The following is a 142,180-nucleotide window of genomic DNA, read 5'->3' on the forward strand; positions in this document are numbered from 1 at the left end:
AGGTATGATCGAGTCTCTCCTCCCAATGCTAATGAAACAAACCACAAAAAGAGAAAAAAGGAATAAGAGAAAAACGAGAAAAAAGATGAAAAAACCCATGATATGAGATAAAGAAATAAAAACCCAAACCCAATTCCCAATCCCCCATCGCCCCCAAACCCGTCCCATTCCAAACACCGCGGTAAGTTAAAAACCAGAAAGCCCCAGCCAGTAGAAAAAAGAAAAAAGAAAAAAAAAGATAATAAAACAAGCAGCCAATATAATAAACAAAAGAAAACCAATAAGGAGATAAGGGAAATAAAAGAGTGTGTGGCTTAAGAAAAAACGCCCCGCGAACTAGTACAACCTATACTTACACTGCCATATTGAAACCAAGCAAGAGCCTATATCATTTCCATCTCGACACCGGCAATTCTCAAGACTACCATACCGGCCGACTTCTTCTCCTCGCTGCCGTCGGGAGCACTGAATGGCGCCCAGTCGTTACCGCCAGGAATGATGGGCGACGACGACGCTTCCGATGAAGATGCAGAGTGGTTGTGAAGAAGTGCGGGAACGGAGAGATGGTCAGAGTCGTAGTTATCATATTCGGCCTCGGAGTCGTATCCGGCCTCAGAGTCGGCCTCAGATCCAGAGTCGGACTCAGAGTCAGAGTCGGACTCAGAGTCAGAGTCGTCGTCGAACGAGGAAGTGGAAGGAATCCATATGAACCTTCGCTCTTCGTGCGGTGGGACTTGTAGTGACTCGGCCTCAGGCTCAACCACTGTATGTTCGAATACCTCAATGATCTCGTCCTCCTCTTCACTCTCTACTGCACACTCATCATCCTCTTCCCTCTGCTCCTGTACGTGTGGTGCCATCTCCGCCCTGATGTTCCCTACTATAGCCTCCACTCCGCTCAAGACTGCCATCAACCACTTCTCTTCCAAAGCCTTCACTCTCATCTCCGCGTTCGTCAACTCCCATCTTAAACCGCCGACCTCCTCCCTCTTGTAATATGCCTTCTGCACCCTTACTACCAACACCTCCCTCTCCTTTCTTGCGATAACAAGCTCCTCTGGTACCTGTCCTCCCAGAACAGTCATCAATCGTGAATCCAGGCCCACCAAGGCTGTATCAACTCTTGGTTGCATCGGTGCTGTGCTCCATGGTGAGTATGGTGTTGAGGGAGCGGTCGGCGCACTCGGCATCCCGTATGGTGCCAAAGCTGGTGTGTTTGGGCCTGGGGAGAAGACAAAGGACTCTGCCATACTACCGAGGCGCGAAGGGCGACGTACTGATCCGGATGAGACACTAGAGAAAGATGGGAAGCGCTTTGGGACCGCTGGGGGTGGGCCTGATGGTGGCATGCTAGGGGGTTCTTGGGATGCCCATGCATAGCGCTGGGAGCGGCCGCGGGGTAGAACTGGTGCTTCTGACTCGTCGTCGGACTCGGGCTCGGAGTCGGAGGAGCAAGGTGAAAAGCAGGAGCGGACAGAGTCGGGTGAGTCGTAGATGTAGGATGTGGAGATAGATGCTTGAGTTGTGAGGTTGAGGGTTAGTGTAAGCTTTTGCTTACGAGCAGGGGAGGTTGGTGGTGAAGGGGGGGTGCTGGTGGTGGTGGTGGTGGTGGTAGTTGAGAAGGACATTTTTGGTTGTTGGGTGGTAATGATTATTAGGTCGGTTATTTTGTGTGCAGGCTCAACCTGGTTGTGTAGTAGTGGTAGTAAACTAATGGACCTGCCCGAGAATTATAGATTGACCGTCAAGATGGCCTTTCAAACTTCGGCTGGAGGTAGATGATATATAAGATTTTTTTTACTGTTCGGTGAGAGCAGTAGTAGTAGTAGCTGTTATCGCTGAGTGATGAAAAAATTTAAAAACCAGGATGGTTAGAGTGCTAGGGCCGGGATTAAGTATTAAGGGACGAAACAAGGATGAATGATTGATATGAGGGCTGGGGAAGAAAGGCTGTTTATGTGTGGTCTAACCGAGCCAGTCGATCGATTCTGGTATTCGTTTGGTTTGGTGGATGGGGATGTGTAATTAATTAACTGGACTGGACTGGATTGACTGGTTGAATTGAGATGCAATGGTGGGGGGGGAGTGGCCTTTATGTATTATACTTGCTGCATGTAGAGGCAAGTAGGTGAGTAGGACGGGGAGGCGGCTGATGGCGACAGGTGAAACAATAGCTGTTCGACCACTCGAGTTGCGCTCTGGGGGTGACTAAACCAAAAAGTTTCGCCCTTCTGCCTTGCTCGCTGTGGTGTGCTGTCTGTCTGTCTGTCCGATGATGCGCAGTGGTGTGTAGGATGCACTCAGGAGTGGATGGGATATGCACAGCTGTACAATGGAAAACAAGGCTCTTTGCTTTCTTCTTTTCCTTCCTTGGATCGTTCTGCGCACTGGAAAAGAAACGGCAGAAACAGAGCAGGAAGAAGCACTAGAAGAAAAAGAAGCAGCAGCAGTAAGCCAGTCAATCAGAGAACTCCCCTCGAGATGGAGAGAGCGAGCCTGGTGCTGCGCCTCACTACGTACTGAGGCCCTCACCGTAGTACGTTACCGCAGAGCTAGCAGCAACGGCGTAGCCGACGAGATAGGTACTGCTTCTGCTGTTGATTCTGCTTCTGCTGCGCGGCGCCGGCCAGAATGAAATCTGTAGGAACAACGAGTGCGCACTCGTGCTCACTCCGTATCCCTCCTCCTCATCAAGCGAGAGATGGATGAAATGAAGTCTCTGTACGTAGCGCAAGAATGACGATGATTGTATTCAAGGGGGATGCCATTACATCGCGACTTATCCCGGCATCTACATGCTCTGCTGTCCTCTGGTGTTGATTAGATGTTCTTTTGCACATTTTCATTTTGTGTGTCCCTTCTGGTCACGTGCTCCACAAGGTTTGGTGGTTTGACCAGATGCGGTGCGCAGGCGTGATGGTGTTTCGCATCTCAGTTCTGCCCTCGCTCGGGCGTGACATCAAGCAGGTACACTCACTCCACACACACATCATGGCGCCTAACGCAGGTACAGCATCCTCTCCAGTGCCTACGCTCCCTACCCGACTCGTTACCGTTCTCTTCCCCCCTCACGCATCTCCAATATGCCCCAAATAGACTACAAGTATATTTACTCCCACCCCATCATACCACAAGCAGTGCACTTCAAACATGTCTCCGTATAAGGGTAAGTGTCGAGTTGCCATATATAGCCAGGTTCCCTATTTGGGGAAGCTTCCCACCCTGGACGACAGCTAAATTAATTGCTTGATGGCAGCGGACCTGGGAATAGTTGCTCTCTCTGATCGTCCAAACAAACAAAGGGAAGGTAACACCAGCAACCTCGCCTTTCAAAGCACTCTATGCAGGTACACTCTCGGTGCGAGCGTCTCGAATTTACACCCTCGAAATACGCACTCAGCGCGCAAACACCAAACCATGCCCCAAGCTCCCTCTGCCCCCTCCAGTAGCTCTGCTCCCCCCCCCCCCCCCCCCCCCGATATTTCATGCACGCAATGTAAACAGACTCTCTCTCGTGTCAATCGTGTCAATCTACACTCGCATCTCCCTAATCGTATCTAGATCCCACCACCACCACCACCACAACCGAGCTATCCTCGCTCCCGTACTCTACGTACGCACCGTGCACCCCCCCCCCCAAATTCCTCATGACCGGGGGCGCTCGGAAACAGATCACTATATAGTACATGTACCGTACGTGCTCACACAATCATTACTCCCCTCTCAGACACACCTACAATTGCACCCCAAGCAGGTACGACTAACCCGCAATTGCACCTTCGGGCGCCCGGTAAACAAAGCAAAAACCACTGCCGCACCGGCCGGTGAACGCAGGATACGTCAGGGTTAGGGTTGCACTAGTCCCGATATGGGCGTCTACAACAAGTACTCGAGAGACATTGTTTCCGATGACATGTTGTTCGCTGATGGGGCGCCAGTCAGGTACATACATGAACTGCCAGCTAACTACCTATGTGTTTATTGGGTAGACACACGATATAATATTATATTGAAATTCAGAGGGTACGTACATGCGTTTCCTGCTGGAGTGAGAGATGATAATCAATTTGGAGGGAGTTTCGTTAGGCGCTGACTTAGCAGACGATGTATGGTGTACATGCACCAGGACCTCGATAGACGCCCCGAGCTGAGAAGATTGACGGGTGTATCTGTAACTGTAGAGGTTTTGGGAGGCCGATCTGGGGGTGTTTAGCATTACTTCTTTCTTTTCAGAAATGGCATGTATTTTGAGTTTTTGTTTCTTATGGTTAGTCGTGCTGATGCACTGCATGCTGGGCGCTGCGTGATTGGCCCAGCATGGGGTGGCTTCTACATTGTAGGGTGGGTAGGTAAGGCGACGGCGTGGGTACCTTCTGTAGATCAGATACAAAACACCTTGGCTTGGGAATATTTCGATAGCGCCGTTTCGGAGATAAATTTAATGGGACGGGGGTGGGGGCGCCGCACTCATGATCATGGGATGGGGGAAACATCGACAGCAGCAGCAGCAGCAGCAGCAGCAAACTGAATGAGCCGACGAATTGCATCAGGCCGAGTAAACAAGTACATAAACAGAGTCATGATGAATCGGCAATGGAAAATCGCAATCACAACATGGCATGTAGAAGCGCAATGTCAACAATAGCGCACGGTAGGTGGGTAGGGGTTTGCCAAAATTGCAATTGAGCAAAGCAAAACAAAACAAAAACAATCTACGAGTCGAGGGGAAGAAAGAGAGAGAGAGACGCCATGCAATTCCCCAGAGTCACGTCAATGGCGTCGGGGGGCTGAGTCGTAGGGGTGGTTGGATGTGTGTAGTGGAGTAGATCGCCCTCCCCGTGTTCATTGGCTATAGGCATGCGTGAGGTTTCGGCCGTGTGTGGAGCGTGACTGACGGGGCGTTTTATGGTCGATCTGTATGTGGCGCTTATTAACCCTTTTTTTTCTTGAACTTTTTGGCTCTAGTTGGGCGGTACGTATATAACGTCGGGGAAATAGAAGGTTATTTTGTCTTTCTACGCCTTACACAGGCGTGGAGACTAGTGGTTACGCGTTTAAATTATTCATGTCGTTTGATCGTGATATTCGACATGCATGTCCTAGCAAATGATTGAACCAGCTACGACGTAGGGAGCTAAATCCATAAAAAAAACCCATTTCAAATCATTTAGATGGCGCCTATCTAGTTATTCCCATCTCCGATACCGCGGTTGGGAGCCGATCATGTTTGGTTTTGATGTCGATCCGGAGTGATAGGATGTGTTGCAAGTGCCGGTATGAACAGTGCACCATGGTGCGTATAACGCAGGACTGGGTTGCCAAGCCAAGTTATAATTACCCCGGACATTTCTTTTCGGGGCGCTAGCTAGGATTAACGTTTCTCCTCTGATTTGACGTGACATTTTGACAGCTACCTATCCACCGTACCGGTGATCACTTTCTCTCCGGGACGGTGTTTGATTGGGGGTGCGGCCGGTGGAAGCATAACAGGACGTACGCCTCTACCTAGCTTGCAATTAATGCTCATTTCGGGCGACCAAGAGTTGGAGTACATGCAACGCCTCAGCTACACGAATGTTTTGTTTGCCGGTTGTGGAGAAGATACAGCAGAGTACAACACCAGATGGACGCGGTCGGATATTAACTAATCTGCGCCTTATTCGGGCGCGAGGTGGGACCTTTGTGGCGGCGTTGCAGCCAATCAGAGGCCTGGTTGGTGCATGCACTTGTCTCTGATGAGCGTGACATTTGTAAGTAACAGTACAACTGCTTTAAGATATATAACAATCTTTGAGATATTTGTACTGCAACATCGGTAGCCCAAATTGGTTGAGATTAAGCGTCCATACATGCATACCTATATTTGGAGATAACTCTAATCTTTCAGTGTATTCCCTAACTAGCTTTGCAGCTAATAGATTGATTCATAGTTATGTCCGCTCATTGATGATTTGTTATTGGTTGGAACTATTGTTCTTGTGCTGTTAGTAGACATGATAATCGAATTTAACTACTAAACTCACGCCTCATACGGCATGAGATGACGCTACAATTAATTTCGGCAGTGGATCAAATGCCTCACCCATCGTGACAGTGCAACATGAGACGGGCACCTTCTTCCAATTGGACGATTATCTCCTGTACTGATATGCTAGGTGCTCCTCAAAGTTCGCCAGGGCTGAGTTCTTGTTGGTAAGTTGATTGTTAATTGATTCGGCAGGCATTTCCCCACTAGCTGTGCGTAAACACCATGTTCTTCCCCAGTTCTTCCCCAGCGTGACAATATGTCGTTGACCCCCGAATATCTCTTCACTGCGTGCAACAACATGCAAAGATTATCAATACAATATCTGCATGGGGTAAAAAACTTTAATCTACCGATACCCCTCGAGTCATTTCGGGGAGTCGGTTGTTAGTGAGCCGATCTACGCCTCATTCATTATCAGCTCAATTCTTCTCTGCAGAAGCCTCTCTGCTGTGCGTCAGCATTCCATGTCTTGGTTAGATTTGTTTGTGCTTAGATTTGTTTGTGCTTAGATTTGTTTGTGCTTAGATTTGTTTATACATTGATCAGCTTGATAGTTGTGAAGAATATGTCTTGTTTGAACATGCATGACCGCTTATCTCAGTACTGCATCAAGCAGGTTCCATCCAGCGGTCCTCCTGCAGCGTAGCGTGACAGCTCTTACTATTTGCTATGTAAGACGTTCTCATTCGAAACTTGGGCGTTCCACGAGCGATCATCTCTATCTGCAAGGGGCGATTTGGCGGCGGGGGCGGATAACTATCGTTGATATGTGCCCTGAGCCATTTCCTAAAGCGTCGAGTAGTCATTGGTTCGTTATGTTGGTTTCAACGGTGTTTAGTATTTCCTTGAGTTTCGTCTGCAGTGTTAAGCTTTGATACAGATGTATGTAGTACGCCCCCCTCTCTTCCTTCGGATTTGGTAAGGAGAGGACGTTGACTTGAATGTTCCACCCAATCATATACATACTGATGCCGCTAGCTTGATCCCGCAATCCGGTGGTTTCTCTGTTTGACTCGTAATCCCTAGGTTCCGTTTTGGTAAACTGCGGCTTGGGGCGGTCCCTATACAGTAGGTAGTTGTTCATACTTTTGTTGGGGAGGGCATGGTCGTTCGTCGGTGCATGCCTTGTGATGCCATCAGCTCAGATTAGAGTGGAGTTTATTCAATGATTCGGTTTCAGTGGGCACAGTGCGTGCCGCCTGCAGTAAGCTTGGTTTAAGCTTTGATATCCCCTTTCTGCTTCAATAGTTAATAGTCTACATTTATTCTTCAGAATCTCAATCATTACGATAATTGACTGACACGGACCTCAGCTAGGTTGCCCCACTTCGAATCACTTCGACCCTTGCATTGCCTGACCCATGATCTTCCTGCACGCAAGCGGAAATGCCTAACGAGAGACGTAGGAAGAGATAATATGTGGGGCTCTTTCTGTCTCTATCAATGTCTCGGAGCGCACGCAGAGAATGCCGATATATGTAGTCAGTCGCCTGACACAGTGTCTTAGCGGGGTTGAGCGATGTTTCGTTTCTTGTGCCCTCATGGTGATGATTGCATTGGGAGTAGCATGTCAAGGCGGAAATGTGGGGCCGGGTGGTGTGTCTTGCATCTGTGATCATTACTGCTATAAGATGTATGGGAGTGTCTTGAGCACAGAACGGTTGTGTAGAAGTGTCAAAGTCTCAGAGCTGTGATGACTTTGATGTAAGGGGAGGAGTCATGGAGGACGATTAGACCGAGGATGTATTTTAGCGTCACATGCGGTTGCAAAGGGGGGGGGAAAGGCCTAGGGAAGTAGAGAAGACGACGTTGAATGTTTCATTGTGCGGGTGTGCACCTGCGGGTGCGGGTGCGGAAAGCTTGGTTCGCACGTAAACTAGGCTGGCTGTCACGTCAGAGGTGTCAAAAGGCTGATTAGAGCTTGAGTTTGATTTGACAGCGCAGATCTTCTCTGTGATGACAATGATGATGTGATAGGATAGAGCACGAATAATAATAGTATGAAGGTACATGTAGAGTACATGGCCGTGGTGTTGTTAACGTTTGATTTGATGGCAGCACGTGATCGTCATATCATAACCTCTAGCTAATCTCCCAGCCGAGGTGGCGGTGTCTCTCTCGCTTCAAAGCGGCTCGTTTGAGGCTTCAGTATACGTATTCGGCATGCAGAGATAGAGAAAGAGGTGCTCATTAAACTCTAATGTTCAGCGACGTCATGATATCATTTCCCAGCGAGACAGAGATTAGCACCCAACACCTCAAGATGGCAACTAAAAGAGAGCTCTTATCTCTGAAGATATGCAGACATAGAGTAGATATCTTCAGAAAATTTAAAAAAGCTTCGTTGCAATGGTACCTCACTAAACACTAATATCTTGTCGTGTATCGAGTAACAAGATCGATACGACCTGGGATAGACGTTACTGGGTCGAACCTTATCACCAGAGCTATATATACCGTCTCCCGATATGAGACCTTCCACGATAATTTCGCCCACCCTACTGGGCTGATAGCTGCAATACAGAAACTCACTACTCAGAACAGTTGTCACGCGAATTGCATCAGATGCCGATATGAAACCTCCCGGCGCAAGCATTGGGGTTACGTTAGAGTTCTGTGCCTCAGGCATCCGGAGACTTGGACTCAGTAGCCATTGGTTGGAACTCGGAAGGGTTTGTCTCATTGAGCAGCTGGTCGGTGGTGACGTCGCTTCTTCATACGATGTTGGTCTGGCACAGTACCGGGCTTGGTTGCCGTCATGAGACTTCCCGCTGTCAGTGGTGTCGTGGGATTGGGATAGAGTTTTGTGTTACAGGGGGAAGTATTTACGGACGTGGAGCTCGTAGGATCGAAGCTCCCCTATAAACACTAGTATATTTGGGAGACTTAAGAGACTCATAATAGGATCGCTTGGCCAATTGGTAAAGTACATCTCGGTCAGAAGAAACTGTGTGAGAATAGCACCGCTACACATGTGCACAATTCATGGTCTAGACTCGTATTAAAAATAGAGGACAAAACCGACCCAGCGGTCAATCCGATGTGTTCGGTCATAGAACGAAGAAAATGGGGTATCCCGTCAGATCTGCCTGACCCAAGCTTCGTTTCGCTTGATTAGTACCACAGTGGGAGACTATGTGGGAACCTTGGGTACCGAACTCGAGGATACTTTTGTTTTCTTTTTAAATCTTTGAATCCTCTTTTATCGTACTTAAAAACTTTAAATTAGCTTCTGGTTTCGAACTTTTCTTTATTATTTCAAATCAGAAATTTTCTTCAGACGTACGCACTATCATCGCGGGTTTGGTAACTCACTCTGAGGATGAGCCTATTAATAAGTCCTTGGGCCTAAATGAGACTAGTGTTTGCTAATATTTACAGATACGCTAGTCCCAATGTAACGTTGCAGCACTATGATTAAGATTAATGTTTGTGCGATTTCCACCCAGTAAGTACTACGTATTTAAGCCTGAAACACAATGCCAAACATATAAACCCCTGATGAAGATTTGGAATAACACGTAGTAATCTAACAAGCACAATGATATAGATATACCGAGTAGGCAATGTACGATATAAAGCTTTCTAGAGTTTCTTACTTTGATATAATATGTAACAGTGCGCCGGTATCATAAACCATTATAGGAAACTTTTATTACGCCATGACCAGTTTCTTTTCGAACCACTGCCGATTCGAAAAACCATTGGTAGTAACAGAGCGGTGACAAGAAGTCAGTGGGATCTTACGCGTACGGTAAACTCTAGAGACCCAGTTAACCGATTTGACTCCGGCCGGCCAAAGGCCTGTACTAATCCGATGTTAACGTTTATATGAAATATATACTTTCAAATTTACTAGCCCAAGACAATCGTTGTCTATATAGAAAAAGAAGACTAACAAAATATAAACAACGGTAAAAGACTATAATGCCACGGACCTTTGTGAAATAAAAGGAATAAAAAAAGTTCAGCTTTTAGGTGTTCTTTCTCTAATTTTCTGCTATTTTTCACTCTACTTTCAGGGGCTGTACTCAAGGAGGAAGGTTGGCTGCTGCTGGCCATATAAAACACCTAATGCAACCCCTAAAATATCAGTTAAAAATGATAGAGTTTTCCAAATGACCTTGACAGATGTAAATCATTAAATTCACAGCTATTTTTATTGTTATTTCTTATTTATAGTGAAGTTGTGAGATCTTGGATGCACGCGCTGGTTGCCAATAACCCTGGTTAACACTAGCAGTGATGTTACATGGTTCACCGTAGACTCTACGGTGTTATTTTCACCGCTGACACTGTATGGAACACCGTAGACTCTACGGTGCTCTTTCCATTGATTATGTTACATGGTTCACCGTAGTGGCTACGGTCTTCTTGTGATTGTTTACGCTGTCTAGAACACCGTAGTCACTACGGTCTACGTTTTATTGCTTGCATTCTATGGAACACCGTAGTGACTACGGTGTTGAATTAGTTAGTTAGGCCTAGTTAGGCCTAGTTAGGGCTAAATCTTTGCTGCATGTGCTGATTACCATACATAGCACTCTAGATATATATATAACAAAAAGCCGTAGCATTATAGTCCTTTACCGTATAAACAATTACCGCAGAATCTCAGGAATAACGAATCGGAATGGGCTGGAATATCACTTACCCGTTGGTCAAGACGACCAAGAGTTACACTTTGGGTCTGTCGGATCTCAACACTCATTTGACCAATCTAAAGCCCAGTATTCCCAGTCCAGTTCGATTCGTTATTCCTGAGATTTTGCGGTATCTACCCTAAAAGAAACCCTAACCCATCGTAGTTCACTCCAACCGTAGCTTCGTTGTCCCCGTCTCAAAAAATTGAAACGGGGGACCGGTCAAAGAAGCATGGTTCACAACTCGAAAAAAAAATCGAGCTGGGAGTGCAGGGGGCTCGGAGGAGGGATTGGTACTAGTGCTGAGGAGTGGCCCAGACTGGCGACCACTGCAGCCCGAAAGCAGCCCTATGGAGATTAAAAGAGATGGGGAAGTAACTGAGAAATTATAGCCAACAGGGACTCCCAAGACTACTCTGGCCGCTATCTAGATAAGTCGATAAGCCAGATAAACGCCAAGCTAGGTTAGAAGGTTGCAGATGTGGACATCGAGATAGTGAATATGTGGCCGACGAGTCCAATATAGCCGAGCTTTACTATTGGCTCGGGTCACTCGAGATCGTCCATTAAGGAGGTCTCCTATGGTCGTGAGGGAGCTCGGGCTTTCCAATAAATTACAAACTCATTTAATGATCCAATAAGCTAAAGTATTAGATGGAAAAAGATATGACGTTTCAATTCGCTACGCATTATAAGTGACCTTGATCTATCGATATTAATGTGCTCAAGTCGAGCTATAGAAATTACTCGACTCCTAATCCTACGCAGCTACTTACCTACTCGGCTCTGCTCGAGAATAAAGCAGCGCTAGCTCGAGCCATGAACTCGATCCTACTCAACTCGTAGACTAGACTACATGATGATCGAGAAAATGACTAGATTGAAAGGTTTCGACGGCGGTGCCCTCAGTACTAGGGTATTATACCTCATAAACAGTGGCGTTCTCCACGAAACTGTTCAAGACTAGGTTGAGAAACCGAGTGAGTAGCCATGAGCCAAGCCTAACTGAAAGCTTTGCCCAACGACCAATGGCTTAATCAGTACCAAGTACGTACTTGAACTACTTGTATACATATATGGTTTAATTGGGCAATAGAACCGCTAATAGATGCATGTTTTATGGTTGAAAACAAGGTACGGTGTTGACTGGGTGCTGCCCCCATACAGTACGTGCTAAATTAGATTTTCTACCAACAATTTTGTCACTAACATTGCAATGATGGTACTTGTCAAGACGTAAGTTGACAAATTTCAGCGGATGGAGGCTCAAAGAGGTCTTTTCTCATGAGAACACTAATAAAGAGGTTACTTGAGGACGTACGTAATCGAACGACACTCATGCCCAAATCAGGAAAAAGAAAATAAAGCGGAGTTCAGTACCCAGTATTCCCACATGGTCTCCCAGAGCAGTACTACCTGGGCGATAGGAAGCTTGGGTCTCGCAGAGCTGACGGGATGCACCATTTTCTTCGTTCTATGACCGAACACGTCGATTGTATCTCTCTTCGTGAATTTATCCTCCAGAGATGCTCCGAGTATTCAAGACACCTGTCTTTAAGAAACCTTATTCTGACTAGGATTCATAGCATATTGAAGCTGGAGGTCTCACATCACACGGAGGTCTTCACAGAAAGTTATTCAGGCACGATCCAATCTTCTCTCGACGGAGACTTGGTGCCAAAAGTCCGACAGCAGATAATTCCTTTGGGAGTCTTGGTTTTCATAGGGTTCTACATACATAATATTCAGGACAGCAACCAGACCTGCTATAATCTCCTCGTAATGCGCGTCCCGAAACAGACGCAACATTCGAAATTACTCCTGATTGAAAATCCATAGGTCTCTGCTATACCAAGCAGGTGTTTATTTTCTCCGGTACCAATACTCGACTGCGACTATCATCTACGAGAAGAGTGGGAATTAAGTAGGCAGTTCTGCTAGGGCTAGTCTTGTCTCGTCTCGCTCGTTGCGAGAAATCGAGTGAGTAGTTGTGAGCCAAGCCCGAAGAAAAAGCTTCACGCAACCAAGTCTTTACCTACGAAAATACTGTCTAATTAGGCCATATATCTACTAATGAGTATATTATTTATAGTTAATAATTGGGTACTGCCTGGATGCTGCCTCCATGCTGAAAGCTCGGTGATTAATGTCACCAGAATTGATGACACTTCGATATCTTGGCAATGTTTAGGCTGGACTTGAGACCAATTAAGAAAATCGGCCTCCAGCTATTTGAGACGAACTCACGAAATATCTCGTCTCATGGAAAACACAAATTCGGAGACACAACAACATTACCTCAGACAGGCCCTATAATATCTTGTTCGTGATACGGTCGGTCTTACCCTTGGTTGGCCTTAGCCGCTTATGCTAGATAATTAAACGGCGTTGCTGTTTTTTGATTGGATGGTTTTATAACCAAGTGGTTACAAATCTTCAAACCGGTTTCAAAACCGAATGGATCAGGCATATCAAACCAGTTGGAATTCCACAACGTTATTTAGGGATTCGACACCTGGGCAAGAGCTGTGCACCAAATTTATTCCAACTTTTGGCAAATTCGAAACAGATGTATCCAAAAGCTGAAACCAAACCCATCAAAGCGGAAGAGAATAGAACTTATGGTTGAATGTTTCTAGAATTGTCATTTACACTTTAAACCAGCAAAAATTGACCAAACAAGGGTTTCGCTGCATTTTCAACCCTTGCGATTTCAAATTGTCATGTACCTGAATCCTTTGGGGTACAGACATAAACGGCGTGATGTATCCCAACACGTAACTGTTGCCTGCGGTATATATCCTCTTTACTTTAGCCTTGCATATGATATAACTTGTCCTAACAGAACTCTTTCCATTCAGCCGAAAGCTCTCCTAACCTGACTGAAACGATCCTTTCCTCGCGGGGTTTAATCGTGTCATATCCTTATTTCTTTTAAGTCTATCTGTGTACGACCGTACCAGATCTGCGGAGGCCTAAGATGGACACGGCTGCGCTAGCACGGTCCTGCTCGAAAAATTCTTCAATGTTCCGGTTGACGAAACAGTTCCCCTAGATTTTCGAACCAGCCAAAGGCCAACAATGTTCGTCCCCTCCACGTGTGGAATTATTTGGAAAATAGAAACTTTAAGCGATATGAGATCTCTTAAGGCAATTTCTCTTGTGTCAATAATATCCATCTGTAAAAATGTTCCAGGCTATTCACCCACAGAGTTATACGCCAACCACCGATAGGCGAGGTCATTATTGATTCATCTATGTAGCACATGCTATATCGGTAAAGACTGTTGGAATAGAACCGCGCCATCCATTCATTGGCTGGCAAACTGATCGCTGCCAAACGGCCCAGGTTCCAAGGTTTTTCTATACTGTAAACCCGGTAATGGTTTGGTACCTGACTATTTCCACAATCAGGCGTGTCGCGTCACGTCAGTTATACCCTTATACAGTTGATAAAACGAAGAATACATACCGAGGAGATAGCTAATGAAAGTCTAGCTTACTGCAAATGACATTTAGAGCCTAGGCCTACATAGGAAGCTAGCTTGGGGGTGCACGAGCTGGCCAGACGTCCAGTGTTTCGGCAGTGATGATGTTGGTGATCATGATGTTGTAGACGATCTAGTATATGTATGCCGTTAATTGCTAGCTGACTTTGTCTCGTCTATGTAAATTTCATTAAGGAATGAACGAAAAATAGAATGGGTCCCTATTATCTTGGCACGACCGAGTGACCACCTCGACCGAGTGACCACCTATGACTAAATGTCCGATGTCGTCGATAAAGATACAACGCAACACGCCGGTCGGCACATAAATAAAGGGCTGATGAAAGTCTAACGAGAAATCACTAGAGGACTTGGTTGACAACTGGTATTTATGTCCTATATTGCAAAGAAAAAATCGACACGGCAGCCGAGGATTGGGAAATGAGTCCCATTTCGAGAAGATACATATCTTCAGCCCTTCTCGCTAGTCCTCCCGCGGACATGCACGTATCACCTCGCAGCTCGCAGCGAGTACCTCAACTGGTCATCAATATATGTGAAACACCCAGCAGATTCTGTCCGTGGTCATGCATATTGTCTGACGCGATCATGAATATTTGAAACCGTACTTCTTTGAACCCCGACCTTGTTAGCTATAGATCATTTCCGGGAGATTGACTATATATGCACATATATCTTATACCCAGAATAATAGTGAATTGCTCTACTCAGATCAACTATGGAGGACAAGCCAGTTAATCTTATATAAAATCATTAACTCTGATTATGTTAGGGGAGGTGGCATGATATAAAGAGTAGCCCACCCCATATGAATAGATGATATAATGGAAATACATTAAAACTCACCGTGAAGCCCGCTCCTTTAGCTCGGCATGTAGTAGTAGACTAGACTAAAATATTGTTAAATACAACCCTTACTCACAAAGTCTCGGGTGGAAGCTTTGCTTCAAAGAAGGAATTTCGAAACATGGAACATATCAAGATGAGATCTAATGCATGCGCAGCTGTATCACATCGACAGTGTTTTAAAACCGTTCTCAATTTGAGACAGTCCGACATACTAAGTTGCATATGCTAGAGTGGCGTAACTTGGTCATCTAATCTGTGGCTGTAACTTTATTTACACCCTGACAGAATTAATTATGTTCACATACTATCACTCGTTGCTCTAAGCATCACTCGTTATTAAATCTTCACGTGATGAGGTACCCCTAAGAGGATAAGTCTATTGATTACACGAATACAGTCATATTCAGAGTGATATCCTATCCACAATTGGGAGGAAATTTGCACATATCTAAATATATTAATAAACGCCATGGCTATAGATTCAACGGATATGGTAAAAAAAAAATGAGAGTCCAGTGCATACGATAATCACCAGACCACGGGACAGACCCAGAAATATTTTTGATTAGAGTGGTTGTGGCTGTGAGCTGGTGACTTTGACCGATTCTCGCTCGTTAGATTTGGCCAATTGGGTTTTTTACGTCGTACGCACCATAGCCAACCCCGCGAAAAAAAATACATTCTCACCGCTTTGGCGCCGGTGTATATTCGGCAACTGCCTTGATTTTTTGGGGCTGGTAAACAGGATTCTGTCAGGTTGTTTTGAGAACGAGAACAGTGCGCTGATATGTGGCCATTATACGTTATCATTGTCTCCCACTAGCGCTGATCACACACACACCTACGCTCGAGTTCTGGGCTCGAATTCCATGGTTTGAGAGTTCTAGGTCCTTATCGGCTTCTACAGAATTCATAAACTACAGGATGCCATCTCTACTTCCGACTACTTGCTAGCTAGCTAGCTGATAACACATCCGGAAGGGGCACTCTCGATCTCGAACATCAGCGCTTCATATGTGCAAGACTACACAACACTTCCAGATACCTCAAACTGATCATATATCCGCTCTCGGATGAAGATCTGATGTCTCGCATTACACACGCCCCCTTACCTCCGGCCGGATCGATCAAAAGCCAAATGTACCTGTGTTAGGGATTTTCTGGAGGCAAACGTTAAATGTGATGCGGTGTGATAATACGGCTATGAAACAGATAAAGAAATACCTGGTGTTCTATCTGTGTTTCTTTTCTGCCGTTGGTTTGGTACTCGTAGATGGTTAATCATAAAAATAGCACAAATCCACATACCTGTATATTATCTACCGGTACCCGCAACCCCCACCACCATCAGCATGAATAACCGACCAACAGACTCGAATCAAGAGCTTCCAGCCCAAAGTGCAAATTCTACTAGCCGATGTGCACAAACCGATGTAGTTCGCAAAAGCCTGTTTGAGCGGGGGTTATGGGTCGCCCCCCAGCTCTTGAGTTCTGTTTGCCGCGGACGCATGTTATGTACGGGGTCGCGGTTACAGTCAGTAATTTGTCACTTGAACTACAGTTCGAGTTATATGCGTATGAGATTGTGGGGTCGCAGAGCTAGGTAGATGGTTAGAGAACTTGGTTTCTATCAGAGGGGGCCGGGGCGCTACCTAGACGAGCGTATTCGAAAAGCTTTATTTTAATAATCCCAAAATACCCTGGATGAAACGTAACGTACGGCATGCCATCTCGAGCTCAATATATTGATAATGATAAAGCTACAAGCAGCCATTCGTGAATTACGGCTTTGAATTCCAGCAGCTTCGAGGGCTGGGTAGCTGTTCATCCGTCACTTGGAGAGCTTTGATTCCTTTGATTCCACCACTAGGGCGCTATCTGGGTATTTTCCAAAAACTTGATATAACATGCCTAACTGATGAAACGTAAGCCCTACCATCACAATTGGCCATTTGTCACCTACAACTTTGAACAATGCGATACTTACCCAGATGGCCATCACCGACCTACCTGCCTACCCCACTCCATCTCAGGCCTTCCAGGGCGCTATCTCTACACCTTCGCAAAACCGACCTCTCGAGTCCCCATCCGACAATCCCAGATGATCATGAAACAGCCCACTATCGATCCCGCAACGTCTGTTTCACCCGCAGACCATTCACAAACCCGCCCTTTTTTTCTTTTCTCCCTATACCCAAGCTCAAGCTGATCGCCAGGCCGCCCCCAGGCCAGGGCCACAAACAACCTCATCCAAACAATCCACCACATGTGATCCCGCGCACGCCTTACACTTCCCGTCGATTATTATGTACCTACCTTTGGGGCTTCACCGCAATCCCTCGCTCTCCCCCTGCACTGCCCTGCCCTGCCCTCCCCCGGCTGATCATTCCATCTCATCGCGTCACTGGCCATCACTCGAAATTCCCACGCTACACTCCACGTCTTCCATACATATCGAAAGACACCTTCCATCCTTCCCCGCTTTTGCCAGTCCCAAACTCAATAATATAAGGGGGTCGATTTTCTTTTTGATAAGGGGGCACGGATAAGGTTCTTACTGGCAGCCTACTTTTATTACTATTTTATTATTTGCCTGATTTACAAGGCGGACAACCACGGTCCCATTGGGCTGTACGTGGGCGGAAAAAGGGAGGGTAGAGGGTGGGCGAGGAGGGCCAATGATTTAGTTAACCAATAGGAAGCGTGGCCAGTTACGTACTCTGGATGATTGTAGATACCTGGAATCTACTACCTACTCTTCTTACTTTGCGATATCTGCAGTACGCTAGATGGGAGTGGATCTCCTCTCCTCTTTTTTTCTTTTCGGGCGTGCGGGTTCATAGCTGGCAGACAGACAGGCAGCTAGATAGGACAGCCAGCCAGCACACATGACTAGACAAGAGCCATCAAGGGAAGACAAGACCGTTTCTGCGTGCCCGCAATGACTCACATGAAGCTAGAGCCCTAGGTTTCATCGCGGAAGTACTCGACTCCTCGAACATTGGCGCAGACGTAGTGTAGTTTAGTTAGATCTAGCAGAATTCCCCCCAGAGCTAGTACGTGCTGGCATCATCATCATCATCATCCATCTGCCTAGCTCTCCTCGATATCTTACGCCGCCAAGAGCCTCCATTTTTCTTCTTCTCATGGGATAGGACAGCTAGGATGGGATTGCATATTTGTCTGCCCACTTGCACCTACCTTATGCCATGTACGTCCCCATTGGCGCAAATGTGGCTCGCACCGAGCCAATCACGCCCACGGTGCACTCGCACACTAAAACAGTAACCACTCTAGCCACCCCCAGGGCCAGATATAGCATCGATCGCCCCATGCGCCCAAAATAGCAGGTTCCCGTGCAAAAGAGCTGAGGGTGTATGACTACTCTACCACGACCGCGGCGGCCGCCCAGATCAATAGATGGGATAGACGCGCCAGCCAGCCAGAACCCAACCCAACCCCAACCTCAGCGTGATAGGGATGGATATACATACCTAAACACTGTACCTATATATCTCAATAACTAGATAGATGATATTAATATCCCCAGTTAAATTATCAAGCGCTCTCTCGTTAATAATATCTGAAAATTTCACTCCCACCACCACCACCACCCGACGAACCAACAAAAAAGGCCACCCCGTAAATAGGCACAGAGCAGTTTTTTTTTTTCCTCTTCTCCTACTGCTGTTAACCCTGTTGAGGCATTTCCCTTTCTCGCGGGAGGCCCTTAAATGCGGTAATTGCTCTAATTTGCGTGTGAGTGCCCTTTGTCTTGGCGGATATAACAGTGTTCTATGGATTCCTAGGATTCGACACTAACCTTCCTACTTTGTGCGCCTCACTCAGTCAGTCAAATAATCGTTAAACCAGATAGATACACACCCAGATGTATGTAGCTAAGCCGAATTAAATACAAACTCACCTATCAAACATCGAACGAAAAAAAATCCCCGCAAACGCAAAACGTAGGTAGGTACGGACGGCCCAGAGTACCATAGATCTCTCGCTTCCACGCAGCCAGCAGCCAGCCAGCAGTTCATCCAAACAAATCACAACCACATCTATCTGCAAATCCCCCCCCTCCACCGTCGAAGCAAGGTACCACCAGCCAGCCCATCCATCCTGCCGAGCCCCAGGAAACAAACACAAACAGCATGCCTCTCGCAACCGAGAAACAACTCTGTCCCTCCCCCCCCCCCCCCCCCCAAACCCCCACAACCCACCCCCGGCCGCCGCGGCCCTGGACAATTAAACAAACGGTCGGGATTGTCAGGTCTCGCGGAAAGCCGGGAACTGCGACTCTGCTCTATCGTGCGTCGGCATTCCTCGACTCCGATTTCCGCAGTGTTGTTCCATTGGGTTTGTTGAATCATTGCTACTGGCTGCGCTGGAGACGGAGCGTGCCGTTTTGGGTTGTGGTGTTGCAGGGTTGCTTGGCGGGTGATTAGTAATCGGCACAGCTTACGAGCTCTTAGACAGCGGGTGAGCTGTAGAGTAGTAGCTGGCACTGGATTGGATGATTGTGGCATTGGATGGCAGCGGGGGAATATTGGGGGAAGACATAACGCTTCGAGAAACGGCCGGTGCGGTTTCTACTTGCTGCAGATCTGGCTGCTAGAGTACTCTACTGCTAGCTTGTAGCTGTCATGCACGCGAATTGGCATCGATCTCGTTAATATTGGCATCTAATAACAACCCTACATACAATTACCAAAACCACAAGCACAATTACAATTACAATTACGCAGGCACAAGGAACCGTTCATCCCTTCTCCCCCCCTCACTGCGGCCTAACGTTCTCCCCAGTTTCATCATCACACAGCTAACAGGCACAATACCAGGTCGACCAGAATTCCAAAACGACACACGTAGCCAGTTACCGCCGATGCTCCTCCACGTATACGGCGCCGGGCGTCTACCAACACAGCACCCCGCCAGCACCCAGCCAGCCAGCCAGCAAAACAGACCGCACCGCCACACTGAGGCTCATTGAATGTGCTGGCTGGCTGGCTGGCTTTAATGGCTTAGCCACCTATGTACTATATCCCTCCTGTTGTTGTACAGCCAGATAGTAGATATCCCAAGGATATTTGCGCAGGCCAGCCAAGACAAATGGGGGAGCCTATCAATTCATGCACACTTTTTCTGCATTGACGGTGGCAATTCGCGATGGGGCAGTTGGTTAATTAGGAGGGCATTGGCATTGGCCGGTTTCCTTTGGTTACGGAGAATCTAGATGTTATCTATCTGTGTAGAGTATGTAGTTGGCAGCGGTGTGAAAGTCATTTGATAGCCAGGGCAGAGCAGAGCAGAGCAGCACCTGTCAGCCCCCGCAGTAGGTACTCTCCCGCACCGAGACCGAGGCAAGGCATGAAATAGAGCAACAGTAAGTAGAGGTAGAAACATCCAATCCAATCCAATCCAATCCAATCCAATCCAATCCAGCCAGTCCAATAGTGGCAAACTTCCACTCTCAGTAACCCCACCCTACGCCACCCCTCCCTCACACCGCCAAATCTCGGAGGGAGAAGCCAAACTCATGTCCATGCCACACTCCCGCATCGCCAAAAAAGGAAAAACAAGAAAGAAAGGAACGGGTTACGTTTCATCTCTTCTTTTTTTTTTTTTTTTTTTACTTGTTCCGTTTGTGCGTGCTATGTACATACAGGATACAGGTAGAGTAGGTGGGTGTATTACGGGCCTGGCTAGATCATCCACCCCGCATTCCAGTGTTGCGTTGCGAGTGAGCGGCCGTGACGCAACCGGCCGGGATCGACCACGGTACGGTGCGGTTCAGTACGACTTTCTTGCGCAATTGATTGAGTGCTCCTCTCAGCTTCCTTCAAGTTTCTTTCCTCCCCCTCACACACACACACACTTGTTCCCCTCACTCGCTCGCTCGCTCGGTGGATGGTGGGTGCACTGTGAAACCAGCACCAAACAGCTCTCCAGCAAGCGAAAGCCGTTGGGCCCGCCCAATGAGAAAAGCTCGTGATGGAGATAGATCGAAAACAGGACACTCTCTTCTTATCGCGAGTACAGTGGCTTTTCGGGTGTTGTTTGGGGTCGCTTATTTTACATCTCTTTCTCTCCCCCCCCCCCCCCCCTTTGTACATACCTGTATTACTAGTGAGGAGGGGAAATCGTGTGTCACGAGCAAAAGTGGTGAGTGAGAGCCCATGTTTCCCGCGCCAATCAGCCAACCAGCTGTCCCGTTTCGTTTCGTTTCCTCACTCGATAACCGACCACCACCCACCAGGACTAGCCGACCCTCCACCCCCGGCCCCCCCCGGCCCCCCGATCCCGACCGACGTCCCCCACCACCACACCTCTAAACGCCCGCGGTCTAGAAGGACGTGCAGCCAGCCCGAGTGCCGACGCTGTTGGTATCCACCCACCTGTCCACCGCACCCCAAGCTGCTAAGGGGGGGGGGGGGAGGGAGCCGCCTTATTTCATTCATTCCCGGGGACACCTATAGCAGCGCTGTTATGATACGTCTGGAACGATCTGGAGTGTTGGATGGCGCTTTTCGACTTCTACCAACAACAGGAGTATTTCGACATTTGTGCCGGTACCGTGTTTTTGCTCTCCCCCCGGGCCCCCCTGAGATGGGGGTGGATGTCTAGACGGAGGCTCTTTTTTTTGCACAGCCTTGGTTGTGGGCGGTGGGAGGTATTGGATTGGATTGGATTGGGGGTTTGGGGATGATCTGCGGATTGGAATTACACTTGGATGTATGGAGGGAGGAGTTATCGATTCTACTTACACCTGTGATTGATTGATTACTGCGAGATCTGTCTGTCTGTCTGGATGAATTAAGCAGAGAGATCCGCTTGGCGTCCGGATGGAGCGCATCGAAACTAGCTGCGCCGTAAGGAGAGCTCTCTCTCTAGCTCCTCTCATATCTAGATACACCAATCCAATCCAATCCAATCCAATCCAATCCAATCCAATCCAATCTCTCCCACCACCTATCACCAGAATTAGGACCATGGGAAATAAAATATATTTCATCACCACCACCACCCGAGACACGGACAATTAATATTCTCGCTTACAAGCCCTCTATGCGTGATCCAAACCCCCCATTCCCATTCCCCCTCCTCTTGTGACGCCATGGCATTATCAATTCCACTCTAGCTGTCTAGCTGGCCAAGTGTGAGGAGCACCAGGAAGGAGGTGGCAGTGTGAAAATCAGAGAGAGAGAGAGAGAGTGGGAGATGATACACCCTACCCTATGTACTCTACCGCCCTAGATACTCTACCACCTCTGCTCCAGATCTAGACGTGTCCCTCCAAAAAAAAAAGCAACACAATCCAAGACAGCCTCACTAGCCAAAAAAAAAAAAAAAAACCGATTCGAAAAAGAGGTCATGCTGCATACAACGATGATGATCAAGCTAGGTAGCACGCACTACAACTGCATTAGAATCTCGGGGCCACCGTATTATGATCGCCCGCCCTAGAGTAAGTACATACTTCTACCGGCCGGACGCTTGTCGAGTGTGCCGACGATACGAGGGCAAGGATGGCAATGGCCACAGCAACTAGGAGGTATGGAAGTTGTTTAGGATAGCAAGATAGGATAGGATGGTGCAATAGGATTGTCACGGAGTAAGTGGGAGGGAGATATGCGGTTCACTTTTTTTTTTCTTTCTCCCCCTTCCTTCTTTTTTTTTTTTTTCCCCTGATGGTCTAGATCTTGCTTGTGACGGTGAGGGCTGGCAAATAGGGATAGAAGAGCTATGTAGCTATCTAGATGGCGGTCTATAGGAAATTGAACCTCCAACGGTCTGATAGGACAAGCAAGCACTCAAAAAAAAAAAATCCACAACCCTCCCCCTCCGGTAAAAAAAAATCCCCCACAGAACACATACAGCCGAGACCGCGGCTGTACCTTCGTTTCCTTGCCTACCTTCTCTTTTTTTTCTCCCTCGCTCTCGCTTCTTGATCTTGGTGATCTTGATCAGGAACAGGCACGTCCACGCCAGTTTTCCGATCCCGCTGTATGCAGCCCTCGATAGATTAAGTGTCTCCAGGTTACGATAGCTGAGATTGGGCCATCCATGGGGGACGGGGAAGGGAAACAAAACCCCTCATGCGTTGTGTAGGGTTGTAGGGTTGTAGGGTTGTAGGGTTGTAGGGTTGTAGGGTTGTAGATGGTGTAGTGTGGGTAGGGTGCGGAGGGTAGGGTAGGGGAGGGAGGAGGGATGATGATGATGGCGGAGGGATGGACATCATATGGCCCGTGCATCTACATACTGTATCTTCCTTCGTTACTCTACCCTGCCTGCATAGAGGTATCTTGTACCTCAACTCTCTCTCGCTACACCTCTGTACCCTCGATACGCAGTCTCCATGACGCAGCCAATCGCAGCTCAAGAACTACCTACATATATACTCTCTACACACAAACCCACCACACCGCTTTCCCCCCACCCGAAAAACAAAAAAAACAAAAGGAATAGCACCAATATGATCCACGACTATAACTCCGACGACCCTACCTCCCCCCCAGCCTATCAGCTCTCCTACGATGCGGGCGGGGATCGCATGCTCGACCTTTCCGCGGATGTTTCGTCAAGGGGCAGAGTACAGTCGAAGGAACGAAAAGAAGGGAAACGGTAGGACTGCATATGCACGCCTCCCACCGCGGCCTAGCGCACGGGAAACCCGCATGCACGATCCCTCACGTGCGGTGTCGTGTGTGTGTGTGGTGTGCAGTGCAGCGCAGCGCGGGTTTGATTTGATTAGATAGCTCGGCGCTTACCACTCACTGGACTGCGCTCGAGAGAAGAGAGCTCGTTCAATTCACCGCACTGCGCTGCTCTCACCGGAAGGCACGGAGGCGTCATGAAGTCGCGATCTAGCCCTGGGAGGTCAGGGCATGGGGGGGGGGGGGGGGTAGGGTATGTGGGTGCTGATCATACATGTCACGGATTATAGGTGCACTACTGGTAGAGGAGTAGAGTATGTAGATGGACAGCATCCTGGGCTTTGGGGGGGGGGGGGGGGGATACTGTAGGTATGTAGGTAGGTGCTGATCACAATCACAATCACAATCACAATGCTCTACAGTAGCTAGCTAGTTAGCTTCAAGGGAAGCAATTAACGGCGGTGCTCTAGATCTCGGCCAGCCAGCCAGCCAGCCCAGCCCAGCCCATCCAGTTGATCTCACGAACTCTAGAACTCTGGACTGGGGGGGGCCCATTGAGTAGTCCAGACCTGCCGCCGGTGCTCGATCCCACAGACTTGTTCGTGGGCAATTGCGCTTCTGATGGCGTACGTAAAAGTATAAAAAAAGAAAAACACCTTACCATGGTACCGTTCGGTTTCGAGTTTTTGGGTTTGAGTTTGAGTTTTTTTTTTTTTCTTTCTTTCGAGGAATTGAGTTTGAGGACTAGGATCGATCCTAGGGAGGGTGCATGTCAGAAACGGACTCTTACTCTGCTCTACCCCTCGTCCCCCTGTCAACTCAGCAGACGTTGATGAAATCGCATAAAAACACAGTCAGTACTTACTCTACTACTGTTGTTACTGCCGAGGACCTCCAGAGCCGGGCAGCCAATCAGCGGGTTGCATTGTAATGGTTGGTTGGTTCGCATGCGCATTCCTGCGAGAACGAATAGTACTGCACGACGCCCGGCAATATTATAATAGTAGATTGCTGGGAAGAGAGAACATGTAACTCCAATGGCCAGGAAGATGGAGGGGGTAAAAAAAAAAGGGCAGAAGAGGAGTATGTAGACTACTATATCGTCGCCACGGCCGGCAATCGGTCGCAGGAGGGAGGTAGGTAGGTTCAGATGTATGTATGTAGTAGGTAGAATCCTTTTTTCCTAATTCCTGTCCTGCTTGCCTTGTCCACAAGTCAACAATTGCAATCACATACCTAACCTCACATACACCCGGACAAGCCAATTGGCCCAATACCATTGCCATGTAGTGCAGGTTACGGATGTGGAAGCACGCACGATAAGAGATGATGGGATGAGCAGAGCATTCGCATGAGCGATATCGATAGGAAGCATGGCCCGCCCGCATAACATCATCTCATCCATCCATCCATGGTGCCATTAGAGCAGGTAGTACAGGGCTTGCAAGGCCACAAGCGAGAATTAAGCTTGCTGCGCAGACCGCCATTGGAGGGAGCGCGGAATGGCACAGCAGCTCTTTTTCGGTTCTGTTATATGGGAAGGGAGAGAGGGGGGGGGGGGGGGTTCGTTTCGTTTCGTGTTGTATAATGCGGTGGTGGATATCAGATCAACAGTAGGTAATTAAACATTAATAATTTATGGGCATGGGCACGTGTGTATGTGTGTGTGGTACTGTGTGGGCGCGAGTGGATCGAGCTACACTGGCAGAGCACAATTGACAGAACAGCATGTCTACCGTCCGCCCATTCGCTGAAGCTCTGCTACTGTCTGTATCTAGAGACGTAACTGGGGAGAAGGTACATCCGACTTGTACGACAGAGCAGACAATACAGACAGACAGACAGAGTGCACCCGGATGTTCCACCCACCCCCCCCCCCCCCCCCCCCAAAGAAACAAAAAAGGGCGGCGAAGAAAAGCGAGAAAAATAAAAACAAGACCCTGGTTGAGCGCAAAAGCCCAGGATGCGGCGTTAGAGGAATTTCATAACGGTTTTGCAAATGCTCATGCAAGGAATACTCGCGAGACCAGGGATTCGCACGCATCCAACGTTGGATCACTGATCGGAGGGTGTGAGGGAAAGGGTAAGGGAAAAAAAAAAAAAAACACCTCTCCTCCTAGCTACCTCATCATCACTCCCCCCCCACACGTGAGGGAGATATTTACAGTGGGTACATAGAGTGCGCGGAAGGGAAAAAAAAAAAGAGGAGAAAGACGCGTGCTCGGTAATTTTGTTTATTGTGTTGTTTGTGAAATGAAAGCGTGGGGCCAGCGGCCAACCAACCAACGTGTTGCAATTGCAGTAGTAGTGGGTAGTGGCAACTGTAGTACTACTATGGGAGCTACATATCTGATACCGGATTACACACCACTACATGATCATATATACACTTTAATACCAGAGTAGCTATTGCATGCGGGCGCCCACCGCTCTCCCCTCTCGCTCGTGGTCGCTTAATGCTTTTCTGGTCGGCGGTAATCAATCGCTGCTCTTCGCGTCGGCATCCGGGGAAGAGGCATAGCATACGGTGTTTAGTTTAAATTTTGTTGGGTCAATTGATACCATGGGGGAGGCGGCGGCCTGGGGGAGGGAGTTGTGGGGGGGGGGGGGGGGGGGGGGGTACGGGTCGTGACTCGTGATGGCATGAGAAGTGAGGACGTCCCGGATATGCATTACATGAGTAGGGTTTTCACTTTCCATAGCCAGGCATAGAGGAGCAGCAGCAGCAGAATAGTAAATAAATAAATATGGTAATTCATGTCGATATCCCCGAAAACCCACCACCCCAAACACGGGCATATTCACCCATCGCAGCGCATAGCCGTGGAGATATAATTCGGGCTGGCCGTAGGTGCGTCGATAGCACATGGTATGATCAGATTGATGATGCCAATGTACAGCTCTAGCGCAGCGTACGCTATACGCGTGCCAATGGCATAAGCTGCTGCTACTCTACTTGAGGGAGGTTCAGCGTGCGGCGCGGCGAAGTGAACCTTGAAACCTCTGCTCGTTTCTTTCTTTCTTTTCTTTTCTTTTCTTCTTTTTTTCCATCTGACAGTCGACGGCGGACAGATTCGGCTAATCTACGGTATGTAATCTACTCTACCTATCCACGGCAATTGCATTACTCCAGGCAGGCAGGGGGGGGGCGCAGAGCAGCAGAGGAAGCAAGCAATTAAGCAAGCAGGATGACGATCTTAAAAGAGACGCGAGACGAGCGAGCGAGCGAAAGCTTGGGCGCATAGTGGCCGTGCGCAGCATTGCGCAAGGCCTGGCTAGCAAAATAGAGTAGTAGAGTAGACAGGCCCGGAATGTCGACAGCTCATGAAGCAATAATTCGAAACGTCTAACCTTCAATTGATCATCCAGGAGATTGAAATTCTAGATTCACGAACAGCTCGAGCTCTAGAGCACTACTCACGCGCTCTAGCCCTATGGACCCGTCGTCCGTACCCGTACCAAGGGACCACAACGATATTTGATGGGCGGCGGTGTGGAAAAATAAGGATTAAGGGAGACGAAGCTAGATAGATATCCGTAGCTGCTGTTAGTATCACGTCCCTACGTCCAGACGTAACTTATCGATGACACGAAGACACACACTTTTTTTTTATTTCTTTTTTCCTTTTCGGCTGTCTCTCTCTCACCTAAGTATATGTATACATATATATTTTCTTTTTTCCTGTCTCTTGTCGAATATCTTTTTTTTCTTCTTTCGTCACTCTATTTTTCGGCCCGAAAGATGGTTGAGAATAGACAGACGTCGACCAGGGGTAGGCAGAGTAGTGGGTGTGCAAGCTGAGAGGGAAGGGAAAGGGTGGTGTGCTGAATCCGAAAGGGCATGCTCCCAAAGTAGAAACGGCCGCCCCCATAAATCGCTAAGAGATCCAAATCGCCCACACTCGCCCTCCCAATCTGGGACAGCGTGCACCACTTTTTTAGGACAGCCCTGTGTGCTGGTGTGTGTGTGCAGGCAGGTGCAAAAAGTACAGTGCTTCTTATTTTAGGTCTGCCTATTTTTTTCCCTCTGGCTCCATGGTCACCACCCATCTCTATTCGTAGAGTTTTTCATGTAGGTACTTAACCTACCCTGGGATATCGATCATAATTAGGGATGACAGCCCAACCAACCACCACCACCACCACCTCCAGGAGTAGGAGCAGGCAGAATGTGGCCGTTCATGCGATGGGCGCGTATGTGTGATATGCGAGAGCGCTTCTGCTCCGTCACCCAACCACCCACCCATGTCACCATGTATATACTTATGTGCACTAACTAAGAGTTGGGCGGGCGGGGGAGAGGATACGTAGTGTAGGCAGAGGAGGAGATACATGACCCAAAAACAACAGCTGTTGGTTTGGTGGCCCGGGTTGCAGCCAGAGTATTCTCGTGCCCAACCACTGGTAGAGGAAAGGATATTGGTGATGAGGAGGATGAGTGACGGCCTGGGATCAAGCAAGCAGGAAATAGAGTATTTTATTATTTCATTTTTTTCCTACTCCTAGTACTGGGAAGAAGTGAGTTGGAGTAGGCAGAATATGGGAGGGAGTAACATAACACTTCGGAAACGTTCAATCCGTCAAACAGTCAAGTACGCAGAATCGGTTTAGTTGGATCTTTTCTTTCCTTCTGATTTGCATTCTGATGTCTGGACTGGTTGATTCTCGCTAGAGAAATCGCCAAATAATTTCCCACACACCCACCACCCCCAAATCTCCATTTGCCTGGAACCTCATCCTTTCAATTTTGCAGTGGTAGGAGGTAGAAGACTAGACTGCCTCAAGTTGTTACCACCCACACCCCCATCCGAGCGGTTGCAGTAGAGTACGTGCAGCAGCAGCCAACCTACACACCTACCACCCACCACTACTGGCAGTGTCTGGCACACACAGCCAGAATGAGAGCCCAGAACTGCCCTGCAACATAAACCAGGAAAATAGCGGCATCTGCTTGTGAACGGTTACTTAAGTGATCGCTAACCCTCGTTCTTTAATACAACCCCCCTCCCCTTCGATCTCGACTCGACATTTCATATATTAATCCAACCACCCCCCCCTCCCACCCAACAACAGGCATCCTAAAAAGTGTATTAACTGGTTTTTCCTTTTTAGATCCACAGCTAGATCATCGCTCTTCTTATTTATTACCCTCTGCCCTCCCCCACACCACAACTAAATACTTACTTTCTTCACTTCCTCATCTCGTGAAGCAAAATACAATCTACCCTCCCCTCCCAGTAAAGTGCATAGCCGCAGCCGGAAGTGATCAGGCTTATCCATCGGCAAATTCACACACAGCAGCTATGGTGAGCATAAATATCATCTTGAAATTAAACAAACTCCTCCTTGCAGCGTCAGCGTGGCGCAGTAAAAGCAAACAAATACATAATCGTTTGGAGGGAACACAAAAAGCTAACGGGAGTATTTAATAAAGCCTTCATCAATTTCTTCCCAGCAGAACAGCTACGCACAGCACGCACAGCTCACCTCGCGGTTATACGCACTCAGCAGACCAATGTCAAACAAATTCAGACCAGTCTCAACAGCAACCTCGATCGACTCTTCAACTTCAGGCGACTACGAGGACCACAGACGGGGATCGATGAATGGATGGCGTACAAGGGAGAGTGTTATCATGGAGAGTGCTGCTGAGGATGACGAGTCTGAGGATTCAGAGTCCGAGAGCATTCGTTCATTGGGTGCAAGGGCCAGGATGATGACCGAGATGCTCAGCGATAGTGATGGATCAATAGGCAGGAGGAGCATCGATGGAGGACTTACATTCTCGCTATCCGAGTACGACGAATCCTACGACGTTCCATCGACTCCACCAGCACTCCCAGAGTATTCAGCTGGAAACTTCCAGATGGTTGAGATTTCCGATGAGAAGTCTCCCTCGATGTTCCGCTCATACTCACTCAACACACCGCCAGCATCGTCACACGACAGTATCTGCACTATCGGGCCAAAAGGACCTCATCTCTTCCGCTCATTCAGCACCTCACACCAGAACTCGCTGCCTCACATCACCATTCCCCGCCTGAGCGTTGTGATGCCACCGACACCTTCTGCGTCAGCCTCGCCAGCCTCGCCTCCAGCACTTCCATCACCATCTCAGTTCCAGCAACCACCTTCAGCAATCGACGAGAGCCTTCCATACCTATTCCGCGAGCCCGAGCTTCGCCCAATGAGCGAGCGCTCCCAGGTTGTCAGCGACTACGACATTGACGAGATCAGGAGCTGGACACCCAGACAGGTTTGCGCCTGGATGACCGCCCTTGGTGTCGAGAGAGAGCTCGTGGACAAGTTTGAGCGAAATGACATCTCTGGTGCCATTCTGATAGACTTGAAGTGGGAAGATCTCAAAGAGGTTTGTAGTAACAACAACCCTAACCCCCAAACCTAACCCTGTGCTAACGTGACAATAGCTTGATATCCAATCATTTGGCAAACGCATTGAGCTCTGGTCCGAGATTCACCATCTCCGCACTCGCACTGCCTCCTCGCCTATGGCAGGAGAGCCGTTCCCGCGTGCTTCCTCCCGCATGTCAAGGAAATCGTCGCCACGAACCTCGCCGGTTCCTACACCAAAATCTTCACCCAGAATTCCTCAGACACCAATGGGCCGCGGAAGCAGCCACAGTGTAAACGAGATTCCTCAATCCGAGCGAAGACAGGAGACGGAAGTCACCGAGCGTGAGGATTCTTCTGATGAAGAGCGTGCACCAAGGCCGCTCAGAACCCAGATCAGGAAGCGTGCTCGCAGGACTACTGCCCGCGTCCCAAAGTCGAAACATTACGATTCAATGGCTTCTGAATCTGCAGGCATGTCTGACGCTGACTCTGCCTACCTGCAGCAAGTCAGGTACATGCCCTCTATCCGTGCTGTCGAGGAGGGTGCAAACCGCCAGAAGGCTCCGGCTCGCAAGAGAAAGACCAACGTTGTCGGGCCCAATGATTCCATCTCTGTCGTCAGCAAGACTAGACGAAACAAGAACATTGAGGACTTTACTTCATTTGGCCCGAACAACCAAAAGCCAAAGGGAGTCAAGCTCCACAAGTGTTCCAAGGGCGAAAAGTGCCGAAAGCACGGCCAGCCAGTTACCAGCAAGTCGGGTGAGAGGAGACGCAGGGCTCCTGCCGAGCATGGAACAATCTTCATTGCCACCACCCCAAGCATTGCTGATGCCTCAGCTCTTCCAAGGCTTTCGGTCTTTGACGGAGTTTCCCGACCTACATCAATGGTTGCACCTAGCATCATTGCTTCCAGCGATGTTTTGGGACCTTCCCAGAGGCGTGAGGTCAAGCTTAAGCAGAACACCCTTAAAGATGTTGGCCGCATGGACCCGTTGGAGAATGTCAAGCAGTTCTTGACTCTCCAGCACCTCCAGCATCTCGAGGAGCGCAGACACTCACCTCCCCCAGTGCCAACAAAGTCAGCTGAAGATTTGGCACGTGCTCACCTTAGGGGAGTTATGCCACCCATGGCCACCCCTCCGCTCTCAAGGAGCGAGTCTGCGCCTCCCCCAGTATCCTCTCACAGCTCAAATGGTTCAGTTTCTATTCCTATTGGTCTTAGCAACTCTCCTCCCATGGCATCTCCTCCCGTTCGCTCAATGACCCCAATGAGTTTGCGAACAATGGGAATGGAGCGTGTTTGCCCGCCTGAGAGTTCTTCGCCACCCATGAGCATGCGCAACGTTAGCGTGAACATGATGAGGACCACTACCCCCTTCTCGGAGGCTGATGTCCCCATCTGCTCCACTACGCCTCCCCCAAATGACCGCAACCAATCGCAGTCTGTTCCCCCAGACATGCGATACAGGCGCTTCGCCACACCTGATCGCGCCCAGTTTAACCCTACCCCACTTCCAACTACCCCTACTCCCGTCCCTGTACGTCGCGGAACTGTTTCATCCCAGTTCAGGCCCGCGCCTATCATGACCGCTGTTGACGAGAACGCCGAGTGGGAGTTGGTCGAGGATGACGAGGAAGGTACCAAGATGGCTCCTGCCCCGTCCCCACAGAGAACCCACTCAGGATGGATGAAGAAGCGCAGAACCAACTGGTTCCGCCACGAGTGGCCTGACTACCACTTTGTGCTCAAGGGTACCCGTCTTGGGTATGCAAGACACATGGAGAAAGAAGATGGCTTCATCGAGATGGACAACTACTCTGTTGCCTGCTCCACTAGCGCCGGCCACAAGCTCTCTGCCGCCTTCAAGGGTTCCAAGCTCTTTGGCAACAAGAAGGGCGGCAAGGACGGTGACTGTGGCGCCTTCTTTTTCCAGCTTGTACCGGCTGCGCCGGAACCTGGAAAGAGCGCCATCGGAAAGGTCCACCACTTTGCTGTTGGTAGCCGAGAGGAGAGAATCGATTGGATGAGAGAGCTGATGCTTGCAAAGGCAATCAAGCAGAAGAAGGAGGGCTTTAAGGTTGCGGTCAATGGCGAGAAGGTCTAAATTGTTTAATGTGATTTAGTTTTGTGATTAATATTTTCCTTTGTCTGTTATTTGTTTATGTCAGAACGTACGAGAATGGGTTTGATTTTTGATTTTTTTTCCTTATCATGCATTCATAGCGAGGGGTCTCTTTCTATTTCATTTTCACTTTTTTTTATTTAATTTCCATTCTTCCAAATCTCCACTTACCCCTCTGCGGGTGTTTCATTCTACATTCCACTTGTTTTATTAGCTTCACTTTTTTTTTATTCATTACTTCATTCTTTTTACCTTTTTTTTACCTTTTGATTTCTCCTGGAGGACCTTATTGGCGTTTATTCTTGTTTGCTTACGAAGGTTGGTGGGTTGGTTGGTCGGTTTGCAGTATTTATCTTTCTCCTTCTTCATGACGATTTGATTTCGAGCGTTTAGTTATGGTGTTTTTTTTTTTATATATATCCTTATTGATTTTTTTTTTCACCGCAACTATTGCTGCTCTACCGTGTACTGTTTGGTGGATCCTAGCTGTGCATTGTTGGTTATTCATTTTTTTTGGACCCCCTAGCTTTTTTTTATTATTATTTTTCCCTTTTCTTTTATTTATTTCTGTATGTAACGGGATGTGGATGTGGATGGCCGATGGTCGATACGATGGAAGAGATGTAGCTAAGAAAAACAGATGGAATGGACACAAAAAAGATTGGATTGGCTCGCGCCGGAAATTGGTGTTTTCTTTTGCTTTTTAGGTAGAATGGCTTCGGTAGCTCTGGTAGTTTGGCCGAATAAAAGGATCTTCTTTTAAAAAATGAGTTCAAGTCCAATTTGATGTGATGAACAGTATGAGTAGGAAGATGATTGATGATGATGAGGTTGATGGTTGTGTTTGGCTACGAAGAGGTAAAGTGGAAATACTTGTATAGATGCCAGATAAGCTTTTTAGATAGTGGTATTTGGATGTTCGACCGTTGACATGTGGCTTGACCGTGAACTTCACTTCCTCTCCCACTTACGAAGTATACATTTTTAGACCAAGTAATTGTTTATCTCCTGACGATACAAACGCACATACTCATCCTGTTTAGATCCTCTGCGCACCAGACATGAACGAAATCATTCATCACCAGGGGATGGCGTCAAAGACTACACTGCAACTTTATACCAACGAAATATATATTCACAAAGAAGGGGAGGAAATATCGCTTTACAAAACAGACTCATTATATGCTATAGTAACTTATTCAGATAATCTTTTATTGTCTAAAAATTACTTCTTAGGTATTCATCGAAAGGTCACAACCCGATGAAGTACGAACTTCAATTCATTGACTAGCACAATGAACTTTTTCAAAAATAGGCCTGATCCGTCTTGGTTCAATAGCGTTTGTCCTGCTTTGGGCTGGGATGAGGTTCGCGATAGATCTACTTTTTCTTTGGCCCTGTTGCGTCGAGCTCATGACGATCTTTACTAAACTCTTAACTATTTATATGCAAAATTACAATTAATTTTTTTTTTGTTTCATTCATCAATTGAAAAGATCAGACATGGCCAAGCAGGAACAAGTACGGCCTCATACTCACTCTAGGTGATCACAAGCAAAACCTCTCTATTCCTTCGGTTTTAAATTCTCCGCGTACCACAATCCGGGGCGCCACAACAATTAATGAACTATCACCGGGTTTGTCAATGACGTTAACGATAGCGCTAGTTGCCATGCATCCAATTAATACGTAGACACCAACGCATTGATGAAATATGATTTGCGGGGCGTTTGAAGCATGATTCAAATTGCATGTTTACATCTCTTGGTCCGACTATTGGTTTAGGTGCACGTATATAGAGGTCGAGTAGGGTATTTGCATGTATCTACATATACATAGGCTAAAGGGTACCGGGGTATGTGTACTACATTGTAGTGCGTGTAGATACATGTATATCCATAAAAGCCACCCAAAAGACCAGATCTAACCTCCCAAAGCTGGTAGATGTATAGAGCTAGCATGGTCTCGAGCTCATAACCCATATCGCCGTACGAATCCAGCAGGGGCTAGCTAATGGTAGTCCTCCTCGATGATCTAGCTATTCTTATTAAAAAATTGCATGTAGTCGGCCAGATAGCAGGTTGAATTCACGTGAAACCTTCAATTGGATCCTTACTCACTACAATACTTTCACAAAGCACCCTGCAACGCTTTAATTAGTCTCGATGTTTGTTGTAAGCTTTACAACCCAATAAATTTGGGACTTGCCCTGCCCTGCGCATGCGTCAACACGCACACACATCAGCCGACGCCAAATCATGAACCATCACTCGGCACCTCCGCCCAGAACGCAGAGCCTACTACCACTCAAGTTCAAAAAATCAATCCGCACATCTCCCGTACGCCAAAAACAGAAATAAAAAAACACCCGAAATCGATCTCAGAAGATAATGGACTTGGGATATTTCTACTCCGATGCGGGGAATCGAACCCCGATCTGCTCGGTGAAAGCGAGCGATGCTAACCGTTACACCACATCGGATTGTGACAAGGGTCGGTCCAGCATTACTTGAATTCAAAATTAACAATGTAGAAATCGCCCGAGCTGGAAACTATCTGAAATCTCACCGCTCCGTCTACTGCCTCTTTGGCCGAAGTCGGCTAGTCTGCTCTCTTGATATTTTGAGAAGTGACGAGGATCTCACGTGACGGCTCTAATCGAGTGATTCATCATGATTTAATAAACATGTAAAACCCCGATCTTTCCTAGACCCGGGCTCAATACACCACAACCCTATATGATGTGGCGTTAATAGTTTGGGGACTTAGTAAAGGCTCACATCCGCTATCTTGATTGGTACTAAAATCAGCTTACAATCCCATCTCAGGCCCCAAATCGGCAAAAGAAGAGAGCGAGTTCGGTACTCAGGATTCCCACATGGTCTCCCACTGCAGTACTAATTGAGCAATACGAAGCTTAGCTTAGGCAGATCCTGACGGGACGCCCCGTTTTCTCCGTTCTGTGACCGAACACGTTGGACAGGCTAGATTAATTCGCGAATTTATTAAGGACCGACGCTTTCTTTACTTGAGAAAACACGCATTCTGTAATGTGGGGTTCGTCGCTGCCAAAACATCAATAAGATGCGTTATTCGCTCAAACCATCTGAAGGGATTTGGGTCAGCACTCTGTCGGATAAGTGACTGTTCATGACGATCAGAACCTTGTCATGGAAACAAAAAAAAAAGACAGAGTTCAGCACTCAGGATTCCCACATAGACTTCTACTATAGTACTAATTGAGCGATATGAAGCTTGGGTCAGGCAGATCTGACGGGATACCCTATTTTCTTCGTTCTATGACCGAACACGTTGACCAAGCCAGTCTTTGTAGATTTGTAGACCAGAAGAGTGGTCTTGATAGTCGTATTACTGGAAAAAAAAGACTTATGAAAGTCTTACCCAGAGCGGGGCATTACAAGAGCCTTACCGGACTAAAAACCCTCTTCAAACGCTTATTAACGTTTATAAAAGCACCATCCTTAAAAACAACTAATCAAATCCTTATCCGTAGAAAGGACTCTACCCAACGGTAACGCGCGCATAGAAAAGTGGCAAAAAGAATGGAGTGTAGTACCCAGGATTCCCACATAGTCTCCTAGTGCAGTACTAACCGGGCGATACAAAGCTTGGGTCAGGCAGATCTGACGGGATACCCCACTTTCTTCGTTCTATGACCGAACACGTTGGTAAGGTTGGTTTCCGTGGATTTGAAGTCATGAGCTAGCTAGGAGACTACTGGTACCGGCCAGTTTATGTTTAGTGGTCCGGACGAACCGTAGCCCCGACAGGAGAATTTAAGCCTGATCTACGCTCCGGCCAAAAAGAATTATGCGCTGTACCGTTAACCAGCCTCCCGGGCCCGGCCGTACCAAATTGATAATATTCCGCTGTCGACGATGCCACATCTCAACAGATACCTACTCCAGCGAACGTTTCCGGACCACACATTACCAGTACTCCAACCGCAGCCCATAGATTCACCGCTCGTCTATACTTTTCTCCTATCCAATTACTCCCCTATATTCCAGAAGTCTTCCAGAACGTTACAAACCAACTTCCCGATCCAGAACCAGACCCGGTCCTCAGGGCAGCGGAGCTGAAAAAACTTCTAGAACCATCCAGTTCCCGCGGGCTTTCCCGAGCCAGCCAGCCAGGCAGTGTAGTGCAGTGCCATGGAACCATAGATCTATTAAGGTTCAAATTGCGCTGTAAGGCACAATCGATACTAAGTAACCTACCATATATACCTCAAGCTCAAAATCAACACCCCACTCAGGCTAGCCAACTCCAGCCCCTTTCGAGACACTCACTTAAATTATCTCACTATCACTCCTAACTACTCACACCTCCTCACAGTATATTACGCAAAAAGTGTAATTTTGTTTTTTTCCCCCTAGTATAGTACGCCCTATCATTTCACAGACATTAACGTCTTTAACGTTAACGTTAACAGCAAAACGTCCGGACGTCCGGTGACCAGAAATACTCCATGATGACGCCTTGGCACACTGCCCGGGCGGACTTTCCACCATGTGCGCGTACCTCCCAGCCCGAAAATAGTCTGGGCGCGACGACGATCACTGGAAATACTACATGACTTAGACGCCGCATCTGATTACGTCCGATTTCATATCCTGGCTATATGACATTCAACTTGGTAGCGCTAGCTTACTGCTAACTTCAGATGTGCTGATCATGAGATTATAACTATACTATTTGGTTAATGAGTTTGAATTCGTACTGGAGGGCCTGTTCTCAGATGTACGCACATGGCTTGGTTGAGATGGGCCAATGATCATCCCACCTCACTTCATGCTACTTCGCCTGTGCAGGAAACAAAAACGTGAGTAATAATAGAATTCCAAATCTCTTACAAGGTTTGCTAGAGAAAGCAAAGTTCCTTTCGGACTGCGTACCAACATGCTCATCATACAAATTTTCCACCCACTGCATACCGCTGATCATCACCACCACACACACACACACACACACACACAATCTTTTAAACGCTATGGTTGGGCTGCAATGTAGCCGTAAAACAACAAAAATGAAAACACAATTGAAACAAATGCACGCTCGCTTTGCAAAAGAACCCCAAAAAACAAAAAAGAACGCCAAAACATGCTGAAAGACAAAAGAAACCGCTGGTGTAAAGACTGACATGACAATAATGATGTAATGATCCCAGACCAGATGCAATGAAACCCCTGATTAAAACAATACTCGCTCAAAAAACAAGGTAAAAATAAGAATAGAATAAAACAAAAGAAAAAAAGAAGGACATCACCCACTTCCTTAGAAGCGGTTATCGTCCCATCCTAGACCTCTTCCTGTCAACCCTCCCGGTTGCAGTCCTCCCTTGAACCTCAATGGTGGGACCTCCTCCTCGTCAACGAATGGCGGGTGGCATAACCCCTCACCTCCCTGGTAGAAGCTGGCTGTGTATCCAGTCTCCAGAGACAGCGGGCGGTTCACATCCATGACTCGCGCCTTCATCGGCTCACTAAACTCATCCAAGTCGGGCCTATCTCCACCTCGTAGCGCTTTCGTTACAGCGGCAGAGAAGTCGGAGGCGGTGACAGATGAGACAGATGAGACTTCGGATGGTCGCGAGCGCGGTCCAGGGTTGTAAGCGGAGGGCTCAGGAGAAGGGATGTATGGTGCCGAGGTTTGCGAGATAGTGTATGGAGCTGGAGCAGGCTTTGGTGCAGGCGTGAGCGGGTACGGAGCAGGCGAGCGGGAGTTTGTAGATGATGCGTTGGTGCTCCGGCTCATTGCACTGCCTCGGCCCTCGAGGATTGGGTTGGAGGAGCCCGAGAAGTTTCGCGGTTTCCATTCATTGGTCATCTCGCGGGGTTTCCACTCATTTGTTAATGCGGGAGTGGGGTTCACAACCATGGGGTTGTTGTTTGCACTAAAGAAATTGCTTGAGTACCGCTCCCTCACGTCTGCTCCAATCACCGGAACCGGTGGTGGCGGCAGCTTCTGTTCTTCAAAGTCTTCAGGCATGGCAGAAAGACGCCCGTTAAAGTGGATAGTCCGCCGGCGAGTTTTTATCTCCACCGCCTTGATATATACCAGCATTATCGCAAGTCCAATGGCAATTCCCGGGAAAAGGCCAACAAGAATTCCTTCCCAGGTAAACTTAGAGCATCGAGACACCGGAATCTCATCACTAGTTGCAGGAAGAGTGATGAACTGTTTACATGTCTCCAACAGCGCTTCATCAGTAGCGTTCTTCCTACCTTCCCGGCTCTTAACGTAATCCGCGGGCAGGTTCGCAGCTTTCATGATACAACGATCCTTATTCGGGCCACACTCATAACCCACTGGACAACATTGTGTGCCACAGGTGTCGAGCTTTGGTTGTGTAGAGAGCGTGCTCAGGGTTGTTGTGGAACACGTGATGGGAAAGATCTCGTCGCAAATTTCGCCGACTTTGCAACACACGACCGAAGTTGCATTTTCAACTGGAATACAGCGAGTGTTGGAGGGGCAACAGAAGGAGCCGACATTACAGGTAACGGAGTTGGTATCGGATCCGCAGGTTGCTTGCCGGGGAAGGAGGGTCGAGAGGCTTTGGCTTCCGAGTGCGTTGTTGAAAGCAGTGGCGCTGCTGAAGAGGAGAGCGAAGATGAGTAGTGTGGCTGTTGTTAATCGGTCCATGGTGGATGATTGATATGTGCTATGGTAGTAATGGTTATGAAATGTGTAGTAGTGGCACAGAACAGAATATATGGGTAAGTAATTAAGAGCTTCAAGCCCCGTGAAATATTAAGAAATGGTAACAATCGTCCTTTCAAAGGAACTTTAACGACAACAAAAAGGAAATAAAAGAAAAGAAGAAAAAGGTATTGAGATCAGCTCAGTACCAGAAAGAGAAGAAATCAGAAGCGAAGGAGGGTAGATAGGTGGACAAGATCGAGGGAGAGGAGGAAATGGAGAGATACATGAAGAAGAATTTCCCATGACCAGTCGCACAATTTCCTTCATCGAATCAACAATAGCAATCTATTGCCTCGACGCACGAGGGATTGCTGGGCGCCTATGAGTTTCCATAGTTACATCACACCCAAAACGTTTCCCCTGGATCAATGACTAGATCTCTAGTTCCCCATGCCTATGCCATATATGCGCTCCGCCGCCCTATTGGCCAACAGCCGAAAGTGAGACATTATTGGTTGAAATTGTACCCTTTCGGGGTATCAGGATGTCTTGCATCCTTGTCCCCGCGGCGCTCATTTGCGAATATCATTTGTATTTTCAAGAGTGATAGGATAGGATGATCCATTGGGTGGGCCATGGTGGAGATATCTGAGCTGGACAATGAATAAGTCGCAGTCAGGGGAACCAATACAGGGTGAATGGCGACAAATGGCACTAGTGATTGTGGAGCATCATTTCCAGAGCGCCACTTCCGACCTGTTCTATATCCCTATTCTTTCCAGAAGTCACATAGCCAAGGTATAGTTTGGAATTCAGTCAACCTCGCGTATGTAGGCCCCTATGTCGTGTTCGCTGTCACAAGTCACAACAACAAACTGTCGGTTGATCAGTTAGTCGGCCGGTCGGTCGGTAAGCCGGGAACCCATGGTACTTCGTTTGTTGGCAGGTTGGTGACGAGTCCAGGATAACGTACATGTAAAGATGGATATTTCCCGTCTGATCTGCTGAAGAATTTTTTTAATTGATGTCCGTAGGCGCCAGATCAGGAACATTAGAGGAAAGACAGATCCTCCGCCGGGATTGTATTTTTGGGTGGAAAAACCTAACCCTGTCGCTACGGAGGCTAATTAGGCAACATACGAATTTGGACTTTTCTCCTAAACAGGGGAATTTGCTACCACCCGTGCCCCAAAATTAGGCTGCTTTCGACCAATCGGTAGGGCGCGTCTAAACTTCCCGGCCCTAGCGCTGACATAACCATACCGGGTGGTTTCACGCTAGGCAAACCCGCTATTTGTTTCTCTTCAGTGATATTGAATACATGTAGGTCAACTTATATATGTAGATATGTTGATCGGGGGTAAAGTTACTTTCTTCTGTTCTATGTCTCCTTGAGATAGATGTTGAAACAGGCATGCACAGCCCCACGTAAAGAAGAAAGAAAAGGCGACACCTCGATGCTTCTAAGACCCATGACAAGAGTGAAATATGAGTAGAATACGTTAGCAATGGATTCAATTCCAATGAGTCGTAGGTATTGTAAAAGTCTAATCAGAGGAGTAGGTTGTCATGATACGTGTCGAGGTCGTCGACCTCAGCCACTGTGTGAGTGCAGCGCGCGCCACACCAGGAGCACAATACCCCTTCCAAGCATTTTTTAGGGGTAAAAGTGTACCTGGTTAACGCCACTTTTTCAGCCTGGTGCAGTAACGCAGGGGTATGACATGTGCATCTCAAATGTACGCAAGCGTGATGTATAATGCAGGTATCTTGATCTATTGATAGGCTGCCGGGTGGGGGGCTGCAGTCGTCCACAAGCATATTACATGATGCTCACTTGATCGGTTGGCAATTGCAACGATATTTCCCAGGCTAAAGAGAGTAGTTGGACAGCTTGTACGGGGGCACTTGGGGACTAGACAAGATATTGCATCTATTCCAGGTCTTAAGAGCTGTAGCTTAAGATGCATGTAATGTGCTTGGTGAGACGAACGGGTAGTCTGTGTAGTTTAGCCCATTCATGGGCGTCTCAACGAAAAACACGGCCCTGGATCATAGAGACCCAGACAACTTTCCAAGACCATCTAGGTGTGTGGAAGTCCCGGGCCCCGCATGGAAATGGCTCCCTTCGTGGGGGGAATGCACAAAGAATCCGTCATGTAATTTCCTGCGGTGGTAAGTATTGTAAATAGCCAAACAACATCTCAAACGGAAGAGCCACTTTCCTGGGAACATATTCTAGCAAGGACACGGAGTTCTCTGCTTATTGAAGCCGATGTGTCTGATCCTATTTTTCAGAAATAGACATGTTTATGGGGGGGGGGGGGGGGGGGGGGTTAGCCCATAATACTCTGTTTCTGGAGCACTTCTAAACATTCTTGAGATATTTGCAAGCTTGAACCAGTTCAGGTAGAGCCTACGTAAGCCTTTCTAGCCCTACAAACAGCTGTGGTGGTCAGGGTCTAGTAACAGAATGGCCGAGGATACCTCAAGCACAAATCTTCTAATCCTAGTTTTATCAAAAGAATTTTAGCGGCATCGAGAATCTCATCGTGATAGTGATGGTTTTCTCCTAGTGCAAAGTGGTGTTATTAAAGGAAAGGAAGCGGGGTGTGATGAGCAATCACGGTGAGAGTCAGATACATGTAGCGATAACGGTGGATAGATGTATAGATGAGGGAAGGAAAAACGGGAGATACTGTGGCAGAAGAGGGAACAGAGGTAATGGTGTCCGATGACAGTACAGCGAACACGTCTCGGTTACAATAAAGCCCATATCCATAAATTTAAGGTTTGAGCTGCTACCTCTAGACCTTAGTACTTCACTCTTGTAATCGAGGTACTTCGGCATTATTATCGTCATTAGCAGCAGCACCGTTGCGAACTTTCCCTCAAAATACCGTATAGGTCTTTATCGACAAAGTAACAATCTATCAATAGCAGTGATTATAACCGTAGGACTACATATAGTAACGGTAGCAGCTTTGTAGGGATAAAAGCTTACGTCCTAATTTCACAACGGCAGAAACGATAGCGCTAGGGAGATTAAGTAGTAGTAGACGGGTTACTAATACGTCTCTGGTAGTGCAAAGTTAATTCATATTAGGCGAGTTTGCAGAATGATCTATTTGCCATCTTGTCCTTTGGTATGGCTGGCCTACATAAGCTAAGCTTTCATGTTAACTACATGTAACATTTGACTTGATTATACATACTATAATTGTGAGTTTTCTACGGAGGGTTTTTAGTGACTATATTTTCGCCGGGCTCTGGATTCTCTATGTTTCTTCAACCCTCATGCAGATCATTGACCCCGCTAATCTTATCAATCAATCAATTGAAACAAGGCAACCCCCCACACCCGATCAAGTTACCCTCCCCAGCACTCGGTTAGCAATCCACCAATCCACGCGATAAGCTCCAAAGCTCAGCTCAGCTCCCAATTAACAATGCCCATATCCGAGATCGTAAAACCCCCCACCGGAAGACTGGACAGCATACGTGCTAAGGGCGACCAAGGGCTGCCAATACCTTTGAAATTCAAGCCGAGGCCCGTATCACGGAGGCCGAAAGAGTACGTTTGTTTGTTGCTCGGGAATTTGAAGGGAGGGGTCAAGCCGGATATAGCTAATGCTTTGTCACGACGCAGGGAGAGAGATGCGCTAGAAAAAAAGTACGAAGCGCCGCCGGCCACTAGGGGAGCTTCTACAAGGCGAAGCAGAGGAAGGGGCGGTTTCGGAAGTCGTGGGAGACGGTGGGAGACGGAGACGGCGACAGTAGGTGCGTCCGGGCCCTTCGCACTCGGGAGTGTCTTTACTTCAGGTTTGTCCTCGTTCTCAACCCTAACCGTGACTGGAAGCGCAATTCTAACCCCCTTAGGGCGAGCTCAAAAGGTTGTTCAAGAGCGCGGCCGAAGCTCAAATACAATCGATAAGCGCCGACCTGGATTAAATACCAGAACAACGCTTAGCTCCGAGACTTCAAACACTACTACCGCAACTCCAGAAGTTAACGATGATGACGGGAATTTATCTTCCTCCTCTTCAGATGACTCTGTAGGCTCCAGGGTGGATGTGGAAGACATAGCCCTAGTTAATAATGCAAAGGATAACAATGTGGAGGGGGGCGCGGATGAAAGCAATTGGGGTGCTGGCACTGGACCACCTGTTAGAGTACTAAGAAGGGCACATGTGGATCGCATTGCGCAGGTCAACACGGATAGTAGCCTACTAAAGCGCGGGCGCAGCTCTCGTGTTGCGGTATTTGAGGAGACGATCACAGTCAAAGAAGAACCTTCAGAAGATATTCCTGGGATAAGGCCACATCCGAAGAAGGACAAAAAAGTACAAAAAAGACGGAATAATGAGAAGAATCCCAAGGCGGCAGTCGTATTAAGCAGCATCGAAGACAGAGTGGAAGCTGAAAGGGAAGAGCTGGATCGTGCCACCACTTTGAGAGAGCTAATCGGCCGTGGCGGTGGAGCTGATGAGGATGGAGATGTCGATATGAGTAGTGAGAACGCTGAGGTTGATGATCAGATCTTCATCTTCCAATTTCCGCCTATCCTGCCTCAACTTGTTGCCTCTGTCTCTACAGATGAAGGCATTGAGAGGCCAGACGATATTGACGATCCTGCCACTGCTAAAAAGGTATCGGGCATTGCGAAGTACAGAGCTAAGGTATACCTCAGAGCACAACAGGCACTGCTGGAATCCTATCCACCCCCTGGAATCGCAGGGAAACTGCAGATACATAGGTCTGGGCGGATGACTATTCTGTGGGGTGCCTCGGATGGCATGGGTGATAATACTGCAATTGAAATGGAGGTTGCCAGGGCTGTGCCGTGTGACTTTTTACAAGAAGCTGTGGTCTTGAAGACACAGAGTCCATGGGGGGAACAGGATATTGACGAGATCGGAAAACGCATGGGAGCGGCGTTTTCGCTGGGGCAGGTGAAAGGAAAGTTTGTGGTGAGCCCAGACTTTGGGAAGTTGCTAGAAGGAGATACCAAGAAGGGGAAAGGCAAGGGAAAGGGACTGCACAGGAGCGCTAGCAGTAGTAATAGTAAGACGAAAGGGAAGGGGAAGGAGACATGATGGGGACGAACCTCCAGACGAGATTGCTAATTTTTGATGAATGGTCCATGATTTTGATCTCCCCCGGCGCTAGATTGAGGTTTCGTTTGTTTATCTAGTTTATAATTGGGTTAAGAATTCAATACATTCTCTACCATGGGAGTAAATGCATCACGAAATGCATCCTAGCATAGTATTATTTTATACCACGGTGTCTCACAACTTCATGTATGTCTTTCCCAGGTTCAGACTTTCTTTACCGGAATAACGGTTTGACCACACTGCGGATAGCAATTGGATGACCCGCTAGTCAGAAATCACCACCCGATCAACCCGAGTGATGCTTTGTGATCGCGCACTCTTAAGCCAGATTATCGATGCGAGCAATTGATTGATTGATTACTTCATTAATTGTATTAATGCGAGCAAGGGGTTCCTTACATATCAATCTATCGAGCCTTTTACATTTTTCTTTAGTTAGCTTTCACTTTATACTCTTTATTTAGTCCCGGAACTTTATAATTGCTCTAATTTAGCCCGTTGAAGGTCCCACCTGAAAGACTTATCTTGGAAACCGGCGAAGGTTTGTAGACCCTAATAGGTATCAAGTGAAAGATGTGTCCACAATTCCTCATTTTGATTGAGTCCCACGGCTTTTTGAATTGGTCTGGGCCGTGATAATCCAATTAATGTTGATCTTAGAGATTGTGATATATCGACGATTATATGTAGTTGTTTAGTTTATTATTTAATAGGTGCTGATAGTCCTATGGAACATCCCTCCTAAGCCGAATCGGTCCAAGTATACATACTAAGTGACCTTGGTAAACCTCCGTGATTATTTATTTTTCATTGATGAAGCCTCGACCGCAAGGACTGTGAGTATACCCTTTTCTCTCACAAACCGGCCCTCTAGAAAAGCGAATCTTTCTTTGACTGATAGATCTATAAGTATGAAAGACTTCTGTCAGTCTTTTCGAATATATAGTTTGATGTACAAAACCCAAGGGCTATACACCCTGTTGAGATATCTGAACCGGTGGTATATCTGCCGGGTAGGCTGAGCCGAACCTGGGGCGATCTCGTTACAGGGTTATGCCATGGTCAGATTCGATTCAGGCTAGCCCTCTGATATTGTTACCCGAGAGGCCGACTTTCCGATGACAAAATTTCGAAACTGATAGAGTTGTTGGCCAAAACTCCAAAAGTGGATATCGTAATCGAACCGTATGAACTTTATCTCGGCCGGGTTGATTCAAGAAATCAAACAACTCAATCCTTGTCGCAGGCCTTAAGTGATCTATTTCGGCTTGTCTAGAAAGAGCTTGTATCTAGGGTAATCCCCCTCCTGTCAGATCTAGTCGGCAATATGTCTGCCTAGCTAGTAAGTTAGTGATGCTGGAACCTGCCTGCGGACTCTCCCTCAGAGCCAGAGGTCCACCCCCCCCCCCCCCCCCCCCAATTCTCCTCGCCACCCCTTCTCTTCACCAGCTTCCCCTCCATCCTTGGCAGAATTAATTGCTTTCATGCGGGAAATATGATAGGTCGTCGAAGCTGACTGCTGAGCGAAGGGTGTACGATGAAGAAGCGCTGGAGTTCGTAATATTCTACGTTTTTTTTATCCCGCTAAAAGACTAGTGTCCTTTCGCACACCCTAATTTTCGCTTACAGTTCTACATGCAGTTTCTTATTGCTGAAATGAGTGTCTTTCCCGACATTCTTGCTTTTGCATCATGTGATTGGTCATGTGATCGAGTGATAAACCATGATCTTTCTATTTCAACATTTTGAAGAGAATCATCCCTTTTTCCTCTGCCAAACGCCTACCAAGTTAAGCTACAACATTTCTCGTCCTTTCTATTCATATATATCATCGTCTGGTTGAATTATATCAATGGACTTCTTCACTTGTTCGTGGTACCAGAGGCGGATCAAGCTAACGCTAGCACTAGCACGGCTTACTTTGTTCAAGACAACGTTTCTCTTTCTACTTCTCTCAAGAAATACACTAGAACTTCATCAACCTCTATACACTCAACATATTCTACTTGATGGTTCGCCCCCACTCCCCAAGGTAACTACTGCCTTTCAGGAGTCTAGTAAGGAATGGATTGGTAACCGGTCGACGTTGACTCTGGTAAAAAAAAGATTCTAATATGATTAGTCTAGAATTGGCATCAGCATCCAGCCCCCTGTTCTTCCCCACGCTTACCGTTCTTTAGATGACTATCTGCATCAATCCAGACCCTCTTGGCTCTTCGTTTTTGGTCTGGGAGTGCTAATCATCGACAAGGAGTTCCCACGAACCATTCCGCGTCTATCACACATCGACGGCTGAACTTGCAGGAGGTTCTACTCCCGCATGAGTGACCTCATTGTATCCATTTGGGGATATCTGAAGATAACCACCCGTGCATGTGCAGCCGCTTTTCCTTTCAGGTACAAAGACCTCTACATCTTACCCGGATGCCGGTATGCATACATACAGAACTTCAAGGTCAAGATTGGAAGCGATGAGTTCCACAATAACTACAACAAATCAGAATAGAAATCAGATGATACTCGGTCTTGCCTACCTACCTGAACAATCTGTCACGTCTACCACCCTTCGACTATTATATCAGCACAGCTTTATAATACGCAACCTTTAAACTCCCAGCACAGAAGATCGACATTCTCAATTCGGCCGGTAGAGGGTTGTACAAATGGAGAAATGAAACCATGTAAACTTCAAAAAGCGATTATCCGTATATACCCAGCAGTACAACTGATAACCAATGACCAGACCTTTGCCCCTGCTGTACAACACAACTGCATCTTGAGTCCCAGTAAACAATTTCCGGTGGCTTTGGAAACCAGTCAGTACGTGGAGAAGGTTGAGCGAAGAAGCGAAGAAGCGGAGATAGTCCCCTATGTGGTTGCTGCTGCGTAATTGCACAGGAAAGGGGTGTGTCAGATTCTTTTCATTGTTGATGAAACTTATATCTTAAATCTACAATGTCGATCAGAGGCTTTCTAGTACAATATGGCTATGGTATGATTATTGTCGATCACATAGGGCGACGAACCAGACTAATACCGAGGACTCTATACAAAGAAAAAAAAACGGCGTGAGAGGCATAAGCAACATGTGCAGAGTGCCTCGTGTGGTCGAATGATGGGACCTCGACTCTCCATAGATCTGCCATAGTGGGTAACACGGCATATTTTGGGGCTCAATAATAACTGCCGAGTATAGCATTACAACCCATGATGCTGCACAGAGTATCCAACTTATGTGCATTGAACGGCCACGGCTGAAGCCGTAGATAGGGGTCAAAGCTTTGAAGAAGGTGCTTGATAAACAGTAAATAGAGTACACGTACTCTATGGGAATTTAAGAATGGATTAAAAGATGTTATTGGATAACTAGGGAAATTGTTTTCGCTCATAAAGAGCCTCTTCCACCAATAATCAGGCTGATAAGACCCATCCAGTAATCGGCACATGAGACACCTTCCTGATTGGGTCGCTTTATTAAAAGAGCCGCGCCAAGGGATTTCATTGGGGCACGCAATTATTAGGATTTCCGTTTCGGTCTCGCTTATGCAGAAAAAGTAATTGAGAGATTGATCAGGCGAAGGTTCAGCTTGACATCTGTACGTACTCCATACATAATGTAGGTACAGTATTCCATAAATTGCCCACTTTAGAGCACCTACTTGAGATTACTCGATTACTCTAGACTCTAATGGACATGCGCATATATAACCATAATATGAATGCTATGCAGGCAATCGTCTTTTTTCGATCGGGATGGATTTCATCGGTGTTCTACTTCCTTATCGTTGATCCGAGATTCCCCTATTCCGATTAACCTGTTGCGGAACCCGGTGTCTACTCCTCACCGGCCCACAACTCACAACTTCAAAATCCCCAGAGGATACATTATACCCGTGGTCTCGGGTAATAGGGTGCCAAATATACCAGGTTTTGAGCAGCGGGACGATATATGAGATGGCCCTTCTCGCCTTCAGCCGATGTTTGGGCGGGAGATCACCTAGCTCTAGCCCCATCAAACTTCATGATTCTTTCTAGTTATATGTGAGCAGTGGTATATTCTGATTGAAATCACCTAGGTTTCCGCAAACTAATATGACTGAAGCCGAGCATGGTAATTATGGCCGGGAGAACAGGCATGCACGCATGAATACCTGCATAGCATGTATCCTGCCTGTAGAACAGGCAGCGTCGACACATAATCCCAAACGTAACGTCGCTGACCAAGGGTATGGATCGAAGCACAGGAATACAAAAAAAAAATGAACTGGGACTATTACATGTGCATGCTGCAAAAGTAATATGTGATTCTTCAGGATCATGATTGGTCTACACAATCGATCCCTCTCCCGCGAGGCCTCGCTTCTATTTATGACGGACCATGCATACACATGCAGGTGGTTAGGTACTTCCATATGAAGATAAAAGCTATAGTAGCATGCTTATCACCATTATGCAGGAGTTGAATTACTATTCTGCTTTCACGCATCCACAGTGATGACTAAATTTTTAATTCGTTCCCAGATTGCCAGTGTCAATGATTAAACGCATTGAAACCCTGGACTAGATGAACTGACATAAAAATTTATAATTATAACTCCCAAACAATCCATATCCCTCCCTTATTAACGAACTAAAATAACTCAGATCAAAGCCGTACGATATATTCCAAAACACGTGGAGCTGGCCAATGGTACCTACCCCACAAATTGAGCTGACAGTTACTGGGAATCCTCAAAAGGGTGTTCCTTGTTAGGATTTCGTAATGTAGCGAAAACTACGAGCAACAGCTATTTTTTTAAGATTGAGCTCCGAAATCTCGTTGTGACACAGGCACTTGGAATGGCCCAACACGGCTCGGTTCTCTGCTTAGTCTCCATGCCGAAGTTCTGTCCGATAATAATTATCGATATATCACTGTGTTGGTCGTTACGCTACGACCTGATTGAGATCCTTGGGTATTCCTTATGAGGTCTTCTGTAGCCTCCGTGCATTCATGTAAGAATCGAGACCGAAACCTCTTCTCGTAAGAGCTTCTACCGAGTGAAGGATCCATGATTCTCCGTGCCACCGCCGGCCGGGATATCGATGTACCGGCCGGATAACTTCCGAGAACCGTTTAATATTTTATTTCGCTAAACACCGTTGTAATGTCGGACATATTTCATTTCGGTTTGACGCGCATGGTTAAGTACCTAATTCATTGGAGTTAAACATCGAGTCTCTAGGTATAACGATGAACGTCTAACATCCTCTAAAAGTAGTTCACCAACAAGATTCAAGGCCGGGGAACCCTGTTGCGAACAAGTTCTGCGGGTGTCTTAAAGTTAAGACGTTTGAAACATTGTGCGGATAACCGGAGAATCACTCTCACTTAGTGAGTATCAAATGTCTCAACCAAGACATGGGCAAAATATTCATTCATGATAGATATCTATTATCTTGCAACCCGTATCAACCATAATGATGTCGGGCAAAACAGTTGACCGAGCTCATGCTGAAACACGGCATAAATGCATCCTAACTACAGAATTGTGCCCGTTCATCGTAATATACAACACATACAACCGAAGGTGATCTTCCAGGATAAAAGCTAGTTTACTATGGCGACATTCGGGGATCCCTTGGTTACGACGAGACGAGGCTTTTAATTGAAGATCATGGTTTTTCTTCATCCACGGTGCACGTGTCAGACAAGCTTATATATAAACGGTTGTTCCCTCACGAGACGAATACCACGACCCGTCCCATGGCCATGTTATATACATGTACCCGTTGATCCATGTATAGTGGTCCCAACATATCATCAGTACCAAAACGGACAGAAATCTGCTAGAAAATCTCTCTGAGTAACTCATCTCCTCACGTGGACAGAGGACCATACGGCTATCCGAGAGAGTACAGAAACGGGAAACATGTGGGCTACCGAGATACACATATCCAACTCATGAGGGTTTGAGCTAGCAACATAGAACATAGACATTGATCATATCATAGCCAGAACTATTTGTATAGGAACCCGTAGCGATGTAGTAATCCGGAAAGGACCACTGCATTCAGTGGAGAGGGTGAAGAAGGAGCCGATCAGCTGACAGGCTCGTTTGTCAATCATTATGCATCTACACATGCGCAGAGCGTTTTTGTTGTCGCCGTCCCGATGGGAAGGGAGTGAAAAGTTGCAGTTTTGAGTCAGCGACGAGACACAGCGGTGGGAATGAATTTTTTTTTTTTTTTTTTTGCTTTTAATTTGCTTTTAGTGATCGTGTTACAGCATGCACAGTAATGCAAATTTTGAATTTAATTATTGCCAGCTTGTTGGGGAGATTTTGCAATTACTACGTATACCACCTAGATACATACTCAAGTACACCTTCTACAGCACCAGCAGTTCGATGGCCCTCAGTCTTGCAATTACAATTAATTGAGCCCTACTCACATCTCAAAACGTTATCCTCGCACCCGACATGATCTGCAGGCACATACCACGTACGTTACGTTTCTTAACTTTTCGTCTAACCCCTATAGCCAACCCCGCCAATTAAACACGCAATCTGGTCATGGTATAATGATTGAAGATACCAATGCGGCAAAACTTATTTCCCACCTTCCGCAAACCCCTGATTTTTTACCTAACCAGTACCTGGCGTGACATCTGAACTCAGGCTTCCTAGCCCAATCTAATCTATATAGAAAGTACTAGATACAGCTGCAGGATGTCTTTTATCGGATCCGGAGTCATAGTAGCCGATAGACGTTATTGGTGTTTCTAAGTAGGATATGTATCACGCACAGTGTGCATGATGGACTATCAATGGCAAAAAACTCTATGGAGCTCTTGGTAAAAACAGATAAATCTATCTATTGGTAAATGACACAATTAGTTAATCAGGTTCTAGAAGGCCAAAATCCTATTGCCTAAGGGTGATCTTGCTGCGCGGAGTAATAGATGATAGCCTGAAGTTAACTAACTCAGTATGCCCCTAGTTTTCCCCCTGGTCCGAGCTGCTATACTGCTTTTTTCTTGTGAAGCTCGAGCTCAATCTAGCTCACCTATCATATTACTTCTGCCCTGTTTCCTGATATCTAAAACGAAGACATCACACACAAGTGAGTGACAAAAGCATCGAACCACTCACCTACGTCTGAGCCAAGAGGGAACATCAATAGGCCGGTGTGACTATGGCAAATAAAAATCGAAATTACGATTCCCACTAGTGGGGTGTGTCTCGCGGAGAAATCTTAAAACCCATCAGGCAACCAGCTCACGCAGGCAGACAGCAAAACCAAGAAACAAAAAAGGGAGTGGGGCCAAACTCAATTGATACATATTAGACTGGAAAAACGCAGCGCACTGTTTAGAAACAACACATAGCTACATGTAGTGTCTATCCATGGACACCCGCCACCTAGCTCCACGAGTCAACGAAAGCGTACCTAGGTACATGTAGTTACCAAGTATGTATCCCAGCGATACTTCCCTGCACTCCACACTTTGATAGCACCCCCCTCCCCCCCCCCTCCCTCCCTCCCCCTCCCCCCTCCCCGGTCTCCCCCGGCCGCTACGCGGTGTAAACAAATGCTCGAGTTGGAAACAAATGAGCACACGATTCGACCACCCTACACACCCACCCACGATCTTGTAACTAATTCCCCCTTTTGCTCCTCCTCCTCCCTCCTCCTGCTCCTCCTCCTCCTTCCTGCCCCAGTCTTTTTTCCTAACTCGGCCCTTCCACTTCCCCACTCCATACAACACGTATCCGCGGATACCGCCTCCGGTTATCATATCACGATAAAGCACACACCCAGACCCAGCACCCCTGCTTGCGAATCTGTGCTCGAGTTGAAGGTTGGCCCCCAAGTATCTCTGTGGTACCCTACAGCCCTAGCTACGTCGTATATCTCCCCTAGGCCTGTAGACTAGAATCGCACCCAGAAACGAAATCTCATCTCGTTAGCCATCGTTCATGAGCACTTACATAGGCTCCCATCTCTCCCTCAGTGAAGTGACCGAGTGCATTGCCGGAAATTAATTATCCCAGCTGATGTGAGACCCCGTGAGTGTGACTCGATTTTTTTTTCTCGAAGGGGCAGAGTCACGACCCAGCGAGAAAAAAAAACTTACTAACCAGTCACGGTAGCTTATACGATTGGCCAGAGGCGGTTTCTGGTCATCTTAAACTAGTTTAATTAGACGCTCCGTGTGACGAATAAACTCCTTTTTAATTCTTTTTTGGGGAAAACCTCTCGTAAATATGACTGAACTGAATTGAACTGACTGACTACAACTAGTAGGTAGCTAAGAAAACTAGAGATACATTACACTCATGACGCTCATGAAAATAAAACCAACTTTTTTTACTTTTCTCGTACTGATCGTGATATGAAGGATGACAAAAGAAAAAAAAACTAGCTATTTGGACACAAGGAAAATAAAATATACATCATCCCATGGCCGCCATCATCTCATCACCGCCAAAAACTAACTAATACAAAATAGTACAATAAAACACAGGCAAGTAAACTACACACTTCATATATATATGTAGTATATATCAAATTTATAGTATACAGCTTGGCTACATATCCCATCCAGCGGTTTAAAAATCTTCTCGTCAAAATACAAAGGAAAAATCGTTATACAAAAGAAAAAAAGACACTTTCGAAAAAACATAGTAAATAAATGAAAACTCCTGATATCGTGCGTAGACCCCATGATGAATGAATTAAAACAAAAAGAAAAAAGAAAAAGAGAAAAAAAATGCGGATCGAAGAGGATCAGAAGAAGCGAAAGAAGAACGCCAGAACGAATGCTATATACAACCCACCGCCGCCCGCCAAAAAAAAAAAGAAGTGACAAAGGAAAAAATGTAATAGAGGAAATTTATAGTAGCGAATGTTCAATAAAAAGTCTGTAAAGTAAAAAAGGCTCTCGAAAAAAGAAGAAAGTGAAGAAAATCAAATGAGGAGGAAATCCCAGTTTTCGCTGTCCATAACCTCTCTCCATGTGATGTTCTCGCAAGCCACCTCCCTGCGCTCCCAGAGAGTCTCCAACAGCCTGACCATGCGCCCAAAGCTCCCGTATCTGGCGTCCTCTCCCATCAGCGCGCACCTGCTATCAAAGAACCTCCTGAATCTTGAGCCCTCCGTGGCCACAGACCCTCCAATCAACATGACCCACACAAGACTCTTGTCGAAGCCGTCCGGGCCCGCCGGGACGTGCTCCAGGCAGTGGGTGAGCTTGTTCAACAGCTCCTCAACCTGTGGCTGTGTGCAGTCGAATCCAGGCACAAGGCTGCACAGGTAGATCCTGGCGGCGTATCTGAATGCTGCGGTGGTAGTGCGTGTGAGTTGGCGGTGGTCTATGTGGCCTGTGGGGGTGATAATTGGGTAGGCGGGTTCCTCATATTGTGGCTCGGTAAGGTCGATTTGGTGCCCGAGTGCCTTGATGTGGTCGCACAGCTCCATCTCGGTGAGCATATTGTCGTTCTTGAGAGCTTCGAGGCAGGCAATCTCTGAGATAAGGTACATGACGCGGTCGTCGCAGCCCATGAGCTCGCGGAGACCACTTTGACCGTTGCTGAGATGTTTCTCACGGTATGTGTCAGCGAAGTTTGGGGCGCGGCCGCGCATGGTGGCGCCGAGGATGTCAATCCAGGCAGTCAGTGTCATGTTGACTGATGGTGTTGGGTGTACGGTCTCTGTAAGTGGTTGCAAAAACCGTTGCAGGTCGAGCTTTCCGACGAGGGAAGTAACGGCCTGGAAGTGTTGGTGCCATGGGATGTCAGGGAGGTCGTCGTCGGGAGTTCCAACTGAGCACTGGAAGAGAATCATGCCGATGGTCGCTTCGAGAATCTCGAGGTGGTCGGTATCCTTCTCCAGGGCTTTGCAGAGCCCTGAAATGGTGTCAAATCTGTGGCGGGTGATCTCGGCGTCAATCCATTCACCCTGCAGTCCCTGAGTGGCCTTGAGGTGAAGCGCCGCGATACTGAGGCAGCAGCTTCGGTAGCACTCGTTGTTAGCCAGAGCTGGCAAAATCACATCCCTCCTGACTGCGCCATCCAAGTTCAAATCCAGAACCGGGTACAAAATAGGAAGAACGTTGTGAATAAAGTGGTCGAGGAGATGCTGGTCGTTCTCGTCCACTGGGATGTATGGAATCTGCTCCTGCACTGCCTCGGTCTGCCCATAGTTAAAGTCGAAAAAGTTGTAGTCCGCAGCTGCAGGGTGGCCATTCTCTGTGTGCACGTGGTGGGAGATACCAGTCTCCAGCTGAAACGCCTCCGGGAAGCCCACCGATGACATCACAGTCGAATCCCTCCTCAAGCTGCTAGTGTATGAGGCTGTGCTGGTTGAGCTCCTTCGCATGGGCATACCATAGCTGTTAATGTAGGTCTGCTTCTCTGTCATGATATCAACCTCGAAAGGCGGGAACGGGTGGTGTGGGTGGTGTGGGTGTCCATGGTGAATCTCTGGGTACGCGCCATCTTCGGCCTCGATATCGTACTGGTCGAGTGTGTATCCCGATTCCATGCTCAAGCTCCTTCGTCGTGCGAGTGTGTCTGAAAGGGTATCGGAAGTTGGCAATGAGCGCGATAGCTCAGGTGGGGAGTCCGCGCTCATTGGTGATGCCTGATTTACTTTCTCCGACAACTTTGTCCTCTTGATCAACATCTTGATCGTTTCCTTCTGGCGCTTGCGCTGGTCAACGTTGCCCCACCAGACTGGACGCTTGTACTCGCAGCTAAGGCCGAGATGCTTGCAGGCCTTGCAGAGCGGCTTTCCCTCGTCACACTTCTTGCGGCGAAGACGGCAGGTGAAGCATCCTATCCACCATGTCAGTAACCGAGCAATGTAGAAAGCTGATTGTGGAGTTAGTAAGTACCTGTCCGTGAGCGACGGTGAGTCTTTGTAGAAACTTTTGGTGCCTTTGGCTGCATTGTGGTGGATTGATTGAAGATTGTGGGAGGATATAGAAGTGGCAACCAAGCGGTCGAGTGTGTTGGATGTTCTGGAGAAGGAGTGGTGGAAGGAGCGGTGGTTGAGGTAGATAAATAAATTGTTGTAGATTTGTTGTGTGGGGGGGGTAAATGATTTATTCGACGTATATATACCGAGGATCGCAAGCGACTAGTCGGTTAGGTTATATGCGTGGAGTAGTAGTGCTGACCAAAACCATGTAGATGAGATGGATGAGGAGGTGTGGGTGAAAGATCGGATGAGCCGTTTGATTATTGATTGACTGAATGGACAATGCTACTGAGCTGCTTTCTGCTTTCTGACTGCTGCTGTTGAGAGTGTGGAGGTGAGAATTATCTGGAGCGGACGACGAAGGTTATGTATGCACGAACTCTCGCGCAGCAACTCAGTGTGACCACCCTGGTTGGTTGGCAGGGGGGGGTAGGTCTCGCCCGCTCACACCCCTGACGCTGAGAATCAATCACCAGCACGCTCCAGCCAATGTTTCTCTCTCTCGCAGTGCAGCATTGAGCGGGGGGGATAGGTATTTTTTTTGTTTTTTTTTTGGCAACCTATATCTCATCACATCAAACGTTGCCGCCCAAAAAAGATTTGGCCAGTCCTAATCAGGACCCGCAGAGCCTGCATGGCTCCAAATCAGCCCGAGAAAAGAAAAAAAGTGAAAAAACATTAAATAAAGCTAATCCAGTAAGTGGACTGTACCGGGCAGCAAAGACATGCAGTACAGAAACGCTACTCTCCTCGACATGACAAAAAAAAGAAATAAAGTACGGTCCATGGATGATAGAGGTGTGGTGCAGTACGGTACTGGTGCATGGATGAGGAGGGAAAATAGAATAACCGACAAAATAGAGATGACTTGATTTGTTTTGGGACAACCATCCATCCAGATCGTTATCCGAAATGGATCCCTCATATTTTTAAAAATATAACTGTTGTCCCAATTAGGATGCCTACCTAAGAGTGTCTATGCTGTATGTACCACACCTGCAGCCTACAATTAGCAGCAGCAGTAGAAGCAGTGAGTGCTCAAAATGTATGTAGGTGTGTAGCATCCAACCAACCCAACCATAACCCATCCCATCTCTCACCACCACTACGACCCATCTCTCAATGAGTTACAGAACTGGCTAGCCCTTCTACTGGTAGAGTAGGTATTCAACTGCGCGCAAGTGGGTTTCCCGATGCGTGGATGAAGTCCTGGGTATGTGAGTGGTTGAATCTGTAAAGTAACCACAACCATGTCTCTTCTCCTCCGTCGACCTCTCCCCTCACTCCCCCTCACTCACGGCAATTTCGAGATTAGATCAAGCCATCCAGAAGCCTTTCCTCCTCCCCAAAGGCAAGAGAGCGAGAAAGGAAGAATGAGAAAAAAGCAAAATCCGCCGTGCACGTGGCAGCAGGTGCCAATCGTCCTTCGAATCACAGCGCCAGCTGCAGTTGTGCCCCATTTGGCCAAGGCATAATTGCCCCATATCTAAAGCAGAGGACCTATATCGAGTACATTTTTCTCTTACCCCCGATTGCTTTTTTCCTATTCTGTTTATATTTGTGAGCAAAAATAAGTCCATGCAGGTGACAGGGGTTCATCCTTACCCTACCTGCTACACTGTGCAGCAGGCAGGCAGGCAGCTTCCCTTTCCCTTCCCTTCGTGCAGCAGCTTCCGAGTGGGGTGGGTGGTGAATTGGTGGGTGATCTGCCTGCTAGACGGACGGGGGACAGGGTGCGTTTGGCTGCCGGACGTACGAGCGTGCAACTGCAGGCGAGGGCGTCCGAGTTTCTTAGTTTATTTTACTCTAATCGATATGATATGATATGATATCGCTAGAGCTACATAACTAGTTAGTTTACAGACAGGGAAGCAAAATAAGTGAAAGCCAGTGCCAGCGAGTGAGAACGAGAAGACCGACCGATCGACTCATAGCGGTCCTGTTCTAGGCCCTGCATAACCTAGGCCATATCCTCCTTTTTCCTTTTGTCGGTGGTAGGGTGGTAGTAGTTCAACTAGTTATTTCCTTCTCTCGCGAGATTTCCACCGAGGCCTCAAATTATGGTTGGTGGGATGTTTGGATGAGGATGGCTCGTTCGTCGCATCATTTCGCAATCTCACATCCACACACACTCACACAAATGTCCTGACTCCGTCCAGACCCTTCTACCTAGTAGCACGTAATAAGGGTCTCGGCTTGTTGTTCTTTTTTCTTTTCTTTTCATTTCGCATTGCTTGCATTTGGCTTGACACTCCCGAAGCGAATCCGATTTCCGCTTTGTTGATCTGATCCGATTTCCGCCGTGTGAGACAGGAAAAAGAAAAACGATTTGTGTGGTCGTCATAGAGCAGGAGGATGAACCTGTAGGGAGGGGTTGAATTGAGGGGGGGGGGGGTGAGGGGGCCCTGTAATTTGCATATGCCATGGCAGAGGCATGGCTAATTATCAGCCGCATTTATTATGGGTAGCGCCTAGAGGAAGAATAAGCAGAAGAATAGAAGCAACCGCGACCATGGTGTATGTAGGTACACCATGTACGTATGTATGTACGTTCAATTCCCGAGGACCGGTAGCTGGTGGCAGACACGAAACGACTACCGGTGTCTGGTTTTTCGGGAGGGGATTGGATTATGCTTTGTTGTTGCTTGAGTTTCGAAAGGGGGAGGAATTCAAAGAAGATGGTGGTAATTGGCCATATTCTGGGAAGTCTATTCGTGTACTACGTGGATACAGTACAGGTGTCAAAGAGATGTTAAAATTAATCTACGGTACGGTAGATACGTAGGAGATAGTACCACTACTACCTACTACTACTACTACCACTGCTATTATTGCTGCTACTACTACTGAGTGCATGTAATTAAGCCTTAACGGTGTTCCGTTTCCAGACGAAACGTTAAACCGTACTCGCTGTATGGAGATACATGTATACACGGGAAGGACCTCAGTTGCATCTAACTGGGTAAGGGGATATACTCTGGCCTGGGTGGTGGGTGGTGGGTGGTGGGGATGGGGGATGGGGGAATAAGCTGCAAGAGAAAATGTTCGTTACCAGGAAACAGTGAAACGGCGGCGAAGGGCTCAACTCAATTCTCGAAACATGCATCAGTCAAGAGAAAAGCGTACCTGACCAGACCCTCGATCGACTTCTATCCATGGACCACGCACCATTACCTCCTTGCCAGTCCAGGCAACCCTCCATTAAATTTTCCATTCATCCATCCATCCATCCTATGACGACTCCCGTCTTAGCGAACGAACCAAGATTCCTCGCTTGTGGACCACGCTCCGTCTGTGCGCCCGCCCACCCCCCCATGCCATGCGAGCAGAAGGGTGTGCCGCACGCAACGCAAAATAGCAACACACACCATACCAACCTACCCATCACGATGCCCATCGCCAAGAAACCCTGCATGCAGGTGTGTGGGTGGGACGGGAAAATCTCCCCATCAGGGAAAAAACCCAACAGTCGAGCGAGTGTGGCTATTTTTGCGAGCAGGACGAGTGATCGACATATGCCCTCACTCGATAAGGTGCATTTTTTGGTCCCACAGGCGGCTTGAGGTGAGTGATGAAGCTAATTATTCCCAACATAGGTGTCATACATGTCCTATATTAAAACTAATTGACCCCTAAATTTACCCCGCTTCGCACCCCCTCCCCAACCCCAATCTGGCCAACCACCTGCAAGCCAACCAAATATACCGACATAATTTACTTCACCTGGAACCTCCCTGAATCAGTAGGTGCCTAATTTTACAACATAACAGATCACCACATATGGCGTATTATGCGGGATTAACACACCATAACATCTATTTTTAGTCTCATCACATTTCCTATTCGCACTCATTTTACTACTCTCCCCAGGTGCCTATCTACCTAATTAACTCGCAACTGCTATTTCGGTCCCCCAAAGAGGGGTAGGCAACATGTGCAACTAATAACTCTGTTTTAAGCTACATCGGCCCGGATGACATGCAGCAACGCAATCTGACCCTTGCCCTCAAACATGTTTCTCAGGAGCCTCATGCTAATTTTACTAATTTGGTGAAATTAGCAACAATACCTATTGACGACGGGCGCTAACCCAGCATGGGGGCGCAGAACTACTTAACGGAGGGCCAGAAGCTCATTTTGTCGGATTTTGGACTTTTTTTTTCTTCACCGATGGGTCTCACTTTTGCACCCGGACTTTGACCGCTTTGCTGTGGTTTGCGGGGGGTGGTGAAGTCAAAGTCTAATATATTGGAGATGGGGACTAACTTAACCTGAGGTGGAGATATTGTGGCACCCATCGTGAGGTTCTGCGTGGTGGATTAACTGAATGTAGCTCTAGATCTCCTAGGACCGGAACGGAAACGTTTCGTTTTATATGATATTGGCAGTACGTACGGAATAACTAGCAGGAGGGCAGTCAATGGAATCCAGGAATGGATAATTAATATCCGTGGGATAGAGCAGAAAGAACTAGACCTCGAGGAAACGATACTGTTATTATTCGATACCTAAACTCTAGATTTTTTTTTCCCACGAGGAACTCAATTTCACCATGCGTACCTCCACCACGGTACCAGACCCAATTCCACGAGAAAGGCTCTTTTCTGCAGCCACAACTCCCGGCACCTCAGCTACGGTATTACCACCACCATGCGCACCACTAGCGCCCCAAAAACGCTACCGGACTGGAGACAACACGATACAGCAACAGTAACCGAAAAAAAAAACTTCACAAAAAAGCTACTGCAGGTACATCCTGAAAAGAAAGAAAAAATAGGTTGACAGCAATTACCACGTCCCGCGAACTGGCTCAACCGAGTGAGATAACGTGTCCCACCTAGTGGTAGTTTACTAGTAGTAGCACCCTTCCCTTCCTTCCTTCCCTCCCGCCCGTGCAAGCAATTTCAAGGTCGTCATTTCGGCCCGGCGAACGGACCCTGAGCTAAACCTTATGTGACTCTAAGCGTTACCGTGGTAGGACTAGTGCGTGCTAGTGCCCGCCGGCACGCAACGCAACGCGGCGGACGCAGGTTAGTGATCCCTAGTGTGGTAGCTATGATTTGCGGTGGACGTGGGGGCTTTTTGATGATGATGGACAGAAGTGGGGGAGAGAGGACGCACTGCAGTGGATACCAGGAGGAGGGCACTGGGAGGAAGGGAAGAAGGACTGCAGGAATGGGGTTTGGATGCATTTGGGAATGGAGAGACGAGGGATTGGGGGCGGATACTACCAGCAGGGGACAGAAAGGCGGGGGTTGGATTGGACGGGCGGACAGGCGGACAGGCGGACGCTGTCCAGGATCCGGATTGGAATGACAGAATGGATTCGCTTGACCTCGCTGTTCATCACAGCGAGTAAGCGATTGAAACAACTCGAAACAATGACTAGCGAATACGAAAATCAACACTCCAGGACCAGGACTAACACCTATCCTCTTGGCGCACCTAGTAGCACATATCATATGGCTTTTCAAAACAAAACAAAATTGTGGACTAGGACTTGCAAAACGAAACGAAACGGAACAAGATGACTCGGACCGCTATTTGATATTGTTTCGTTGTTTCATGAGTGAGGCTCTCAGACATTGACTGGCTTGACATCTGCGAGTCTAGAGGGGCCTAGTACATGTGCACATCCTTTTTGTGGGGGCCTGGAACGTGATGCCATGTGTCGATCTATTTTGGAATTTCTGACATTTGACAGCTGAAGGAAAATGACTGGTCTTCTGGAAAATGGAGAGATAATTGCGTGCGAGTGCATATGCTATCTTTGGCAATCAAGGACTAAAGATTAAGGAATTAAGGAAATAAGAAATTAAAGAACTGGCGAACTCGGCGATCAAATAATAACTGACTGAACTGGTCCTGGTCTGCGCAGCTGCTGATTTATGCATCTATTCAACCGATAACTTATGGAATCGACAGATAACTGATGGAATCGACAGATAACTGATGGAATCGACAGATAACTGATGGAATCGACAGATAACTGATGAGAATTGACAAACTAATTAATAGACTACAGACTGAATAATTACTAACTATTTACCTGATGGAAAGTCTAACAGACCGACTGAAGCTTGATTATCAGATGAACTACTCTAATACTTACAAAGCTCCGAAAAGATTCTTGAGGAGGATGGCAAGATTTCAAAAACTGACTGCCACTCATAATTGCCTGAGGACATAACCTATGATCTGCATGGAATCACTGATGTCAACCAGGCAATCAGGCACCAATCCAGGAACCGACAAGGCCGTCAATCACGTACAGCCCTCAGTACCATGGAAAAACGCCAGCAGCATGTACCCAAGAACCGGAGTATTAATTCCTCTACTATCACGTACCCAGGTAACAGTCTAGAACCAGATATCATATCGCACCCAAACTATAGCCTAGAACCTTTCACATGTCTGATTCATCACAACTTTATTCTCCTTTTCTCGGTTCAGCTAGATAATTACTTTAATTAGCCCCAGTGCCCATCCTCATCCCGGAGTATTAATTCACCCCTCCCTTCTTCCCCCTCTTTCTCCTCCGCTATTACCCACCGCACCGCATAGCACCGCACCCCACCGCCCGCTCTAGAGCGGGAGCCGAGCTGCCAACCTTAACCCCTCGATCGAATCCTGATCCCCGGTCAGTACTGTCTCTCGTTCCTGAAAGCCCAGACCTTGGGCTACGGAGTATTAATTGTTGTCTGTTTGTTGTCTCCTTTGTTTCTTTGCTTTTTCTGCCCTAGTCAGTAACGGCGCGGCGTCTAGGAGGTCTAGGTGCGAGGCGGCGGCTATTTTTGTGTGCGGTCAATTGGTGAGTAAGGGGAAGGGACGGGTTTGGGTGGATATAGGGGGAAAAGGGTTTTCGAGAAGGTGCAATTGCTCCGGTAGATCTTGGTTGATTGTGGTGATGATGGGAGAGTCTTGTTGTTGTAGTTGTAATTATTGCCTGTTGAAGATACTGGTGATAGTTGATCTTGAGGTTGACGCCGCACACACGTAGTGTGGAGTACATACAACACCTAATTAATTACTAGCTAGCTAGCTAGCTAGGGTTATGAGTGTCAAGGTCACAGAGTGGTAATGTTTACATAAGAAACTCGATGTATGCATATGGCTTGAGCCTGAGTTTGTGGGACAATGCGATATGTAATTAGTACATAACACGATAAACGTGAAGATCCCACCGATTCCACTAGATAGAAGTGATCATTTCATTTCAATTCCGCGTGCGACGTTTCGTTTCGTACTGCGTATTTCAGCACGCAGGGGGTGAGCGGTCTGATATGATATGTTTGGTGTTCCTCAGTCAACAGTTTTCCTACATGTCACTATTTCGTGAAGCGAGAAACAAATCTCGTGTAAACATGGGACACACACACACACACACACACACACACACACACACACAACACACACACACATATACAACACACCCACACACACAAATTTCGGGCTGTGCAGGCTGGTGATATTCAGGCACGTGGCTGAATTGGAATTCCCTTCAGAGTACCGGTCCGACGTCCCGCATTGGATTGGGAGATCGGGCTCCCCCGAATTGCTTGATAGGGAGAAGAAGAAGAAGGGGAAGGGGAATTCGCCTCTATGTAGGTACATACCTACAGGAAGCCCTGCCTATATCAATGGAAGTTATAGTTATCAGCTGCTAATCTAAGGTACAATTCATACGGTGCGTGCTATTTCATCAGCCCTGTCTGAATTGACGAAGATCAGGGGGGGGGGCCCTGTTGGCTATCCAGATTTGAAGCAGCGCACATCACCACTCAAAAGTCTGGACACGATCAAGCCCATAATCGCGTAAAGCACCCCTCCAAAAAACAAAAACCACAAAAGGGCCATGCTCATTCATGTCAGGAACAAGTCTGGAGTGCCTTGGCACCGGATATCACATCAAAAACCCCCCGGCCCCGTTTCGTCACGTCAACTTCTTTTCTCTCCGACTTTCCTGCAGAAATTCGAAAAGAGGCCTAGAACTCTTGGGCAATGTGCTGTCAAACTTCCCACCCCCGGCCCCGAAGGCTGTAGACTCGGCATGAACTCGGTAATGAAAAGAAATAAAACTGTCAAGGCTCTATAATTGGTGACTCTCGATGGTGTTGTTGGCAAGTTCTCCACACAGACTCACACAACTCACGCAACCACATCGACACCAAGACCTACGCCTTTCCCCCTATGTAGTGTCTCGAGAATGCAAAATAGATTCACTGCGAACGACGAAGCTTTTCGCAAGAGGACTGCCGGCGCACACATCCTTGTTCCTGCATTAGCTCTTGCAGCTCGGTTCAGTCACGGGATGGTGATTGATCTCCAACGTAATAGGTCAGCCAGCGGTCAGCCAGAGAGAGAACGGCCGCAAAGCTTTCCGGCTTGTCCCTTTGTTTATTTAGTTGTTTGGTCTCGGCCATGACTGGAAGGAAGGATATGACCCGTATACGTATCGACCGATGCGAAAAATAGTTCCCCCCTCCATCTCCCATTCTTCTTGATAAATTTGGTCCGTTGATCGGCAGGCGGAAATTGTTCCAAAGTCCAGGCCCTGCCCTGCCCTGCCTACTCTATTCTACAAGCCAAACCAACCAACTGAACTCTCGAGAGAGCGATCAGTGGAGTGACAGGTACAAGTTCATGCCAGGAACACATAGGTTGAAAGAGTTTCCTTCAAGGGACCGGGCCGTTACATGTTGGGGCCGTGCTGTGCCACAGCTGCGATCCTATTTGAGAATGCGATCATGAGCGACTTTCCCCTGAGGAAATTAGAAAATAAATTCATTTAAAGTAGTAAGCTTAGGCCTGATTGCTTTATTTTCTCCCCACCACCCAGTTCCGTTCATCGGTTCGCCTCAGTCAATTAGCCGGCAATGCATGTAGTTCCTATGTAGGTAGATAGGTTGATAGAGTATGTACCCCAGGCTTCCTATCGTAATCTCGCTGCAAGGTACACTTGTAGTATGTCCAATATCTCGATGACGAGGCTTTCATCGGATAGGACAGCCCGGTAGTGGAAGGAGGGGGAATCAAAAAAGGACGAGTCCAGCTATCGATATTTCAAAAACCAGATTTGATGGCGGCGGTGAGGGGAGGCCCAGCATCATATTCCAAAGACTGAACCAAGCTGGGGGGAGGGGGTAAAATTTTATCAGGTCACAAGCACGCATTATCATAATCGATAGATACGCCACCCAGCTGGCTGATCTTGTTCCATATGAGTCCACCATTTCTCCCCTCCTGGATATGTAGGCATGTAGGCAGGTACATGTATGTAGTTGGTACGACGCCGCGAAATTCCTCGCGTAAGTCCATGCTATGAGGGGGGGGGGGTTGTACATGCCCCGTACGGTGAACAATGAGTGGGGCGTAAGCGAAAATCCAAGTCTAGAAACCGTGATTCAGCTTGTAGGCTCTTGTCACGAGCACAAGGTTTTTTTTTAAAGAAAAGATTTTTCAGGCGGGGATTTTCTCGATCTCGGTTTGCTCCCCGCTCGCTGTCAATGGATTTTTTTGCGCAGCTAATTACAATTCTTTCGGTCGGTGAAAGGTCGTTTTACTACCGAGGGACAGAGTGAGGTTTATTGGATGGCGATTGTTCTTCGTCTTTGGGGCTAATCCAACTAATTCTTGGCAACTCAACCACTAAAGCTGATGGCCTGAACAGGCTAGAAACACGACAATGTCAGGTGACTGTGAATCGAATCATGATATATCACTCTGAATCAGAGTTGAAGACTCACATGAGTACTGCCTAGTCGCTGCTGTGCTATTCTCATAACAGGCGTGCAAATAGTTGGACTAATACGTGAAAGCTGTGTGCAGTAAGCCTGCGCCTATCCTGGATGACTAGGTCCATGGAACAAAACCAATTAAAGTCTCTATAGATGAGTGAGCTCGAGGGGAATAACGATGATGATGTCGACGGTGGTGTTGATGGTGACGATGGAGTAAAGGTACAAAGGCACGGGATATCTAGCCTTGGCGAGTGTAACACGTCGTATTTTCGCAATTCCCCGAAAGTTTAAAATGTGTCCTTACACACGTTACTCAATGCCACACCATGAACGTGGCGGTACAGTATCAACTTCACGATGATATTATTACAAGTGCGCATATGGGAAGGCTCAATTCAATAGATCCGCTACAACGAAAAATAAAATAAGAAAATAAAGAGATTGATCATGCAACCAACTCGCCAGGACCTATCACCAGCTGGAGATGCCACGGAGGGACACAATGTAATGATCGTTTTTGTCCCCGCAACTGATAATTCCGCAACCCAATTCCCTTCTCAATATCTTACGTGTGTAACATGATATAAAAATATCCTATCATGACTCTGGCCTTATATTGAAATATACCGATCACTCTCGCCTCCTCCATCTACCCTGCGCACATCCCGGGAATGGACCAAACATGAAAAGCCATTCGAATTTCCCCACATAAACCTTATACAGGAGTTTGTATCACATCCAATCTATATCCGTTGTTTATCCAAACAGCCGTACATTCGGCATCTCCCACCAGCCAGGGAATGCATGGTGCCAGAACACTGACAATCAGATGTCTGTCGCGTGCAGAGTCTAATAAAACCTTAACTGTTTAATGCCGCAACGCATGTATGTAAAGTTTCTCGGATTATGCTCGGCTATACGGGAATGGAAGACAGCATGGTCCCTTGCAGGTACTACGTGGGGTTCGGGCTAATTCTGTATGCCGAATGCAGGAACTTATGTGCACATATTGTACTTATGGCATATCAATAACCCCCCTCCGACTTCTCGAAGAATATATGCCAGCGATGTAACCCTGGTTAGGCTTTTTAATTTGTGATACAGAATTCTATGCATACCAAGGCCAATAGTTCCGGAGGGCTTTGGGCGCTGGGATTTAACTGGAATCCACGGTGGTAGGACGGCAGTTCCTCGGGATAAGCTTGGCCAGTCATGGCCAATCACTCGTGGCAACATCAGATTCAGATCTAAGCATCAGGTAAAGTTGGGAACGAGCTGGTTTGAGATGAGAAGGCTCGACCTTTGACTCGCGTTGCCACTTGCTGTGCAATATTAAGATCGAGACATACGAGCTTAAGGTCTGGTTCGCGAATTGCGATAAATCCTAGGTTAACGTCGCCATCACTTCCAGTACAGTGCTATTCGCCAGCGCACCAAGATGAAACGGCACTTGCGCGCCCAAAGAATTTTCATGGGGAAAAGGAAACCGTGGGGAAATATTAGGTAAAATAGAAAAGCTGTCTATTAGTAGAAATATTATCCGCCTTTCTTATCATATAAATAGTAGCTAGCCTTCGACCCTTTTCCGGGGTCTCAAGTAGCCCCAAAGCAGATGTGTCGTAAGTGGAAACACAACCACTCCCAGATTGATAAGCTCGTGGCGCGACCACACAAGTACGACTCGTGAGCAAAAATTCGCCGAATGTGGTTTTTCAAGGCGTTACGCATTCGGGGAAGCCTGGTGGCTCACGAACCCAACGTGACAAAATCCCTCCGAAACGGGCGTAATAATCCTACAAAGAAGGAAAGGTTGTGTCGCGTTCTATTAGTAGCAACCTAAATCCATTCCTGTTGAGGGAGACTAATACTCCTAGTACAACGCTAGCGCAACTAATTGAGGTTGTTTCGACAGGCTGCTCTAGTATGACGAGGAAATGATTCGTTTTCCTAAATTTTTGATCTCTAGCCATAGTCATGGTCACGTACTGCGCTTTGTTCTCATCATATAAAATCCCCGACTTCGATCCCAGCTCTTGGATAATTCTCTTCTCCAAATTTTCTCATTCTTCGAGTCTCACACGTCCCCTCAAACTTTCACATTCGTTTACCAACCAGATATCTGTTTGAAAGCTCACCACTATCACTCTACTTAATTACACACAGACCCCAAAATTCACTATGAGAATATCATTTGGAATTATCCTAGCCGCTAGTGCCGTCGCCCTCACTGTTGCCCAATCAGGCACCAGCGTACCAACACTCACTGGCACTGGTCCCCTCCCAACAGCCATTGCATCCGCAGCATCTCCCATTGCCACAACCAATGTCAACATCAATGTGAACCCCACCCCCTCCGTCCTCGCCTCCGGTTCCGGAGCTGGCCCTGTTCCTTCTGCAACAGGCGCCCCCTCACCCGCCTCATCCTCCTCCGCCGGAGGTGTCGTAGTCCAGATCCTCCCCGGACCCAACGGCGTAGGAGCTACACCAGTTTTCCAGGGCCCTAACGGCCCGGAGCCAGTGCAGCTAGTATTTGGACCAGGCGGAAAGCCCGTTATCCAGGGTGCGAATGGGTTGATTCCCGTAGCGAGCATCATTGGGCCCAACGGACAGCCTCTGCAGCCTGTGCAGCAGAGTGGCTCCGGCCCTAGTCCTACTGGTATGTCACGTGTATTGGTTTAAAACTACATGATACAGAGCTAATATATGTTTTTTGTATTCTAGGTTCTGGTGCACCAGGGGCTCCAGGCACTACAGTATCGCCAACAGGGCTGGTTGGACAAGGCGGATCCGGATACTACGATTCTGGTGCGTCGACAGTGAAGGGGACGAGCGCTATCGTTGCTGCTGCAGCTATGGTGGCTGTATTCATGATGTAAATGCATGATATATTAGAGGATATTTTATATAAAATTTAGATGGGATGGGTGAATAAGTGTATATATGTTTATGTATTTTTAAATATTTATAATGCTCTGAGTTCAGAGCGATAGACAAAATAAAATCTTGAATCTACTTAATTACTGGCCGAAATAAACGTCGTGTATGAAGCCAACGAGCCACAATCCTAAGGAGGCTGGGCTAAGCTTAAGGCGCGTGCAAAAAATATACAAGTCTACATGTACGTACATATAAGCATAGGAGTAGGGTTAGGTTAAGAAACGGGCTGAGAATTTAAAAAGTGCAAAAAGAACACTAGCCTATTCGAGGAACGAAACAGAGTGCACTCTTTGTCCAACCACCACCACCACCAACGACCACCCAACAACGACACCCACAAAAGACCACCATTTCATCACATGCATCACACCAACAACGCCTCTATCATCCCCATTGAGTGAACTGAAAGCTCTTGTGAGAGCGCCTTGAGAATGAACTGCTGCTGGCTTTTCGCACAACTCAGATCTCATAATGGCATATCGTCAGGTACATTAGGTTGCATGCTCCAGCTCCTGAGACCAACGCACAACGTATGGACACATCACTGCTGCCTCGGAGTTGAACTAGTTTCGGTGTCAGACCGAACAGCTGTTCCCTCACTGTTCAAACAGAGGGATTAGTGGGCTCTGACATGAATCTTGCTACCTTATCACAGCATCATCAATGCGTCTTTGTATCTGGTCCGGAGATGACTGGTTTTGGATCCTCTTGTGTGCTGGACTGGACTAGAGCATTGAATTCCTGGTACTTTCCGGAGGAAGTTTTAGGTGAATACCGCTTCATGAGATGTGAATTGCTTGCTCAATTGGCCATTTTACTGGCAGAGGTGCTATCGCCTAGCCCAGCTCAAGTCAAGGCTTTGATATATGCGCCAGTTTAGGTCGAAGAAACATTAAAAACGGTCAAAGCAAGACGAAAGTTCTCTGCATACGTCAATGGCTAGAGAATCTCCGTGTGCAAGCAGATTCATGTATCCCCTACTTCATGTCACATGAACAAGCCGGGGATGAAGCTGGCCTAAATCTTAAGAAACATATCGGATTTCTATGCTGCCAGTATATTTCTCTCTAAATTGTGATCATACGGGAACAGGCACTTTGATTACTTTTTTTTCTGCAACCAACCTTCAAATCTAAAACGAAGATTACAGCTAGTACACGGGTTTCAATAACGTATTTTTCGACAATACCTCTAGCTCAGGCCTGCAAGGCTTTTCCGGCAGATATCAATGGACATTCTGGGCTGGAAAGCAGCCCATCGGAGCTACCAAATACTCTTGCCCCAAGGCTAGGAAATTCACGGGGATATGTCACTTTGAAAGTGGGGATAGGCCACATGGAAGAAAAGAACCCCATTTTTACTACTAGTGCACTAACCTGCCCGTTACTCTGTTCCATTAAGTGAATATTCATTTGGTAGGGTAGCCTAACCATGGACGGTGCGTTTCGATGAGCGCGCTCATACTGAAACCAACTCGGAAAAAGCACCCCGTGTGTAGGATGAGAAAGTATCTCCGTCTAGTCTATTCGTCTAGACATATATGGAATTTGACTTGACGACTCTAGAAACGAATTGGTGGCAGATACGCACTATACTTCTAACGGGAACGAATTGCTACCTGTCTACTGTTGAATGGCGGTATACCTCTCCACACGATAAGTGATCTTAAATGTTCGCACCATATGCGCGGTGTCTAAGAATCTATTGTGAACTTCAAACGTTCAGTGGTGGAGGTGATACACAACGCCAGCAAGTGGATCGGGCTGCCGACAGAACATCCTCCCTGGTATTCTACTTATTCTCCCTATGGGACTGGAGCTGGTTACCAACCCACTGGCTTGGATTAATCCAAGTACTTGTCCTGATCGAACCATTTCTATTTTAGAACTTTACCGCAGGGTGAATAGCTTGATTCAAGCGTAAGTATGTTTATTTGATTAGTCTACATAACTAATCAACCGCAGTTATCGATCCTTGAACCCAGTTGAGAAACACTATCTCACACCTCGGCGTAGCCAACGCTTACAAGCCAATAGAAAACTGATCATATATTGTCACTCGCTCGTGATGACTTTCTAATACGAGCACGTGATGCTATTCATAACCCTAACCCATGCTTAGAAACCTAGACTTCGACACTTCACAACGCTCAGAACTAGGTGAGTCATGGGCCACATCACCTACGTTGCGCCCCTCGTCACTCCTGGAATTACAAGAACAAGGCTGTCTATCTTCGCCCAGGGCGAACAGGTGTAGTGGCGGGGTCACAGTTAATCCCTGCTTGATTCGCTGGCCGTGGGGTTGCTAAGCCACACATGCACCCCTGGGCCTTAAATTATCCTTGGTTGACAGAAAACGTTCAATAGAGTTTCAGCTCACTTGGCCATCCAGAGAGCACCGCCAATGAACATGGGATTCTCGGCTCCGTTAATGGTATCTGAAACTCCCTCATGGGGGCTGCGCGGGGTTGCGATGAACAGCGCATGTGTAAATACCTATAGCCCTACTACTCTTGGGGGTCGCCCCGAGATGAGGCCATTAACCAGCGATGACCTTGATGGGATTAAAGCTGAGCATTCTGGTTGAGGCGGTATATTGTGCGGGGGTCGCATATTAACTGGTTCATCATCTCAAAAACTGGTATTTAGTTGACACAGATTGTTTAATCTAAGACATCGATTGAGGTGATAGGAGTTGTGATGCACTAATATGTACGGCTGGATATTTACAGTTATCTTTAGCCTCTATTTGACCAATTGGTTTAGTACGATATCGGAGTTCCAGCGCTCCACTCCAGGCACGCCGCCTACCGAAGTGTTCAGTAGCTTCAGAAGTCTTCATGGAATAAACGAAGGCTTAGAGTGCGGATGCGTTGTAAATCCTGTCATTCACTCACGATCAAGGCGTTGTTTCGTGGATGCACCTTCTCGTCAACTGACCAGATGTTCAACGTCTAATCAGCCAACTCAATGGCCCAATTTACGCTACAGGCACGTTATTTCAAACCTGCGATAGTTCAATGTTTAGTATAAGCATGCGCATTGCAAGTAGCGGGTACGTAGCGAACAACGAGGAACTACTACAGATGATCTACCTCATCTCTAACTAGACGTCATTCGTCTAATTCATCCTAAAACGCGTAATCTGGTGCTCTAATCCGATCCGCCTTCTTTCTCGTGCATGCATCGGGCACTGCATTGCATTGTGTTTCATGGAACGGTATGTGTTCATTCGAAAGTTCTGTTCCTAGAGGACCTGATCGGCCTTATATTTGCTTTTTTTGTGCCCCTTGCATAAAGTTCACTTAAGCGGGGAACCACCACCAATCGAGTGAGATCGCATGACCAAAAGCAAACTCTCCACTCAGTAGTGTCTGAGCTGTGAGGTACACAATGCACAATAATCTCCACTTTTTGAGAGAAAAAAAAGATGAAACCTGCAGTCTCACTTCGCAATATCACATTAGGCTGAGGGGTCAATACATTTTCAACAATCAAGCTTCCCCCAAATGATTTTCCCCCCGGCATTATACATCACGTCCCGTCATTGCAGCTAACTAGCTTCGAGCAGGGAGATATGCAACGCTTAAGGCTTTGAATAAACGACCCATGCGCTAGCAACAGCCGAATAAAACGATACAAGCTTCACGTACTTTGGCTTATTTTCAGATATCATGAGGCTTTCCACACCTGCGCAGCTACGTGTATTGAGTGCTGTGGCATCATCTGTTCATAGCAGCCAGCTACCTAGCTATCAGCTGTCCCGGTCTAACCTGTTTCGAATTCCAAGGCATACATCAATTTTCTGCAGACAGACAGAGGGAGATTTAATTTCCCACTATCGAGCGAGTCCTGAATCATGAATCCAGTCTCACTTTTAGCACCGCAACCGTTTTCTGGGCTGTAACGCGTGTACGCATGGTGATCAAAAAGCGGGTTTTTGTTGTGTGTATGTCTGGGATAGCTGCCTTATCTCAATGAATGCAGGGTGAAATGTCAATTGTGCTGAATTGTGGTAGTTTGTGGAGACTGTTGCACTCAGGCACCGCAAACGGATGGGCTTAGAAAGTTTGGGGGCTGTAATATCTAGAGGGCTTGGAGGTTTGGTTATCAATAGAACCCTAACCCTGATATACGATAAACCCTAACCCTATATTTCTCTTTTTTGCAATGTTTACCGTGGTTTTTTTAATTTTTATTTTTGGTTGAACTAATTAATTAATTTATCCATGAGATAAGCACAAGCTCTTGTCTTGGGACAATGATTTAATATTTTTTGAATTTTCTTTTTTTTATGTGTGGTTTGGGTGGTGTGCTTAATCATGAGATATCACTCGTGTTTTCATGAGTCGGCGGTTTATGACCATTGATTGATTGATTGATTACTCCATTAATTATATGCAACCCGGAGGTTATAACAATATAACAAACAAATTTACCTCCCCAGAACACCCCTCCATCCACTGCCATCTCAACAAAAGGAAATATAAGGAAACAACTGTCACTCCCACTTAAGCTCAATTTTTACTGTCTCCCTTCTCCCATTCAGCAATCTTTTACTGTATATTGTCCCACCCATTCTCATGTGCATACCTGTAAGTTAAAGCCTGCCTATCCTGAGTGCCCCTGTTTCCTGTTTGATGGTTCCAACCTCGATTGTCTGCGTGTTTTTCCACCTCACATGACCATTTTTCTCTAGAATTAGGATTGCTTGGTCTTCTCTTTGTCAGTGATATGCCCACCCGTCAACTGGATATTGTTCCCTGTTGCTGTTGTTTCACTCTTTGCGGTTTATGACCACATTAACACTAGAACGGGGCTTCATATATGTGAGCATGTTAGAATAGATCTTTTAATTTTGAATTGTATTGCGTAGATGTAGAGAAAAACCTTTTTTAGTTTGAAGTTAGCTGATAATTTTAAAGCTTTTGGTTGTTAGAACTTCTAGCTTCGTTCTCGTATTGAAATTATGACACAGCCAATTGTTCTATAAACAAGACAAACCCCAATGCGAGTCGCTACTTGTATCCAAAAAAACGAACCGTCCAAAAAACGTAAAAAAAAAATACCAAATCAAAACCGCAGAACAAAAACAAAATCAAGAACAGCTGGACCGACGTACAACACCACGAATACCCCAGCATTAAGCCAGCCCTCAAACAACAAACACCATAGCGGAGACTATAAAGCGGGTTTTTTTTTTTTTTTTTTTTTTTTTTTTGGTTTGATTAGGCCTGTTGAGTGAGTTGCGAGATCGAGATGTGTGTGTGTATGATGACATCTTGTGACCTTGGGAGGATTCGGGGGAGCCTTTTATTCTTGCAACAGATATTGGTGCATTTAGATTATTAAGATGACGTATAATGTATGCATTAGTCTTTACAAGATGGGCGGATCTCTTGATAAAGTCTAAAGGATGCAGGACAGTATCGGTATTGCATGCGTTTTGTTAATTCTGCGGGCCTTGGATTTTAAAAAAGAAGTAGCAATTGTCTTAGATTTGCGGGAAATCAGGGTTGACCGGTGATCTAGAAGCCGACCTTTTCATCAAAGTATTTGCGTTTTCATATTCTACCATCTATTATCGAGTTGTGTTTTAGGGTTAGAGAGCGAGTGACTTTTGGTGTCCAGCTATCAGTACCCTTCTCTAAATAACCACCCCAACCCAACCCAACCCGTAAATCTAGACGGTCCACCTGCTTAAAACACCGGCAACGTGTCAGTAGCTGTAGAAACACCTACACAAAAACCCAACCAAGAATCAAAATCAAAATCAAAATAAAGAGTTCAGTACCCAGGATTCACACACAGTCACCCATCGTGATACTAGCCGGGCGATACGAAACTTGGGTCTGGCAGAGCTGACGGGATGCCCCATTTTCTTCGTTCTATGACCGAACACGGCGACTTGGTCGGTTCGGGGGATGGTAAGGTGTTGGTGCGATTTGGGTTAGTGCCAGCGCCGAGTGTCGAGTGATAGTTAGTGATTATAGTTATCCGAAAACATCACCAGTGCACCCATACCAAGTATCGTTCATGCTTGTAGTTACTTTCAAGAAGATGTGAAAGATTCAAGTCTTCTAAAGTTAATTTTGCTTCTGTACGGGCGTAGTGAGCTCATGAGGCTGTGTGTTCGTCTTATCTTTTGAATTTCACTATCAGTTCCATCTCATGCATGACTAAAGGGCAGAAACAGTCTCTACTAATCATGAGGCAAGTCATCTATATACAGTAACAAATGCAGCGCAGAGGGGATCATATTCTCCATACCCGAGTAATTGTGCGACTTGGTTACCTCAAAACTGGATTCATAAATGCACCTATAAAGCTTTTGTGCAAATTGGCCACCGCCAGTCACAATACGAGCGCAGTGACTCAAATTTAAATCAAGCCATAAATTCTTAGTCTCGATATTGCTAAATAACAGATCAAAGAATGAGTGGAAAAGCAAGAAAGAAAAAAAAAAAAAGAAAAAATAGACAATAATAAAAGAAAATTACTTCGTATAAGCATATGTGTAGTAACCCCCCTCCCCCATTCCTTTAATGAGGGACAGGAGGTGAGTAATTCGAAAGCCCGTAATTGCAAACGAAATCTTCCCGCCAGCCAGATATCCCAAAACCCAGCCTATACAGACGAAACCGGCCTCTCAAAGCGAATGTCCCCTAACCTGCACACCCTCCCCCCCCCTCCTCCTTCCCTCCCCACACTACCTCACCTCCTTCTCCAAATTCCCCCTCCCAATCGCACTCGGCACCCCCGCCAACGGATCCCGCCCCTCCAACCCGTCCATATACCCCGGCGGCGCCACCAGCTTCTCTATCACCTCCACCCTCATCCCTCCATCCCCTCCCTCCCCACCATCACTACCACCCTCACCACCATCACTCCCACCAGCAGCACACCTGCTCCTCCTCATCCTCATCCACAAGCACACCACCCTCGCCACCAGCCCTCCCGCAACCACCAAGAACGCCGCCATCGCAAATATCAGCACCGGCACGGGCCCGCGCATAGCCGAATAATTCGACAGCGACAGCAGCACGCACACCGCCAGCGCGCCCGCAAACGCGAGCGCCGCAAAGAGCAGCATCACGGCGATGAGGATTGTGTCGCGGCGGCGGGTGCATGGCGCGGCGGGGGCGGGGGCGGGGGTGGCGCCGGTGGTGGTGCCGGTGTTGAGCGGGATGGTGGTGAAGTCGCCGTAGGGGTGGGGCTGGTGGGCGTGGAGGGTGTACTGTGGGGGTGGGCGGATGGGGGTGGTGAGGCGGCGGGGGGCAACGCGGGGCTTGCGCGTGGGGAGGTTGATGCGGCTTTCGACGAGTTCGAGGTTGAGGACGGGGGGGTGGTAGGGCGTTATCGGCGCGGAGGTGAGGTTTGTGGTGCCAGATACATTTATGTTTGTGCGGTTTGGGGGTTCCATGGTGGGCAGTTTATTTGGTATGGACTCCGGTGGGAAATATATATACACCGGTACTGTGCACAGGCGGCGTTGAAAGGAGGAGTGAGATAGAAGAGATATGGCAGATAGATATAGCAGACAGGTATATATTATGGACACCACCTTCTTTGATTATTACCCCAGGCTCAACCCAAAGATACTTAATTGCGAACACACTCCACCCACCTCTTGAACCCCCCGCAATTAATACTACTCCGTCCACCACTAAATGATATTACAAACTACGTATGGACTGACTGACCCCCCAAAATAGCACCGCCCCGATAATGCCCGTGATCTCTATCACAACCGCCAAGACAAAGCCTCATGAAGTGAAGTGGAACACGTATAAAGATTATTATTCCCATCTGGGGTGTGTGCAAAAGTACTTCCTTTGTCCGATTCACTATTGTAGCTAATAGCCGTTAACGTAATGTTGGGCGCAGCAAAAATAGTAACGAAAGGTTTAGCGAATCCAATCATAAACGGGCTTCTGTGTTGCTATAAATAGAAAACGAGTAAGGAAACCACACAAGGCTAACTAATTAACCCTCGGGGAATTTTTTTTTTTTTCTCAAAGAGTTTTTACTTGGGGCCGGGTCGATCAGGATCTGGATCTTACTGCTGATGCGGGGATCGGGGCTTCTTCTACTGCATGTATGTAGGCTGTGTGGCTGGTTGGAAGGTGAGTGTAGGGCGAGTGAGATCTGGTGATCCTACCATCTCGGAAGTAAGCCACGGCAAAAATAGAAATTCTGCCTATGGCGTGTGATGTGTACATGTGTGCTGGGGAGTCGCTGCTATGAACATGAGAGGGGAGCGAGAGGGGGATTACGTGGTCGGGCTGTAGGGCTTGCTACGCTGGAAGGTGCTGGGGTTATCATTGACGGCCTTGGAGCGGGGGTATAGTAGCGGATATGTCGGGGACCGGGGATTATCGATGATTGAACCAAAAGTGTTGGAATACGAAGGGATTCAAAAGTGATGGTTCTTGAAACTTCCACGACTCGATCGTAATAAAATTGGTGTCTGGTACCGTCGCCGAGTGGATTTCGAGGCCAGTGGTCCTGGGAGTGTCGGGCTAGCTCTAAGAACCCTGTAAATGAATCGGTCAAGAAAGTTGTCAATGAATGCACCAAGTGATTATCCATATGACGTGTGATGAGTGATTTCAAAGGCGGCCGAAGCTGCTAGAAATCTTTCCGCTGGTGGAGTCGAGGAACTGGGCGACTTTCCCTCAGACTTTGCGTATTGCACCTACACCATGTAAGCACTAACCCTAACCCTAGCAAGGGTATTGAATGTTTAAATCCGGAATTGAACCGTACGTACGACCTTTTATAAACTCCGTTAAACCGCCACACTGGAGATTCGGTTTTCAATTAACTTTGGACAACGTCCTTTTCATCGGCTATACCTCGGGACTTGGAATATTTCACGAATTTCTCTCGCAATCTCGTACGCCGGTAGAAGTAGACTGTAGGAGTAATTCGACAGAAAGGTGTATCCTGGATGATGTTTCAGTGAGAAGGTTTAGAGGGAAGCTTCGGCCTTAATGAAATACTCTCTTAGCGTCACGCTAATACCACGTTTCCGCCACGAAACCCTTGGCCTCTGTTGTACACATAACTGTAACTACTGTACACATACGTGCATCTATTGATTTGTCTGGTAAAAGGGATAGATCATTCACTCACTGGACTCCGAGATGGTGTTTCTTAACGGAGTTCGGTACGTACCTCCTGGCTACTAATCTCAATATTCTGAGAATTTCACTGGAAATGGAAGGAAACAAACTGATTTTCTGCACCATTTTATTGCATTGTTCCATCAACTAATTCTCTAAAATCCACCCTATCCTTTCCATACCATCCACTTGCAACAAATGCCGTTCCATAAACGGGCCGCGAGGCTACAATAAACCACCTCTCTATAGCCAGCAATACGTTTTTTCATATCATTCCCTCGCAACACCCCCCCCCCCCCCCCCCCAAATAAGCCAACACTCGACAACAACTTACCTCTCCTCTACCCCTGTCTAGTCAAACCAACATTTACTCTTCAACCTCAAACTCCGGCACGCCATTCAACTCCCTAATCATCTCCTCCACAACCGCAATCGCACACCCATACTCATCCGCCCAGTCCGTGTACGTCTTCTCGTTCGCCTTCAGCGCCGCCCACTCCTCTGCTCCTTGGCGCGCGATGGTGCCATTCTTGAAGAGCGCCGCGGCTTCGGGGCTGAGGTGCTTGCTGTAGATGAGGCGGCGGATCTTGGCGCATTGCTCGTTGCATTTGAGGACTTTGCGTTGGAGCGTTTTGAGCTCGTTTTGGAGGATTTCGAGGGGTGTCATTTTTGTGTGTGGTTTGGTGTGGTGTTTGGAAGTGGTTTGGTATGATGATTGATTGATGCAATGATTGATATGATGATTAATCGATGCGATGATTGATGCGATGATTGATGCGATGATTGATGTGAGGATTGCTGTTATTGATGTTATTGATGTGATGATGTGGTGGATAGGGAGACGGGAGAGGGACTTATAAAGGATGTCGTAATTTCAAGTTATTCTTAATGGCCCATCATGATGAAAGTTGTTTTCGACTTCCTACGATCATCTTGCACTAGACAATATCTTGAAATATTGAGTTGACTCTTGGTCCTGTCGAAAGTGACAATCTCAGCAGGGAGACCGTCGTTTAGTTCCAACTATCTTCTCAAAATGGCCAAAAACTATTTCATAGCGAACTTGCAGTCGCGACCGAGTGATAGTTCATGATTACAGACCTCAATCTGTAGAGAGGAACATGAGCTGTATACATTGCCACCAATTGTAATTGTATTCCATCCGTTCCGGGAAGATAATATGTTAGTAAATAATTATTATATTTCGGTATTCTAAGCTCATGAGCTGTAATATATGGTACTGGCTGCCAATAATTGATGTTGGGGACCCGGCCAGATTGAGTAGACCGTACCGGCCCAGTGGCGAATAAACATATCTGAAGTATCTTCCTATATATATAAAGCGGTCTAGCCAGTAAGTTACTATATGTAGTAACGGAAATTTCCAGTGCCCTGAAGTTTACTTCAGAGCTAAGCGGGCACAAGTCATCATCGTGCTCGTTCATAGCTTAGATCATTCAAGGGTAGCTGCGTCTAGGCCAAAGGTGAGCTCGAGAGGTGTGTGTCTGGCCAGGTTGACATCCTACCTGTACAGAGTTTCTTCCACCCTCCGTTTATCAGTCATTGACCTTAATTTAGCTCATATCCACCCATTTTCTATGAGTTTTATCGAGATGTAATTATTTAATATCGACTACTTCATACTCGAATTTATGTAATAGAGTAATTGATACTTCGAAATTGACGGTTGCAAAAGGAAACCAGAGCGGCGGAGCCGAAAAGCTGCAAGTGCAGAGTACGGGTCATAAGTCATTCTTTGTATTTTACTAGAGTCGACTGTATGCTTAAGCTTCAGGGCATTGCTAAGCGTAGCGCAGCTCCAGTTAATATATATCCCACCATAGAGAGTTGAATAGCGGTTATGTCCTGCTTACATAAGAATCACCCGCTTCAAAGTTCAAGATTCTACAAGTGCACAAGGTCTCCATGAGGGAACGTGTGGCGCCTAGTTCGAACCTCTTTTAGTGGTGTCTTTCCGCGCGAAGAGCCCTTTGTCCTCCAGAATAGGCCGGTTTCAGCAAATAACTTCTTCCCGGAGCCATTAGCCTAGCTGGTCCGCACCGGACTGGTCCAGTCATGAAACCTGCCAACTGAGCCGACTTTGTGCCTGGTCGAGAGTTGATATTGGAAGTTTGATAATTCGTGCTTGGTCACAATATATGTAACTCACTCTTTCCTGTTTGTTGCATAACTATGTTAAAGCAAGTGGATTGATTACTCCGGATGTTGCAGATAGGAGAACTCACCGAGACCTTATGTGTATGTATGCAAGAGGTATCTTCATGATCTGAGCGAAATGTGCATCTAAAGCATTGAGTCCTTTTCAAAAGTCCTGGAAATACGTGGTGTATGTGTAACTCTACCAGTTCAATCGGTTCGGAGAACGTCACTGATCCTTATTCCGTACATCGTACATGTACAGACTCTGGTGAGACACTGGCAATGAAGCAACCTGTCAGGCTGTGTCGCCACGTAAGCTATGTAGTCAATACATGTAACTGCGGTGTGGCTACTACCAACCTCGCTCTCGAACAGTCCATCGAGCTACGACTTCCTACCCCCTTCGCCTTTAATTTTGACCGAGGAAAAGATCTCCTTCCATCCAATTGTCTATCAAGGAAAACCAGTCTCACAATATCCTGTTAGAACAGCAATGCTAGAGGCTAGCGACGACACGACTGTTCAAGTGATGAAAGCGTTTATCTACTGAAATGAGAGTAATCTAAGGATCTTATCCATGAGGGCTAGAGAAGGCCTTCATCTCAGGGTTCCCGTCTATAGAGATAATGCTATTGAAATTGACAGATCGCGTGGAAGCCACCCGACGTGGGAAACGTTCCAGAGAGCAAACCGAATATTCTGTTGGGTACATGTCTCCTATTCAGAATATTTTGGTTACGTATCTTTTACAAACTCATATGTACTCACAATATGAATGCAGGATACAGCAGTACCTGAGGTATTGGTGAAATTGGATCGATGATGAATGGAGGGACATAAGCCAACACAAAGGGGCATGATATTTTGCTGGTTCTCATTGGTCCATATATGTCGATTAATCATCGAACGAGGTTTTTAACGACTTCGTCGTGTGGGGGGGAGTTTCAGATCACTAACAAAAGTATAACAAGCTCCCTTCATGGTCTCTCACTCGTGCATTATCGGTAAGCCGACAGGCTTCCCAAAAACAGAACCCCGAAGGTATAGCATTAGATGTAGCATAGTCACAAGTGGTCATGTGCAAGTATGTCTTCTGAGACTGATGCGGTATGTGTCGTCCCCCCTTTCTTGCTTTTGAAATAATCATCATGCACTGAACACAAACCAAGATGAAGTCCGAGAATTCGTCCGTATACCTTAGCAGTTAATTCATTAGGTATCTACATTGGCGGCGTCTCCGTCTAGAAATTATAATTTGTTTCAAAAACGGACATGCCAAATGTGTTAAGCACGGGTCCCCAGGCCCAGCCAAATCCACCTATCTGCCGACAGCCAAACACATCACGCCCGGCACATCTTAATTTCTTGATCACCCTGCGGGCCACCCAATGGAACCTATACCTTGGCAACAAGCTACAGATGAGCATGTTTTAGCGAACAGGCACAGACGTCCTGTCGGTTGTCCTAATTAACCAGCAAGCATCTAGTACTCTACCGATCCCCGGGAGCAGTTCCTCCAAAAAAAACCGTTCCCGTGGTACGTACTGTCCATAGATCGAAGGCTTCATTCGATGTGCGGGATATGCTCAAGCGAAATTGGCTATAAAATTAGCCTAAAGTGCGCTGAATAAGTTTTCTCAGTGATGAGACGTCCTAGCTTCGCTTCTGCGGTGACAGGTATGTACTTGCGGCTTTATCCCCCATTAATATTACTGATCTTCACGTCCAAATTTCAAGACACGTTATGTTACCAATTTATTCTCGTGGGGACTGCGAGATTGGGTATAGTAGGCCTCTAAAAGTATGCATACGTGCACCTACTTTACCTGAATGCAGATCTGATTATCACTAGTTCCGCCTGTCAACTTTGATGTCCGTACTCGTACTCGCTCCTGGAATTTATCAAATGACTGATTACTACCTAGCAGTATAATAAGTCTTTGAATCGGAATGCTTCCACATGGGTATCGCCGTAACGGGTCAAAGTAGCCGGCCTAGAAACCGATGGATTCGCTTTGCTCAAACCTGTGAAATTTCGATCATATTCAGAAGCTCTTGGGTTAATTCATTCCCGAACTCGAGTACGGCTCGGGCCGTATGTAAGCTAAGTTTCTCCCTATGTTTTGGGGCGGGTCGAATCCAAGCCCGAGCCAATGGTTCTGGGGTATTTTAGAGTTGGCTACAGCGCTGATCACTGTCTAGTTATCAAGGCACCACTCAATTTCACTACCGAATGAGAGCTTTAAGATCTGATGCTTGCAAATTACACAAGCCAGTATTAAAGATAAATCTTGTGTGCCAGTATTGAACACAGGCCACTCCAAGTGGTTGAGAAGGAACAGATACGTAGGCACTGAAGATCTTCCTAGCTGTAATGTAGCACAATTGTTATGACACCACGACAAGATAGTGGCCACGACGCTTTGACAATATTACAGAGCTAGGCCTATGTCAACGTGACGGATAGAACTGCATTTACGACGCTAATAATATGCAATAGATAAAAGTTATACCACGACAACCCTCTTATCATCTCGATCCCCATAAACTTCTCGGAATTTTGAACCAAACTAGTACTAATGTGACTAATAAACGGCAGACCCAAAACTAAGGTTCCTAAAAATGGGGTAATGTCCATGTCTAGGATAATATCGGTCTGTTTGTGTCTCTAATCAATTAAATCCCACTTTTGACTAATGAGATTGAACGAATAAAACCGGAGGCTTTGGGTCATGCAGTTAATCAAACTACAAACGATACGTGATAACATTTTCACCTACCAATAGCCACTTTCAAGAATCAAATTAAATCAATGTCTTAAGCCTCGGGATTGGCGCTATGATCCTTCGCCACAAAGCACAAGAGGCAGAAACCACAAGTTCACAAGGCAGAAAATGCCCCCTGAGACAATACAACAGCTCAAGTTTCAAATCGTCCCAGTTTAAAGTTAGTTATCTCTAACCGGGTAAATCAAAATCCACGGTTGACCCTGAGGGATATTTCCCCCAGGTTCGACACCTGCAAGTTTTTAGGGGGCGTATAAACTGTTTTATGTGCAGGGCTGAAAGCGGCTTCCCAGGAACCCAATTTGGTTTGACAGTCCCACCATAAAGCAGTTTCTGGTCTCATTTCTGGGCATTTCACTTAAGCTTACTTGAACCATGGTCTCAACCAAACCCCTCGGTAATCCTTTCCTTTGCTACACCTTCTTGGCAGTTGGACCCATGAATACCTAACCTTCGTTTTTAACTCCAGGGATCGTGGCAGTATTCAAAATGCCATTCATTATCAGTCTCTTTCAACTGGTAAATGTCACCTGCTCTTAGAGATATCAATCACGCAATCACGAATGTTTCGTGGCCCCACAAAACCCAGACTAACCTCATAGGAGTCTAGCCACTCGCGCCCGCACAGCCCTGATTTTAGGTATTTTAGGTTGAACGAGAGCGAACGCCAGGATCATTCTCATCCCGGCTTCAAAACTCTGCACCAACCCTCCCCCAGAACAATCTGGCACGCGAGGTGGTCTCAAATACGAGTTGTAACTCGCTGTTGAGTTTTGACAGCCTCAATCATAATCTATCACTAGCTCCACCTTGGACAGCTACCTATAACCCTAACCCTTGTGCGGTCTGCACGTTACGTTTTATCACGGCCACGAACCAGGGCGATACTCGAATTGGGCATAGCGGGCAAGGCGGACAAATCGATGAGAATCGAGATGTCTCGGGGCGGAGCACTATATCGGTGAAATTATACTCCGTGCTTTTGAACTCTGAGCGGGCTGGTGTTTCCCCGCTCCACTAGCTGGTTAGTGCGATGCGGGGGGAGGCCAGAATGTGGGGTTGGTAAGCCTCCTAGATCAGGTGAACAAGGTTCTGGTCTTTAGATGCCGTGGAGAGGTAGGTATGTGAGAGGATATGGTCCGACCATTCCTTCTTTTCTTCCCCGTATATACCCCGTGCCGAACAACTTGAGGCAAATTTGAAGCTGATTCTAATCCCAGTATTGTTTGCATGCGCAGTCTCCTGGGTTTCCTCTTCAATTCAAGGAGTCAGTAGTTTTACATATTTTCATGCCATGGCAGGCCAGGAGTAGGGGAGATAATACCAGAAACAAGATTCACTTCGATACACACACGCCAAGTAAAAAAAAAGAAAATGTTTCCTTGGGACACACCTTCAACTCCCCGGTTGTCAGTTGCACAAAACATATCGATATCCAATATCGCTTATCAAGATGCACAGATGGCATCCATGTTCGATCCGTTTAGATGACCCCACCTCCGCGCTCTACTCTGCGACTTACTTAAGCTCCAGTTTATGTACGGCGAAGCGCTGACGATCACACGAGTGATTGTCTATGCGGCCGAGGCATAATTGTTGGTGTGTCGGATGTCGATCGTGATATTGCAAAACCCAAACTGTGAGGGTTTTCACCGAAGGCCAACTAGCTGGCTGGTAGGTGATTGACACTAATGTCGGAGAATGGTTTCCCCGTCTTGATCATTGCCCGCTTGCTGAGCTTATATAACAATTCTCCTAGCTATCAATTCCGTGTAACTTCAGGCTCTACTATGCATGCAACCACAGCCCACCAGTGGGACACCACCGAAAGCACAGACCAACCCCGATTACGCCTCCCATCAGTAAATCAGCAAGCCCAACAAGACATCGCCGAACCTCCCCGACGTCAATATCGATTGTGATGTCGATGTCGATTTTCATGGTAAATCCCGGTTTGTGGATGTGTTTGATAAGTTTCAAATGCCTATTGCAACTGTGTCCACTGGACGGACTGTAAACGGGATTCGCGGAATTCACCCGAGTTCGAACAGTAAGTGCACTTATCATTAGTAATTCACCTGTGGCGGTCGGAGGCGGCGAGAAGTGCGGTCTCACCCCCCTCGTCTTCAGCTACTGACACCACCCCCGGGGGAGCGCCTCCCCTCGGTCAGCCCATAACAAAAGCTTAACTAGTCCGACAGATGCGAGCGAGTGACCACCTATGCCTTACCTTAGCTTATTTTGCCTTCTTTCTGCGCGTTTCTACCTGCTGTACTTACTGCCTGGCGAGATTAAAAACGCTCTTCAACTGCGCCTGACCTTGGTACTGGAAAAGTGCAACGGTGCCACTGGTCATAGCTGCTGGGTCGCGGGAGAGAGAAAGAAAGAAAGGGATGGAGAGGGAGAGGCAGGCAGAGGGGGAGAGATCAAAGTAGGTACTGACGGTCGGATATCGCTTACAACCCCCGTTAACGGCTGTTGTTGTCGCTGTTAAAGTCGCCACCCAACTCTACTAATTACTCGTTCTGGGCTAACAGTAGACAGGTCTCTTTGGCGGGGATCAGGGTTTAGCTGGTCCCTGGCAGATACATGTATGTAGCCTGGCAGGTAAGTAGCCCTAGCCTGACTGGTAGCAGTAGCAGCAGCAGCAGCAGCAGCGACAGACATATGTACAGACAAGACAGCTGTACAACACAGGCGAGCTAGCACCCCGCAATCGAGTGAGAACTCATGGCGAGCATTGCAGCCAGACAGACGGCATTAGCAGCCACCCCCGTCCCTACCCAACCAACCCCTTCTTCCCCTTCAATCCCCTTCCAACGAGGAGCGAACGCCTCCGTGGACTGGGGGAAGGGAGGGAATGGATGCAATGTGCACTGGCGCAAGCATTTCTCTACGGGCCGCCGCCGACTGGCTGCATGGGGCAGCCACCGGTGCGGTGCGCCTAATAATAAAAAAAGCCCATAGGTGATGTGACAATATGCAAAAAAACCAAAATCCCCCCCATTCAATTGACCTAAAAGCCACCTGTATGTAACTACTTCCTTGGTCGCGTCTCTCTCCCGTGTGTACATATTATGTACATGATCAAGTAGATAATTGACACGCCTTCTTTCTTTCTTTATCGCTACTGCTACTGGGTATTTCCTAACTATCATCCTAACTAAATTGAAGGTACAACCAGTGTATTGCATGTAATCGGAAAATCCACAACATATTTGCCCCTTGCATTGCATTCCCTAGTCTCCCCCTCCTCTGTAGTAGGCGCAAAGAGCGGCGAGAAAATAATAAAAAAAGATAAAAATGCGCCTGAACATGAGTGATAGGTATTAGATATCGGCCATTACCGAAACCATCCACTGTGTATACCGCTCCCATGAAGAGTTGGTCATGCTGAAATCCGAAGCGGGCGTATCCGAAATTTCCCTTCCCCTCTCTCCCCCCTCAAAAAAAAAACTAAAAAAAGTCCAATGGAAAAAAATAAAGAATAAAAATAAAAAAACGCCCAACTCCTTCCTCCAAACCTCTCATTTCTTTTACAAAACGGTCACAATCTCGACAGCTCCTTCCGCCCCATTGTCGTATGTGATCCAGTTTTCCTTCTGGAGCCTCTTCTTCCACCTCTCACCCTCTCCCCTCCCAGCAACGACGATGAATCTTCCGGTTGGTTCCCCATCCCATCGCGCATCCTCGCCATCCTCCCTGGATTCGACCGTGGTTTTGATGGATGTCTGAACTATCACCTCAATGCGGCGGTTTCCGTCCGACGTTGTTGGGCTTGGTGGCGCTGTCGAGGAGTTGGAGGCGGATGAGGAAGATGGTCGCGTGAGCTGTGGTGCCTCGATAGTTGTCGAAACGGTTGATTTCTTGAGCGCAGTGTATGTCCACCTTCCGAAAGCCCAGTTCAAGATGTACCTCGGGGATGGCGAGAGAGGGGTCTCGAATGGAGGGGGTTCGTGAGACCTAAATGTGCCCTTAATTCTGTAAACTTCATCCTTAGGCGCCGTCTTGAGGAATGTTTCCAGCTGTGCAACGTCAAGGTATTTGCCTGCGCCATCGATCTGATAAGGCAGCGTGATCGACAACACCTCAACCTCCCTCGAATGCTTGTCATTGTGGTCATCATGGTCATGGTCATTGCCATTCGGGTGCAACAAAAGCTCATTTGCCAGGCTGCTGTCAACCCCAAAGATGACGTCTTTCGAAACACGCCCCTTGTCGCTCTTCACGACCGGAGTCTCCTCGTTGACATCGCGGATCCGATCCATAACCACATCCTCCCTTCGGGAATCGACGTTCTCCCATTTGTTGAGAACAATCAGGTCCGTGTACCGCGCTTGGAGCTTCGCCGTATATGATGTGTCGTAGTAGCCTGCCCAATTCTCGACATCGATGACGACAACCACGCCATCAAGGACAAACGCGCCGTTAGTTTCGGAGGCGATGCGATTGACCTCCTGGGGAAGTGTTAGCAGGGATCACCCAGATTCTGGGGGGAGCCGGGGGAGAGCGAACCATCGCAAGGGTGGCCGGGAAAGCACTCCCGGAGGTCTCAATGACTATTCGGTGGGGCTTAAAATCATCGCGAAGAGCGATCAGGGCATCGCCGAGCTGTCCGACAAGATTGCAGCAGATACTAAAGTCGCTCGGTGTCAATTCCGATGGTCAATGATATCAAGTGTGGGTTTTGGGGAGGAAGGGGGTGGTGGGGTGGGTTAGGGAGGGGGGGGCATCTCTAACCAGCCATTGAGCAATTCCGTAACTCCGGAGATTGATGCCTGCGAGGCAAGGCGAGAATCAATTTCGACATCGCCAAACTCGTTTTTGAGCAGGCAGAGGTTATATGACCCGGGTAGCTGGGGAAGTAGGGAGAGCAGCAGGGTTGTTTTGCCGGAACCCAAGAATCCAGTGATAATGGTAACGGGAATAGGAGGGGTAGCGCCAGTCATTGTGGAAGATGTTCGGGTTTGATGAGGTAGCAGTTGCAGTGGTAGTGGTAGTGGGGTAGATTGAGATGAAGAATACTGTTGAGCCGAGTGAGATGTGGAGAGAAGTTTGATGTTTACCAACAAGTAAAGATGGCAATGAAGACAACGAAGAGGAATGTCAATGCCAAAGATTATGAACGAGAGAGAATGATAGTTGGATCTCAGCGAGAGGTGGGGGATGATGAGTGGATAAAGTAGTGCAAGAGAAGGAAGGAGCAGAAGGGAAGAGGAAGAGGAGGAGCAGGGAGAGGAGAAAGAGAAAGGATGGACAAGAGAAGATGAAAAAGCAGAATAAGAGCAACAACCCAACAACAAATGGATTAATTCGATAGGGATCAGAGAGGTCCCAAGCAGGCCAAAGCGATCAGATCAGTGGAGCCCGTGTCCGGCAAAGCATAGCCAGCAGCAGCAGCCAGCAGACTCAAATCAAGCAAGACAGCAAGCAGCAGACACAGCTATACCCTGAAAAGAAAAAAAAAAAAGTCCCGATGTAGATGGGAGGACAGGCGCAGGAGTAACAAATGGGAAAATGAACAGTAGGCGAACAACAAGGAAAAGCGAAGCGTGTGAAAGTGTGTGAGGGACAGAACGAGTGAGCGAGTGAGTTAGTGGGCAACCAGACAGACTAACTAAAGGCGATGAATAATTAGAAGAGTGGGAGACGAGAAGTACCTAACTAAAGGTGACAGTAGAGTGCAGCAGGCAGATGCTCTACATACCTTCCCTCGCTCCCGATACACAACCTGAACAGGATCTAGGCCAAGATGTCTCAAATATTTCGCAATTGTTAAAAATGGGTGCGACAAGCATCAATCAGAAGGAGAGAAAAAATGCGAAAGGAAAGGAAAAAAAAAAAAAAAAAAAAAAAAAAAACGATTATCGCTGTTTCCAGCACATCACATCTTCAGGATACAGAGAGAGAGAAAGAGAGACAGGCAGAGACAGAAAAAAAAAAGAAGAAAAAAGCAAGTCAACAGCACGGGACAGCCACTGGTCTTTTCACTACCATCACCCCCTCAATAATCCCGGACCCCCCCAAGAAAAAAAAAAAAACCTCTTCTCCTGGACTGTATCCTCCCCAACCCAACAAACAGCCACACTCAAAAGTCCTCCGGAACCCTGCTTGCTCGGTGGATGGATGGATTGGGGCGTGTTTGAACGCAGGGCGAGGGACACAGGAAAAGAATAAGAGAGGGTCGAAAGAGATCGGCCACATCGGAATTTGCCGATCATCCTTCTGCAACCCCCGAATGGGAACTCGAGGCCCTCAATTTAATCCCCCGAAAAAGAGGCTCCACCGTTGCAACCTCACATCGAATAAAGCACTTACGAGTACTTACACCTGCATACATACCTGTACCCGTGAGTAGGAATTAATGGCATCTAGAGTCCATGTAGCTACTCTACTCTCTACTCCCTCTTTATACCTACAACGAACATCCTCGACTTGTAGATAGATGGATATACGTACGGTGCCCTCAAGGACTAGAGTATAAAGCCTAGTACGGCATGTCCATCCACCGCACTTCTCCCATCCCACTCGCCCCCACGAATGACAGGAGTGGAAGAAGTACGGTGGCCAAAAAAAATAATGATACATGTTCCACACCTCCTATCCCGTTTGTGCCATAAGCACGCATCCACCGGTAAGATCGTGAGCTGTCCCGTTCCCGTTCCCGTATCCCGTCCTACGGGTCAGGTCAGGCTGTCTGAGCGGTGTACCTACTCTATCTTCCCACCTCTTCTGCTTTGGAAAAATCATGTTCGACATATGTGTGCTTTTCTATGGGTTTACCAGCTTCTGGGGCATATGTGGTGTCCATATGGTTACAGATGCCCACCCTGAATCTCCTCCTTCTGTTCCGGTCGAAAGTCCGAGAGTAAACTAGCTGGGGATATCGTATATCAGGTAAACTGGGGCATGGGGGGGGGGGGTTTACAAGAAAATATCAAAGTCAACTTTGCGTGTGTTTAACCGGGCGAGACCTGGTGAACCAATCAAATGCGATACAGGCAGGTGCAGATCACGTGGAAGTGGCTCGTAAGTATGTCTAGGGGTTTGAAAAAGTACTGTCTGGATATTTTTAATGCAACCCCTACATGGGTGCTGTCTAGTAGATAACTCCATATAAAATACTTATCGTGAAGGTTGCAGTCTTCGCAACGCCTCAAACATGAGATATCTGCTAGTGCTGTAGGTAAATCGAGTAACGGGATTCTCCTTTGATATACGCATTCTACCTACTATTACAGGCCTCTAAATTACAGCAAGAACAACCAATCAAACCCCCATTCTCCGGCTCTACCACTCTTAGTTATCCGATTTTGTTTCGCCCCCGATTCATTACCATTAAATCTCATCTATTACAATGCAATTACTACCCCCATTTATATCCTCATCCCTCGTATAAATCTTCCCTATTTACTCATCGACCGCAAAGAAATCCTCCCTCCTAATCTTACTCCTATCACACATGCCCCTAAATATGCCACCTTCCTTCTCAAATAATGCCAATGGGGTGTCCATTTCAGTAATACGCCCGTCATCCATCACACAGACTCTATCGTATTTGATGATGGTTCTGTAGGAGAAAAAAAAAAAGGATTACCGTTAGCCACAAAGTCATATCAAGGGTTTTAGGTATGGGGTCCTGGGATGTGGATTTCCGAGACATTCGGCGCAATACATGGTTGAGGTGAAACAGCCTGTAGCAGTACCCAGTACCGTGGCACAAATAAAGTAGGGGTACACTTGTACTGAATGGGTATATAAAAGCGGGTGAAACAAAAAACAAGCCCCACAAGACCACAGAGGGTATAAAGGACCAAAAGCAAATAAAAATATAGGATTTTTCAAAAGGAGTGAAGAAAAAAGAAATTGGCATACCTCAGCCTATGCGCGATGCACAATAAAGTCCTCCCCGCAAATCCTTCCACAATCGTTTTCTGGATTTTCCTATCTGTCTCAATATCCACACTACTTGTGGCCTCGTCGCACACGATGATCCTGCTGCCCCTCACCAGTGCCCTTGCTAGCGCCATCAGCTGCCTCTGGCCCAAAGAGAAATTCATTCCCTCCTCCTCCACAACCCCGTCTAATGTGATTCTACCACCGCTGGTACCGTCGGCTAATTCTTCAACCAGATTGGACTGTCGGAGCGCACTCCAGAGCTCTTCATCTGTGCGTTCGCCAAACGGATCTAAATTACTCCTAACGGTCCCGCGGAAAAGCGTGGGGTCCTGCGGGATAATCGCCAACTTGCTGCGGAGGTCATGGAGTCCAATTTTGGAGATATCGACACCGTCAATCATGATGCTTCCCTCGCTGAGCTCTACCAGGCGGAACAATGCACTCATGATTGAGCTCTTCCCCGCACCAGTTCGGCCAACGATACCAATTCTTTCACCTCCCCTGACGTGCATGTCGAAGCCCTTGAGGACGAGTGGCAGTCCATCTCTGTACCGCATCTTCACATCTCTCATTTCGATCTCTCCATGCTCGGGCCATGCAGGGCGGATTGCACCTTTGTGCAGCTCGGCTTCTGACGGGAGGTAGTTCCCATAATGATGAATGCGCTCAGTAGCGTTCATGGCGTTTTCAACCTCTGCGAGCTGGCGAATCATGTATTGGAACATCATAACGAGTTGGAGAATGTATGACAGTACCACCCCAGAGATACTAGGGTTGACATCGAATCGGGATGTTACAACGAGAATACTTGTTGTAAAGACGAGCAGGTTACCAACCACATCAAGACGAAGGGATAACCAACGCTGATTGGCGAAGGTAACGAAATATGCGGAGTTCATACCATCGATAGCCTTGTCGATTTCGTCCTTGAAACGCTCTTGGAGGCCGTACGCGCGAATGCTGGCGGTTCCCGAGAGGGCTTCGCCGAATTTGGCGTAAACAACGGAGCGGAGCACAGATTCATGGCGCTTTACTTCACGCGCAGAGGCGCGGTAGTAGGAAGAGGCGAATAGGAAGAACATGGCGAGGGGAACAAGGGCGATTACGAAGTAATGGAAGTAGACAATGATAAGAACGAAGACGGACGAAATTACTAAAAAATGAGTTAGCGATTAGACAAAACATGTTTCGCCAAGGGCAACATACTAGAGATGGTAAAGAAATACATCCGAATGGCGTCTGTAAGATTGTTGTCCATAACGTCGACATCCTTTGAAAACCGGTTCACGATTCTACCGATAGGAGTCGTGTCGAAAAATGACATTGGGGCTCGTAGTGTCTGCCTCATCGCAAGGTGCATAAGGACTCTGCTACTCTTCGTGCCGGCAATCGTCAAAGAAAACGAAAACAAAAACACGAGAAAACTCTGAGCGACTCCCAATCCCGCAAATACACCAATCTGATCATTACCCTTGTTAGTAATTCTTATCATTGGTCAGGGTTAGGGTTAAAGTACTCACATAGGTTCCTCTCGACAGGCCGTATTTACCGCTTGTCCAGTATCCAAGCCACATCGTAGTCATGATATTTGTTGCTTGCGAAAGGCAGAGAAGAAAGATAACAAGCGGGGCGACAAGAATACTTCCGGAGGCTTTGATATATGCCTCGTAGACCTTCCACGGAACACTACTAACATTACGCTCCTCGGCCTGCATCAATGCTTTCGGTTGTTGGGGGGTCTTCTTTTCTTTCTCGTCCACTTCTTCGATCTCTTCCTCCTCTTCGTTTTCTTCGTTCGCGGCTTTCTCCACTTGGTTCTCTGTCGCGATCTCGCCCATCATCTTCGCAAACGCCGGATTCGTCTCCATAAGCTTATCGTATGTACCAACAGCTTGAATCTCGCCTTCTTCCATCCAGATAATCCTGTCAACCTTATTGATAACATGCAACTGATGTGTCGCCAAAATCCTACATTTGTTGTTGAGGAGCCCGCAAATTGCCTTGTCGAAGAGATGCTTTCCGACATGCGCATCAACCGCCGACAATGGATCATCAAGCAGCACGATATCAGCATTGAAGTAAATGGCTCTTGCAATGTTCAACCGTTGTTTCTGCCCGCCAGACACCGTAATTCCACGTTCTCCGATTTCCGTAGCGTCGCCATTGGGCAGCATGTCGAGATCCTGCTGCAACGCGCATGCCTCAACAACTTGTTGATACCAGGCCTCGTCGAAATCGCGGCCGAAGAGGATATTATCTTTGACAGAGGCGTTTTGAATCCAGGCGTATTGCGGACAGTATGCAACTGTTGCTCCGCGCCTGATGACTCCACTGGTCTTCCTCATATCTCCTGCGAGGGCGGCAAGCAATGATGTCTTCCCACTTCCAACACCCCCGACAATAGCCACAAGTTCATTACGGCCAACCTGGAGATCAACATTTTTGAGTTTAAACGGTTCCAAGGTGCCAGCACTAGACAACGACGCTGTTTCTGGGTGCGCTTCACGCTCCTTGTCTTTTGCAGCTTCTTCCTTTTTATCTTGTTTCCGTTGTTTCCGATCTGTTCTCCGTTGGGCTTTTGTTCTCTCGCCTTGAAATTTCTCCATCTCGTTCATGGATTTCTCCCATGTGAAGTCACCGCCCGAGATCTCAATTGCGTGGGTCGAGTTGTCGTCGATCTCCGCTTCATCTTTGATCTCCTCGGCGAGGAGGTATTCTTGCAGTCGCTGCAACGAAACCCATGCATCGATGGCCTGGGCAATAATCATTGGTAGCAAATTCAACGGCATTCTCAGCCCGTTGAAAAGTGCCAACGAAGAGAAGATAGAAGCAGGATCAAGCGAGTTGTCGGTGAGCGAATAGGTGATGAACGCCAACATACTGGCAAAAATAGGTAGCGATAACCCTACAGCTGTAACACCACTTCGAATACCAAGTAAAAATTGAATTGCGTTGATTTCACGACGACGAAGCTCTTCAAGTCGTGATAGGAATGATTTCTCCCAGCCAAAGTACTTGACGAAACGAACACCCATTAGAATTTCCTGCGTTAGGGCTACTCGTTTATCAGTGATCTTTGTCATTTTGCGGCGCCGCTTGGCGAGGGTCCTGACAACCATGGAGAGGATGGGAACCCCGCAGCAGAGAAGGGCAAACCCGGCAAGTGCTGAATATGACAAATTGATGATAAGAAGAACGAGCGTGATAATAATTTGGATAGGTGAAGTCCACATAACGTGAAACCAAGCAGCGCATTGATCGACTCTGTATGTATCCGTACTCATCAAATTCATGACCTTTCCATTAGACCAACCAATCTCATCATCACGGGTCTTCTCCTTCTTCATTGCCTTGAGCTCCTTTGCAGTCGGGGTTACGACTGGCTTGCTCGGGTCAATGCCACCAGCACGAGCTCGGCCAGAGATCCTGAGAGACTTTGCATAGACTATCGCAATTATTCCTGCACGAGCTTGACCGCCCACCATCATACTGTGATACATGAACTGGTTCACGGAAAGTGAGGCAACAAATTGCATAATCGCGATACCGAAAGCGAGGCCGACACCTTTTCCGATGTGGGGCCCAGCTGTTCCCTTTTCTTTAGCGACGTAGGCGTCGACGGCAAAACGAATGAGATATCTATGTCGAAGTTAGAATATACGTTTCTCAAATCTCGGGATAATGACTTACTTTAGGACAAACGGTGAAAGAACTAAGATGATATCTGCCATCAACCTACAAACTCCGGCAAACCAAAACTCTCGCCTGAAGACATCATTGAGGGACCAGAGGAGAGGGTATTTGTCACCTCTCTCCCGTCGTCTGTTGAATGAGGCCGTAAGTTTCTCTGTAAGTATTGCTGATGATCTATCCGGCGCAACATGTGGGATGTCCGTAGGCTCAAGAGGTCGTAGATATCCAACCTAAACACCAACGTCAGCAACTACTATAACAAAATTTCAGTTCGAAACAGAGGTCAAACCTTCATCAACGGCCCAATCCAGCTTAAGGTAAGCTTACTGAAGAAGCCGGCAGCTGCCTCCCTGCTCACACTCGAGTTCTCTGGCACCGGAGGTACTTTTTGCCATCGCAGCGGGTTCAACTGCCTTTTCTTTCTCCACGCGCTGTCCTTCTTCGCCGCACCAGCGCCCTCTATGTCATCCGCCAACGCGGGCGGAAGCCCAGGTACCTCCTTTTCATATGCATTTTTGCTCCATTCGTTGGAAGAATTCATAGAAGAGCTATCGGGGGATCTGGTGGTTCCCGCGACATGAGCGTCTTTATTTTCTGGTGGTGGGATGTTGAAAGTGTTACCGGCGGAAGTAAGAGTATTGTCAGCCGGGGGAGCCACAGCTTCCGCGTGTGAAGTAGGTAACGACGCCAGTTTGTCGACTTTTACTGGTACTGATCCGGGGCCGGAGGTCGGAGTATGTTGGTACCGAAGAGCTTAAACAAGTGAGGCGAATCCGAACTTTATCATGAAAAAGCGACAAAGATACACTCTGGTGTCCGCGGAGATGAGGGGCAAGAGGACAGCTAGAATTGATGTCGAGGAGGACAGTTTATTTTTTTCTATCGACGTTGGTAGCGCCCCCGATGTTTTTATCTTGGCTATGATGATATAAACTCTCTTGATCTAAGGCGAGACAAGACTCAGATCTGCCTCGGCTAGCTTGCCAAAATCTGTATTGCTTTGCTATGTAAGCTTTTTTGCGGTATCGGGCAAGGATTTGACCGCGTGCTATCGGCCGATAGAGGATTTTTTTTGTTTGGCTTGTATCCTATTCGTTGAAGTTTTGTGTCAGACCCTCGCTCAGTTAATTAGACAATTTAGACTTGCCAGTATATACGTAGCTAGGGTGGTAGTTAATGAATCGTGACGAATTGTACGCACCTACTAGTAGAGATGTAACCTTGATATGTTGACGACGCAAATATCCTGAACCCCTTATGACTCAAATGCACGATCTGCTGAATCTCTTGAAGTCCGCTGGCCTTGACTCACTGGTTGATGGAGCAATTAACTGGAGGAGAAGGACGGCTCTTTAAAGAATATCCAACACGTCCAAGATTGACTCAAAAGTCTATAAAACAGACAGGCAGAAGCTAGTGCATGACCGCCCCCCCCCCCCCCCCCCCCCCCTCGAATAAGGCTGCATTGGATCCAAGTGAAGAGTACATAGGACGACTGAGCATGATGGTTGAACCGTCGTCCTTCTCGATCATTCCCACCGGATAACACGGCAACACAATCGAATGCCAAGTTAAATTGTTGCTTGCTTGCATCTTGAAGAAGGGGCTCGGAGTCCGGACAAAACACTCCGTGAGAGCGAGTGGCTTGAACGGAACGACATGGCTGGCTGGTGTGCGGCACTCGCTCTCGCTCTCGCTATGACCGCCGTTCGATGAGGTGAACAAAATTGATTCCGGTACATACATGTAGTTATGTATGTACCTACACACTCTGTCATGTTGGAAAAGAAAGCGTTGGGCTGGGCTTGGAAGGTTCGTTGATTCGGCATTCTAGCGAACAGATGTAAGCTTATTTCATCAGACTGGTTCGTGGGCTGCACTTTGAACGTTTTGAGTAGAGTAGATCTTTCTACACTTTTTGAGTATTTTACTCTTGGTACTGCATGTACTACTAGAGTAGGTACAGAGATTGTGACGAGATTAATCTTTTTGCCTACTCTACACTCCTCATAAATGACCATTGGCAGAGAATAAACATACGGAAGCGCTCCCGCGACGCGGATATGCAGTGGCGTCGTGAGTGCTCTTTGTGGCCAATAAATAGAGCAGGTCCATTCGGCCTGCGAGCATCGGATCTGAGCCGAGTTTCGCCAGCGTAGGACTTGGTTCAGTTCGTAGAGTTTCACTGATTAAGCATGTACCGCTGCTTATCTCTGCAATTCCAACTACATGTAGGTGGGTGGACGGAGGGGCAGAGGGAGGTACGGTTACAAGTGCACGCAGGTTGAGGTTGCGGATCCGGAATTCGCAATGTCAAGGAAGTTGGAGGAAAACTTGTAGCACTCTACCACGGGACCCGATGTAACGGCACTGGATCAACGGATGTGACCAGTCAAGGGCTTGGTATCCGAACCCCGGGATTGGTAGAGTACCGCATGTGACAGGTTACATTGCGTACGGTATTCACTGCTCTACATGTGTAGGTGTTTTGAACATTATGATGAGACGGCTTTCGGGATAACGAATTGGTAGTACAAAGGTGAGAGTTTATTGGGGGGTCAAATCAAGCCGGGAAGTATATAAGCATTTCTCGCAATCTAGAACTATTATGCAACCACCCAGTAGAGAGATACACACTACCGTGCGACTAGAATTATGAAAATGACATGTGAATTTCAAAATTGAGTAAATGTATGTATATATCCTGATACTCACGGCGATAAATGCGAAAACAAGAACAATTCGTGGATATTGAAGTTCAAGTATTGTATTTGCCCAATCCATGAATTCCGAATGTCCCGATAATTGATGAGTTCATGAATTCATAGATTTCGGGTGCGGATAGGAAAAAATCAGCCAATGACTTCTGTTTATGAATGTAGCTGAAATTCATTGCTTTACACTGCCCATGGTGCAAGTACCTTAGGAATACGATATGATTCTCTATATTGAAAGATTTGGCTATTCGGCTTCGACAAAGATCAAGTTGAGCCGGTCTGTATCACGAGTCATTCCGCGTCGCTACATCATACGTTGACCAGCTCACACTGCTAAACCGTCATTGACTGCAAACTCTGACTCGAAAAAATTAAAGACTTTTCTAGACCGTGGGGGCTTTTAATTGGATAGAGTAGATGAAATTCTTTGATCCCGGTTATAAGAAGGTGTATATACGATCGGTTTTAGAGGTTAATTCCGTGAAGAATGTGAGTGAGAGTTCATGATTGATGCCGGATGATGTAATCCAAGTAGTTATGGGCTTAAAAGTGGACTAAGCCAGTTGCGGATGGAACTGTTTCTTGTGTCATAACCCTAAACTCGGGCTTGGTGGGAAGTACATGTACTCTACCTATCCTCCACTTGGCACTGAGGACCACAGCTCATGTCTTTAACAGACTATCCTTCTCATCTGCTAAATAATCGTTAAAACTCAGCAGAGCAGATTAACACGCAGTTTGGATACAGACACCCAGCCATTTATAATTTATTGAGGGACGTAGCACCTCAACTCATCATATCATGCACAACATTGCAGTGCTGCCTCAATCTTCTTACTTATGCTGACAAGTACCTGTAGGGGACCTTCCGTTAATGACTTCACATGTCACAGTTCAGTTAAAGCGTGCACAAAGCTTTTTATTTTATAATAAGTGTGGAGAGCCCACGAACATGGCAACTGGATTCTTGCCAACTATGTCTATTTAAATTGCGGAACGCAAGTACTCGATCGACCTATGAAGAATTCATGTCCAATACGGGGCATCTTGGACACGCGTTGATTCGGGAATCCCTTACCTCTGAGTATATATCTCCACCTCCAGAAAGACAGGCTTGGCAACACTGAGGACTCTGCAAGGCACGAGTCTATGAAGATTGTTCCTTGCATAGCGGACGACGATCGCCAACTCCCATAAGGGAATTCACATTCTTTACATAGATTTGTCACAGGCTTCCCTTACTATTACAGAGAAACATGCCAAATGAAAACAACACATGCCGTGGTTTTCAGAACCCATAAATGTCGCGCTATTCCGCACATCCTCTGTTGCAATCTCCTCTCATCCTATCGAACAGGCACTGGCAATTACATTCTCTTTTAGTTTTTCTTCATAGTCACTCTTTACCTTTGCTCTGCAATAACTACATTCACTCATTACTCCAGAATCCTCCTCTCGCTTCAAGATGCATTCTTCAATCATTATCCTCCTTGCGGTATTAACTGCTGCCATCACCGTCACTGCCACCGCTGCGGAACCCGAGGTTGGTTATCCTTATAGTGAGGAGGACTATGACTACGGCTACGGGCTCCCGTATGCACCCCCGCGTACTGTGACCTCCCCCGGGAAAACCGTCACCCTCGATGGTAAAACCGTCATAATTGAGGCCACTAGAACTGCCTACTACCCAACCACAGTCCCAGTGCCAACCTACTACCCAACCAGTGTCCCATACACTACCAGCATCCCGTACACCACGAGCGTTCCGTACACCACGAGCGTTCCGTACACTACGAGTGTCCCGTACACTGTAAACTACACCAACACTTACAGCTACACACCATTGCCTTACACTGCGTGCTACACCACGGTTTATGATGCGATTTGTAAGACCGGGATGTGTCACAGCACATACACAGTCACAGAGCACTGCGCAACAGCCTGTCCCACATACCGCGCAACTGCGTCTATTCCGAAGGGCTTCACGACCACTGTGACAGTGTGCAAACACTGCGGGCCACAGCCAACCACTGTGACGCTTACTTACTGCCCTACCACTTACCCCACAGTATCGCCGAGCTACACGACAACTCCATCGTACTCGACTATGACACACGTGCCGACTCACACTCCATGCTACAACTGCACTTACCACACAAGCATGACGATGACTCCGTCATACACTCGCCCAACTGTGAACACCACTACACCATACGCAACACCATCACAGCCAATGTTTACTGGTGGAGCTGCGGTCGTGGGTGTCAATGGTGCAGCAGCTGGTCTTATGGCGTTGGCCGCTTTCTTCTTGTAGGTGTGTATCTTGGGGGGGGGGGGTTAGTATACTAGTGGTGGCAGGGTAGAAGAGAAGAGGACTATTTATTTTTTCGTTTTAATTCTCTTTTTTTCCTTCATTTTTTTACAAAGTACATGTGTCAGATGTTTTCATCATATTTTGTTGGTGCTGTCCGGATTCTCGCGGGCACGGTCCAAGCTTATAATTTGTTTTCTCTTCTTGCTAGTGAGTTGCGTGCTCAGCAGTAATTAAATGCAGATAATAATATAAGAACACGCCGCCAAGTGGATGAAGATTGGACATGGCGTTTCGCTTATTTCCTCCTCCTCGTCATCGTTACTACCAGTCGTAACTAGTTTCTAGAATCTATAATGGTCCTGCGAATTTTTAGTGGGAAGTTCATAGTGGTCCTGTGATGTACTCGTAGTGCTAGTAAGCTTATTAAGTGCCAATAGTACTATGATTAGTCTTGTGAGTCACTACATATTCATGAAATATCACTCGAATGTCAAATTCCGCAGAACCGCAGGATGTATCGTTGAAATTGCAGGACACACGAGTGATCAATTATACTGATCTAGTCAACCCAGCTATATTTCGAATTTATATACAAGTGCATACCACCGCTCAACTCGCTTACTCAAGGAGTACATTCAAGAATCAAGAATCAAGAATGATGAACAATCTACTACCTTCAGCACCGCTAGATGCAGGGGGTGAAAGTTTCTTCAAGCTAACCATCAACATCATCTTGATACCACAATATCAGTTAAAAAGGCAATTTTACTCCCACAATTGAGCATCTCATCATACACCTACAATCACCGCATCATCACTACAATCACAGCATCTCCATCAAAGCATCCAACCACCAACTACCACCAAAAACTAATTCACAATGTCGCCCATCGAGATCCTCCAAAAAGAGCTCCGAAAACTCCACCACAAGCTCCACACCTGCCGCGAAGAGCACGCCAGGCTTTGCGCCATAGTCCCCGGCGAGCACCTCAGCCCGGAGGCCGCCGCGCTGTTTAGGCCGGGGACCATTGCGCGCCCAGAGGAATGGAGGAGGTTCAAGGCGGACCAGAAGAAGTATGAAGAATGGGCAAGTGAGTATGAATGTACTATTGCGGCGGTTGAGACGTTGATCCGCGAGTTGAGCGCGGCGCCGCGACACGTGAGGTGGGATACGACGGTGACTCAGTATGATTACTAAATGTCGGGTTTGGTATTAACCAGCTAGGTGACAGTTTGAGAGTGCTGGTGGTGCAAGGGTAAAGGAGATTAGAGCTGTTATGTTTGACAGTTTATGAAAATTAAGTAATGAGAAAAAAATGGTGGAATAATTTGATTAGATGTAATGAAGTTCGAGTGATAAGTTATGAAGGAAAGCGTTTTAGCGGTCATTCATACAGCTTTTGAAGTCATTCAACTCTAGTGACTGTAAAAGCACATAACTACAAAAATGAAAAGCTCATAAATGACGACGCGGAACTAATATTGGCTTGTAGTACATGTAGCCCCCAGAATTCTTCTTACTTTGGGTTTTTGGTAAATCTTCAAGATAAAGTACGGACGCCCATGGCCACCGAATGATTATTTCGCTTCTCAATAGTCCTTCTCTTTATGATTGCTCTTCTAATATATATAGCCTCCTCTCACTGATGTTGATCTCATATAAGATGTTTTTATTCATTTGTTTCCTCATTGATCGTATCCATGAAGCTGGCAATATGTTTATCCCAACCGTTGCCCTGTTAAGTACACCGTCCTCAAGATTCCTCTTTATATCTGTTAGGTTTTCTCGATGAAAGCCTCAATTCTGCGGACTCAGTCCTACTCTGTTCTCTCCTGTTAGCGTGTTTCAAACTTGCTCATGATACCGGCTTCTATGTGCACTTTTACTACATAATTAATTCATTATCCGCATGATATTGTTCTTGCTTAATCCCAAACGAAACTTCAGGTGAAATGAACGAGTTAGCCTTTAACAGCACACATAGCGGGTTGAATAATGGTACCTACCCTATCGGAGGTAACATTTCCACAGGTGATGTTCATGTAACAGGCAGCAACCGCGTTGATCTGTGGACGTCAGTATTTCTTCCATGCTTTCTAACCAGTCTCAGAACTACAGAATAATAGACAATACCATCTTCATCGTAGCTGTCCGCCTTCTCAAAACAAGAACTAACACATAAAAATATGAGGAGATTATGCCGTTAATGGCTATGTTTACTTCGGTGATCGTGCAAAATTGTTAAGCCGTAGAGTTCGGGAAGCTTGAACCTCAAACTACGAATTCCCCTTGTTCTTGAAACCTCGAGACTTCCATGATTCATAAAAGACCTCCGAGGACTTCCCTATGAAGGGAAAAAACCTGGCGACTCCCTTGTGAAAAGGTGACTGATTGAATTCCCGAATGGATCGTTGATGAACCGGTGCGGAAAAGACCTTCGGGACTCTCTTATAAATAGGAAAAACCCTGGAATCCCTTGTGAATAACAGGGATCCTAACAATTCTCATGAATAATGCAACATTTAGACCTGGGGAAAATGGGGTTATACCTTGGTGGTGGCTATGTTTTGCTCGATACCGATATAAGATTGGGTATCTTTCAGGGCTTCGGGGGACGTGTCGGTATGTGAAAATCGAAGCTCATCGCGAGCTCGGGAATAAGAGAAAATTGCGAGGGCAGCGGTTGAGGAAGGATAAGAAGGGCGCTCTCGTAAAGATCCCGCTCTTCGATACCAGTAGAAGCTATGGTCAAACTTGAGTTTGTTCCTTTACGTAAACAAATTAGTTAAGTCCACAAATCATAGACCAAAATTTTCCTACAAACTGTCGCGGGGATCGTATTTTTTCCTCGACTATCTGTGCTAATGCTGGGGGGGGGGGGGGGGGGTTTGATATTCACCTGTAATTACAGACAAGTTCTTAACCGTGAAGCTTTGTCTACTACTTAAGCCCAGCTGGTATCCCAACAGGCCGACGCCCAGAACCTAGATGGAGCTGGGGGCCTGACGATATCTTTAGGGAGAAGATGACTGTGACTGTCTTCAACCTTTGGCCTAGTGATTATCGAGCAGGAATTTGCTGGTCCCGAATTTTGCCTTTATACGCTGTCTTTTCTAAGACATTTGCAGTACAATCGCCCTAAAAGAGATTGGCCAGTCTCAGACCCCAAGAAAGAGGGGTTGGAGATGTGATGATTAGATGGAAAGGATTGGGTTGAAGATGAACCTATGATCCGAGTAAATGAAGAGAAGAATTGGAATATGCAGAGAATGAATGAGCAAACCCAGAGCTAGTGACTAAGATTGCTTACTTGGCATATTCCATGACAAAATGCACTAATCCGAAAGTTGTGTACTCTTATTATTGATGTTACATACGCTAAGTATACAAGCGATACGTTGCTGCTACTTTCATTCTGAGCTGAGCAGATTTTATTCATGCGTTGGTACAGGCAGCGAGGTTTCCTGGCAGTACGTGGTAAAAACCACAGCCCTATGCTACCTCAATCAATCAATCATTAATCATCAATCAATAACCATCAATCAATAATCATCAATCAATAACCATCAATCAATAATCATCAATCAATAACCATCAATCAATAATCATCAACCAGCCCTATGCTACCTTGACTGTCTGACAGGCTTAGCTCCTTTGATGCCTTGTACACGAGCAATAGCAAGTTAAAGTGCATGTATCTTATTTTCATATTACTTCCAAGTAACGAGTATCCCCATCTAATTTGCATATGTGTGAACGCTAAAAGCAAATACTACATTCATTTGGGAGTTTGATTCACGAGGTATCACTCGACCCATGAAGAGCAGTCCGTATCAATTCTAGCGGCATTCTATTTAATAATTGTATGCAACCCGGATAGCGGCGTTCTATCGTCTGCCATGGTACTAGGAGTTTGCAGATGGGGAACCTGTGGCTAAGCTACATATCAAATCCATTCCAAACAACAACAGGTTTGGCGGCTATAGATGCCGATTCGACAAAAACCAATGACAAACTCTATTCAGCCCAGCCTCTTTCAGCCTAAGATACGCGGTCTTTAGGGCTGTGGGGTAGAAACACATTTCTAGAGCACATATATACAGGTAGATTGCAGGTTTTTGGTCCAATAGTGCGCTGCGGCTGAATTTATCGGATACATGTTTCTTATAGACCGATCATTGATTATGCGAGAGGTAAGACTCATATCAATCCTTTTCGGTTCATCTGGAGTAATTGAGTCCTATCACTTGGGAGTGATTAGAATATACGCATTAGATTAATTGTGTTATTGCAATCAACTTCTTATTGCACGCGTACGGGCAGCCATGATTCGATGTGCGAGGGCTTGGCGAGCCAGGCCCTAATGCATGGCATGATCCGTCGTCTCCTTTCATCCAATGGCCAAAGATCTAGATAGGTGGAATCGTTCATGGCCATGCATACATGTAAGTTTTAGGGACGCTGGGGGGATTTTATCAGTATCTAGCAGTCAGTATAAGCTGCTGGTAGAGTTGTCCGTAGCACTAGTACTTAGCTAGTTTGTGCATGTCTCCAAACTTATTGTTAATCCTTGTGTTAATGTTCGTCTATGAACAATGAACAGCCGTATCCATAGATCGCACGTCCTGTTATATCCTGTTTCCTGGAACACCCTATTAACTATATGTAGCCCAAGATGTGTAAAATCCGGTACAACGAGTCCGGAATGTAGGATGAAAACGTGCGCGGTGCAACACCAGCCAGATCATCCACCGGCCCCCACGTAACCGCCGAATTGGTGGGCGCAATAATAATGATCACTCTCTCATTTCCCAGGTAGGAGGGAGTCGCCCAAAGTTAAGCTCAATAAGGCGCCAACGGCTATGTCGGCAGCTTTGTTCCTTGTACTCGCCGAAAAAGCACATTTTCGGGCTCGGTTGACATGGCAGGAGACGAACGAAGCCTTTGCTTGCATGTAAGAACTCAAATCATGACGACAATGGTGAAATTAATCCATCCGAGTTTGGTGAGATGTTACTTAATTACCGCACCACCACCACCACCACCACAGAGAGCAGAGCCTCAACTGCTAATCTCCTTCAATCCTTTGTCGGCCAACTCTACTCCACTGTAACCGAACGCGTTATGTGTTTGTGAGAGCTACCAACATCTTCCATATTTATGTAGAGTAGAGTACTCTACTCTAATTGGCGAATTATGCACGTATGGACTCCAAGGGCCGCCCTCACCGCCGAAGCACAGCCCGTTTGAAGCGAAGGTTTATTTTAATCCGCGAACCCCAAACTGGTTAAACCCTGTCGGATTGAAACACCAATAGCGTAAAGACACCGAAAACAATAAGGCTAACCTCTATCTGACATCTTGGGATGCGATAAGTGTCTTATGGGGAAAAGCTTAAGTGAGGACTTAGAGCCTGAGGGCTGGGCTGCAGAGTTCAAGCGCTACATACATCTCGTCTACATATACATCCCAGGTATCAAACATCAATCCGTTCTAGCAGAAGACGATATGCGCGAGATACCTACCTACTCCAGTTGGTTGGGAGTATGATTCTTCTGTAATGCATAAACCTGAAGCAAGACTAATACTACTCTGGCGTAGTAAGTAAAACGCACGTCTTCATGGGTTATAAATCAGGAATCTCATGTTTCATGCCTGATATAACTTACTAATAAACTGTTAAGACGTATTTGATCATGAAGAAAACCCCACAAATCTGCTGTACCGGTTGATCTTGAGGTGGCTGGGGTCTGAAGGATATTTTTATCGACATTTAGCAGAGTATATCTACGTACAGCACCAAAGAACCTGCTTCTGAAAAGAGATTTTATTGGACATGGACATGCATACGTTATAAGGGAGGGGTGGACTCAAGGCTCCCGGTGTCTAGTTACACCAAATACATCACGTATTAATATCGTATCGATCCTCAAACAAACCTGCTGATCGTTACCCACCTCATCATAGGATAGCTTCCATGCAGGAGCAGCGGTGTGCCTTGATGGCAAGGATACAGCAATATAGGGGCCCCAAGTAGCGGTATATCATCACAGCCCCTCGCTCGCTCGCTCGCACCATGTTTTTCCTCTGAGGATTTCCCCTACAGCCTTGGATACCACTATCCTATCCGGCCAGCTTGTTAGTCCCCGGTAAAATTTGCCATATAATAATAAATAATCGGCCTACGCGTACACCACCGCTTTATATTCTTCAATCTAACTGGTTGCAACACCCACAACCAGCTGCCCATCAAGCAATAATAAGCCCGTCTCTCCCAGGCGCTTTTATTCACGGTTCACCTACCCCACAACAGCGTCGATGTCGCACTACGTCCAGACCGGAGAGGGAATGGAGGTCGATCCAACAAAGACCAGTCTTGTTGGTCGATCGCCAAGTGTCAACCAGAAGATTCACTATGTTGGCGGCGAAAATGCACCAGAGGTGGTGCCTCAGCATGAAATGTACCAGGAGGGTATGATTTATGAGAACCCAGCGCCGACATATGGGCAAGAACAGGTGGCGGAGAAGAGTGGGAAGGGGGACACAATTTGTGGAATGCGGAAGAAATTGTTTTGGATACTACTAGGAGTACTGGCATTGGTGGTTATAGTGGTGGTGGTGGTGGTCGCGGTAGTGGTGACGAAGAATAACTCGAACTCGAATGACGGATCAACCTCGTCAGGGTAGGCATATATACTATGAATCCGTAATTAATGTGATCTATTGTATATACTGACAGAAATACTTAACTTATAGATCTGGCACATCAACAGCGCCAACCGCAACATCTAGTGGAAGCTCACCTTCAGCAACAGCAGCAGGCGACATTATATCCAATGGGTCCGAATTCGCCGCAATAAAATCCGGAAACTCAATGCAATTTTTCTACCAAACTAACAACGGAAGTGTCTTCTATGAGGTCCAGACGGGAGAAAAGATCACTAGTGGGCCTAGTATCGTGCCTGGACTTACGGGGGCCAAGAGCGGGACACCGTTGGCGACTGTCAGCTGGGATGATGGAGCTGCGGTATGTGAATTTTAAATCTATATATAGATTACACAAGTACGGTTTTGCTTATTCTCAAGAATACGCACAGATCCGACTGTACTATCTCAACAGCGACAATGAAATTCAGGAATATGTATACGACAATAGCACTGGCTGGTATAGTGGTTCCCTGTCAGGAGAGGGTATCCGTGCTGTCGACACTAGTCGGCTCGCAGCGATAAAGTACGGCGACAACCTTGAGATTAGACTTTATTTCCAGGTCTCTGGAGGAGTAATCCAAGAGTACACATGGAAGGACGGAAACTGGTCAATATCACAATCTCTACAAGTCGGGATCACTGGAACGGGCCTGGCAGCACTGTATTATCCGGACAATAATATCAGAGTTTACTACCAAACGAACGAGACGAGTAAGGTAATTCACGAAATATCATACGGATGGCCGGATAGAACGGGATGGGATGAAAGTAGGGCTCCCCCCAAAAAAATTGAAGAATGAGATATTGCACGCGTACTGATATCTCCGCCTTTTAGCTGGTTTTGGACCTGATAGAAACGCGGTTGCGACGGTAGGGAGCATAGCGGCTGTTTCATGGGGCGACACGTCCGATTGGCAGATGCGCGTGTTTTACCACCCTCTCGATTCACCAAGCTCGATAGCGACTTGGGCATGGAAGAATACGACGTGGGTAGGCCCCAAAACTCTGGTCTCAGATACGACAATCGACAATGGGTCAATAAGCGCAATGAGCCCAGCGGTCGACCAGTACAGGATTGTGTACCAGGATTCATCCAACTCATCCACGGATTTGCTGGTTCAAGAGTGATTTTATATGTTTGGAGTTGGGGTGAAGGGCCCCCCTCGCGGGCCAATTTTCAGTAAATACATTCCTTCGCCATAGACGTTTTCTTTTGGCGCTGGGTTTTTTATACGATTATTATTTTTTCTTTCTTTTACTTCTTAATTTATGAGGACGAGAGCGGACACCCTGGGGGTTGTGAACTATGTATACCATGCCTATTTGTTTAAAGGGGATCCATGTGAAAAATGTACGTAGGGGCTCTGTTTGTATATGTGGCTGTGAGCTCGATATGTACTACATAGATGGCCTTCGCTTTATTTAGAAATCCCGCATAAACTTTGGAACCTTCTCAGTTTCATAAATGCGCGCATATTTCGAATTTTATTGTGTGTACCACCTTACTCTAGGTATAGGAGAATTTAAAACTCCGAGCTTCCCCGAGTCCCCCGTCCCCCGTCCCCGTCCCCGTCCCCGTCCCCGTCCCCGTCCCCCGTGAAGTGGGAAGAACGAGAAAGATGAAGCTGAAAGTCTCTACAGAGAAACCTCCATGTTTTCCCCTGCACTCTGCAACCGCACCCTCGCGAAAGGTATCCACGTATGCAGCAAATAAAACTAGGCCTCTGTCATCAACGGGCTCAAAAGATTCGACAGTCTGCATCGATACAGCAAGAATGCATCGGTGCTGGTGCGATAACCACGGGGTTCGGGGGTGGGGGTGGCGGTGGGGGTAGCAATGGGCTTGTGAGCCTGGAGCATCAAGAAACGTGAAGAGTATCAAGCTACCAACTTTATGTTGTGAGTACAGGGTTTTCATGACCTGAGGGCTTGGCCGACACGCCGTTCGAGAAGGTTGGTTGAAGGTTGTAGCGGCCAAAAAATAAGGTTTAATTGGTGCCTGAACTAAACTGCTTTCTGTTCGTAGTGCCGTGCCCTGTTTGCCAACGTTTTCATAGCGGTTGACAAATATTTGGTAAACAATAGTTACATGCGCACGCCACAATTCAAAAAAATTATATGTGCTAGCTGTCTCGGATCGACGTTTGGGCAGAGGATGGAAACGTCAACGTCAGAGTAGGTTGTAGGCCGTTCCGCCAGCAATTAACCTGGCCTTCAGTGATTATATTAATACCTCTAATTAGAGCGTATTTGCCAACCGTCAATTTCAACTATTGACACTTCAAACTTGACAGTTTCGGGAGGCAAAATTGACAGTTCCCCGCAGTGGCCAAAATCGATCTGGTTAACGGTATGACAGAATAAACCCCGAAAACCAGACAACCCATCACGCTACCTGTGAAGTACGCTGTTGGAACTGAAAATTCATACCCATGATACTAGCTTCGGTAGTAACAAAACTGGATACTTGTGATCCTCCTGGTATATTTCACAGCACGCCGCCCCACCGAAATTCAAAATTAACAGCCCCGGTTGCCATTGCGGAGCCCCACAATTTGTAAATTCTTGAAATTGACGGTTGGCAAATACGCTCTATTGCATAATTTGTTAGGTACACGGTGCAAAAGCCAAGAAGGTCCATGAGGCTGTGAAGAAACTGGATCAATGGGTTGACAATACGACTTGGGAACAACACAGAACCAGTTTTAAAAACAATACAATTCACTTAAAAGGAACTTGCTCGAACTTGCAACACAGGAAATACACATGGACCTAGACACAAATAACTTTTATTTCCTCATCCCTTCGCTAGCAGCCAGGAGACAATGAAAAAAAGATATTCGCGTCAACTGGAGGCAGTGTAATACCAGTGACACAGTGGGACCATAGATGTGCAAGCACAGAGCTGTGGTCCCGAGGCAAACAAAAATAAGTATAATCAATAAATGGTTCCATAGAACCGTTTCAGAGATTAAACTGAAAAGAACAGATACTACACTTGATCTAAGCCACTGTGAGGGGGTTAGCAAGCATTCTCGAGACATGATGTATGGTGTTGAAAAGCCAAATGTTGGGGGTAGACTTACAAAGGCAAAGAGAGCTGGGGATCGAAGAGGGTGCGGGGACGAGGGGTATATATACTCCCATAGGACTTGGCGCCCAGCGAAAATTTGGTCGATGATTATGAATCGTGTTCCCTGTCATGCATGGGAGCCAAGCGATTAGATGACATAAATGCGCGTGCTGAGACACAAGCATTGGCAGCATTCAGAAACGATGGTCGTTTAGAGCTAACAGCTGTCGATAGACTTGATCCAGTGTGAATATGATTGTTATTGCTTATAGTGCAGATACATACAGTAATTGGATATCTTTGCTCTACCCGGTGCCAAGGTACATCATAAGCTCTTTATTATCTTGCCGGCATCATCAGCCGTTTCTCCAGACTGGCATGTGGGGAAATCAACACCACTTCCCCGCAATCCTGAACTTCTTCCTTCCTAGATGGCTTCGGCTGGCAGTTTTATGAAGGGACGGCATGCACGCTGGACGTTCCGAGACAATAGCCACTGCAATCATAGCCTAAGCAGTTGCTTAGGACGCCGCTCCCGTACTTGGCTTCGAAATGATCGGCCGTGGAGTATGGGAACTTTGAAGAGGTCAGGGTGAAAATACAGCCATTGAAAGGCAAGGGGATGTTATGATGCCTGACCTTGCACGGTGTTCAACCTGGAGTTTGTCTGGTGGTACATCCTGAGTGCAATTCGCAGTTGTTAACATCAGAGCAAGGAGAATTAGGTTGGCTAACATCTGGTGGCTTCGTTTTCGGGAACAGAGTAATTTAACTCCAAAACCGGCCCTTTTTGAATCGTAGGAAGGAACGGGGATCGAGTCTATTCATCCTCTGGGTCCGTATACTACAACTATCCCCGGTTCAACGGGGAGCATTGACAGCGAACATCGTACAACCTGATACTATAAAACCGGGGAAATCCTGTATTGGGATATAGCCTGTGGAATAATATCCATTTCACACTGGATTTCCCGTAGATCCCTTTTGCCAAACCGGGATCTGACATTCGGCTAAACAGTGTAACGTGCTACGGTACCCCCCAAGCCTGGGAATGACATCTTTTTTCCGGGCTTGGTAAAGAGATTGATCGATCACCTCGGTGGAATGTTGTGGGGGATAGCGAACGATTTGAATGGCGATGCGGGGTTTTCTGTATTGATTTTCGGGCTCGCCATTGTCCGAGTGGAAATATTGGAAATTATTCAAATTGCCCTCAAGGTGGTAGTATAAAGTCTGTTGTTGGCTCCATCACTTTAAGGTTTTTCAATCCTCGCGAGCACGGTACTGTCGGTGCTGTCTTTATTGGTGAAAATGAAACTCTCAATGCGGAGTCTGTACACCGCGGGATGCCTTTTGGCTCTCACTTTGGCCACGGTTGTGACTGCTTCTCCCACTGGTCAGCCAAAGAGTCTTTTTGGAAGGAAGCCGAGTGATTATATCATTCAGAGAGATGACAATAACCTACAAACCATGGTAGGTGTCGATCAATGTTTCGAAATTGATCGAATTGTCCGCTGATAATTGGCTTGCTACAAAAAGGTTACATGGGACGAGCATTCGCTTCTCTTGAACGGCGAAAGAATCATGATCTTCTCCGGCGAGGTTCATCCTTGGAGGTAATTAAGAAGGGCTACCTGTGTCTTGCAAGATTCGATATTGATCAATTCCGCAGATTACCCGTTGCTTCGCTCTGGCTCGACGTCTTCGAAAAGATCAAAGCCCTCGGCTTCAACGCCGTATCCTTTTATGTGCACTGGGGTCTTGTTGAATACAAGAAAGGCGATTTCAACTTCGACGGCATCCGTTCATACACCCCATTCTTCGAAGTTGCTCGCAAAGCTGGTATCTACCTTATAGCTCGCCCAGGACCATACATCAATGCCGAGACCTCCGGCGGTGGTTTTCCCGGATGGGGAACCCGAGTTGAAGGTGCTTGGAGGTCTGAGAACGCAACGTACATGGCAGCCATGGAAGACTATGTGCGCGTGATTAGTGAAATTATCGCACCGGAACAAATTACGAACGGTGGACCTGTTATTCTGTTGCAGCCAGAAAACGAGTTTTCAATCGGGACTCCGTGGATCCCATGGCCCCAGTCGCACTATATGCAGGTTCTGCAAGATTGGTTCAGGGATTCCGGAATTGTGGTACCAATGATCTCCAACGATGTATGGGGTGGGTTCGCGAATTATGTTCCTGGCTCTGGAGAGGGTCAGGTTGATATTTATGGTTACGATGGGTACCCCCAAGGTGTGTCATCTGTCCTTAATCTCGAATGCGCATGTAGAAGCTGACCCTGTTAAGGTTTCGATTGCGCAAACCCCTACGCGTGGATCGATGGCAAGCTTCCAACGGACTTCTATGAAACACACATGAGTGTTTCTCCGAACACGCCAAACTCGATCCTGGAATTCCAGGGTGGTGCTTTCGACCCATGGGGAGGCTCTGGTTACGACGCGTGTGCAATCCTTCTGAACCACGAATTTGAAAGAGTGTTCTATAAGAATAAGATCTCATTTTCAACCACTATCTTCAACATCTACATGGTGTGTTCTAGTAACCCTAACCCTATGGCATCGAATAATCTCTAATCTCATTTCTTTAGACTTTTGGAGGTACCAACTGGGGAGGAATTGCATTCCCTGGAGTATACACCAGTTACGACTACGGAAGTGCCATTTCCGAGAACCGTCGCATCAATCGTGAGAAATACAGCGAATTGAAGCTTCAGGCCAACTTCCTCAAAGTCTCGCCAGCTTACCTCACCACTGTCCCCCAGAACTTGATCCCAAACACCATTAACGGGTCCTTTACCAACAACCCCGCACTTGCTGTTACGGAGACCAAGGACGTCGTCGGAAACAAGACCGTTTTCTGGATTGTGCGACATGGGGCGTACAACTCACTCGAGAAATCAACCTACAAGCTCACTGTACCGACGAGTCTTGGAAACCTCTCCATCCCGCAGCTGGGCGGAAGCCTCACTCTTGATGGACGTGATTCTAAGATCCACGTTACCGACTATGCGTTTGGTGATAAGACGATCCTTTACTCATCTGGCGAGATTTTCACCTGGTAAGTCTTTTATTAACCCCGACTTTACTAATAATTGAAAGAGCGCGACTGACCATTAATCATATCACAGGAAAAAATTCGGCTCCAAGCATGTCCTCGTCCTATACGGCGCTTCGGGAGAAACCCATGAAACAGCTATCGCATACAAAGGAACAGCACCCACGATCAAGGTTGCCGATAAGAAGTCCCTCAACAAGACTCAAGCCAAGGATGGTGTACTCATCTTAAACTATGTGACCACCGATCAAACTGTTGTGGAGATTGGAGACGATTTGCTTGTATACTTGGTTGATCGGAATGTGGCTTATAGACTGTGGGTTCCGGATCTCCCATCAGACAAGGGTGTTCCGGGCCCGGCGTTCAGCACGGATGATGCAGTTATTATCAAAGGGACCTACTTGATCCGTTCAGCGGACATTGCTGGTAGCACTTTGCAGGTTAGAGGAGACATCAATGCTACTGAGACTATCGAGGTAGTAGCTGGGTCAGATGTAAAGAAGGTCAAGTTCAATGGTGAGGATGTGAAGGTTGAAAAAAGTTCATACGGAACTTTGTTAGGCAGATTGGTTTACAAAGAGCCTAAAGCAACATTACCAGCTTTGAGCAAACTTACCTGGGTACGAGTTTTGCTTTTCTTTTCTTCTGGATTCTTGTGCTAATATCATGGGCTTGCAGAGATATGCGGACAGTTTACCAGAGATTGGCGATAAATACGATGACAGCAAATGGACAAACGCGGATAAGAAGAACACTACCAATCCTAGAGCGTTGACTACACCCGAGAACTTGTATTCGAGCGAGTATGGTTACCATACCGGAAATATCCTCTGGAGAGGACACTTTACCGCAACCGGAAAGGAAAACAGCTTTAATGCTTCTCTCATTGGTAGTTCACCAGCCACGCAATTTTATTTATTAAGCAAATATTAATTGGTTCAATTTATAGGTGGCAATGCATTCGGATTCAGTGTCTGGTTGAACTCTGACCTTCTTGGATCGTGGTATGGATACGACTCTGGAGCCTTTGGAAATAAGACCTTCACTTTCCCCACACTGAAGAAAGGAAGCAAGTGCATCATCACTATCTTGCAAGATCATCAAGGGTTGAACGAGGACTGGACTGCCGGATCAGATGATTTTAAGACCCCAAGAGGAATCTTGTACTATGACTTCAAAGGAAGCCCAGATACCACTGTCTCCTGGAAATTGACCGGAAATTTAGGAGGTGAAACTGTAAGCATTGATCACAAATATCTATGATTGAGCTACACAAGCTAACAGACTTCAGTATATCGATCGCACCAGAGGACCTTTGAACGAAGGTGGTCTTTATGCGGAACGTCAAGGATGGCATTACCCAGGATTCAGCACCGATAAGTGGACCAAGAAGTCTCCGTTTGAGGGCATTGACAAGGCTGGTGTTGGGTTTTTCAAGTAAGCTCCTAATAGACTTTCTGAGTGTGTACAAGTACTGACATCCATCCCAGGACCGAATTTGATCTCAACCTGCCTAAGGACTATGATATCCCGCTTTCGTTTAAGTTCTCCAATTCAACCTCGACCCCTAATTTCAGAGCCCAAATCTACGTTAACGGGTATCAATTCGGTAAATACGCCAATAACGTTGGTCCACAACTTGAGTTCCCCGTTCCAGAGGGAATCATTAATCATCAAGGAAAAAACACTCTTGGTGTTTCACTCTGGGCGATGGACAAGGAGGGTGCGAAGATTGATGGTTTGGAGCTTGTGGCAAATGCACTTATCCAAAGTGGGTTCGGAGAGGTTGAAGCGAGTGAGCAGCCGAGGTGGAAGGAGAGAAAGGGGGCATATTAGACCTAAAAGTCTCTTTATGAGCTAGTCTGTATATACTTTGAAAATACTTGTTTTATGGTTGTGAAACGGACGCCAAGACCTCTTTGTACTCGGTACTAATCCCAAACGTAGGTCACGATAATCATCTTGAAAGTTAGGAAGTTTCTTAAAGTAAAATCCTTCGTAATATAAAACGACTATGGCCAGATGTCAATATTGCAAAATTCAAATATATCGGTTTATACTGGCAAAACTTTGAGATCTGTATCAAACCCGAAACAATCTAATAACTACTAGTTCGCCATATCACTTCTTACTGAATTACGATGGGCTGCCGCCAGAGCAAAGCTACCCCCTTCTCCCCTCTACTACCAAATATTACAAGCACTGCCAGACCACGATTTAATGGATCCACAGCCGCGAGCCAAAATAGACGAGTCAGCGAATATACTTTTGCCGGGGAAGAGTGGAGGGAGTACTATAATAAGCAGGCTTTAAAAGAGGGATATAGGTCACGCAAAACCACAAGTTTATATAATAATTATAGCTGAGTTTTTCAAGGGGATCTTTACATATAACACATACGAATGAGTTACATGTACTGCTGGACATGCTGCCGGTGGGTTTGACTATATATCTCACTAGCTTCGATCGGCTGTGTTTCTTTTATTGTTTCTTCCTTTGGTTGGGTATGTTGATAGGTGATTTGGTGAATGAATTGTGAATTTATTTCTGATACGGGTATTTCCCGATCATTTCGGCTTGACTCGATGATTCGAGATAGAGCAATATATACATACATGTACATACATGTACATGCATGTATATATCCACTACAAATATATACTCATGCGTTTATTAAATGGTCGGAATTCTTAGTAGGGATTTGGTTGCAACGATATCCGACCATTTAATGAACGCCCGAGTATATAGCTCCCATAAATAGAAATCTAAGCGCTTGTCAAGTATTCAAATTCACTGGTGGCTGCATTTAGTACATATATACTTGTAACTACATGTAACCCATTTTACCCCTCTTCAGCTATACCTACATACATAGAGAACCCGCCTGAGTCCTAGCACGGTCATGGGTGTCATTTGGTTTCTTAGCACCGAGCCTGCCATTTCAAGGGGAATTCGAAGGGAGTCATTAGTGCCGTTACACGCATGTCTAATATCTTATCAGATTTTCGGTACATCTTGCTACACACTGACATACCTACGACTCACGAGTGATGCCGATTCGGTCGGTATGGTACAACATTGTCTCGCTCCGAACAAAAACTTTTGGCGCCATGGTTCGTACCTCACGTAGCTTAAATATGGCACAAGATAATTACTTCATCGATCTCTATCTCTCAAGATTCAAGAAGTCTCAGTTATGTACTCTACCTTTCTACTCTATCTATACTTATTCTGAGGTTCTGATCCCATAGAAAAACGCGCCAAGTCCACGATTTCATTCTACATAGTCTCATGCTCAGCGGCTAGTGATCACACAAGAGGTTGAAATTTGCCTATTTAGTTTTTGTCTTAGATTATACATACGCCCCCTAATCTTCAAGGCCGGACCCCATTGGACACTAACCCTGCATAGCGTCAATGGATGATTGGTACCTCGCACTCCACTCCAACAACACAAGGCTAACAATTGCGATGAATATATGTGGTGACCTTGCGCGGCGCTCGGAAACTCCCCGAAGACGAAGTCTATATCATTAAACAACCACCGGAGAAATATATATCCTGCTACCCCCCTTTTTCATGCAAAACCTTCAGTATCAGAATCAGAGTCTAGCGACATATACCTGCCGCTTCTCGAAGGATGACGAGTTGGTCGACGACCTAGAAAAATCTAACAATGGCAACACTCCAGTATGGAATGCGCAGAGCGTACGGGGTAAAGAAGCCGGCAACAACGAACCTGCTTTCATCCCAGGCCAACCCCTGTATCCGCTTGAGCATCAGCCGGAGGAAGTCACGAGATTCCTTGACAAGGACCTCAAAACAGAGCTACTAGACAGCATGAGCCATATCCTCTGGCTGCTATCTAGTAAGAACAACATCAACCCGTTACACCGGCAAGCGATTAGGAACCGACAGATCCTGATAACTGAAGACCCTACACTCCATCTTGTCTGGTATTATGACCAGATATTCATCAAACCGATTCCTCGTTATCTCCTCAATCATGCCTTTTTCGAGACATATATATCCGGGTGCACTTCTTCAGAAATCCACAAGGCTGCGAACGGGTTCCTTCGTACCTACTCGCGCCTAATAGTCTACGAGTCTGATTTCGAAATAGCAAGGGAAAAAGGACTATTACCGAAGGACGAGCGTATAACTTGGCTAAAGTGGTGCAAGTATATCCGAGAATTCCGAAACTTAGACACCGACAGTGTTACTGGTAGATATGTGTACGGCGAGTTGCGACTTAGCAGGCTCAATTTTTATACCAAAGCTTTCGGTTATGGATGGAACTATTTCGATACCTACACGCAGTATTTGCAGTACTTTAGCCGGTTTCTGGCGCCGTATTTGTTTTTCTTTGGAAGCGTTTCTGTGATCTTGACGGCGATGCAAACATCTCTAGCGGCGGAGTCGTCACCTGAGGATATGAGGTATCATGTATCAGCAACCACTTTTATAAGTTTTACTATATGGGCTACGGGCATTGGCTTGTTGTTTTTTCCGGCGCTTTATCTGTTCTTCCAGTTACGAGAGTTAGTTTTTGCAATTACCACTGGCAATAATAAGAAGGAGTGATCGGTTAGGTATTTATTTCTTGTTTTCTTTTTCCGTTTCTCTCCTGTCTCTCTTTTTAGAGAAGTCGTTTGCTTTTCAGTTTTGACAAGTTTCTTTTAGAACTGTAGTCATATATATACTTGTTTAGAAATCTCAAAGGTTCTCGAATTATACGTTTTTATTTAGGGAAGACATTAGAGAAAGCCAGGTTATCCACCTGTATTCTCACGTTTGTAAGGGCAAGAGACGGGATGACGGTAAGTAGGCTATACGGCCATTTATTTGCGCACTCGAATTAATTAAGGGCTCCATGAGACGAGAAGCAAAGACTTTGTTGTGTGGGGCTTTTATCTGGGGCTTGGCTCATAACTACTCACTCGATGTCTCGAGATGAGTGAGATTAGATAGGATTGGGCCTATAGCTCGCAATGTCATGAGGGCGGAACTTAACTTACCTAATCGTTCCTCGAACAGTTCCGAAGACCGATATGTCAGGTCGCCGCCACCACTGAACATGGCTACTTGAGAATTGGGAACAATTGAATAATTATATTAAGTTTGAACCACATTCCACAGCTTCTTAAGAAGCCCTAACCCTGTAAGCTTTAATCGTACATTGTCAAATTTCGAGATGCTAGGGGATTACCACCCGGGCGCCGGGGTCTTTTCCAAAAACCACTTCTACTTTTAGAACATACATGTATGTCCTCCGATATTGGCTCATTTAGCTTAACCTTGTATTCTCTTGAAGCCTTTTTTCCAATTTGTAATAGACTACACCTAGATTACATAGCTCCTTTCAATGATGAGGGCGCCAGGTCTGGGGTTAGAGTTTTAATACCGAAACACTTCACTTTTCCTGACATATATACATCATATTCTTTTATATCTATAAATACATCGAGACACGTACACGTATTATATACAGCCTCTCAGCCGCTCTTGTTTGTGAGCAAGACCAGTAAAAGGACATGCTAATATCTTTGTAGGGAGTATCGAATTGATGATGTCATGTCTTTAGAGAGTCTAGAATAGGGTTGAGTAATTTTCTTTTATCTTTATCATGAATCTTCTAGTTCAGACTAGGGGATGATGGGGAGAGGTTTTGTTTGGGTACTGCCCTATTGTAATATGTGCATATGGAAAGGTCAAGGGCCGAAATTTCGAAAATTAGTCAAACATAGATACACCTGCGGCTGGTCCGGAGCATCAAGCCATTCGCTGTAGGTTTTATCTGGGGGCAAGTGAATAACGCCATATTTAACGACGGGTGGTCGTACTATGTGTGTATGAGCGTTTTAACGAAAAGAACACATGTTCTCTACAGGGTATCGTAATTTATCTATTTATTAGGCGGCGTTAATTTGTGTCTTTGTCTTGACGCTACTTGTCCATCTCGCAGGTTCGGTGATTACGTCATCACACATGCACCCCAGACTTTGAATTTAGGTGGCCTCATCCTGAAGGGTCCTCTCTGCTCAGCTTAAGCTCAACACCCGCATTCGACATATAACACCCCCCGCGGCCCCCCCCCCGATCAATTCGTTCGTCCATCATAATCGCATCATGGTTCTCCTCAGAGACGTTACCAGTGTTGTAGCCTTTTTGGCAATGGCACAAAGTGCCAGTGCCTTTTATTCAAAGACAAGTGGAGTCTTGAGTCTTGACCAAAAGGGCTTCAAAAACGAGATCCTGCAGTCTGGACATGCTGCTGTAAGTCTTCGCGGAAAACGCAAACTTGGGACTAGAAACTGATCTGTTTTGGCACGCAGGTCGTAGAGTAATTCTCACCCCACGTTGCCACCTTATGCAAACCCAGATACAGAGAACTGACTTGTTTGCGATCTGGCAAAGGTTCTATGCGCCATGGTGTTAGTGCCCCTCTATTAACTCTACCCCACCAAGCTCCTGCAACTACTGACAACTCTCTTTTCTTCAAAAAAACAGGCGGACATTGCAAAAATCTCAAGCCTGACTATGAGAAGGTTGCAAAATCACTGAAAGGCCTTGCCAAGGTTGCTGCAGTCAATTGTGACGAGGAAAAGAATAAGAATTTGTGCGCGGAACAGGGAGTTCAGGGTTTCCCTACGCTTAAGATATTTCAGCCTTCGGGGAAGAAGGGGAGTCCGTCTATTATAGGTTTGTTGATCAGCTCTTTCGCCTTCAAAGTTCTGCTACTAACTAAATGTAGATTACAACGGCCCTCGAACGGCAAAGGCCATTTCCGATGCTGTCGCTGAACGTATACCTAATCATGTTACCCGTGTCACCTCCAGTAAACTTGACGATTTTCTCGCCAACAAGAATGAGACGGTAAAGGCGATCCTATTCACGAACAAGGGCGTTACCAGCCCGCTCTGGAAAGCTCTAGCTATCGACTTCTTGGGTTCTATCACCTTCGCTCAAATTCGCGATAAGGAGGCAGAGGCTATTGTGGCTTTTGGAATCGATAATTATCCGACTGTAGTGGTTCTCCCCGGAGGAGACAAGGAGGGAATTGTTTATCAAGGGAAGATTGCGAAGGATGATTTGTTCGAGTTTTTTAAGCAAATCGCACCTCCTGTGCAGGAGCCTGAAGCTTCTGCCAAACCGAAAAAGGAAAAGAGCAAGAAGACCGAGGAGCAACAGCCGATTGTCGTAGAGGTTAATGATGAAGATGCTCCAGTTGAAAACAAAGTTCCCAAGCCGGAAAAGCGTATGAATAACTCTAACTCTTGATTACTCACGTATATTAAGGCTGACAACGTTGAGTAGCCAAAGCAGAAGTTCCTGTTCTTGCCGATCAAGCTGCCCTGACTGAGGCCTGCTTCTCTCCGAAGTCAAAGACTTGCGTTTTGGCTATTACTCCTTCCGAGTCCGAGTCCGAGTCCGAGACTTTTACTAGCGTCTACAATACGCTTTTACACAGGACTGTCAATCCGTTCAACCTTTATAAGCTCGAATCTTCTTCGGAACACGCCCAGAAGCTTTCGGAAAAGCTGAACTTGGACACGTCGTCCGGCGCTGTAGTAGCCGTGAATGCACGAAGGAATTGGGTGAGAAAATTCGAGGGCGACATTACGAATGAGGTTGAGATCTTGGCGTGGCTAGATGCTGTTAGGCTTGGCGAGGTGAAGAAGGAAAAGTTGCCGGCAGGCTTGGTTGCGGAAGATAAGGAGGAGGAGAAGCACGATGAGTTGTAAAACATGATTTCTTCTTTTCCTTCTTTTGCGTTTTTGAGTCAAACGTGATGAGAGCAACAAACTTTCTGTGGTCGTGATGCAATTTCCTTATAGGATTTCTGCATGTTTCAATTGTGGTGAAAAGATTGAACTTCATTAAGGATTGCGGCAAGACCTCATAAGTGGGATGACAAAATTTCCAAATCACTCTAGTTCCAGTCGTACAATTTATTTACGTTTACCTTTTAAATATCAAAAATTGTATCTTTGAAGTGACCAAGCTTTTTTCATCCTATGGTAGTTACAGATACATATGTAGGCGGATCTTGGCACCGTTTCATCCTCTACGGCACAGGTACTCGCTCTGGTACCCAGGGCCCCTGGAGATATGCAAGTACGGTACATGTATGTACCTACATATGTGTACTGTACCTACAAATCGTCTCCTTAAGACCACGTTCGGAATCGGAACCCCGCGACTGTCTGCGTGCGTGGTCGTGGAAAGCCAAATTTATGTATGTACTTTAGCTATAGCTGGCTCAAGGAAATTAATGAGGTGGTATTCAAAACTACATGTATAATATCTAACTGCATCTCAACCAGCTTTATAAATTTCAAGACTTATTTCTTCGGAGTTAGAAGGGTCTGGCTGTATTTACCGACAGTTTTGGGGGGGTAATCACCCCCTTCACGAAAAATTGTCTAAGGTACATGTAAGCATGCTACTACTCTAAATAAACACCTCTAAAGTTGCAGGGCTGAAACGACCAGGAGGTGCAGCGCCCCAATCCCAATCGAGATCTACCCCGCCTAGCATTCCGAAGCACTTCGTATATAATCTACTCTACTCTAGCATCTACTTAGACTATCACGGCCATGGTCTCAGGCACGGGCCGTATCCTAAATCTGTACTCTAATCTACTCTAGTGCACTTCCGCAAACACCCTTAACCAATAAACCCGAGTCCCCTAGCGTGTTATGCGTGTATTTAGAGCAGTTTTTTACAGTGAGCAAGTCGATCCCTTCCTTTCTCCTCCTGCTGACGAGAGCGTGATTCGCTGCCATCCCATATGTAGGTCCAGTACACTACTCTACATTCCAGTTACCTACTCTAGCGCATGTAGATGATTTTAAATACGCCGCCGGTAGGGAGTCGGACCAGGGTTCCTTGTTGACTCGTACAGTATCAGAAATGGGGGGTAAAACTGATACCGCATCAATACAACATTGTAAGAATATGCCGCTTTATCTCCGTATTTTGACGAAGTAAACGGTGTTACCACAGTGGTACAGCATTGCCAAAGACTGCGGTAGTCGTTTTATTAGTTTATAGAGTACTCGCCCCACATTCCTTGCTCTCTGACCGTCTTCCTCTAAAACATCAAGCAAATCTGTACTCCGAACCTATTTCCACAGCAGAGAGCGGTCACTAGCCAGGTACCCAAAGAATTAACCCCACCTCCCCAAGCTGATCTTTTATTACTATTAAATATTCAGGATAGAACTAAACTAACCGGATGATGATTGGCAGAGGAACGATGGCCAGACATAATCACACTCCAGTCTCTACAGTCGATACAGATCTACCATTACCGCCCCCAAAAGACAATGTTGGCAAAACCAAACTTGCAATGCCGGTGGTTAGAGAACCGCGGGTAGCGACCTGGTTGAGGAGGACCGTAAACAAACTCGGCTACTGGCAACTGTCTGTTCTTGTTCTCGGAAACATTGCTATCCTCTTTGCAGTCGCTATTCTTTGCTATCTATGGAGTTCGGTCAGCAGAAAGAGCGCGGAGGGGACCTCTGTCTGGGAAATGATTGTGTTCTCAGGCTGGATTCTGCGGGTCATAACTCTTACTTCCATTATCATCCGAACGGCAATGACGATGCAGGCGACGGTCTTTTGCATGGTTCTGGCCTCAATAACACTACAGCGCGGCGGTGTTCTTATGCAGAATGCCGCAGCTGTGTCGATATACAGATTCACAAACTCGGGCCCACATAACATGATACTCCCACTGTTTTTTGCCCAGAGAGGATGGAAGTCGGATGTTGCAATGACTATGACCGCGCTGCTGTCATTAACAACAGTATGCAGTCAATTCACATCGACGATTCTCCTTATGGATCTTGGTCAAGCACGGATTCAGACACCAACAAGGAAGTTCGATGTAGCTTACGGCGCCAACGAAAACCAGAGTATGAGTACGGGAGAATTCTACGTCAGCTCTTATACTAGCACCTGGACCGAGAGACCGTCAAATCTACCGGTTTTTGCAGAGAAGACTAGTGAAAATATCGTTCTTCATAACCGGGACAACGACGGTGCTCTATATGCAACGGGCTCCACCATTCGTGCATTCTTACCGCTCGAAAAGAAAGACCGCGACGCACTCGCCGAATATAAAGGGCCAGCGGCGATTATGGATTCAAGAGTTTTCTGCATGTCTCCTTACGTTCGGGAGCTGAAATATAATGAAGCGGGGTATAGTATGGTAAACGAACGTGGCGATAATTATAGTTATCCCTTTATTGAAGCAACGGTTGGCATAGATACTTTTCTCGAGCACCAAGATGAACTGTTGTCCAAAGGTTTTCTGACGAGCGGGGTCGATAATCCGGCACGAGATATCAAATTTTACTGCAAAACCCCTCTCCTCTTGTCCTATCCTCCACCGTTCTATGAATGGCCACTCTCGCTCTGTTCTCCAGTTTACCCCGGGCTTCAAAGTCTCAATAGCTCGGGCGAACGCACCTTCAACGATACGTTCCAATATACCTGGGTAGTATTGAACATGACAGGCTACGACTGGCTCTGGGCAAATTCTACCGTTAACGTTGAGAATTCTACAATTGATCTTAAATCTGGTTACGGCGACAGCGTCGACGGCGAATGGACGAAGTTCTCGTTTCCCAGCCCAGACGTTGAGACGGCCGAGTCACTAGACATGAGTTTAAGTCTTTGCTTCAGCGCTGTCACTTCTAGAAACGCCCTCGTCACAGCAAGGGCTAGCTGGAACCTTACCGAGCCGACGCTAATCAAAGATGCCGACAAGGTCCGCTACAACTCAACTTTAATACGAAAGTTCCTCGGCGTCGAAACCGGAACCAAGGATGACCTTGATCACGAGAGCCGTCAAATCGCTGATCTTGTCAACATAGATGATGATGACAGTTCACTATTGGTGACCGATAATTGGATTACGCCTTCCCTGGTTGACGCGTCATTAAGTCAGTACAATTTTGCTGCCGCGGCGGCTATAATGTGTATCTGGTGTCAACTCGATGTGAGTGTTCACGAAGGCTATATCAATATTTTCGAAAACACCTTAAGAGAAACATCACATCCAGCACTAGCCATCCAAGCACTTTTGACCAGCCGCGCCCTGCAAATCTACGAAGGCCGCCGAACAGATCTTACGACCCCCGGTACTGCTCTGTTGAATGTCATTGAACCGTTTCAGATCCCAATCAGGATATCTGGGCTCTCGGCTATCCTGGCGCTGATTGCTTTTCATATGTTGCTCATGATATATGTTATAGTACTGTTCTTCAAAATAGAGGGACCTACGTCTTTGGGGCAGTCCTGGCAGGCAGTGGCGCAGTTAGAGGGAGAGGAGACAATAGAGACAATGGCATTTGCCAAGAAGGCGACAGATGTAGAGGTTGAAAGCTGGTTGACGGAAAAGGGTACCCATAGGGAGAGGATGGTCATCAAAAAGGGGACAGTTATGAGGAAAAGCCTAGGGTCAACAGGAAGCTACGAATACAGTCGCGCACCGCATTCTGATAGCATGACGTGATTGCCTGTGGGGGCGCATATCTTGATGACTGACGAGCTATATAGAGTTTTTTCTTTCTTTCTTCTTTTTATTTTTCTATGTTTATTATATACGTACCCGTGTAGTATACTATTTGTTTATGTTTTATATTATAGTAATCCCCTATCCGATCAGATATATATACTCACTGGGCCTTTCAATTTTAGGGGTTCGGAACATATGACATAGCTGATCATGGGGACAATCCAATGATACCTCATGAATTTATGGGTTAAGCCAGTCAAGTTCCTATGGGGTTGATTGGTACTTTAGTAGGCGATCAACTAGAGCCCTGGGGGCCAAGACACATAGAATGAGCCCAACAAGCTTTCTGCTACATAATACCCCGGGCCCAACTGCTAAAATCAAACTAAACTTTACCGCAACTCACGACGTCCCACACGATTTACAGGTCAGAAGAACACACACACACAAGTGAATACTACCATCCTCCAACTACACACCCGTCCTCACTATCACAAGCACCCCCACAAACTCTCCAGATATCACACCAAAACACACCACCAAGACCGAAACCAAAGCACAAATCACCTCCTCCCTCCCACCCTACCTACCACCATTGCACCCACAACACACTCAATGGAGACAGTCTACACCATCGACGAGCTCGACCGGTTCCGGCTCAGCAACCCCGACTACATCTACTCCCTCCGGAAGCGCTACACCACGCAGCAGGACCTGCTTCTGCGCCTCCGCTTACAGTTAATCAGCAAGAGTCCATTCTACGGCTCAGGGAACACGAAAGAGCTAAAGGATCTGCTGAAGGGAGCGAAGGGTCGAGAGGCGTTGGCGCTACCGCGGAAGGATGATGTGAGGTGGCATACATTTACGACCGAACAGCATAAAGAGGCGAAGGCGTTGGTGGGGGGCCTGAAGGAGGGGGAGGGCGATATAGAGAAGATTGTGGAGGAATTGGAAAGGTTTGTGCTGGATTGTGGGTGGGGGGAATGAGATGGAGGGGGGAGGATGTTGTGAAGAGTTGAGATTCTTTCTTGTTTTTGGTTGGGTTTTGTGATTCGGGTTTGGGTGGTTGGTTGGTGCTAATTTTTCTGCTGGCTTTGTTAACTTGAGCTCGTTGGGTATATTTATTCAATGATTAATGTTCTCATAGAATTCCATTATAATTCCTGTGAAGCAGTGTGTACGTTTTAGTAATGAAGCTTTAGGTGAGCTATCTGAAATATACGCGGATACCATCATTGTTGATTCCACTCGTAGACTCCAAATATCAAATTCATTTTCGTACCTCAAGCTGTTGGTCCTGCTACACCCCCGTAATGGATTGGGCTTAGATCTCATCACCATTGCTTGTTGAGGTATGGCTTCCTAGACTAGGATCAATTATGTAGCCAGTGTCACTATGCATATGGTGTCAATAGTAGATGACGTCAACAGCTGGATAGTCCGGTATACCACGAGTAAAATGGGTATATAAGGACACTTATATTTTCACCGCAACTCTGCATGCCTCTCTCCATACCTTTCTAGTCAATGAAGCAGTCAAGAAAACCTATGCCCCCCACTCCGGTACCTATTTCCATCAATTGCTCTAGGAGCCTTCATCGAGTGATAATCCATGACCCAAGTTTCTGGAAGCAGAGGGCTGCTGGAACCTCCTCTGAGTGTAGGAATAACCTTTGTGGTCAAACTAAACGAGTTGTGTGAGCTATGGAGGGTTCATCATTTAAAAGTACATTGTCTACGCTGGATTCTGAAGTCAGAAACCTTCCGGATGCGAATGAAGCTGCCGAAAATTTCGAGGAGAGAATCATTATATACACCCTCTCACTCAAATCGAAATAGTATGTCTTCTTCGTCTTACATGAAGGGCTCTCGGAAAAGGGGTGCCAAACCCCAACTCAACCCCCCTAAACCCAAGCTAGGTTGAGGTAGCTAAACCTGGGTTATGGAATCAGGAGGCTTTTGGCGCTTATGACACATGTTAGTAAGATTTATCCGAAGATTTAAGCTAAGTTGGCTCCTTGGCCGGGTCAAGACTCCAACCCTTTGTCATTATCATTATCATCTTCGTATCTTTCCTTACTAACATCTCGAATATAAAGTAGTAATCAATGTTTGGTCAACAAATTTGTTTTATCATTTCTTTTTACATAACAGACTATTTAACAAAACCCTCCCCAAAGATTATAGACAACGCAGCTAACTTAGCCAGAGAACACAGCAGGTCCTGGGAAAGTGTAGCTGGTGAAGGCATTATAGATGTTAACTGTGATACCAGGGTCAGTCGCAGTGATGTGTCCTGGAATCGAGAAGTAGCTCGGGCTCGCGCTTCCGCCTCCAGTAACCGCAATCTGGGCACAGGAGATGTAAAACTGAGGAGCACCGCCGGGGTTGTGGAGCGCAATCTGCTCAATACGGAGGAGGTAGTTTCCACTAGGGACGGAAGAGGGAATAGAGGCAGAGTATGTCTCTGTATAACACACATTAGCATCTAGCTGTTATGAAAGCGAATATGGTTTAGGTAAAGGAGAACGTACGGTACATGGGCCATGTAGCAGAACCACTGCTGAAGGTGGGACCTTCCTGCTTGATCTTGATCCAGTTTGCACCTGAACCGTCCCAGGTGGCGGCAGTCTGGCCTGAGGGGACCTTTCCAAGATACCAGAGGATGGGTCCCTGGTGGTAAACTGCTACATCAAGGTCAAAAGTAACCTGGAAATAACGACATTAGTAAAGATCTGGATAGCAGAGGGAAGGTGGTGGACATACAGTTGATCCAGCAGCGACTGTCTTGATGGTGGTTGCAGACCCAGTGGCGCCAACATTACAGCGGATATCAGTCGAGGTAGTATCGGTAACTGGAGAGTTGTAGTTGGTGTTCGGACGGATGTTTTCATATTCAGCACCCTTGGTTCCTCCGGCAGTCAGCCAAGCAAAACGGTCTAGATGTCATTAATGTTAGCATACAGTCCTCATCTTGGTATCAGGCAGAGAGAGGTATACAATGAGCGGAAGCGACGTCGCTGAAGGCAGCAACGAGCACGGCGAGAGTAAGGGCAGAGAATTTCATTTTGAAGGAATGTAAGAGGCGTCTGATACAAGCTGTAGAATGGCGACTTGAGATTCAGAAAATAGACAGAGGGAATGCCACCGTTTTATACCGAGGATATCTCCATCTTTCTATCTTTCTGGTGCCAATATATATTCCCACACACCTCATAAGTTTATTCTTCTCGGCGAAGCCCTTTAGAGTGTGTCCAAACAAGGTTTTAGGTTTATAATATGAACTAAAGGGTGATCCTTATGAAGTAGTTCCTGCATCATTTATTCTCCGGGATGCCTAGTCTGCACAGGGTACCAAAGCCGACGGGTGGGGATCCGATATGACATTAAATGTTCCCCACAGTTAGGAATGCTGGTGCGGGGGACCGGGAGAGAATCCAGTCGGGAAGGATTCTCCAAGGGATTGATAGATCTTCTCAATGTGCTAACTAGGTGCGTTGGGTCTTTTCGCCTTATGACTGAATATAGACCCCGTGATTATAAGACCGTATTCTCTTTTCGGAAATTTAATATGTTCTAGCTAGATAGATTATTCCAGGGTCGAGAATCCTGATGCCTACGAGGCAATATTACTGTTATAAACTGTACATTCCAGCGTAACTTAATCTACCACTCTACAAAGTATACTGCTTATTCCGACAAATATCGTCAGATGCTATTAGCGATAAATCAAAGGTATTATGCTTAAAACCTACTAGTTGTCATGTCTTAATGAGTTTAATCAACGGGGGTAGCGCATTCCCTGTCGTTCTCCCCTGATATGGATGAATTTCCGGATATTGGTAGGGTATGGTCTATATACCGGCACCACGGGCCGGATGTCATACTACCACAACACCCGTTGACAGCCAATAGTTTCAGTTAAGCTTGTTATACTCAGGAACAAGTGTAGTCGTGGGGCCGGATTGTGGGAATATCCTAGTTCGGATCCTTCATTCCTTTGGAGTGTATCGGGAGCAGATCCGAGCGGGGGTATTACAGCGTCCTTTTGTCCGCTGGTATCTTATGATGAAATTTTGGAGATTTCAAGCGCGATTCTTCATAAATTTCGACCTATGTCTCCAGTCTAGGCTTTCGTTATTACAAATGATGGATTATCTTCTGTCGAGAGGCCGGGAAAGCCGTAGAATATCAGAGATATATACATAAAGTTCTTTCTGGTGAGGATGACTTGCGCACTTTGTTGCCGTCAGAAAGACATCCGTTGAAGCTCAGGCTAACTATGCGAATGAAGGGTAAAGATGCATAGATGTGCTGACCCAAACGGTGATTAGATATTAGCGAAGATGTTTTTCCTTCAGTGAGAAATTCATATGGAGGTGAAAGGCGTTCTCACGCAGTACCTTGGAAAATGTGGAAACAAAATTTTACAAACACGTTTCTAGAGTCACGTCACGTTTCAGCATTGCACGCCAAGACTTCAAGGAACCGTCTCCAGCTTTCGGCATCAAAACCCTATATGATCCGCCGCTCTCTAGAAGCGCAGACCAGATGTTGCCATGTAATAGTGTAAACTACGTATATGTAGACGTAAGCATGGAAGCTTCAAAGCCAAGAACTGGAGTACTAAACCTTTTCTCACGACCTGTTGGCAGCTTCAAAGATCTACCGAAAAAAAGAAAAGAAATTAACATCGTGATATTATGTAGTATCACCTTCCTCTCACTATTTATATAGGTTAATTGGGGAAATATTATTATTGGTATCCTGACATCCGGTTGCAGAGGAAAACGCCTAGCCCATTGAGCTACAAGATGATCGGTTGAAGTATCTCAAACTCCGAGTGATAATTCATGAATACCACCACCACATCTATGACTCCATGGCCATAAACACTATGTTTAGCCGCGAATAGTTTGATAATTATATGGGGTTTGACACCAAATTACTTTAGTAGAGGGGATAAAGCCGTAAAATTCGATAGAACCCACTGCAGGATATGATCGAATCCTCGCTACCAATAGGCTACGAAGAGATTATTAAATGTGTATCGTGTTGAATTTTAAGAATTATTGTACTCACAGCTTCGAGTCGCAAAATGGCCGCTGGGATCGTATTTCTATTTGAGCCAATAGGGGCGGCGGTCGTCGGTTAGTTCTCTAAATGCCTCTTGGTGCCAGTTTTGCTCGCTGATATCCGCCTAGTGAAGGAATAAGGGGGGCGATACTGGTGGGTGTGGCTTTGCTTCTCTCTATTTTGCGTTTTGTTATCGATTAAAATAACCCTGGCCCGATTGATATAACCTAGATTAATTCTCTTATGGAGTCATTGTTGGCATGAAAACTATGTAGCTTTCCTCCCTAGAGTTCTTGACTCCCATCTGACACATTCTTCAAGATTTTCACGTAGGTATGAGATCATACTTATATCATACAACTGTTTTCAATTGATTGTAAATTGAGCTTCTCAGACTCTATTGATACAGTACGAAAAAATGAGAACCAAGGGAAGGGTGCCGTCCTAATACACTGTTGATCCATAAAACAGGATTACATATAGCATCAAACCCACGCTAGAGACTTCCTACTCTTCAGTCCAAGTAACAACCATAGCTGAACAACATCCATCTCCTGATTCACAATCACCCGCAATCGCCCTACCACTCTAGAACAATGGTATCTCGCACTCAATATTGCGAAGACATGAAGCTTTAAACGCCGTAACCCAACTACCCACGGTACCAGGCTCGTAGTTTCCAGGGATTTTCAACACCTCTGCCTGAAAAGGATGCCCGTCATAGTTCATGAGCGCATACCGAAAACCCTGTGGAGCACGCCAGTGGACACCACACATATTTCCGCGGTGACCACAAAACATAACACCGTCGCCCAAACTTTCTTGAGGATTACAAGGAGAGACACCTTTGGTGATTCGGTAGGTTTGCGAGAGACGCAAGTCCGGGTTGTTAGCTAAAACTCCGTAAGACGCGATGGAAAATGTCAATGGAAGCGCCTTGAAGGAAATGAGCATTAAGCACATGCCAATCTCCAAGTGAGTGATCTGAGATCTTGACCCCTCAGATTCCTCTTCAGGATCCCCGTCGACCGTTTCGGTTTGTATTAACCATGAAGGGCAAAGAGGGGTGATGTCATCCGCATAACCAGGCTCTGAAAACCAGTTCCGATTATCGATTCCAAATAGCTCCACGTAAAGATGTTTGAGGTGTTGGAGCTCACGAAACTTTGAGGGTGTGTTGGTCTGTGTAATAATATCCGTTAGAATCCAGTTTGGTCAGCGGGGGAGGAAAGGAGGGTGAAGGGGTGAAGGGTCGAGTAAATAATTATACAAGGAGGTGAGGACAGTCACAACATACGTATTCTTCCATTCTCACACCAATTCTAAGCTCCTCTAATTCTGGACACACTTGAGTGAGTTTCACAATATCGCGACAGTGCATAGTCAGTGCCGATGCCCTATTTCTATAGCCCTCGCATAGACACAATACCTTCAACGTATCTCCATGCTTTCCTACTACCTCGACAATATCTACCGCATTGATCACGTCCGCATTCGGGTCGATCTCTCTGTGATATAATACGTACAATTTTCTCAATCTATCACATGCATTTATAATCTCTAGCACTTGACTCGGGCACAGGGTAGCACTCAGAGTTGTCAGAGTTGAAAGGCGGCCAGTTCTTAGTAGGCCAGCTGGAAGACCAGGGCAAACAGTTTCATGTACCAGTTGCAGTGACTCCAGGGCACTAAACCTTACGACCTTTGCTAGAGCTATTATAGTGGTCAACTTGAAAAAGCCAAGGCGAAGATGCTTCAGCATATCAATCGATACAGTACCCCTAAGCATTTTCACGATGTGTTCCTCGGCGTTAATAACACCAACCCTACGGAACGTCAGGTGCAAGGTTTCAAGGCTTCCAGCAGATGGGCGTATGAGATTCCTTTGGCCACCAACATTTGCCGTTTCGCCGTCGTCGGTGCCATCACAGTACACAGTAAGTGATTTGAGTCTAACGTCTTGAAAGCTTGACTCCAAATGTGGGGCACACATGGGGCCGTTTGCGGAGCAGGCGATATGAATGAGGTTCGGGAGTCCGCCGATTATATTCGCTAAATAAGTGCTCCCATCTGACGGCTCCCAAATAACTTTCTCTATATTTACCATCTCTCGTGTAGCTTCATTGAGAAGCGGCCATAATACGGCTGCCTCTGGTGTTATGTTATAGCCACCGAATATTTTAAGCTTTTGCACCCATCCTGGATTCACCATTCGATTCGCCGGTGCACGGAGGAGCTCATCGAGTTGTCGGGTTATTGGGATATCATTCTCAGCTACCAGTATGCGCACCGAGTGACGTTGTACGCGGGAAAGGAAGGGGAAAATTTGGAGGAGAAAGTTTCTATTGCCGCAAACGATGATCTCCCGATAGAGAACTGGAGCTGATAGTTCATAAAACAAACGATTGACACGGCAGAATACGGCGATATTACTAGCCATTGAAGGTCCAACGCTTATATTTCTGTTTGTTAGAGCCGTGGGCTCCTGGATTATATAGAGGAGAGAGTTAGACGGCTCTAAAAGTGTGTTCCACATGCCGGTGAGGCGGGGGAGAAGAAAAAGGGGAAGGGGGGGGGGATGTGCATACGATTGCGTGTTCAATGCATCTAGCAATTATCTCTACTGGTAAGTAAGGTATCATTCTTTACTTCTCCGTACTCGAATCGAGGGTATATGGGTGTATGATAATTATCTATTGGGATGTTGGTAAGATGTGAAGAGAGGATGTTCATGGGGCCGGCATGGGTACGCTGGGTGTTTAGATTTGCATGTGAGTAACTGGACAAGTAGTGTGTCTACTTATACGTACCATACTCCGATCAGCAACAAGAGATCAGGTAACATGCGGCTCGGCTTTGCGGATCTGTGTACAGCGGCCCTACATGTATCTAAGCGGGCCCAGGAGTAAGGTTCTTTATTGCATGCCATACAAAATCGAACTCTTCCGCAATACAGCGTAAAAGTACATGTACGTAGACTACACGTAGAGCTGAGTATCAGTCCTTCCCTGGATTTTCTGTTGCAGCTTCTGTAGGCAAAACCCACAACAGACATGGTGTACCAGAGAACTGCATGCATGCACCACTGGGTATACATGACGTATTGAAAAGCTTTCAGTTAGGTATGTGTGCACGCCTGGCTCGAAAGGGATATTCCGGCCAGAGTCTCAGATATATATACATGTGTGCTATAATACACTTCTCTGTCACATATGTGTCTCGTTACAATTGTCTCTTGGTTTTAATGCCAGCAGGGAACGCGCGCTAGTGTGCAGTATTTTCTCGAGCTTATGTATCCCGATAATCGACCCCAGAATCCCACAACACCTCCATGGCTACACGAGAAGCTTGATCTAAGCACTGCGTAACCGACCTAGTTAACACAAATACAGTCCAGTTTTATCGCTGGTAGCCCTTACTGGTACTTTAGACTTAGAAAGGATTTACCCCGGCCGGCTGTGACTCTGAGTCGTTGAGGAGGGAATATCCTCGCGGACTACGTATGCACTTTTCTTATGCTGCGAGTTTACGTGTCTTTTATCTTAGACCAGAGAGATGGATACTGGAATGGTTAGTTTTTGTTTCACAATCCAACGGCAAAACCCCCATAGTACACCGAGTGATAAACGCCGACCAGACGCACAACCATACATGTATGGAATCGCATACCAAATTGACTGCAGGAATTGAATTTCTGCTACTTGCTCTAAAACTTGAGCCAAAAAGTAACGGCCGCTAGAAGATTTATGACAGTATATGGCTCATCCCCACAAATTACAGACATTAATGCCAGCCCTGTTAGAGATGACAGCTCTCCGGGTGATGGTGAAGCAACCGACTTAAACATAAGATTCTAACCCGTATGTTAAACTATCTCATGTATTCAATCTCTTTTGTTCATTTCGGACACTCTCCTGTCTTGGCGCCAATCACGGTATATCACTCGATCCAAGCAGATTTCCAGCACACATCCAACTCTTGTGTCCTACTTGACAAACCAAACCTTAGGTTCTTACCAAAAGCATATGTAATATTCCAAGAGGAATTTCCTGGACTTAGAAGCCACAATTCAATAAATACCGCCAGAAAAATCAATCATAAACGACAAAGATCACCGCTGTCTGATTCTTCGGTCAATCTCTAACTACGTACCAAATCTGCGCCCAGGGCTCTTAGGCGCCATACCCAGTCACTCTGTCATTCAGTACATACCCCTTCACCACTCCAGACCCCGAAGTCATAATCCCGACATACTATAACCTCGCCGAGTGACCGCCCATGACCATCATTACCTCGCCCCACTGTGTAACACCACGACCCCGCTGGACCGCCACCAATATAGCCACCCATATACACGAAATGGGTAGTTCTACCTAGTATACGGTCGAAATAGGTACTGAGATCTTCAGTAGAAAAGACATCTGCCGTACTAGAAGCAAGGCAAGTGGATAAGGAGTAGTAGATACCGGATGTCCCAATCCAAGCTCGACGCCTAGAATCTATAGCACTCCCTCTACATCCTCACAGGGATGTGAATCTCGACATCAAATGACCGCTTGGACGTACGGTGTTAAGTATAGTCGTGGGTCATGGGGTGTCACTCGGCTGTGAGTTCTGGCTGGAGTGGGCTGTTTGGTATCTTTTGCGTGGGAATAGGGCTCTGGTATGAGAGATATAGAGGAGAGTTGCTTTGATTTGCTTAGGGAGGGGGGTTTTAGAGGTCTAGGAAGAAACTTTTGGACTAACTAGAGGGTGATGGATATGCGAAGTGCTTTTGAGGCCGTGGTTGATATTGAGTCTACCTGTATGGCTACCGTAACTACATGTAGTGATGACATAAAGAACACAAGAACGAAGAATGATCGAAATTAAGAAAGATTACAAAAGAAATGTACAACGTAAATAAACCATTGCCGCTTCTACAACTCAATAGGTATCCCATCCCAACCAACATGAGCTTTTTTTTTTTATTATTCAATTCATTAATCAACCAACATGAGCCATTAATACATATACAGAAAAACGACCCCCCGGGACCCCCAACAGAACCAACCCACTAATTCTTATGCCCCATCTTCCCCATATCTCCCGGCACCTCCACCGGCCGCTGCACATCCGCCATCAACTCCGCCACGGGCTCCCGCACCACCCCACCCTCAACCCCCATCTCCACAATCGGCTTCCCATCGGGCCCCATCATTGCATAATTCGACGGCGCCGCCCTTGTCTTATCCTTCTCGGGCTTTTTCCCACGACACAGGAAAAACAGCAGCGCGCCGATCGCCAGCGTCCCCGCAAGGCCACCGACCACAGCACCAACAATAGCACCCGTGCTCACACCCCCGCCGGAGGAAGTCGTAGGCGCAGTTGTACTTGTCGAAGTAGTCGTACTCGTATCTGCGCTTGTCGCACTCGAACCCGTACTCGTCGGCCGCGCCGTCGTGCTCGTCGTCGCCGTGCTCGTCAGGTTATATAAACACTCTCCCGACCACCAAGTGTCATAGGCCTGCGAATCAGTCGTCGTACAGTTTCCTCCGCATGACGGCTGGCCGTACGAGCAGATACAGTTCTTTGTGAGGTCGTTGACGCAGTGCGTGTTTGCGTCGGCGAAGCAGGTCTGCGCGCAGGTGGGGATTGCGGCCGTGTTGACGGCGGGGACGGACGGGCATTGAGAGGCGTACCAGGTCTCGGCGAGAGTCCAGCAGGCGGCGGGGACGACGGTGTCGGCGTCTGTGGCGCAGGAGAGGGGGTTGGGCTTGCCGCAGAAGCAGTCGGTGGAGGGGGGGTTGGTGGAGCAGCCGAGGGCGCGCCAGCGGCTGGGGATGGGTGTTAGTGGGGTTGTTCATTGTGGGGATGGTGGATGGAGAGGGTGTATTGAGGGATTGCATAGGAAGTATGTAGAGAATAGATATATAGGATGTGTGGGGGAGATTGGATGGGGGGGTTGGTTAGGAAGTATTGATTGATTGATGTAAAACGGCACCGGATATATCAACATACGTTAGACAATGGTTTGCACATATAGGGAAATTTGTAAAGTCCACTGTCGTCGCTGCAGTGGAGCTCTGCCTGGGGAGCAGAATGGCATGGCCGTGATCACCGCTGTTCGCAGCTTCTGCTAGGCCGGAAACCAGAGCGAGTAGCAGCACAAGACTAGGCTTCATGGCTGATACCTATACGCTGATGATGCCGGTAATGCTGATAACGATGATGATGATTGGGGGGGGGGATAACGGTGGTGGCGTTGGTGATGATAAGGTTAATGTGGACGTGGTTAATTTAGTAGGGAAGAAGAAGGAGACGATGATGATGATGATGATGATGGTGATTCTAGAGCCCCTACATTCCTCTTCCTCCCTCCTTCCTTCGCCTTCCCTCCCGCTGACACTTTTGACGGCCTGGGTGAGTGGCTGCGCTAGTCCCTTCTCGGACAGAATATTAGTCGGTGTAACAGCGAGAATACAGCTTGCCAAGACCTGTTAAGGCAGGTCCCGGGGTGGCGGTTATAACTGGATTTGCACTTCGAGTGTTGTTGCACTTGCTTGTCCAACATGGTCTACTCCATTAGAGCAGGTACATCACTGTGGGTATAACATGTAGGGAGGGTACTCTACTCTACTCTGCAGTTGCCCGCCGCTATAACAACGTGCATATTGAGCGCCTTTCCGCTCGCAGATTGTTCGGTATAGCAGCCTAAAGTCACCAAACCTCTTGGCTGGGGTGGGGGAAAAAGCCAACCCAAGTGGTTCGATACAGCAAATATTCGGTATGGGAACGTTCGTTACAACAGCGGGCGACGGTATGTATGCAAACTTCAATCTATCGCCCATCCTCGTTCTCGGCCACTCCGTGGACAGGGCCCCCTCGCTCTCTCCCCTCAATTGGTCACCAGGCCTGCATACGTGCAAAGAACACTGCCATGATAAATACCTGGTTTCCACAACATCCAAGTGTTTCGTCTCTAATTCCTACCCTGCCCATTCAACATGATCTTCGGATGTGCCCGCACCCGACCAAGACGTCTGACAGCCTTGTCTCGTCAAACAATTCCCGATCCGACCGTTGCTGTGCGCCTGTCGCACCGTCGTACGAGAAAATGTCTGTACTACCGCGGCCATACTCTGCTTTACCCTACATGTACTTATGACTTGTGACGCTCGCAACACCAATCGGGTGAGGGTCGTGTGTGATTCCGCCTAGTGATTGTATCGGTGCATAGTTTTACCTAGATGGGCTAGCTGGGAAATCTTGCTGGGGAGCAAGGCTGTCTCGAAGAGCAGAGAGTAGGTACTCTACTTTGCCAGTGAGTGGGGAGAATAGTAATCTTTAATGCGCTGTGGTTGTTCTTTACAATCTTGATTATGATGGGTCCTCCTCCTCGAGTCTAACACGCACAGAGAGGGCACAGTGGAATTCAAGAACCTCGATTGGGATTCAGGGGTATGGATGAAGTAACAGAATTAACACTCGCGGGATCCCACTGCCTCTCTTTCTTTTTTTTGTTCTTTCTTTCACCAACGTGTCCGAGGATAGGTGACGGGAGAGCGCCTGCATCTTGGCGTCGACAAAACGTGGTCATGTAAAATCGAAAGGTTGCATTACATACAGCACAGTGAGCACACAGCAGACGGAATAGGCCAGTGTATTACATACTGAGAAACACACACGCATCGCGAGATGAGGTTTGTGGCTGCTCTAAATAGCTCCATCCAGCTGTCTACAAATTACCATTACCATGAACATGCATTATTAACTGCTCTATGCCCACCACAAAGCCCAGATCCGAGTTCGTTACACAGCGAGGTGGGTATGTATAACATGGGGGAATATAGCCAACGAGAGAAACCCTGCAAGTTTGTGAGATCCCATCCCGGAGTGGATCCCTGTCGCGTCTTATCTTGACTTCAGCCCTTGCCAAGCTTAAATTCACTCCATGTCACTTAGACACTGAAATGGCGCCCACCGCTCTCTCTTTTCCCCCAGAAAATACTAGATTCCATTTCCATGGGGCATGCCCCCCCCCCCCAACTAAATGAAATAGCGTAAAACATGAAAGAAAAAACAAAATAAGTATGTCAGAAAAGAAAAGTGCACTAATAAATATATATACGCCCCAAATCAGGTGTTGCCAAGACTATCGAGTTGGCGCATCATTGCCCGGCAGCTCATGGGCAATGCTTGTCGGTGACGTGCTATCCCCGTGCACTTCCTGCGCTTCCTGTAGGTCAGGGAATCCGGGTGTTGTGTAAGTGGGATCTGGCGACTTTGATCCATAATTCGGGGGAGCTGTCGAGTAGACAGAGTCCCTGTGGTTGTATACTCCGGCATAGCCAGGATCGTATGGCCCCGCATCACGAACTACGTTGTCCATGGGTGGCTGTGGGGGTGATGCCGCCGCCGCGGCCGCGGCGGCCTTCTGCTTGTTGCGCCTTCTCATGAATAGGAAGCCGCCGAGGAGAAGAACACCTGCTGCAACGCCTCCTACTGTTCCGCCGACAATGGCGGCGATGGGGGTTTTCTTGTCATCTGCAGGGGGAGCATTATCATCTGCGGCGGGGGTGGTATTGTTCGTGTCATAAACATAGATCTGGTTCCATGCGGCCTCGAGCCCGTTCACAAAGGTAGGTTTAACTGTTGATCCTCCAGTAGGGCTATAAAGAATTCAGAGGTTAGCAAGAGCGCAGCTCGAGAAACGAAATATCGGGGGCAATTACTCTCCGCCAATATCCTTCAGGACAAACTCTGGAACCTGGTACGGAGAAGTATCATCCACACCAAACTCTTCCGTGACATTTCCAGTATTCAGATCGACAACTTGAAGCAGCTGCACACAGGTAGTGGTGGCGTATCCTGCGCTGATCAGCATCCGATGGTTCCCGAGCAGATCGCAGCTTGCACTGCTGCGCGGGTCTGGGATGAGTGGGCCTTTAGTCCACACGAATTGCGGGACGCTCAGGACCCAGTAGTTGTCGATGAGAGGGTCGAAATCCTTGTCCAGTGGTCGTGAACCGCCGTATACATGGATCTGATGGTTTCGTCACGATAAGTATTACTACTTAAGAGGGCGGCTCTGGGGGGGACATACCTGGTGACTGGAGCCATCACTTGCGGACGTGACTACTGCGCAGCTCCCCCTTCGGTCTGGAGGGGTTCTTCCTGTGGTGGGCTGGAGATACCATTTATCTTCTGCAATGTCGTACACATGGATCTCGTCCAGCGGAATCTGTTGAGATTAATAAGTGATTTGCGTTATCAGGCACTTGGCTGTATGTAACTTACGGGTGTGGACAGGTCAGATCGCTCCACTCCTGCAATCATGACCACCATTCCCTTTTTCCCTGCTGGAACGAAGTTTGCAGACGACCAAATTTTGGCCGGCGCCTCATGCCTCGTGACATCTCCGCTGGTAAAGTTATACGCAAAGAGTTCATTAGGATGATCTATATCTGTTGTGGGCATTGGACCAGAAATATATGTCATCCCCAACTGAGGGACATTTACAACTGCTGGCGCACCGCCGGGAATTGCCTGTTCGGGGAGCGTAGACGGCCAATCGATGACGCTCATTTCCCATGTATCGGGATCAAAGGTCACCAGGTTAGAGCCAATGCCGGGGACATTGAATTTCTCACGGTATTGACCTTGGAAGACGCTGTACTCCCGGAGCGGTATCAGTATACCATGGGTCTGGAGGATTTGTTCTTGTGCCCTGGAACTTGAACTTACATTTTTGAGCCATCCCCGCCCAAGAAATAATCCTCAAAGGAGAAATTTGGAGATACTTTCCACTCAATCTCATACTGATCGGTCTTGAACGCAGTCTTCAGAGGTACCGTACCGATGAGAATCTCGATATCGAACATGAGATTGGTGTTATTCGAGAGATCATTGATGTTGGTGAAGAGGTGGATATTTGTGTCGGTGATGATAGCTACATACACTTCTCGTTAGTATGCGTCCTCGGGATATTTCTTTCCCTCGTTCCTCCCTTCTTTTCTTTCTTCTCTTTTTTTTTCACTTTCTTTCTTGGTGTCAAGAGACTTACTTGATGCAGAGATATTCAACTGTAGATCCAAACAGCCACGCTCGTCCCTCCACTGGCCTTTGAGGTAGCTTTCGGCGATAGCAGATTGACTGACGGCGGTCCGAACAAGTGCAAAGAGGGCCAAGGCCGTCGTGAATGATGAAGCCATCATGGTGTTGGAATTTGGATGGACAATCCCTCACTCAGGTCCGGAGTGTGTGATGATGCTGAAGGAGTTTTTACAGACCAGGTGAAGATAAAGGCGGTGAGTGGCAGACAACCTTAGAGGACCAGCACGGCTCGTAGCGTGCAGTTGAGGGGGCAGTGTTATGCCTGCCTACAAAGGTGCGGCTGACAGTTTAAAAAATTACTAACAGCCTTTGTCCCGTAGAGTACGATGCATTTATGTTAATGAGCTGGTAACCGTTAAACCTGTTTTTCTTTTCTTTTTCACCTGTACGGGGACATTCTATCCGTATGGCGGCAGTGAGATTATGTATGCAACTCTACTTGATTGCCAACGTGATTCTTTTGAATACTGGCCTAACTTTGGTGGGTTTGAAGCAGTGCGCCAATGCCCAAAGTTTAAGATCTCGAGCAGGCACATGTAATCAAGGGGGCTGGTCACCCTTTTAAATAATGAGTCTTGGGAGTCTTGGGGGGATGTGGGGAAAGTGATTGCATACACGCTATTTAGTTTCACCCGTACATGATCTCTTCTCGAGTTCATGCTCGTCATATTGGACTCTCAAACACTATCAAATACATATTCCAGAAGACTCGGACTTCTACAGCCCAAGATTCTGCCCAGACCTCCCTATATACCTTTGTATGAATGAAAACTAGCCGCACGTAAGTACAGTAGGTATGTGAATAAACTGCTGATAGGCTCCAATTGACACCTAAAGAAATACTAGGTGCTACTACTATTAGGGACTGTCTGCGACAGGGTTCATGTGCATGTGTAACTCTATTCTATTAATCAACTCCCGTCCGGTTTCAAATGTGGTGTTACACAAGGGCTTGTGGGATTGGTTGCATGTCTTGCATGGGTGTTAGCGTACTTGCATCCTCCACGCATCGGGTCTTTGGTGAGTCCTTTTACCCTCAAAACCTACTTTAATTGAATAACCGAAAGCTTACACAGTTAATGAACTGTTCAGCAAAAACCGTTTTCCTGGATTGTCACTGCCAAGGAGGCCGCTAGGCTCTTTCCCATAGTCGCATTATCCTTATATTCTTTCTCTTCCGCATTCTTTGCTGCTGCATTCTCTCACCATTAACGCATCCCCTATCACAGAGAGGATCGATCTTCTCCAGAGCCAACGGCGTAATTGTTGACTGGCACTGATCTTACAATGTTGACGACAATGATGAAGACTGCCCCGCTGCTTGGGAGCTTGATACTTTCGACGCTCTCATCCACTTCCTTGGCCCATGGCCTGATTAGCAGACGTCAGGAGCCGACGGGAGATATCTGTCGCATGTGGGATCATCGAAGTAAGTACACACTGGCTCAATTAAATCCCCATATTTCCTGCTAACGGTCGTCAGCTGCGATGATTGATGATTGGATTTATGTTGATATTAGTGTCACAACGTGGACCGGCGATAGACAGAATGGTTATATGCATTTGAGTAAGTGTATCTCCTCTAGAAACACTTCTGGATGTCTTTGGTCGAGCCCGCAGACCAACTTTCGGGTGAAAAACCTGTTATTGTTTAGCGGAATATGGGATCGGGTTTGGACTAAGAGTTTGGGGTCATTCTGAAGCCATTGCTAATCATGCGCAGTAAGTCCCTTTGGTATCAATCTCAAGGAAAAATTCAATACCAAGGACCTTGGCGGGGAACACGACGCATATACCGAGATCGCGACAAACCTAGACTTACCCCTCACAACTAAAAGCGTGATCTGGGTGGATAAGGATCAGAACATCTACAAGTAAGTAATGGTACGCGCCACAAGGTATTCCACTTCCCCTACTGACACAAAAATACAGGTATGGAGGCTTCTATCCATTGAAGGCGTTCTGGGGCAATTCTTCGCTATATGATCCGCGCGGCTCGGAGGTCTGGAAGCTTGATAAGAAAATTGCGAACTGGACTCAGCAACCCACACCGGGGGGTGCTGAAGTTTCTGGGACCAGGAATGCGGCCGCCGCCTACCTCCCTGAATTGGGCCTAGGATTTGCCGCCGGCGGACATATAAGCAATGGGACAGATAAAAAGTTTGCCTCCTGGAGTGACGGGCATTCGTTGATGTTGGACTCAATGGTGACATACAACATGGCAAACAACTCTTGGACAAATCAGACTACGGGGATGACTCCCTTTACTTTGAGCTCTCTTGTACATGTGCCCATTGGTGAAAAGGGAATATTAATTTCTATGGGTGGTATTGATAACCCCGGTGGATATTACAATCCGGCTACCACTGAAATACAGGCGGTAAGCTGAGTAGTTTTCTTTGCCAGAATAAGGGACATTGACTGATTTTCTTTTTTCCGTATAGAGAGATTTTGACAGCGTCAGCCTTTACGATGTCGAAAGAGGGGATTGGTCAACGCAAAGAACAACTGGAGATACACCACGAAACAGACTTTCGTTTTGTGCCGTGGTGGCAGTTGCTGCAGACAAATCGTCCTACAACGTCATCGTTCATGGTGGATCTTCCAATGATGATTACCTTAACTTCTCAGACACATATATCCTCTCTTTGCCATCTTTCCAATGGGTCAAAATAGATGACGGCGAAACGAATATGGAACGCGCAGACCATACCTGCCATTTGTCGAAAAACAAAATGATAGTAATAGGAGGGAGGAATGCAGATCAAAGTAACCCATCGGTCAACCCCCCCGCGAAGAACGGAGACTGCGAACCCACTAGCTTTATCAACATTTTTGACGTAAATACTTTAAAGTGGGAGACGGATTGGGATCTGGACGCAAGAGACGACTTCAAGGTTCCAGCTCCTGTCGTCGAGATAATTGGCGGAGAGTAAGTTACATTCATGCATTCCGGGTAGGGCGAATTGCTGCTAAGATATTTGGCTTCTATAGCGAAAATGGATGTGCTACTGTACAAGAGCCAGAGGCTGGCTGGACAAATGCGCGTATTCGGTCATTATTCAGTAATTACACAGCCGCGTCTGATTGTCCTACATCCTCGCCAAGTAGTACAAGGACTGCCACCGGCAGCGGGGCATCAGCTAGCAGTACACAGGAGGGCTCAAGCAGCATGACCAGTCCAAAAGATTCGTTGATCTATCTTGGGCTCCTTTCCCTGGTTGCATTTCTACCGCTTATTTGATATCCATATAAATGCCTTTCTCTCTCTCTCGTGTTTCCTTCTACGAACACATAATGCACCTGTATATACAAGGCTTCTTATATTAGCATTCTTGTCTTTCTTTGTTCGCGATAAACTAACCATAATTCATATTGGACCAATAAATAAGTATTATCTGCTGCGTCTGCCAAGTTTTATTTCGGCCTCGCTTGAGTTTTAGAATCAATCGGTAGTTAAGAGTGGGGTGGTGAGGAGGGACCCGACCACCCCAGAACTCAAAAATCACCTTGTCGAGACTACATATAAGTTGAAGTTCTAGGAAACGGCATATTTCAAGGAAAACTCGTGCAACGCTAAAAGCGTATATAGAGGGCAGACTAGATATGACGTTGCCTGAGACACTGCATAAGATAATGTGGCCTGGGGAATCAATCTGGGTATCGACTTATCCCATTGTCCGTCAGTGGGATGCTGACCCCCCACAGCAGATTTTGTGTGGCTTTACTAACAGATCTTGTTATCTCTCTTATCAAATAATCGATCTCCCATACAAATTTCATTCCTCTATTATAGGGGTCAGCTTTACCGGACCATGGGATAGTAGCGGGTACACGAGCACGGCTATTAAGACTTTTATTAGTCTTGACCGAGCTAGACTGCAGATCTCCATGGTCAGATACGTACATAGGTGTCGATTCCGGTGGGACTTCACAGATTTGATTAACAGTTCATCTGATAAGTATAAGACCGGCCAGATCCCAGCAGTGCTCTCACGGGAACATCTGGCTCAATGACCAGGCAGATAGGTTGCCCTCCTCCCCTCTCTTATCTGCATACTCGATATGTTACCCGAGCCCCCTGAACGGAAAGCAAAAAAAGAAGATGCGTGATCGACCGTACATATATGTGTAACATACTGACGTGACAGATAACCCGAATGTCTCGGATACTCGGCAGGAAACAACAAGGTCTATTAATGCAATAAGATCACCGCCCTAGTGATTTAGTGTCAACCTTATTTCAACATCATGATCATGTGATCGAATATGTTTCTGGAAGTCGAGTGTGACGTTTCAACGGTCATCTGCATTCCGTTGGTGGAAGAGCGT

General features: G+C 46.9%; 25 protein-coding genes across 25 annotated transcripts; 13 read left to right on the plus strand and 12 right to left on the minus strand.

Annotated features, from left to right (window-relative positions):
* Positions 1–383: 383 nt before the first annotated feature.
* H6S33_005243 (uncharacterized protein) lies at positions 384–1,628 on the minus strand (the record flags this gene model as incomplete). The annotated part of the gene is made up of 1 exon (XM_044836608.1): positions 384–1,628. One exon carries the CDS (start codon positions 1,626–1,628, stop codon positions 384–386), a length of 1,245 nt encoding a protein of 414 aa, XP_044690456.1.
* Positions 1,629–13,646: 12,018 nt separating this feature from the next.
* Positions 13,647–14,277, minus strand: H6S33_005244 (uncharacterized protein; the record flags this gene model as incomplete). Its single annotated transcript, XM_044836609.1, has 4 exons — positions 13,647–13,815; positions 13,881–14,069; positions 14,144–14,154; positions 14,242–14,277. The coding sequence occupies 4 exons, from the start codon at positions 14,275–14,277 to the stop codon at positions 13,647–13,649; spliced, it is 405 nt and encodes a 134-aa protein (XP_044690457.1).
* Positions 14,278–29,204: 14,927 nt separating this feature from the next.
* Positions 29,205–32,151, plus strand: H6S33_005245 (uncharacterized protein; the record flags this gene model as incomplete). The annotated part of the gene is made up of 2 exons (XM_044836611.1): positions 29,205–30,059; positions 30,118–32,151. The coding sequence occupies 2 exons, from the start codon at positions 29,205–29,207 to the stop codon at positions 32,149–32,151; spliced, it is 2,889 nt and encodes a 962-aa protein (XP_044690458.1).
* Positions 32,152–37,467: 5,316 nt separating this feature from the next.
* Positions 37,468–38,838, minus strand: H6S33_005246 (uncharacterized protein; the record flags this gene model as incomplete). Its single annotated transcript, XM_044836612.1, has 1 exon — positions 37,468–38,838. One exon carries the CDS (start codon positions 38,836–38,838, stop codon positions 37,468–37,470), a length of 1,371 nt encoding a protein of 456 aa, XP_044690459.1.
* Positions 38,839–42,287: 3,449 nt separating this feature from the next.
* H6S33_005247 (uncharacterized protein) lies at positions 42,288–43,934 on the plus strand (the record flags this gene model as incomplete). Its single annotated transcript, XM_044836613.1, has 3 exons — positions 42,288–42,412; positions 42,488–42,660; positions 42,718–43,934. The coding sequence occupies 3 exons, from the start codon at positions 42,288–42,290 to the stop codon at positions 43,932–43,934; spliced, it is 1,515 nt and encodes a 504-aa protein (XP_044690460.1).
* Positions 43,935–52,907: 8,973 nt separating this feature from the next.
* On the minus strand, positions 52,908–54,889 carry H6S33_005248 (uncharacterized protein; the record flags this gene model as incomplete). The annotated part of the gene is made up of 2 exons (XM_044836614.1): positions 52,908–54,775; positions 54,835–54,889. 2 exons carry the CDS (start codon positions 54,887–54,889, stop codon positions 52,908–52,910), a joined length of 1,923 nt encoding a protein of 640 aa, XP_044690461.1.
* Positions 54,890–59,570: 4,681 nt separating this feature from the next.
* Positions 59,571–60,279, plus strand: H6S33_005249 (uncharacterized protein; the record flags this gene model as incomplete). Its single annotated transcript, XM_044836615.1, has 3 exons — positions 59,571–59,630; positions 59,905–59,950; positions 60,020–60,279. 3 exons carry the CDS (start codon positions 59,571–59,573, stop codon positions 60,277–60,279), a joined length of 366 nt encoding a protein of 121 aa, XP_044690462.1.
* A 6,559-nt stretch (positions 60,280–66,838) lies between these two features.
* Positions 66,839–67,536, plus strand: H6S33_005250 (uncharacterized protein; the record flags this gene model as incomplete). The annotated part of the gene is made up of 2 exons (XM_044836616.1): positions 66,839–67,316; positions 67,382–67,536. 2 exons carry the CDS (start codon positions 66,839–66,841, stop codon positions 67,534–67,536), a joined length of 633 nt encoding a protein of 210 aa, XP_044690463.1.
* Positions 67,537–74,305: 6,769 nt separating this feature from the next.
* H6S33_005251 (uncharacterized protein) lies at positions 74,306–75,019 on the minus strand (the record flags this gene model as incomplete). The annotated part of the gene is made up of 1 exon (XM_044836617.1): positions 74,306–75,019. One exon carries the CDS (start codon positions 75,017–75,019, stop codon positions 74,306–74,308), a length of 714 nt encoding a protein of 237 aa, XP_044690464.1.
* Positions 75,020–77,091: 2,072 nt separating this feature from the next.
* H6S33_005252 (uncharacterized protein) lies at positions 77,092–77,391 on the minus strand (the record flags this gene model as incomplete). Its single annotated transcript, XM_044836618.1, has 1 exon — positions 77,092–77,391. One exon carries the CDS (start codon positions 77,389–77,391, stop codon positions 77,092–77,094), a length of 300 nt encoding a protein of 99 aa, XP_044690465.1.
* Positions 77,392–85,206: 7,815 nt separating this feature from the next.
* Positions 85,207–86,619, minus strand: H6S33_005253 (uncharacterized protein; the record flags this gene model as incomplete). The annotated part of the gene is made up of 3 exons (XM_044836619.1): positions 85,207–86,127; positions 86,186–86,306; positions 86,411–86,619. The coding sequence occupies 3 exons, from the start codon at positions 86,617–86,619 to the stop codon at positions 85,207–85,209; spliced, it is 1,251 nt and encodes a 416-aa protein (XP_044690466.1).
* Positions 86,620–89,080: 2,461 nt separating this feature from the next.
* Positions 89,081–93,803, minus strand: H6S33_005254 (uncharacterized protein; the record flags this gene model as incomplete). The annotated part of the gene is made up of 6 exons (XM_044836620.1): positions 89,081–89,240; positions 89,546–90,722; positions 90,776–91,028; positions 91,090–93,208; positions 93,260–93,492; positions 93,552–93,803. 6 exons carry the CDS (start codon positions 93,801–93,803, stop codon positions 89,081–89,083), a joined length of 4,194 nt encoding a protein of 1,397 aa, XP_044690467.1.
* Positions 93,804–97,444: 3,641 nt separating this feature from the next.
* On the plus strand, positions 97,445–98,293 carry H6S33_005255 (uncharacterized protein; the record flags this gene model as incomplete). The annotated part of the gene is made up of 1 exon (XM_044836622.1): positions 97,445–98,293. The coding sequence occupies one exon, from the start codon at positions 97,445–97,447 to the stop codon at positions 98,291–98,293; it is 849 nt and encodes a 282-aa protein (XP_044690468.1).
* Positions 98,294–99,173: 880 nt separating this feature from the next.
* Positions 99,174–99,491, plus strand: H6S33_005256 (uncharacterized protein; the record flags this gene model as incomplete). The annotated part of the gene is made up of 1 exon (XM_044836623.1): positions 99,174–99,491. One exon carries the CDS (start codon positions 99,174–99,176, stop codon positions 99,489–99,491), a length of 318 nt encoding a protein of 105 aa, XP_044690469.1.
* A 5,121-nt stretch (positions 99,492–104,612) lies between these two features.
* On the plus strand, positions 104,613–106,130 carry H6S33_005257 (uncharacterized protein; the record flags this gene model as incomplete). Its single annotated transcript, XM_044836624.1, has 4 exons — positions 104,613–104,977; positions 105,051–105,321; positions 105,392–105,770; positions 105,838–106,130. The coding sequence occupies 4 exons, from the start codon at positions 104,613–104,615 to the stop codon at positions 106,128–106,130; spliced, it is 1,308 nt and encodes a 435-aa protein (XP_044690470.1).
* A 3,415-nt stretch (positions 106,131–109,545) lies between these two features.
* On the plus strand, positions 109,546–112,983 carry H6S33_005258 (uncharacterized protein; the record flags this gene model as incomplete). The annotated part of the gene is made up of 10 exons (XM_044836625.1): positions 109,546–109,548; positions 109,615–109,691; positions 109,748–110,325; positions 110,380–110,621; positions 110,681–111,150; positions 111,221–111,767; positions 111,826–112,036; positions 112,097–112,383; positions 112,439–112,584; positions 112,638–112,983. 10 exons carry the CDS (start codon positions 109,546–109,548, stop codon positions 112,981–112,983), a joined length of 2,907 nt encoding a protein of 968 aa, XP_044690471.1.
* Positions 112,984–114,726: 1,743 nt separating this feature from the next.
* On the plus strand, positions 114,727–115,731 carry H6S33_005259 (uncharacterized protein; the record flags this gene model as incomplete). The annotated part of the gene is made up of 1 exon (XM_044836626.1): positions 114,727–115,731. The coding sequence occupies one exon, from the start codon at positions 114,727–114,729 to the stop codon at positions 115,729–115,731; it is 1,005 nt and encodes a 334-aa protein (XP_044690472.1).
* Positions 115,732–117,276: 1,545 nt separating this feature from the next.
* H6S33_005260 (uncharacterized protein) lies at positions 117,277–118,892 on the plus strand (the record flags this gene model as incomplete). Its single annotated transcript, XM_044836627.1, has 6 exons — positions 117,277–117,423; positions 117,483–117,490; positions 117,565–117,581; positions 117,658–117,849; positions 117,902–118,405; positions 118,465–118,892. The coding sequence occupies 6 exons, from the start codon at positions 117,277–117,279 to the stop codon at positions 118,890–118,892; spliced, it is 1,296 nt and encodes a 431-aa protein (XP_044690473.1).
* A 1,517-nt stretch (positions 118,893–120,409) lies between these two features.
* H6S33_005261 (uncharacterized protein) lies at positions 120,410–122,674 on the plus strand (the record flags this gene model as incomplete). Its single annotated transcript, XM_044836628.1, has 1 exon — positions 120,410–122,674. The coding sequence occupies one exon, from the start codon at positions 120,410–120,412 to the stop codon at positions 122,672–122,674; it is 2,265 nt and encodes a 754-aa protein (XP_044690474.1).
* Positions 122,675–123,292: 618 nt separating this feature from the next.
* Positions 123,293–123,664, plus strand: H6S33_005262 (uncharacterized protein; the record flags this gene model as incomplete). The annotated part of the gene is made up of 1 exon (XM_044836629.1): positions 123,293–123,664. The coding sequence occupies one exon, from the start codon at positions 123,293–123,295 to the stop codon at positions 123,662–123,664; it is 372 nt and encodes a 123-aa protein (XP_044690475.1).
* A 1,214-nt stretch (positions 123,665–124,878) lies between these two features.
* Positions 124,879–125,744, minus strand: H6S33_005263 (uncharacterized protein; the record flags this gene model as incomplete). The annotated part of the gene is made up of 4 exons (XM_044836630.1): positions 124,879–125,144; positions 125,212–125,386; positions 125,444–125,616; positions 125,678–125,744. 4 exons carry the CDS (start codon positions 125,742–125,744, stop codon positions 124,879–124,881), a joined length of 681 nt encoding a protein of 226 aa, XP_044690476.1.
* A 2,597-nt stretch (positions 125,745–128,341) lies between these two features.
* On the minus strand, positions 128,342–130,193 carry H6S33_005264 (uncharacterized protein; the record flags this gene model as incomplete). The annotated part of the gene is made up of 2 exons (XM_044836631.1): positions 128,342–128,935; positions 129,051–130,193. The coding sequence occupies 2 exons, from the start codon at positions 130,191–130,193 to the stop codon at positions 128,342–128,344; spliced, it is 1,737 nt and encodes a 578-aa protein (XP_044690477.1).
* Positions 130,194–132,809: 2,616 nt separating this feature from the next.
* On the minus strand, positions 132,810–133,917 carry H6S33_005265 (uncharacterized protein; the record flags this gene model as incomplete). Its single annotated transcript, XM_044836633.1, has 2 exons — positions 132,810–133,569; positions 133,754–133,917. 2 exons carry the CDS (start codon positions 133,915–133,917, stop codon positions 132,810–132,812), a joined length of 924 nt encoding a protein of 307 aa, XP_044690478.1.
* Positions 133,918–135,887: 1,970 nt separating this feature from the next.
* On the minus strand, positions 135,888–137,949 carry H6S33_005266 (uncharacterized protein; the record flags this gene model as incomplete). Its single annotated transcript, XM_044836634.1, has 6 exons — positions 135,888–136,404; positions 136,468–136,778; positions 136,839–136,976; positions 137,033–137,405; positions 137,480–137,684; positions 137,799–137,949. 6 exons carry the CDS (start codon positions 137,947–137,949, stop codon positions 135,888–135,890), a joined length of 1,695 nt encoding a protein of 564 aa, XP_044690479.1.
* Positions 137,950–139,135: 1,186 nt separating this feature from the next.
* H6S33_005267 (uncharacterized protein) lies at positions 139,136–140,784 on the plus strand (the record flags this gene model as incomplete). The annotated part of the gene is made up of 5 exons (XM_044836635.1): positions 139,136–139,277; positions 139,332–139,415; positions 139,572–139,722; positions 139,781–140,228; positions 140,293–140,784. 5 exons carry the CDS (start codon positions 139,136–139,138, stop codon positions 140,782–140,784), a joined length of 1,317 nt encoding a protein of 438 aa, XP_044690480.1.
* Between the last annotated feature and the right edge of the window lie 1,396 nt (positions 140,785–142,180).

The sequence above is a fragment of the Morchella sextelata genome, assembly GCF_020137385.1.
Source record: "Morchella sextelata strain SCLS chromosome Unknown scls_19, whole genome shotgun sequence".
In the NCBI taxonomy this organism is placed as follows: Eukaryota; Fungi; Ascomycota; class Pezizomycetes; order Pezizales; family Morchellaceae; genus Morchella; species Morchella sextelata.